Genomic DNA, 144,179 nt, shown 5'->3' on the forward strand with positions numbered 1-144,179 from the left:
TCCAGATTGCAGTGCATGAATGGAACATTCTCTAGTGGTGATTCCAATGATTTCTGAAGGCTGGGTTTTGTGGACACGAAAATGTAGAGCTGAACAGGGTGGAATGGATAGCCAAATGAACAGCACGTCTCGTAGTAAGAACAGGCCACTGAAAACCAGCTTTGGCTTAATTGGACATTCACAAGTGGTGTAACGAAAACCTGACGGGAGTTGAGAATTAGATGAATTTCAGATTTGCAGTCAATGAATGGAACATTCTGTGGAGGAGATACCAATTGTTTCTGAAGTTTGGGTTATGTGGACAGGAAAATGGAGCTGAAGAGGGTTGAGTGGATAGCAAATTGAACAGCACGGCTGAGAGTATGAGCAGGCCACTTAAAACCAGCATGGGCTTACTTGGATATTTACCAGTGGTGTCACGAAAACCTGCCGGGAGTGGAGATTCAGATGAATTCCAGATTCGCTGTGAATGAATGGAACATTCTGTAGTGGAGATAACAATGATTTCTCCAGTCTCTGTGGTGTGGACAGGAAAATGTAGAGCTGGCCAGGGTTGAGTGGATAGCCAATTGAACAGCACCACTGCGCTTGTGAAGAAAACACTTAAAACATTGGGTTACTTGGACATTCAACAGTGGTGTAACGAAAACCTGCCGGGAGTGGAGGTTCAGAGGAATTCCAGATTCGCAGTGAATGAATGGAACATTCTCTAGTGGAGATTCCAATGATTTCTGAAGGCTGGGTCGTGTGGAAGGAAAATCAAGAACTAATTAGGATTTCGTGGAAAGCCAATTGTATAGCATGGCTGCGAGTGTGAACATGCAGCTGAAAAGCAGCATTGGGTTACTTGGACATTCATCAGTGGTGTAAGGAAAACCTGCATGGAGTGGAGAGTCAGTTGAATTCCACATTCGCAGTGAATGAATGGAACATTCTGTAGAGGAGATTCCAATGATTTCTGAAGCCTGTGTTGTGTGGACAGGAAAATGAAGAGCTGACCAGGCTTGAATCGATAGCCAAGTAAACAGCAGGGCTGCGAATATGAACAGGCCGCTGAAAACCAGCATTGGGTTACTTGGACATTCAACAGTGGTGTAATGAAAACCTGCGTGGAGTTGAGAGTCAGATGAATTCCAGATTCGCAGTGAATGAATGGAACATTCTGTAGTGGAGATAACAAAGATTTCTGAAGGCTGGTAGTGTGGTGGGACAATGAAGAGCTGAACAGGGTGGAGTGAATTGTCAATTAAACAGCACGGCTGCGAGTATGAACAGGCCTCTGAAAACCAGCATTGGCTTACTTGGACATTCACAAGTGGTGTAATGTTAACCAGGCGGGAGTGGAGAATCAGATAAACTCCAGACTCGCAGTGAATGAATGGATCATTCTGTAGTGGAGATTGCAATGATTTCTGAAATCTGGATTGTGGGGACACGAAAATGAAGAGCTGACCAGTGTTGAGTGGATAGCCTGTAAAAAGCCTCGGCTTCGAATGTGAACAGACCACTGAAAACCAGTATTGCATTACTTCGACTTTCAGCAGTGGTGTAACGAAAGCCTGCGTGGAGTGCAGATTCAGATGAATTCCAGATTCCCAGTGAATGAATGGAACATCCTGTAGTGGAGATTACAATGATTTCTGAAGGCTGGGTTGTGTGCACAGGAAAATGAGGAGCAAAACAGGTTGAGTGGATAGCCAATTGAACAGCACGACTGCGAACATGAACAGGCCTCTGAAAACCAGCATTGTTTTACTTGGACATTCACAAGTGGTGTAAGATAAATCTGCAGGTAGTGGAGATTCAGTTGAATTCCAGATTCGCAGTGAATGAATGGAACATTCTGTACTGGAGATTGCAATGATTTCTCAAGTCTGGATTGTTTGGACATGAAAATGAAGAGCTGACCACAGTTGTGTGGATACCCAGTAAAAAGCAGGGCTTAGAGTGTGAACAGACCGCTGAAAACCAGCATTGTGTTACTTGGACATTCATAAGTGGTGTAATGAAAGCCTACCTGGAGTGCAGATTCAGATGAATTCCAGATTGGCAGTGAATGAATGGAAGATTCTGTACTGGCGATTCCAATGATTTCTGAAGTCTGATATTGTGGAAAAGAAAATGAAAGGCTGACCAGGTTTGAGTGGATAGACAATTGAACAGCACACTGCGAGTGTGAAAAGGCGGCTGAAAACCAGCATTGGATTACTTGGTCATTCACCAGTGCTGTAATGAAAACCTGCCTGGAGCGGAGAGTCAGATGAATTGCAGAATCGCAGTGAATGAATGGAACAGTCTGTAGTGGAGATCCCAATGATTTCTGAAGGCTGGTTTGTGTGGAGAGGAAAATGAAGAGCTGACCAATATTGAGTGGATAGCCCATTGAACAGCACTTCTGCGAGTTGAACATGCCTCTGAAAACCAGTATTGAGTTACTTGGACATTCACCAGTGGTGTAACGAAAACCTGCCGGGAGTGGAGGTTCAGATGAATTCCAGATTCGCAGTGAATGAATGGAACATTCTCTAGTGGTGATTCCAATGATTTCTGAAGGCTGGGTTTTGTGGACACGAAAATGTAGAGCTGAACAGGGTGGAGTGGATAGCCAAATGAACAGCACGTCTCTTAGTATGAACAGGCCACTGAAATCCAGCACTGGCTTACTTGGACATTCACAAGTGGTGTAACGATAACCCGCCGGGAGTTGAGAGTCAGATGAATTTAAGATTCTTAGTGAATGAACGGAACATTCTGTGGAGGAGATACCAATTTTTTCTGAAGGTTGGGTTATGAGGACAGGAAAATGTAGAGCTGAATAGGGTTGGGTGGATAGCAAATTGAACAGCACGGCTGAGTGTGTTAGCAGGCGGCTTAAAACCAGCATTGTCTTCCTTGGACATTTACCAGTGGTGTCACGAAAACCTTCCAGGAGTGGAGACTCTGATGAATTCCAGATTCGCGTGACTGAATGGAACATTCTGTAGTGGTGATTGCCAACATTTAGAAATCTGGATAATCTGGACAGGATATTGAAGAGCTGACCGATATTGAGTGGATAGCCAATGAACAGCACGGTTTCGAGTGTGAACAGACCACTAAGAAGCAGCATTGCATTACTTGGACATTCATCAGTGGTGTAACGAAAGCCTTCCTGGAATGCAGATTCAGATTATTTCCAGATTCACAGTGAATGAATGGAAATTTCTGTAGTAGAGATTCCAATGATTTCTGAACGCTGGGTTGTGTGGACAGGAAAATGAAGAGCTGACTAGGTTTGACTGGATTGCCAATTGAACAGCAAGGCTGTGAGTGTGAACAGCCGCTGAAAACCAGCATTGGATTACCTGGTCATTCACCAGTGTTGTTAGGAAAATCTGCCTGGTGTGGAGAGTCAGAGGAATTCCAGATTCGCAGGGAACGAATGGAACATTCTGAAGTGGAGATAAGAATGATTTCTTAAGGCTCGGTGTGTGGAAGGAAAATCAAGAGCTAACCAGCGTTCACTGGATAGCCAATTGAACAGCACGGCTGCGAGTGTTAACACGCAGCTGAAACCAGCCTTGGGTTGCTTGGACATTCACCAGTGGTGAAACGAAAACCTGCTGGGAGTGGAGAACAAGATGAATTCAAGATTCGCGTGAATGAATGAAACATTCTGTAGTGTAGATTGCAATGGTTTCTGAGGTTTGTATTGTCTGAACTGGAAAAAGAAGAACTCACCAGTGTTGAGTCGCTAGACCGTGAACAGCACGGGTTCGAGTGTGAATAGACCGCTGAAAACCATCATTGCGTTACTTGAACATTCAGCAGCGGTGCAATGAAAACCTGCCGGGAGTGGAGATTCAGATGAATTCCAGATTCGCAGTGAATGAATGGAACATTCTCTAGTGGTGATTCCAATGATTTCTGAAGGCTGGGTTTTGTGGACACGAAAATGTAGAGCTGAACAGGGTGGAATGGATAGCCAAATGAACAGCACGTCTCGTAGTAAGAACAGGCCACTGAAAACCAGCTTTGGCTTAATTGGACATTCACAAGTGGTGTAACGAAAACCTGACGGGAGTTGAGAATTAGATGAATTTCAGATTTGCAGTCAATGAATGGAACATTCTGTGGAGGAGATACCAATTGTTTCTGAAGTTTGGGTTATGTGGACAGGAAAATGGAGCTGAAGAGGGTTGAGTGGATAGCAAATTGAACAGCACGGCTGAGAGTATGAGCAGGCCACTTAAAACCAGCATTGGCTTACTTGGATATTTACCAGTGGTGTCACGAAAACCTGCCGGGAGTGGAGATTCAGATGAATTCCAGATTCGCTGTGAATGAATGGAACATTCTGTAGTGGAGATAACAATGATTTCTCCAGTCTCTGTGGTGTGGACAGGAAAATGTAGAGCTGGCCAGGGTTGAGTGGATAGCCAATTGAACAGCACCACTGCGCTTGTGAAGAAAACACTTAAAACATTGGGTTACTTGGACATTCAACAGTGGTGTAACGAAAACCTGCCGGGAGTGGAGGTTCAGAGGAATTCCAGATTCGCAGTGAATGAATGGAACATTCTCTAGTGGAGATTCCAATGATTTCTGAAGGCTGGGTCGTGTGGAAGGAAAATCAAGAACTAATCAGGATTTAGTGGAAAGCCAATTGTATAGCATGGCTGCGAGTGTGAACATGCAGCTGAAAACCAGCATTGGGTTACTTGGACATTCATCAGTGGTGTAAGGAAAACCTGCATGGAGTGGAGAGTCAGTTGAATTCCACATTCGCAGTGAATGAATGGAACATTCTGTAGAGGAGATTCCAATGATTTCTGAAGCCTGTGTTGTGTGGACAGGAAAATGAAGAGCTGACCAGGCTTGAATCGATAGCCAAGTAAACAGCAGGGCTGCGAATATGAACAGGCCGCTGAAAACCAGCATTGGGTTACTTGGACATTCAACAGTGGTGTAATGAAAACCTGCGTGGAGTTGAGAGTCAGATGAATTCCAGATTCGCAGTGAATGAATGGAACATTCTGTAGTGGAGATAACAAAGATTTCTGAAGGCTGGTAGTGTGGTGGGACAATGAAGAGCTGAACAGGGTGGAGTGAATTGTCAATTAAACAGCACGGCTGCGAGTATGAACAGGCCTCTGAAAACCAGCATTGGCTTACTTGGACATTCACAAGTGGTGTAATGTTAACCAGGCGGGAGTGGAGAATCAGATAAACTCCAGACTCGCAGTGAATGAATGGAACATTCTGTAGTGGAGATTGCAATGATTTCTGAAATCTGGATTGTGGGGACACGAAAATGAAGAGCTGACCAGTGTTGAGTGGATAGCCTGTAAAAAGCCTCGGCTTCGAATGTGAACAGACCACTGAAAACCAGTATTGCATTACTTCGACTTTCAGCAGTGGTGTAACGAAAGCCTGCGTGGAGTGCAGATTCAGATGAATTCCAGATTCCCAGTGAATGAATGGAACATCCTGTAGTGGAGATTACAATGATTTCTGAAGGCTGGGTTGTGTGCACAGGAAAATGAGGAGCAAAACAGGTTGAGTGGATAGCCAATTGAACAGCACGACTGCGAACATGAACAGGCCTCTGAAAACCAGCATTGTTTTACTTGGACATTCACAAGTGGTGTAAGATAAATCTGCAGGTAGTGGAGATTCAGTTGAATTCCAGATTCGCAGTGAATGAATGGAACATTCTGTACTGGAGATTGCAATGATTTCTCAAGTCTGGATTGTTTGGACATGAAAATGAAGAGCTGACCACAGTTGTGTGGATACCCAGTAAAAAGCAGGGCTTAGAGTGTGAACAGACCGCTGAAAACCAGCATTGTGTTACTTGGACATTCATAAGTGGTGTAATGAAAGCCTACCTGGAGTGCAGATTCAGATGAATTCCAGATTGGCAGTGAATGAATGGAACATTCTGTACTGGCGATTCCAATGATTTCTGAAGTCTGATATTGTGGAAAAGAAAATGAAAGGCTGACCAGGTTTGAGTGGATAGACAATTGAACAGCACACTGCGAGTGTGAAAAGGCGGCTGAAAACCAGCATTGGATTACTTGGTCATTCACCAGTGCTGTAATGAAAACCTGCCTGGAGCGGAGAGTCAGATGAATTGCAGAATCGCAGTGAACGAATGGAACAGTCTGTAGTGGAGATCCCAATGATTTCTGAAGGCTGGTTTGTGTGGAGAGGAAAATGAAGAGCTGACCAATATTGAGTGGATAGCCCATTGAACAGCACTTCTGCGAGTTGAACATGCCTCTGAAAACCAATATTGAGTTACTTGGACATTCACCAGTGGTGTAACGAAAACCTGCCGGGAGTGGAGGTTCAGATGAATTCCAGATTCGCAGTGAATGAATGGAACATTCTCTAGTGGTGATTCCAATGATTTCTGAAGGCTGGGTTTTGTGGACACGAAAATGTAGAGCTGAACAGGGTGGAGTGGATAGCCAAATGAACAGCACGTCTCTTAGTATGAACAGGCCACTGAAAACCAGCATTGGCTTACTTGGACATTCACAAGTGGTGTAACGATAACCCGCCGGGAGTTGAGAGTCAGATGAATTTAAGATTCGCAGTGAATGAACGGAACATTCTGTGGAGGAGATACCAATTATTTCTGAAGGTTGGTTTATGAGGACAGGAAAATGTAGAGCTGAATAGGGTTGGGTGGATAGCAAATTGAACAGCACGGCTGAGAGTATAAGCAGGCGGCTAAAAACCAGCATTGGCTTCCTTGGACATATACCAGTGGTGTCACGAAAACCTGCCGGGAGTGGAGACTCTGATGAATTCCAGATTCGCGTGATTGAATGGAACATTCTGTAGTGGAGATTGCCAAGATTTAGAAATCTAGATAGTCTGGACAGGATATGGAAGAGCTGACCGATGTTGAGTGGATAGCCAGTGAACAGCACGGTTTCGAGTGTGAACAGACCACTAAGAAGCAGCATTGCATTACTTGGACATTCATCAGTGGTGTAACGAAAGCCTTCCTGGAATGCAGATTCAGATTATTTCCAGATTCACAGTGAATGAATGGAAATTTCTATAGTAGAGATTCCAATGATTTCTGAACGCTGGGTTGTGTGGACAGGAAAATGAAGAGCTGACTAGGTTTGACTGGATTGCCAGTTGAACAGCAAGGCTGTGAGTGTGAACAGCCGCTGAAAACCAGCATTGGATTACCTGGTCATTCACCAGTGTTGTTAGGAAAATCTGCCTGGTGTGGAGAGTCAGAGGAATTCCAGATTCGCAGGGAACGAATGGAACATTCTGAAGTGGAGATAAGAATGATTTCTGAAGGCTCGGTGTGTGGAAGGAAAATCAAGAGCTAACCAGCGTTCACTGGATAGCCAATTGAACAGCACGGCTGCGAGTGTTAACACGCAGCTGAAACCAGCCTTGGGTTGCTTGGACATTCACCAGTGGTGAAACGAAAACCTGCTGGGAGTGGAGAACAAGATGAATTCAAGATTCGCGTGAATGAATGAAACATTCTGTAGTGTAGATTGCAATGGTTTCTGAGGTTTGTATTGTCTGAACTGGAAAAAGAAGAACTCACCAGTGTTGAGTCGCTAGACCGTGAACAGCACGGGTTCGAGTGTGAATAGACCGCTGAAAACCATCATTGCGTTACTTGAACATTCAGCAGTGGTGCAATGAAAACCTGCCGGGAGTGGAGATTCAGATGAATTCCAGATTCGCAGTGAATGAATGGAACATTCTGTAGTGGTGATTCCAATGATTTCTGAAGGCTGGGTTTTGTGGACACGAAAATGTAGAGCTGAACAGGGTGGAATGGATAGCCAAATGAACAGCACGTCTCGTAGTAAGAACAGGCCACTGAAAACCAGCTTTGGCTTAATTGGACATTCACAAGTGGTGTAACGAAAACCTGACGGGAGTTGAGAATTAGATGAATTTCAGATTTGCAGTCAATGAATGGAACATTCTGTGGAGGAGATACCAATTGTTTCTGAGGTTTGGGTTATGTGGACAGGAAAATGGAGCTGAAGAGGGTTGAGTGGATAGCAAATTGAACAGCACGGCTGAGAGTATGAGCAGGCCACTTAAAACCAGCATTGGCTTACTTGGATATTTACCAGTGGTGTCACGAAAACCTGCCGGGAGTGGAGATTCAGATGAATTCCAGATTCGCTGTGAATGAATGGAACATTCTGTAGTGGAGATAACAATGATTTCTCCAGTCTCTGTGGTGTGGACAGGAAAATGTAGAGCTGGCCAGGGTTGAGTGGATAGCCAATTGAACAGCACCACTGCGCTTGTGAAGAAAACACTTAAAACATTGGGTTACTTGGACATTCAACAGTGGTGTAACGAAAACCTGCCGGGAGTGGAGGTTCAGAGGAATTCCAGATTCGCAGTGAATGAATGGAACATTCTCTAGTGGAGATTCCAATGATTTCTGAAGGCTGGGTCGTGTGGAAGGAAAATCAAGAACTAATCAGGATTTAGTGGAAAGCCAATTGTATAGCATGGCTGCGAGTGTGAACATGCAGCTGAAAACCAGCATTGGGTTACTTGGACATTCATCAGTGGTGTAAGGAAAACCTGCATGGAGTGGAGAGTCAGTTGAATTCCACATTCGCAGTGAATGAATGGAACATTCTGTAGAGGAGATTCCAATGATTTCTGAAGCCTGTGTTGTGTGGACAGGAAAATGAAGAGCTGACCAGGCTTGAATCGATAGCCAAGTAAACAGCAGGGCTGCGAATATGAACAGGCCGCTGAAAACCAGCATTGGGTTACTTGGACATTCAACAGTGGTGTAATGAAAACCTGCGTGGAGTTGAGAGTCAGATGAATTCCAGATTCGCAGTGAATGAATGGAACATTCTGTAGTGGAGATAACAAAGATTTCTGAAGGCTGGTAGTGTGGTGGGACAATGAAGAGCTGAACAGGGTGGAGTGAATTGTCAATTAAACAGCACGGCTGCGAGTATGAACAGGCCTCTGAAAACCAGCATTGGCTTACTTGGACATTCACAAGTGGTGTAATGTTAACCAGGCGGGAGTGGAGAATCAGATAAACTCCAGACTCGCAGTGAATCAATGGAACATTCTGTAGTGGAGATTGCAATGATTTCTGAAATCTGGATTGTGGGGACACGAAAATGAAGAGCTGACCAGTGTTGAGTGGATAGCCTGTAAAAAGCCTCGGCTTCGAATGTGAACAGACCACTGAAAACCAGTATTGCATTACTTCGACTTTCAGCAGTGGTGTAACGAAAGCCTGCGTGGAGTGCAGATTCAGATGAATTCCAGATTCCCAGTGAATGAATGGAACATCCTGTAGTGGAGATTACAATGATTTCTGAAGGCTGGGTTGTGTGCACAGGAAAATGAGGAGCAAAACAGGTTGAGTGGATAGCCAATTGAACAGCACGACTGCGAACATGAACAGGCCTCTGAAAACCAGCATTGTTTTACTTGGACATTCACAAGTGGTGTAAGATAAATCTGCAGGTAGTGGAGATTCAGTTGAATTCCAGATTCGCAGTGAATGAATGGAACATTCTGTACTGGAGATTGCAATGATTTCTCAAGTCTGGATTGTTTGGACATGAAAATGAAGAGCTGACCACAGTTGTGTGGATACCCAGTAAAAAGCAGGGCTTAGAGTGTGAACAGACCGCTGAAAACCAGCATTGTGTTACTTGGACATTCATAAGTGGTGTAATGAAAGCCTACCTGGAGTGCAGATTCAGATGAATTCCAGATTGGCAGTGAATGAATGGAACATTCTGTACTGGCGATTCCAATGATTTCTGAAGTCTGATATTGTGGAAAAGAAAATGAAAGGCTGACCAGGTTTGAGTGGATAGACAATTGAACAGCACACTGCGAGTGTGAAAAGGCGGCTGAAAACCAGCATTGGATTACTTGGTCATTCACCAGTGCTGTAATGAAAACCTGCCTGGAGCGGAGAGTCAGATGAATTGCAGAATCGCAGTGAATGAATGGAACAGTCTGTAGTGGAGATCCCAATGATTTCTGAAGGCTGGTTTGTGTGGAGAGGAAAATGAAGAGCTGACCAATATTGAGTGGATAGCCCATTGAAGAGCACTTCTGCGAGTTGAACATGCCTCTGAAAACCAGTATTGAGTTACTTGGACATTCACCAGTGGTGTAACGAAAACCTGCCGGGAGTGGAGGTTCAGATGAATTCCAGATTCGCAGTGAATGAATGGAACTTTCTCTAGTGGTGATTCCAATGATTTCTGAAGGCTGGGTTTTGTGGACACGAAAATGTAGAGCTGAACAGGGTGGAGTGGATAGCCAAATGAACAGCACGTCTCTTAGTAAGAACAGGCCACTGAAAACCAGCATTGGCTTACTTGGACATTCACAAGTGGTGTAACGATAACCCGCCGGGAGTTGAGAGTCAGATGAATTTAAGATTCGCAGTGAATGAACGGAACATTCTGTGGAGGAGATACCAATTATTTCTGAAGGTTGGGTTATGAGGACAGGAAAATGTAGAGCTGAATAGGGTTGGGTGGATAGCAAATTGAACAGCACGGCTGAGAGTATAAGCAGGCGGCTTAAAACCAGCATTGGCTTCCTTGGACATATACCAGTGGTGTCACGAAAACCTGCCGGGAGTGGAGACTCTGATGAATTCCAGATTCGCGTGATTGAATGGAACATTCTGTAGTGGAGATTGCCAAGATTTAGAAATCTGGATAGTCTGGACAGGATATGGAAGAGCTGACCGATGTTGAGTGGATAGCCAGTGAACAGCACGGTTTCGAGTGTGAACAGACCACTAAGAAGCAGCATTGCATTACTTGGACATTCATCAGTGGTGTAACGAAAGCCTTCCTGGAATGCAGATTCAGATTATTTCCAGATTCACAGTGAATGAATGGAAATTTCTGTAGTAGAGATTCCAATGATTTCTGAACGCTGGGTTGTGTGGACAGGAAAATGAAGAGCTGACTAGGTTTGACTGGATTGCCAGTTGAACAGCAAGGCTGTGAGTGTGAACAGCCGCTGAAAACCAGCATTGGATTACCTGGTCATTCACCAGTGTTGTTAGGAAAATCTGCCTGGTGTGGAGAGTCAGAGGAATTCCAGATTCGCAGGGAACGAATGGAACATTCTGAAGTGGAGATAAGAATGATTTCTGAAGGCTCGGTGTGTGGAAGGAAAATCAAGAGCTAACCAGCGTTCACTGGATAGCCAATTGAACAGCACGGCTGCGAGTGTTAACACGCAGCTGAAACCAGCCTTGGGTTGCTTGGACATTCACCAGTGGTGAAACGAAAACCTGCTGGGAGTGGAGAACAAGATGAATTCAAGATTCGCGTGAATGAATGAAACATTCTGTAGTGTAGATTGCAATGGTTTCTGAGGTTTGTATTGTCTGAACTGGAAAAAGAAGAACTCACCAGTGTTGAGTCGCTAGACCGTGAACAGCACGGGTTCGAGTGTGAATAGACCGCTGAAAACCATCATTGCGTTACTTGAACATTCAGCAGTGGTGCAATGAAAACCTGCCGGGAGTGGAGATTCAGATGAATTCCAGATTCGCAGTGAATGCATGGAACATTCTCTAGTGGTGATTCCAATGATTTCTGAAGGCTGGGTTTTGTGGACACGAAAATGTAGAGCTGAACAGGGTGGAATGGATAGCCAAATGAACAGCACGTCTCGTAGTAAGAACAGGCCACTGAAAACCAGCTTTGGCTTAATTGGACATTCACAAGTGGTGTAACGAAAACCTGACGGGAGTTGAGAATTAGATGAATTTCAGATTTGCAGTCAATGAATGGAACATTCTGTGGAGGAGATACCAATTGTTTCTGAAGTTTGGGTTATGTGGACAGGAAAATGGAGCTGAAGAGGGTTGAGTGGATAGCAAATTGAACAGCACGGCTGAGAGTATGAGCAGGCCACTTAAAACCAGCATTGGCTTACTTGGATATTTACCAGTGGTGTCACGAAAACCTGCCGGGAGTGGAGATTCAGATGAATTCCAGATTCGCTGTGAATGAATGGAACATTCTGTAGTGGAGATAACAATGATTTCTCCAGTCTCTGTGGTGTGGACAGGAAAATGTAGAGCTGGCCAGGGTTGAGTGGATAGCCAATTGAACAGCACCACTGCGCTTGTGAAGAAAACACTTAAAACATTGGGTTACTTGGACATTCAACAGTGGTGTAACGAAAACCTGCCGGGAGTGGAGGTTCAGAGGAATTCCAGATTCGCAGTGAATGAATGGAACATTCTCTAGTGGAGATTCCAATGATTTCTGAAGGCTGGGTCGTGTGGAAGGAAAATCAAGAACTAATCAGGATTTAGTGGAAAGCCAATTGTATAGCATGGCTGCGAGTGTGAACATGCAGCTGAAAACCAGCATTGGGTTACTTGGACATTCATCAGTGGTGTAAGGAAAACCTGCATGGAGTGGAGAGTCAGTTGAATTCCACATTCGCAGTGAATGAATGGAACATTCTGTAGAGGAGATTCCAATGATTTCTGAAGCCTGTGTTGTGTGGACAGGAAAATGAAGAGCTGACCAGGCTTGAATCGATAGCCAAGTAAACAGCAGGGCTGCGAATATGAACAGGCCGCTGAAAACCAGCATTGGGTTACTTGGACATTCAACAGTGGTATAATGAAAACCTGCGTGGAGTTGAGAGTCAGATGAATTCCAGATTCGCAGTGAATGAATGGAACATTCTGTAGTGGAGATAACAAAGATTTCTGAAGGCTGGTAGTGTGGTGGGACAATGAAGAGCTGAACAGGGTGGAGTGAATTGTCAATTAAACAGCACGGCTGCGAGTATGAACAGGCCTCTGAAAACCAGCATTGGCTTACTTGGACATTCACAAGTGGTGTAATGTTAACCAGGCGGGAGTGGAGAATCAGATAAACTCCAGACTCGCAGTGAATGAATGGAACATTCTGTAGTGGAGATTGCAATGATTTCTGAAATCTGGATTGTGGGGACACGAAAATGAAGAGCTGACCAGTGTTGAGTGGATAGCCTGTAAAAAGCCTCGGCTTCGAATGTGAACAGACCACTGAAAACCAGTATTGCATTACTTCGACTTTCAGCAGTGGTGTAACGAAAGCCTGCGTGGAGTGCAGATTCAGATGAATTCCAGATTCCCAGTGAATGAATGGAACATCCTGTAGTGGAGATTACAATGATTTCTGAAGGCTGGGTTGTGTGCACAGGAAAATGAGGAGCAAAACAGGTTGAGTGGATAGCCAATTGAACAGCACGACTGCGAACATGAACAGGCCTCTGAAAACCAGCATTGTTTTACTTGGACATTCACAAGTGGTGTAAGATAAATCTGCAGGTAGTGGAGATTCAGTTGAATTCCAGATTCGCAGTGAATGAATGGAACATTCTGTACTGGAGATTGCAATGATTTCTCAAGTCTGGATTGTTTGGACATGAAAATGAAGAGCTGACCACAGTTGTGTGGATACCCAGTAAAAAGCAGGGCTTAGAGTGTGAACAGACCGCTGAAAACCAGCATTGTGTTACTTGGACATTCATAAGTGGTGTAATGAAAGCCTACCTGGAGTGCAGATTCAGATGAATTCCAGATTGGCAGTGAATGAATGGAACATTCTGTACTGGCGATTCCAATGATTTCTGAAGTCTGATATTGTGGAAAAGAAAATGAAAGGCTGACCAGGTTTGAGTGGATAGACAATTGAACAGCACACTGCGAGTGTGAAAAGGCGGCTGAAAACCAGCATTGGATTACTTGGTCATTCACCAGTGCTGTAATGAAAACCTGCCTGGAGCGGAGAGTCAGATGAATTGCAGAATCGCAGTGAATGAATGGAACAGTCTGTAGTGGAGATCCCAATGATTTCTGAAGGCTGGTTTGTGTGGAGAGGAAAATGAAGAGCTGACCAATATTGAGTGGATAGCCCATTGAAGAGCACTTCTGCGAGTTGAACATGCCTCTGAAAACCAGTATTGAGTTACTTGGACATTCACCAGTGGTGTAACGAAAACCTGCCGGGAGTGGAGGTTCAGATGAATTCCAGATTCGCAGTGAATGAATGGAACATTCTCTAGTGGTGATTCCAATGATTTCTGAAGGCTGGGTTTTGTGGACACGAAAATGTAGAGCTGAACAGGGTGGAGTGGATAGCCAAATGAACAGCACGTCTCTTAGTATGAACAGGCCACTGAAAACCAGCATTGGCTTACTTGGACATTCACAAGTGGTGTAACGATAACCCGCCGGGAGTTGAGAGTCAGATGAATTTAAGATTCGCAGTGAATGAACGGAACATTCTGTGGAGGAGATACCAATTATTTCTGAAGGTTGGGTTATGAGGACAGGAAAATGTAGAGCTGAATAGGGTTGGGTGGATAGCAAATTGAACAGCACGGCTGAGAGTATAAGCAGGCGGCTTAAAACCAGCATTGGCTTCCTTGGACATATACCAGTGGTGTCACGAAAACCTGCCGGGAGTGGAGACTCTGATGAATTCCAGATTCGCGTGATTGAATGGAACATTCTGTAGTGGAGATTGCCAAGATTTAGAAATCTGGATAGTCTGGACAGGATATGGAAGAGCTGACCGATGTTGAGTGGATAGCCAGTGAACAGCACGGTTTCGAGTGTGAACAGACCACTAAGAAGCAGCATTGCATTACTTGGACATTCATCAGTGGTGTAACGAAAGCCTTCCTGGAATGCAGATTCAGATTATTTCCAGATTCACAGTGAATGAATGGAAATTTCTGTAGTAGAGATTCCAATGATTTCTGAACGCTGGGTTGTGTGGACAGGAAAATGAAGAGCTGACTAGGTTTGACTGGATTGCCAGTTGAACAGCAAGGCTGTGAGTGTGAACAGCCGCTGAAAACCAGCATTGGATTACCTGGTCATTCACCAGTGTTGTTAGGAAAATCTGCCTGGTGTGGAGAGTCAGAGGAATTCCAGATTCGCAGGGAACAAATGGAACATTCTGAAGTGGAGATAAGAATGATTTCTGAAGGCTCGGTGTGTGGAAGGAAAATCAAGAGCTAACCAGCGTTCACTGGATAGCCAATTGAACAGCACGGCTGCGAGTGTTAACACGCAGCTGAAACCAGCCTTGGGTTGCTTGGACATTCACCAGTGGTGAAACGAAAACCTGCTGGGAGTGGAGAACAAGATGAATTCAAGATTCGCGTGAATGAATGAAACATTCTGTAGTGTAGATTGCAATGGTTTCTGAGGTTTGTATTGTCTGAACTGGAAAAAGAAGAACTCACCAGTGTTGAGTCGCTAGACCGTGAACAGCACGGGTTCGAGTGTGAATAGACCGCTGAAAACCATCATTGCGTTACTTGAACATTCAGCAGTGGTGCAATGAAAACCTGCCGGGAGTGGAGATTCAGATGAATTCCAGATTCGCAGTGAATGCATGGAACATTCTCTAGTGGTGATTCCAATGATTTCTGAAGGCTGGGTTTTGTGGACACGAAAATGTAGAGCTGAACAGGGTGGAATGGATAGCCAAATGAACAGCACGTCTCGTAGTAAGAACAGGCCACTGAAAACCAGCTTTGGCTTAATTGGACATTCACAAGTGGTGTAACGAAAACCTGACGGGAGTTGAGAATTAGATGAATTTCAGATTTGCAGTCAATGAATGGAACATTCTGTGGAGGAGATACCAATTGTTTCTGAAGTTTGGGTTATGTGGACAGGAAAATGGAGCTGAAGAGGGTTGAGTGGATAGCAAATTGAACAGCACGGCTGAGAGTATGAGCAGGCCACTTAAAACCAGCATTGGCTTACTTGGATATTTACCAGTGGTGTCACGAAAACCTGCCGGGAGTGGAGATTCAGATGAATTCCAGATTCGCTGTGAATGAATGGAACATTCTGTAGTGGAGATAACAATGATTTCTCCAGTCTCTGTGGTGTGGACAGGAAAATGTAGAGCTGGCCAGGGTTGAGTGGATAGCCAATTGAACAGCACCACTGCGCTTGTGAAGAAAACACTTAAAACATTGGGTTACTTGGACATTCAACAGTGGTGTAACGAAAACCTGCCGGGAGTGGAGGTTCAGAGGAATTCCAGATTCGCAGTGAATGAATGGAACATTCTCTAGTGGAGATTCCAATGATTTCTGAAGGCTGGGTCGTGTGGAAGGAAAATCAAGAACTAATCAGGATTTAGTGGAAAGCCAATTGTATAGCATGGCTGCGAGTGTGAACATGCAGCTGAAAACCAGCATTGGGTTACTTGGACATTCATCAGTGGTGTAAGGAAAACCTGCATGGAGTGGAGAGTCAGTTGAATTCCACATTCGCAGTGAATGAATGGAACATTCTGTAGAGGAGATTCCAATGATTTCTGAAGCCTGTGTTGTGTGGACAGGAAAATGAAGAGCTGACCAGGCTTGAATCGATAGCCAAGTAAACAGCAGGGCTGCGAATATGAACAGGCCGCTGAAAACCAGCATTGGGTTACTTGGACATTCAACAGTGGTGTAATGAAAACCTGCGTGGAGTTGAGAGTCAGATGAATTCCAGATTCGCAGTGAATGAATGGAACATTCTGTAGTGGAGATAACAAAGATTTCTGAAGGCTGGTAGTGTGGTGGGACAATGAAGAGCTGAACAGGGTGGAGTGAATTGTCAATTAAACAGCACGGCTGCGAGTATGAACAGGCCTCTGAAAACCAGCATTGGCTTACTTGGACATTCACAAGTGGTGTAATGTTAACCAGGCGGGAGTGGAGAATCAGATAAACTCCAGACTCGCAGTGAATGAATGGAACATTCTGTAGTGGAGATTGCAATGATTTCTGAAATCTGGATTGTGGGGACACGAAAATGAAGAGCTGACCAGTGTTGAGTGGATAGCCTGTAAAAAGCCTCGGCTTCGAATGTGAACAGACCACTGAAAACCAGTATTGCATTACTTCGACTTTCAGCAGTGGTGTAACGAAAGCCTGCGTGGAGTGCAGATTCAGATGAATTCCAGATTCCCAGTGAATGAATGGAACATCCTGTAGTGGAGATTACAATGATTTCTGAAGGCTGGGTTGTGTGCACAGGAAAATGAGGAGCAAAACAGGTTGAGTGGATAGCCAATTGAACAGCACGACTGCGAACATGAACAGGCCTCTGAAAACCAGCATTGTTTTACTTGGACATTCACAAGTGGTGTAAGATAAATCTGCAGGTAGTGGAGATTCAGTTGAATTCCAGATTCGCAGTGAATGAATGGAACATTCTGTACTGGAGATTGCAATGATTTCTCAAGTCTGGATTGTTTGGACATGAAAATGAAGAGCTGACCACAGTTGTGTGGATACCCAGTAAAAAGCAGGGCTTAGAGTGTGAACAGACCGCTGAAAACCAGCATTGTGTTACTTGGACATTCATAAGTGGTGTAATGAAAGCCTACCTGGAGTGCAGATTCAGATGAATTCCAGATTGGCAGTGAATGAATGGAACATTCTGTACTGGCGATTCCAATGATTTCTGAAGTCTGATATTGTGGAAAAGAAAATGAAAGGCTGACCAGGTTTGAGTGGATAGACAATTGAACAGCACACTGCGAGTGTGAAAAGGCGGCTGAAAACCAGCATTGGATTACTTGGTCATTCACCAGTGCTGTAATGAAAACCTGCCTAGAGCGGAGAGTCAGATGAATTGCAGAATCGCAGTGAATGAATGGAACAGTCTGTAGTGGAGATCCCAATGATTTCTGAAGGCTGGTTTGTGTGGAGAGGAAAATGAAGAGCTGACCAATATTGAGTGGATAGCCCATTGAAGAGCACTTCTGCGAGTTGAACATGCCTCTGAAAACCAGTATTGAGTTACTTGGACATTCACCAGTGGTGTAACGAAAACCTCCCGGGAGTGGAGGTTCAGATGAATTCCAGATTCGCAGTGAATGAATGGAACATTCTCTAGTGGTGATTCCAATGATTTCTGAAGGCTGGGTTTTGTGGACACGAAAATGTAGAGCTGAACAGGGTGGAGTGGATAGCCAAATGAACAGCACGTCTCTTAGTATGAACAGGCCACTGAAAACCAGCATTGGCTTACTTGGACATTCACAAGTGGTGTAACGATAACCCGCCGGGAGTTGAGAGTCAGATGAATTTAAGATTCGCAGTGAATGAACGGAACATTCTGTGGAGGAGATACCAATTATTTCTGAAGGTTGGGTTATGAGGACAGGAAAATGTAGAGCTGAATAGGGTTGGGTGGATAGCATATTGAACAGCACGGCTGAGAGTATAAGCAGGCGGCTTAAAACCAGCATTGGCTTCCTTGGACATATACCAGTGGTGTCACGAAAACCTGCCGGGAGTGGAGACTCTGATGAATTCCAGATTCGCGTGATTGAATGGAACATTCTGTAGTGGAGATTGCCAAGATTTAGAAATCTGGATAGTCTGGACAGGATATGGAAGAGCTGACCGATGTTGAGTGGATAGCCAGTGAACAGCACGGTTTCGAGTGTGAACAGACCACTAAGAAGCAGCATTGCATTACTTGGACATTCATCAGTGGTGTAACGAAAGCCTTCCTGGAATGCAGATTCAGATTATTTCCAGATTCACAGTGAATGAATGGAAATTTCTGTAGTAGAGATTCCAATGATTTCTGAACGCTGGGTTGTGTGGAAAGGAAAATGAAGAGCTGACTAGGTTTGACTGGATTGCCAGTTGAACAGCAAGGCTGTGAGTGTGAACAGCCGCTGAAAACCAGCATTGGATTACCTGGTCATTCACCAGTGTTGTTAGGAAAATCTGCCTGGTGTGGAGAGTCAGAGGAATTCCAGATTCGCAGGGAACGAATGGAACATTCTGAAGTGGAGATAAGAATGATTTCTGAAGGCTCGGTGTGTGGAAGGAAAATCAAGAGCTAACCAGCGTTCACTGGATAGCCAATTGAACAGCACGGCTGCGAGTGTTAACACGCAGCTGAAACCAGCCTTGGGTTGCTTGGACATTCACCAGTGGTGAAACGAAAACCTGCTGGGAGTGGAGAACAAGATGAATTCAAGATTCGCGTGAATGAATGAAACATTCTGTAGTGTAGATTGCAATGGTTTCTGAGGTTTGTATTGTCTGAACTGGAAAAAGAAGAACTCACCAGTGTTGAGTCGCTAGACCGTGAACAGCACGGGTTCGAGTGTGAATAGACCGCTGAAAACCATCATTGCGTTACTTGAACATTCAGCAGTGGTGCAATGAAAACCTGCCGGGAGTGGAGATTCAGATGAATTCCAGATTCGCCGTGAATGCATGGAACATTCTCTAGTGGTGATTCCAATGATTTCTGAAGGCTGGGTTTTGTGGACACGAAAATGTAGAGCTGAACAGGGTGGAATGGATAGCCAAATGAACAGCACGTCTCGTAGTAAGAACAGGCCACTGAAAACCAGCTTTGGCTTAATTGGACATTCACAAGTGGTGTAACGAAAACCTGACGGGAGTTGAGAATTAGATGAATTTCAGATTTGCAGTCAATGAATGGAACATTCTGTGGAGGAGATACCAATTGTTTCTGAAGTTTGGGTTATGTGGACAGGAAAATGGAGCTGAAGAGGGTTGAGTGGATAGCAAATTGAACAGCACGGCTGAGAGTATGAGCAGGCCACTTAAAACCAGCATTGGCTTACTTGGATATTTACCAGTGGTGTCACGAAAACCTGCCGGGAGTGGAGATTCAGATGAATTCCAGATTCGCTGTGAATGAATGGAACATTCTGTAGTGGAGATAACAATGATTTCTCCAGTCTCTGTGGTGTGGACAGGAAAATGTAGAGCTGGCCAGGGTTGAGTGGATAGCCAATTGAACAGCACCACTGCGCTTGTGAAGAAAACACTTAAAACATTGGGTTACTTGGACATTCAACAGTGGTGTAACGAAAACCTGCCGGGAGTGGAGGTTCAGAGGAATTCCAGATTCGCAGTGAATGAATGGAACATTCTCTAGTGGAGATTCCAATGATTTCTGAAGGCTGGGTCGTGTGGAAGGAAAATCAAGAACTAATCAGGATTTAGTGGAAAGCCAATTGTATAGCATGGCTGCGAGTGTGAACATGCAGCTGAAAACCAGCATTGGGTTACTTGGACATTCATCAGTGGTGTAAGGAAAACCTGCATGGAGTGGAGAGTCAGTTGAATTCCACATTCGCAGTGAATGAATGGAACATTCTGTAGAGGAGATTCCAATGATTTCTGAAGCCTGTGTTGTGTGGACAGGAAAATGAAGAGCTGACCAGGCTTGAATCGATAGCCAAGTAAACAGCAGGGCTGCGAATATGAACAGGCCGCTGAAAACCAGCATTGGGTTACTTGGACATTCAACAGTGGTGTAATGAAAACCTGCGTGGAGTTGAGAGTCAGATGAATTCCAGATTCGCAGTGAATGAATGGAACATTCTGTAGTGGAGATAACAAAGATTTCTGAAGGCTGGTAGTGTGGTGGGACAATGAAGAGCTGAACAGGGTGGAGTGAATTGTCAATTAAACAGCACGGCTGCGAGTATGAACAGGCCTCTGAAAACCAGCATTGGCTTACTTGGACATTCACAAGTGGTGTAATGTTAACCAGGCGGGAGTGGAGAATCAGATAAACTCCAGACTCGCAGTGAATGAATGGAACATTCTGTAGTGGAGATTGCAATGATTTCTGAAATCTGGATTGTGGGGACACGAAAATGAAGAGCTGACCAGTGTTGAGTGGATAGCCTGTAAAAAGCCTCGGCTTCGAATGTGAACAGACCACTGAAAACCAGTATTGCATTACTTCGACTTTCAGCAGTGGTGTAACGAAAGCCTGCGTGGAGTGCAGATTCAGATGAATTCCAGATTCCCAGTGAATGAATGGAACATCCTGTAGTGGAGATTACAATGATTTCTGAAGGCTGGGTTGTGTGCACAGGAAAATGAGGAGCAAAACAGGTTGAGTGGATAGCCAATTGAACAGCACGACTGCGAACATGAACAGGCCTCTGAAAACCAGCATTGTTTTACTTGGACATTCACAAGTGGTGTAAGATAAATCTGCAGGTAGTGGAGATTCAGTTGAATTCCAGATTAGCAGTGAATGAATGGAACATTCTGTACTGGAGATTGCAATGATTTCTCAAGTCTGGATTGTTTGGACATGAAAATGAAGAGCTGACCACAGTTGTGTGGATACCCAGTAAAAAGCAGGGCTTAGAGTGTGAACAGACCGCTGAAAACCAGCATTGTGTTACTTGGACATTCATAAGTGGTGTAATGAAAGCGTACCTGGAGTGCAGATTCAGATGAATTCCAGATTGGCAGTGAATGAATGGAACATTCTGTACTGGCGATTCCAATGATTTCTGAAGTCTGATATTGTGGAAAAGAAAATGAAAGGCTGACCAGGTTTGAGTGGATAGACAATTGAACAGCACACTGCGAGTGTGAAAAGGCGGCTGAAAACCAGCATTGGATTACTTGGTCATTCACCAGTGCTGTAATGAAAACCTGCCTGGAGCGGAGAGTCAGATGAATTGCAGAATCGCAGTGAATGAATGGAACAGTCTGTAGTGGATATCCCAATGATTTCTGAAGGCTGGTTTGTGTGGAGAGGAAAATGAAGAGCTGACCAATATTGAGTGGATAGCCCATTGAACAGCACTTCTGCGAGTTGAACATGCCTCTGAAAACCAGTATTGAGTTACTTGGACATTCACCAGTGGTGTAACGAAAACCTGCCGGGAGTGGAGGTTCAGATGAATTCCAGATTCGCAGTGAATGAATGGAACATTCTCTAGTGGTGATTCCAATGATTTCTGAAGGCTGGGTTTTGTGGACACGAAAATGTAGAGCTGAACAGGGTGGAGTGGATAGCCAAATGAACAGCACGTCTCTTAGTATGAACAGGCCACTGAAAACCAGCATTGGCTTACTTGGACATTCACAAGTGGTGTAACGATAACCCGCCGGGAGTTGAGAGTCAGATGAATTTAAGATTCGCAGTGAATGAACGGAACATTCTGTGGAGGAGATACCAATTATTTCTGAAGGTTGGGTTATGAGGACAGGAAAATGTAGAGCTGAATAGGGTTGGGTGGATAGCAAATTGAACAGCACGGCTGAGAGTATAAGCAGGCGGCTTAAAACCAGCATTGGCTTCCTTGGACATATACCAGTGGTGTCACGAAAACCTGCCGGGAGTGGAGACTCTGATGAATTCCAGATTCGCGTGATGGAATGGAACATTCTGTAGTGGAGATTGCCAAGATTTAGAAATCTGGATAGTCTGGACAGGATATGGAAGAGCTGACCGATGTTGAGTGGATAGCCAGTGAACAGCACGGTTTCGAGTGTGAACAGACCACTAAGAAGCAGCATTGCATTACTTGGACATTCATCAGTGGTGTAACGAAAGCCTTCCTGGAATGCAGATTCAGATTATTTCCAGATTCACAGTGAATGAATGGAAATTTCTGTAGTAGAGATTCCAATGATTTCTGAACGCTGGGTTGTGTGGACAGGAAAATGAAGAGCTGACTAGGTTTGACTGGATTGCCAATTGAACAGCAAGGCTGTGAGTGTGAACAGCCGCTGAAAACCAGCATTGGATTACCTGGTCATTCACCAGTGTTGTTAGGAAAATCTGCCTGGTGTGGAGAGTCAGAGGAATTCCAGATTCGCAGGGAACGAATGGAACATTCTGAAGTGGAGATAAGAATGATTTCTGAAGGCTCGGTGTGTGGAAGGAAAATCAAGAGCTAACCAGCGTTCACTGGATAGCCAATTGAACAGCACGGCTGCGAGTGTTAACACGCAGCTGAAACCAGCCTTGGGTTGCTTGGACATTCACCAGTGGTGAAACGAAAACCTGCTGGGAGTGGAGAACAAGATGAATTCAAGATTCGCGTGAATGAATGAAACATTCTGTAGTGTAGATTGCAATGGTTTCTGAGGTTTGTATTGTCTGAACTGGAAAAAGAAGAACTCACCAGTGTTGAGTCGCTAGACCGTGAACAGCACGGGTTCGAGTGTGAATAGACCGCTGAAAACCATCATTGCGTTACTTGAACATTCAGCAGTGGTGCAATGAAAACCTGCCGGGAGTGGAGATTCAGATGAATTCCGATTCGCAGTGAATGCATGGAACATTCTCTAGTGGTGATTCCAATGATTTCTGAAGGCTGGGTTTTGTGGACACGAAAATGTAGAGCTGAACAGGGTGGAATGGATAGCCAAATGAACAGCACGTCTCGTAGTAAGAACAGGCCACTGAAAACCAGCTTTGGCTTAATTGGACATTCACAAGTGGTGTAACGAAAACCTGACGGGAGTTGAGAATTAGATGAATTTCAGGTTTGCAGTCAATGAATGGAACATTCTGTGGAGGAGATACCAATTGTTTCTGAAGTTTGGGTTATGTGGACAGGAAAATGGAGCTGAAGAGTGTTGAGTGGATAGCAAATTGAACAGCACGGCTGAGAGTATGAGCAGGCCACTTAAAACCAGCATTGGCTTACTTGGATATTTACCAGTGGTGTCACGAAAACCTGCCGGGAGTGGAGATTCAGATGAATTCCAGATTCGCTGTGAATGAATGGAACATTCTGTAGTGGAGATAACAATGATTTCTCCAGTCTCTGTGGTGTGGACAGGAAAATGTAGAGCTGGCCAGGGTTGAGTGGATAGCCAATTGAACAGCACCACTGCGCTTGTGAAGAAAACACTTAAAACATTGGGTTACTTGGACATTCAACAGTGGTGTAACGAAAACCTGCCGGGAGTGGAGGTTCAGAGGAATTCCAGATTCGCAGTGAATGAATGGAACATTCTCTAGTGGAGATTCCAATGATTTCTGAAGGCTGGGTCGTGTGGAAGGAAAATCAAGAACTAATCAGGATTTAGTGGAAAGCCAATTGTATAGCATGGCTGCGAGTGTGAACATGCAGCTGAAAACCAGCATTGGGTTACTTGGACATTCATCAGTGGTGTAAGGAAAACCTGCATGGAGTGGAGAGTCAGTTGAATTCCACATTCGCAGTGAATGAATGGAACATTCTGTAGAGGAGATTCCAATGATTTCTGAAGCCTGTGTTGTGTGGACAGGAAAATGAAGAGCTGACCAGGCTTGAATCGATAGCCAAGTAAACAGCAGGGCTGCGAATATGAACAGGCCGCTGAAAACCAGCATTGGGTTACTTGGACATTCAACAGTGGTGTAATGAAAACCTGCGTGGAGTTGAGAGTCAGATGAATTCCAGATTCGCAGTGAATGAATGGAACATTCTGTAGTGGAGATAACAAAGATTTCTGAAGGCTGGTAGTGTGGTGGGACAATGAAGAGCTGAACAGGGTGGAGTGAATTGTCAATTAAACAGCACGGCTGCGAGTATGAACAGGCCTCTGAAAACCAGCATTGGCTTACTTGGACATTCACAAGTGGTGTAATGTTAACCAGGCGGGAGTGGAGAATCAGATAAACTCCAGACTCGCAGTGAATGAATGGAACATTCTGTAGTGGAGATTGCAATGATTTCTGAAATCTGGATTGTGGGGACACGAAAATGAAGAGCTGACCAGTGTTGAGTGGATAGCCTGTAAAAAGCCTCGGCTTCGAATGTGAACAGACCACTGAAAACCAGTATTGCATTACTTCGACTTTCAGCAGTGGTGTAACGAAAGCCTGCGTGGAGTGCAGATTCAGATGAATTCCAGATTCCCAGTGAATGAATGGAACATCCTGTAGTGGAGATTACAATGATTTCTGAAGGCTGGGTTGTGTGCACAGGAAAATGAGGAGCAAAACAGGTTGAGTGGATAGCCAATTGAACAGCACGACTGCGAACATGAACAGGCCTCTGAAAACCAGCATTGTTTTACTTGGACATTCACAAGTGGTGTAAGATAAATCTGCAGGTAGTGGAGATTCAGTTGAATTCCAGATTCGCAGTGAATGAATGGAACATTCTGTACTGGAGATTGCAATGATTTCTCAAGTCTGGATTGTTTGGACATGAAAATGAAGAGCTGACCACAGTTGTGTGGATACCCAGTAAAAAGCAGGGCTTAGCGTGTGAACAGACCGCTGAAAACCAGCATTGTGTTACTTGGACATTCATAAGTGGTGTAATGAAAGCCTACCTGGAGTGCAGATTCAGATGAATTCCAGATTGGCAGTGAATGAATGGAACATTCTGTACTGGCGATTCCAATGATTTCTGAAGTCTGATATTGTGGAAAAGAAAATGAAAGGCTGACCAGGTTTGAGTGGATAGACAATTGAACAGCACACTGCGAGTGTGAAAAGGCGGCTGAAAACCAGCATTGGATTACTTGGTCATTCACCAGTGCTGTAATGAAAACCTGCCTGGAGCGGAGAGTCAGATGAATTGCAGAATCGCAGTGAATGAATGGAACAGTCTGTAGTGGAGATCCCAATGATTTCTGAAGGCTGGTTTGTGTGGAGAGGAAAATGAAGAGCTGACCAATATTGAGTGGATAGCCCATTGAACAGCACTTCTGCGAGTTGAACATGCCTCTGAAAACCAGTATTGAGTTACTTGGACATTCACCAGTGGTGTAACGAAAACCTCCCGGGAGTGGAGGTTCAGATGAATTCCAGATTCGCAGTGAATGAATGGAACATTCTCTAGTGGTGATTCCAATGATTTCTGAAGGCTGGGTTTTGTGGACACGAAAATGTAGAGCTGAACAGGGTGGAGTGGATAGCCAAATGAACAGCACGTCTCTTAGTATGAACAGGCCACTGAAAACCAGCATTGGCTTACTTGGACATTCACAAGTGGTGTAACGATAACCCGCCGGGAGTTGAGAGTCAGATGAATTTAAGATTCGCAGTGAATGAACGGAACATTCTGTGGAGGAGATACCAATTATTTCTGAAGGTTGGGTTATGAGGACAGGAAAATGTAGAGCTGAATAGGGTTGGGTGGATAGCAAATTGAACAGCACGGCTGAGTGTGTTAGCAGGCGGCTTAAAACCAGCATTGTCTTCCTTGGACATTTATTTACCAGTGGTGTCACGAAAACCTTCCAGGAGTGGAGACTCTGATGAATTCCAGATTCGCGTGACTGAATGGAACATTCTGTAGTGGTGATTGCCAACATTTAGAAATCTGGATAGTCTGGACAGGATATTGAAGAGCTGACCGATATTGAGTGGATAGCCAATGAACAGCACGGTTTCGAGTGTGAACAGACCACTAAGAAGCAGCATTGCATTACTTGGACATTCATCAGTGGTGTAACGAAAGCCTTCCTGGAATGCAGATTCAGATTATTTCCAGATTCACAGTGAATGAATGGAAATTTCTGTAGTAGAGATTCCAATGATTTCTGAACGCTGGGTTGTGTGGACAGGAAAATGAAGAGCTGACTAGGTTTGACTGGATTGCCAATTGAACAGCAAGGCTGTGAGTGTGAACAGCCGCTGAAAACCAGCATTGGATTACCTGGTCATTCACCAGTGTTGTTAGGAAAATCTGCCTGGTGTGGAGAGTCAGAGGAATTCCAGATTCGCAGGGAACGAATGGAACATTCTGAAGTGGAGATAAGAATGATTTCTGAAGGCTCGGTGTGTGGAAGGAAAATCAAGAGCTAACCAGCGTTCACTGGATAGCCAATTGAACAGCACGGCTGCGAGTGTTAACACGCAGCTGAAACCAGCCTTGGGTTGCTTGGACATTCACCAGTGGTGAAACGAAAACCTGCTGGGAGTGGAGAACAAGATGAATTCAAGATTCGCGTGCAATGGTTTCTGAGGTTTGTATTGTCTGAACTGGAAAAAGAAGAACTCACCAGTGTTGAGTCGCTAGACCGTGAACAGCACGGGTTCGAGTGTGAATAGACCGCTGAAAACCATCATTGCGTTACTTGAACATTCAGCAGTGGTGCAATGAAAACCTGCCGGGAGTGGAGATTCAGATGAATTCCAGATTCGCAGTGAATGAATGGAACATTCTCTAGTGGTGATTCCAATGATTTCTGAAGGCTGGGTTTTGTGGACACGAAAATGTAGAGCTGAACAGGGTGGAATGGATAGCCAAATGAACAGCACGTCTCGTAGTAAGAACAGGCCACTGAAAACCAGCTTTGGCTTAATTGGACATTCACAAGTGGTGTAACGAAAACCTGACGGGAGTTGAGAATTAGATGAATTTCAGATTTGCAGTCAATGAATGGAACATTCTGTGGAGGAGATACCAATTGTTTCTGAAGTTTGGGTTATGTGGACAGGAAAATGGAGCTGAAGAGGGTTGAGTGGATAGCAAATTGAACAGCACGGCTGAGAGTATGAGCAGGCCACTTAAAACCAGCATTGGCTTACTTGGATATTTACCAGTGGTGTCACGAAAACCTGCCGGGAGTGGAGATTCAGATGAATTCCAGATTCGCTGTGAATGAATGGAACATTCTGTAGTGGAGATAACAATGATTTCTCCAGTCTCTGTGGTGTGGACAGGAAAATGTAGAGCTGGCCAGGGTTGAGTGGATAGCCAATTGAACAGCACCACTGCGCTTGTGAAGAAAACACTTAAAACATTGGGTTACGTGGACATTCAACAGTGGTGTAACGAAAACCTGCCGGGAGTGGAGGTTCAGAGGAATTCCAGATTCGCAGTGAATGAATGGAACATTCTCTAGTGGAGATTCCAATGATTTCTGAAGGCTGGGTCGTGTGGAAGGAAAATCAAGAACTAATCAGGATTTAGTGGAAAGCCAATTGTATAGCATGGCTGCGAGTGTGAACATGCAGCTGAAAACCAGCATTGGGTTACTTGGACATTCATCAGTGGTGTAAGGAAAACCTGCATGGAGTGGAGAGTCAGTTGAATTCCACATTCGCAGTGAATGAATGGAACATTCTGTAGAGGAGATTCCAATGATTTCTGAAGCCTGTGTTGTGTGGACAGGAAAATGAAGAGCTGACCAGGCTTGAATCGATAGCCAAGTAAACAGCAGGGCTGCGAATATGAACAGGCCGCTGAAAACCAGCATTGGGTTACTTGGACATTCAACAGTGGTGTAATGAAAACCTGCGTGGAGTTGAGAGTCAGATGAATTCCAGATTCGCAGTGAATGAATGGAACATTCTGTAGTGGAGATAACAAAGATTTCTGAAGGCTGGTAGTGTGGTGGGACAATGAAGAGCTGAACAGGGTGGAGTGAATTGTCAATTAAACAGCACGGCTGCGAGTATGAACAGGCCTCTGAAAACCAGCATTGGCTTACTTGGACATTCACAAGTGGTGTAATGTTAACCAGGCGGGAGTGGAGAATCAGATAAACTCCAGACTCGCAGTGAATGAATGGAACATTCTGTAGTGGAGATTGCAATGATTTCTGAAATCTGGATTGTGGGGACACGAAAATGAAGAGCTGACCAGTGTTGAGTGGATAGCCTGTAAAAAGCCTCGGCTTCGAATGTGAACAGACCACTGAAAACCAGTATTGCATTACTTCGACTTTCAGCAGTGGTGTAACGAAAGCCTGCGTGGAGTGCAGATTCAGATGAATTCCAGATTCCCAGTGAATGAATGGAACATCCTGTAGTGGAGATTACAATGATTTCTGAAGGCTGGGTTGTGTGCACAGGAAAATGAGGAGCAAAACAGGTTGAGTGGATAGCCAATTGAACAGCACGACTGCGAACATGAACAGGCCTCTGAAAACCAGCATTGTTTTACTTGGACATTCACAAGTGGTGTAAGATAAATCTGCAGGTAGTGGAGATTCAGTTGAATTCCAGATTCGCAGTGAATGAATGGAACATTCTGTACTGGAGATTGCAATGATTTCTCAAGTCTGGATTGTTTGGACATGAAAATGAAGAGCTGACCACAGTTGTTGGATACCCAGTAAAAAGCAGGGCTTAGAGTGTGAACAGACCGCTGAAAACCAGCATTGTGTTACTTGGACATTCATAAGTGGTGTAATGAAAGCCTACCTGGAGTGCAGATTCAGATGAATTCCAGATTGGCAGTGAATGAATGGAACATTCTGTACTGGCGATTCCAATGATTTCTGAAGTCTGATATTGTGGAAAAGAAAATGAAAGGCTGACCAGGTTTGAGTGGATAGACAATTGAACAGCACACTGCGAGTGTGAAAAGGCGGCTGAAAACCAGCATTGGATTACTTGGTCATTCACCAGTGCTGTAATGAAAACCTGCCTGGAGCGGAGAGTCAGATGAATTGCAGAATCGCAGTGAATGAATGGAACAGTCTGTAGTGGAGATCCCAATGATTTCTGAAGGCTGGTTTGTGTGGAGAGGAAAATGAAGAGCTGACCAATATTGAGTGGATAGCCCATTGAACAGCACTTCTGCGAGTTGAACATGCCTCTGAAAACCAGTATTGAGTTACTTGGACATTCACCAGTGGTGTAACGAAAACCTCCCGGGAGTGGAGGTTCAGATGAATTCCAGATTCGCAGTGAATGAATGGAACATTCTCTAGTGGTGATTCCAATGATTTCTGAAGGCTGGGTTTTGTGGACACGAAAATGTAGAGTTGAACAGGGTGGAGTGGATAGCCAAATGAACAGCACGTCTCTTAGTATGAACAGGCCACTGAAAACCAGCATTGGCTTACTTGGACATTCACAAGTGGTGTAACGATAACCCGCCGGGAGTTGAGAGTCAGATGAATTTAAGATTCGCAGTGAATGAACGGAACATTCTGTGGAGGAGATACCAATTATTTCTGAAGGTTGGGTTATGAGGACAGGAAAATGTAGAGCTGAATAGGGTTGGGTGGATAGCAAATTGAACAGCACGGCTGAGTGTGTTAGCAGGCGGCTTAAAACCAGCATTGTCTTCCTTGGACATTTATTTACCAGTGGTGTCACGAAAACCTTCCAGGAGTGGAGACTCTGATGAATTCCAGATTCGCGTGACTGAATGGAACATTCTGTAGTGGTGATTGCCAACATTTAGAAATCTGGATAGTCTGGACAGGATATTGAAGAGCTGACCGATATTGAGTGGATAGCCAATGAACAGCACGGTTTCGAGTGTGAACAGACCACTAAGAAGCAGCATTGCATTACTTGGACATTCATCAGTGGTGTAACGAAAGCCTGCCTGGAATGCAGATTCAGATTATTTCCAGATTCACAGTGAATGAATGGAAATTTCTGTAGTAGAGATTCCAATGATTTCTGAACGCTGGGTTGTGTGGACAGGAAAATGAAGAGCTGACTAGGTTTGACTGGATTGCCAATTGAACAGCAAGGCTGTGAGTGTGAACAGCCGCTGAAAACCAGCATTGGATTACCTGGTCATTCACCAGTGTTGTTAGGAAAATCTGCCTAGTGTGGAGAGTCAGAGGAATTCCAGATTCGCAGGGAACGAATGGAACATTCTGAAGTGGAGATAAGAATGATTTCTGAAGGCTCGGTGTGTGGAAGGAAAATCAAGAGCTAACCAGCGTTCACTGGATAGCCAATTGAACAGCACGGCTGCGAGTGTTAACACGCAGCTGAAACCAGCCTTGGGTTGCTTGGACATTCACCAGTGGTGAAACGAAAACCTGCTGGGAGTGGAGAACAAGATGAATTCAAGATTCGCGTGCAATGGTTTCTGAGGTTTGTATTGTCTGAACTGGAAAAAGAAGAACTCACCAGTGTTGAGTCGCTAGACCGTGAATAGCACGGGTTCGAGTGTGAATAGACCGCTGAAAACCATCATTGCGTTACTTGAACATTCAGCAGTGGTGCAATGAAAACCTGCCGGGAGTGGAGATTCAGATGAATTCCAGATTCGCAGTGAATGAATGGAACATTCTCTAGTGGTGATTCCAATGATTTCTGAAGGCTGGGTTTTGTGGACACGAAAATGTAGAGCTGAACAGGGTGGAATGGATAGCCAAATGAACAGCACGTCTCGTAGTAAGAACAGGCCACTGAAAACCAGCTTTGGCTTAATTGGACATTCACAAGTGGTGTAACGAAAACCTGACGGGAGTTGAGAATTAGATGAATTTCAGATTTGCAGTCAATGAATGGAACATTCTGTGGATGAGATACCAATTGTTTCTGAAGTTTGGGTTATGTGGACAGGAAAATGGAGCTGAAGAGGGTTGAGTGGATAGCAAATTGAACAGCACGGCTGAGAGTATGAGCAGGCCACTTAAAACCAGCATTGGCTTACTTGGATATTTACCAGTGGTGTCACGAAAACCTGCCGGGAGTGGAGATTCAGATGAATTCCAGATTCGCTGTGAATGAATGGAACATTCTGTAGTGGAGATAACAATGATTTCTCCAGTCTCTGTGGTGTGGACAGGAAAATGTAGAGCTGGCCAGGGTTGAGTGGATAGCCAATTGAACAGCACCACTGCGCTTGTGAAGAAAACACTTAAAACATTGGGTTACTTGGACATTCAACAGTGGTGTAACGAAAACCTGCCGGGAGTGGAGGTTCAGAGGAATTCCAGATTCGCAGTGAATGAATGGAACATTCTCTAGTGGAGATTCCAATGATTTCTGAAGGCTGGGTCGTGTGGAAGGAAAATCAAGAACTAATCAGGATTTAGTGGAAAGCCAATTGTATAGCATGGCTGCGAGTGTGAACATGCAGCTGAAAACCAGCATTGGGTTACTTGGACATTCATCAGTGGTGTAAGGAAAACCTGCATGGAGTGGAGAGTCAGTTGAATTCCACATTCGCAGTGAATGAATGGAACATTCTGTAGAGGAGATTCCAATGATTTCTGAAGCCTGTGTTGTGTGGACAGGAAAATGAAGAGCTGACCAGGCTTGAATCGATAGCCAAGTAAACAGCAGGGCTGCGAATATGAACAGGCCGCTGAAAACCAGCATTGGGTTACTTGGACATTCAACAGTGGTGTAATGAAAACCTGCGTGGAGTTGAGAGTCAGATGAATTCCAGATTCGCAGTGAATGAATGGAACATTCTGTAGTGGAGATAACAAAGATTTCTGAAGGCTGGTAGTGTGGTGGGACAATGAAGAGCTGAACAGGGTGGAGTGAATTGTCAATTAAACAGCACGGCTGCGAGTATGAACAGGCCTCTGAAAACCAGCATTGGCTTACTTGGACATTCACAAGTGGTGTAATGTTAACCAGGCGGGAGTGGAGAATCAGATAAACTCCAGACTCGCAGTGAATGAATGGAACATTCTGTAGTGGAGATTGCAATGATTTCTGAAATCTGGATTGTGGGGACACGAAAATGAAGAGCTGACCAGTGTTGAGTGGATAGCCTGTAAAAAGCCTCGGCTTCGAATGTGAACAGACCACTGAAAACCAGTATTGCATTACTTCGACTTTCAGCAGTGGTGTAACGAAAGCCTGCGTGGAGTGCAGATTCAGATGAATTCCAGATTCCCAGTGAATGAATGGAACATCCTGTAGTGGAGATTACAATGATTTCTGAAGGCTGGGTTGTGTGCACAGGAAAATGAGGAGCAAAACAGGTTGAGTGGATAGCCAATTGAACAGCACGACTGCGAACATGAACAGGCCTCTGAAAACCAGCATTGTTTTACTTGGACATTCACAAGTGGTGTAAGATAAATCTGCAGGTAGTGGAGATTCAGTTGAATTCCAGATTCGCAGTGAATGAATGGAACATTCTGTACTGGAGATTGCAATGATTTCTCAAGTCTGGATTGTTTGGACATGAAAATGAAGGGCTGACCACAGTTGTGTGGATACCCAGTAAAAAGCAGGGCTTAGAGTGTGAACAGACCGCTGAAAACCAGCATTGTGTTACTTGGACATTCATAAGTGGTGTAATGAAAGCCTACCTGGAGTGCAGATTCAGATGAATTCCAGATTGGCAGTGAATGAATGGAACATTCTGTACTGGCGATTCCAATGATTTCTGAAGTCTGATATTGTGGAAAAGAAAATGAAAGGCTGACCAGGTTTGAGTGGATAGACAATTGAACAGCACACTGCGAGTGTGAAAAGGCGGCTGAAAACCAGCATTGGATTACTTGGTCATTCACCAGTGCTGTAATGAAAACCTGCCTGGAGCGGAGAGTCAGATGAATTGCAGAATCGCAGTGAATGAATGGAACAGTCTGTAGTGGAGATCCCAATGATTTCTGAAGGCTGGTTTGTGTGGAGAGGAAAATGAAGAGCTGACCAATATTGAGTGGATAGCCCATTGAACAGCACTTCTGCGAGTTGAACATGCCTCTGAAAACCAGTATTGAGTTACTTGGACATTCACCAGTGGTGTAACGAAAACCTCCCGGGAGTGGAGGTTCAGATGAATTCCAGATTCGCAGTGAATGAATGGAACATTCTCTAGTGGTGATTCCAATGATTTCTGAAGGCTGGGTTTTGTGGACACGAAAATGTAGAGCTGAACAGGGTGGAGTGGATAGCCAAATGAACAGCACGTCTCTTAGTATGAACAGGCCACTGAAAACCAGCACTGGCTTACTTGGACATTCACAAGTGGTGTAACGATAACCCGCCGGGAGTTGAGAGTCAGATGAATTTAAGATTCGCAGTGAATGAACGGAACATTCTGTGGAGGAGATACCAATTATTTCTGAAGGTTGGGTTATGAGGACAGGAAAATGTAGAGCTGAATAGGGTTGGGTGGATAGCAAATTGAACAGCACGGCTGAGTGTGTTAGCAGGCGGCGCAAAACCAGCATTGTCTTCCTTGGACATTTACCAGTGGTGTCACGAAAACCTTCCAGGAGTGGAGACTCTGATGAATTCCAGATTCGCGTGACTGAATGGAACATTCTGTAGTGGTGATTGCCAACATTTAGAAATCTGGATAGTCTGGACAGGATATTGAAGAGCTGACCGATATTGAGTGGATAGCCAATGAACAGCACGGTTTCGAGTGTGAACAGACCACTAAGAAGCAGCATTGCATTACTTGGACATTCATCAGTGGTGTAACGAAAGCCTTCCTGGAATGCAGATTCAGATTATTTCCAGATTCACAGTGAATGAATGGAAATTTCTGTAGTAGAGATTCCAATGATTTCTGAACGCTGGGTTGTGTGGACAGGAAAATGAAGAGCTGACTAGGTTTGACTGGATTGCCAATTGAACAGCAAGGCTGTGAGTGTGAACAGCCGCTGAAAACCAGCATTGGATTACCTGGTCATTCACCAGTGTTGTTAGGAAAATCTGCCTGGTGTGGAGAGTCAGAGGAATTCCAGATTCGCAGGGAACGAATGGAACATTCTGAAGTGGAGATAAGAATGATTTCTGAAGGCTCGGTGTGTGGAAGGAAAATCAAGAGCTAACCAGCGTTCACTGGATAGCCAATTGAACAGCACGGCTGCGAGTGTTAACACGCAGCTGAAACCAGCCTTGGGTTGCTTGGACATTCACCAGTGGTGAAACGAAAACCTGCTGGGAGTGGAGAACAAGATGAATTCAAGATTCGCGTGAATGAATGAAACATTCTGTAGTGTAGATTGCAATGGTTTCTGAGGTTTGTATTGTCTGAACTGGAAAAAGAAGAACTCACCAGTGTTGAGTCGCTAGACCGTGAACAGCACGGGTTCGAGTGTGAATAGACCGCTGAAAACCATCATTGCGTTACTTGACCATTCAGCAGTGGTGCAATGAAAACCTGCCGGGAGTGGAGATTCAGATGAATTCCAGATTCGCAGTGAATGCATGGAACATTCTCTAGTGGTGATTCCAATGATTTCTGAAGGCTGGGTTTTGTGGACACGAAAATGTAGAGCTGAACAGGGTGGAATGGATAGCCAAATGAACAGCACGTCTCGTAGTAAGAACAGGCCACTGAAAACCAGCTTTGGCTTAATTGGACATTCACAAGTGGTGTAACGAAAACCTGACGGGAGTTGAGAATTAGATGAATTTCAGATTTGCAGTCAATGAATGGAACATTCTGTGGAGGAGATACCAATTGTTTCTGAAGTTTGGGTTATGTGGACAGGAAAATGGAGCTGAAGAGGGTTGAGTGGATAGCAAATTGAACAGCACGGCTGAGAGTATGAGCAGGCCACTTAAAACCAGCATTGGCTTACTTGGATATTTACCAGTGGTGTCACGAAAACCTGCCGGGAGTGGAGATTCAGATGAATTCCAGATTCGCTGTGAATGAATGGAACATTCTGTAGTGGAGATAACAATGATTTCTCCAGTCTCTGTGGTGTGGACAGGAAAATGTAGAGCTGGCCAGGGTTGAGTGGATAGCCAATTGAACAGCACCACTGCGCTTGTGAAGAAAACACTTAAAACATTGGGTTACTTGGACATTCAACAGTGGTGTAACGAAAACCTGCCGGGAGTGGAGGTTCAGAGGAATTCCAGATTCGCAGTGAATGAATGGAACATTCTCTAGTGGAGATTCCAATGATTTCTGAAGGCTGGGTCGTGTGGAAGGAAAATCAAGAACTAATCAGGATTTAGTGGAAAGCCAATTGTATAGCATGGCTGCGAGTGTGAACATGCAGCTGAAAACCAGCATTGGGTTACTTGGACATTCATCAGTGGTGTAAGGAAAACCTGCATGGAGTGGAGAGTCAGTTGAATTCCACATTCGCAGTGAATGAATGGAACATTCTGTAGAGGAGATTCCAATGATTTCTGAAGCCTGTGTTGTGTGGACAGGAAAATGAAGAGCTGACCAGGCTTGAATCGATAGCCAAGTAAACAGCAGGGCTGCGAATATGAACAGGCCGCTGAAAACCAGCATTGGGTTACTTGGACATTCAACAGTGGTGTAATGAAAACCTGCGTGGAGTTGAGAGTCAGATGAATTCCAGATTCGCAGTGAATGAATGGAACATTCTGTAGTGGAGATAACAAAGATTTCTGAAGGCTGGTAGTGTGGTGGGACAATGAAGAGCTGAACAGGGTGGAGTGAATTGTCAATTAAACAGCACGGCTGCGAGTATGAACAGGCCTCTGAAAACCAGCATTGGCTTACTTGGACATTCACAAGTGGTGTAATGTTAACCAGGCGGGAGTGGAGAATCAGATAAACTCCAGACTCGCAGTGAATGAATGGAACATTCTGTAGTGGAGATTGCAATGATTTCTGAAATCTGGATTGTGGGGACACGAAAATGAAGAGCTGACCAGTGTTGAGTGGATAGCCTGTAAAAAGCCTCGGCTTCGAATGTGAACAGACCACTGAAAACCAGTATTGCATTACTTCGACTTTCAGCAGTGGTGTAACGAAAGCCTGCGTGGAGTGCAGATTCAGATGAATTCCAGATTCCCAGTGAATGAATGGAACATCCTGTAGTGGAGATTACAATGATTTCTGAAGGCTGGGTTGTGTGCACAGGAAAATGAGGAGCAAAACAGGTTGAGTGGATAGCCAATTGAACAGCACGACTGCGAACATGAACAGGCCTCTGAAAACCAGCATTGTTTTACTTGGACATTCACAAGTGGTGTAAGATAAATCTGCAGGTAGTGGAGATTCAGTTGAAATCCAGATTCGCAGTGAATGAATGGAACATTCTGTACTGGAGATTGCAATGATTTCTCAAGTCTGGATTGTTTGGACATGAAAATGAAGGGCTGACCACAGTTGTGTGGATACCCAGTAAAAAGCAGGGCTTAGAGTGTGAACAGACCGCTGAAAACCAGCATTGTGTTACTTGGACATTCATAAGTGGTGTAATGAAAGCCTACCTGGAGTGCAGATTCAGATGAATTCCAGATTGGCAGTGAATGAATGGAACATTCTGTACTGGCGATTCCAATGATTTCTGAAGTCTGATATTGTGGAAAAGAAAATGAAAGGCTGACCAGGTTTGAGTGGATAGACAATTGAACAGCACACTGCGAGTGTGAAAAGGCGGCTGAAAACCAGCATTGGATTACTTGGTCATTCACCAGTGCTGTAATGAAAACCTGCCTGGAGCGGAGAGTCAGATGAATTGCAGAATCGCAGTGAATGAATGGAACAGTCTGTAGTGGAGATCCCAATGATTTCTGAAGGCTGGTTTGTGTGGAGAGGAAAATGAAGAGCTGACCAATATTGAGTGGATAGCCCATTGAACAGCACTTCTGCGAGTTGAACATGCCTCTGAAAACCAGTATTGAGTTACTTGGACATTCACCAGTGGTGTAACGAAAACCTCCCGGGAGTGGAGGTTCAGATGAATTCCAGATTCGCAGTGAATGAATGGAACATTCTCTAGTGGTGATTCCAATGATTTCTGAAGGCTGGGTTTTGTGGACACGAAAATGTAGAGCTGAACAGGGTGGAGTGGATAGCCAAATGAACAGCACGTCTCTTAGTATGAACAGGCCACTGAAAACCAGCATTGGCTTACTTGGACATTCACAAGTGGTGTAACGATAACCCGCCGGGAGTTGAGAGTCAGATGAATTTAAGATTCGCAGTGAATGAACGGAACATTCTGTGGAGGAGATACCAATTATTTCTGAAGGTTGGGTTATGAGGACAGGAAAATGTAGAGCTGAATAGGGTTGGGTGGATAGCAAATTGAACAGCACGGCTGAGTGTGTTAGCAGGCGGCGTAAAACCAGCATTGTCTTCCTTGGACATTTACCAGTGGTGTCACGAAAACCTTCCAGGAGTTGAGACTCTGATGAATTCCAGATTCGCGTGACTGAATGGAACATTCTGTAGTGGTGATTGCCAACATTTAGAAATCTGGATAGTCTGGACAGGATATTGAAGAGCTGACCGATATTGAGTGGATAGCCAATGAACAGCACGGTTTCGAGTGTGAACAGACCACTAAGAAGCAGCATTGCATTACTTGGACATTCATCAGTGGTGTAACGAAAGCCTTCCTGGAATGCAGATTCAGATTATTTCCAGATTCACAGTGAATGAATGGAAATTTCTGTAGTAGAGATTCCAATGATTTCTGAACGCTGGGTTGTGTGGACAGGAAAATGAAGAGCTGACTAGGTTTGACTGGATTGCCAATTGAACAGCAAGGCTGTGAGTGTGAACAGCCGCTGAAAACCAGCATTGGATTACCTGGTCATTCACCAGTGTTGTTAGGAAAATCTGCCTGGTGTGGAGAGTCAGAGGAATTCCAGATTCGCAGGGAACGAATGGAACATTCTGAAGTGGAGATAAGAATGATTTCTGAAGGCTCGGTGTGTGGAAGGAAAATCAAGAGCTAACCAGCGTTCACTGGATAGCCAATTGAACAGCACGGCTGCGAGTGTTAACACGCAGCTGAAACCAGCCTTGGGTTGCTTGGACATTCACCAGTGGTGAAACGAAAACCTGCTGGGAGTGGAGAACAAGATGAATTCAAGATTCGCGTGCAATGGTTTCTGAGGTTTGTATTGTCTGAACTGGAAAAAGAAGAACTCACCAGTGTTGAGTCGCTAGACCGTGAACAGCACGGGTTCGAGTGTGAATAGACCGCTGAAAACCATCATTGCGTTACTTGAACATTCAGCAGTGGTGCAATGAAAACCTGCCGGGAGTGGAGATTCAGATGAATTCCAGATTCGCAGTGAATGCATGGAACATTCTCTAGTGGTGATTCCAATGATTTCTGAAGGCTGGGTTTTGTGGACACGAAAATGTAGAGCTGAACAGGGTGGAATGGATAGCCAAATGAACAGCACGTCTCGTAGTAAGAACAGGCCACTGAAAACCAGCTTTGGCTTAATTGGACATTCACAAGTGGTGTAACGAAAACCTGACGGGAGTTGAGAATTAGATGAATTTCAGATTTGCAGTCAATGAATGGAACATTCTGTGGAGGAGATACCAATTGTTTCTGAAGTTTGGGTTATGTGGACAGGAAAATGGAGCTGAAGAGGGTTGAGTGGATAGCAAATTGAACAGCACGGCTGAGAGTATGAGCAGGCCACTTAAAACCAGCATTGGCTTACTTGGATATTTACCAGTGGTGTCACGAAAACCTGCCGGGAGTGGAGATTCAGATGAATTCCAGATTCGCTGTGAATGAATGGAACATTCTGTAGTGGAGATAACAATGATTTCTCCAGTCTCTGTGGTGTGGACAGGAAAATGTAGAGCTGGCCAGGGTTGAGTGGATAGCCAATTGAACAGCACCACTGCGCTTGTGAAGAAAACACTTAAAACATTGGGTTACTTGGACATTCAACAGTGGTGTAACGAAATCCTGCCGGGAGTGGAGGTTCAGAGGAATTCCAGATTCGCAGTGAATGAATGGAACATTCTCTAGTGGAGATTCCAATGATTTCTGAAGGCTGGGTCGTGTGGAAGGAAAATCAAGAACTAATCAGGATTTAGTGGAAAGCCAATTGTATAGCATGGCTGCGAGTGTGAACATGCAGCTGAAAACCAGCATTGGGTTACTTGGACATTCATCAGTGGTGTAAGGAAAACCTGCATGGAGTGGAGAGTCAGTTGAATTCCACATTCGCAGTGAATGAATGGAACATTCTGTAGAGGAGATTCCAATGATTTCTGAAGCCTGTGTTGTGTGGACAGGAAAATGAAGAGCTGACCAGGCTTGAATCGATAGCCAAGTAAACAGCAGGGCTGCGAATATGAACAGGCCGCTGAAAACCAGCATTGGGTTACTTGGACATTCAACAGTGGTGTAATGAAAACCTGCGTGGAGTTGAGAGTCAGATGAATTCCAGATTCGCAGTGAATGAATGGAACATTCTGTAGTGGAGATAACAAAGATTTCTGAAGGCTGGTAGTGTGGTGGGACAATGAAGAGCTGAACAGGGTGGAGTGAATTGTCAATTAAACAGCACGGCTGCGAGTATGAACAGGCCTCTGAAAACCAGCATTGGCTTACTTGGACATTCACAAGTGGTGTAATGTTAACCAGGCGGGAGTGGAGAATCAGATAAACTCCAGACTCGCAGTGAATGAATGGAACATTCTGTAGTGGAGATTGCAATGATTTCTGAAATCTGGATTGTGGGGACACGAAAATGAAGAGCTGACCAGTGTTGAGTGGATAGCCTGTAAAAAGCCTCGGCTTCGAATGTGAACAGACCACTGAAAACCAGTATTGCATTACTTCGACTTTCAGCAGTGGTGTAACGAAAGCCTGCGTGGAGTGCAGATTCAGATGAATTCCAGATTCCCAGTGAATGAATGGAACATCCTGTAGTGGAGATTACAATGATTTCTGAAGGCTGGGTTGTGTGCACAGGAAAATGAGGAGCAAAACAGGTTGAGTGGATAGCCAATTGAACAGCACGACTGCGAACATGAACAGGCCTCTGAAAACCAGCATTGTTTTACTTGGACATTCACAAGTGGTGTAAGATAAATCTGCAGGTAGTGGAGATTCAGTTGAAATCCAGATTCGCAGTGAATGAATGGAACATTCTGTACTGGAGATTGCAATGATTTCTCAAGTCTGGATTGTTTGGACATGAAAATGAAGGGCTGACCACAGTTGTGTGGATACCCAGTAAAAAGCAGGGCTTAGAGTGTGAACAGACCGCTGAAAACCAGCATTGTGTTACTTGGACATTCATAAGTGGTGTAATGAAAGCCTACCTGGAGTGCAGATTCAGATGAATTCCAGATTGGCAGTGAATGAATGGAACATTCTGTACTGGCGATTCCAATGATTTCTGAAGTCTGATATTGTGGAAAAGAAAATGAAAGGCTGACCAGGTTTGAGTGGATAGACAATTGAACAGCACACTGCGAGTGTGAAAAGGCGGCTGAAAACCAGCATTGGATTACTTGGTCATTCACCAGTGCTGTAATGAAAACCTGCCTGGAGCGGAGAGTCAGATGAATTGCAGAATCGCAGTGAATGAATGGAACAGTCTGTAGTGGAGATCCCAATGATTTCTGAAGGCTGGTTTGTGTGGAGAGGAAAATGAAGAGCTGACCAATATTGAGTGGATAGCCCATTGAACAGCACTTCTGCGAGTTGAACATGCCTCTGAAAACCAGTATTGAGTTACTTGGACATTCACCAGTGGTGTAACGAAAACCTCCCGGGAGTGGAGGTTCAGATGAATTCCAGATTCGCAGTGAATGAATGGAACATTCTCTAGTGGTGATTCCAATGATTTCTGAAGGCTGGGTTTTGTGGACACGAAAATGTAGAGCTGAACAGGGTGGAGTGGATAGCCAAATGAACAGCACGTCTCTTAGTATGAACAGGCCACTGAAAACCAGCATTGGCTTACTTGGACATTCACAAGTGGTGTAACGATAACCCGCCGGGAGTTGAGAGTCAGATGAATTTAAGATTCGCAGTGAATGAACGGAACATTCTGTGGAGGAGATACCAATTATTTCTGAAGGTTGGGTTATGAGGACAGGAAAATGTAGAGCTGAATAGGGTTGGGTGGATAGCAAATTGAACAGCACGGCTGAGTGTGTTAGCAGGCGGCGTAAAACCAGCATTGTCTTCCTTGGACATTTACCAGTGGTGTCACGAAAACCTTCCAGGAGTTGAGACTCTGATGAATTCCAGATTCGCGTGACTGAATGGAACATTCTGTAGTGGTGATTGCCAACATTTAGAAATCTGGATAGTCTGGACAGGATATTGAAGAGCTGACCGATATTGAGTGGATAGCCAATGAACAGCACGGTTTCGAGTGTGAACAGACCACTAAGAAGCAGCATTGCATTACTTGGACATTCATCAGTGGTGTAACGAAAGCCTTCCTGGAATGCAGATTCAGATTATTTCCAGATTCACAGTGAATGAATGGAAATTTCTGTAGTAGAGATTCCAATGATTTCTGAACGCTGGGTTGTGTGGACAGGAAAATGAAGAGCTGACTAGGTTTGACTGGATTGCCAATTGAACAGCAAGGCTGTGAGTGTGAACAGCCGCTGAAAACCAGCATTGGATTACCTGGTCATTCACCAGTGTTGTTAGGAAAATCTGCCTGGTGTGGAGAGTCAGAGGAATTCCAGATTCGCAGGGAACGAATGGAACATTCTGAAGTGGAGATAAGAATGATTTCTGAAGGCTCGGTGTGTGGAAGGAAAATCAAGAGCTAACCAGCGTTCACTGGATAGCCAATTGAACAGCACGGCTGCGAGTGTTAACACGCAGCTGAAACCAGCCTTGGGTTGCTTGGACATTCACCAGTGGTGAAACGAAAACCTGCTGGGAGTGGAGAACAAGATGAATTCAAGATTCGCGTGCAATGGTTTCTGAGGTTTGTATTGTCTGAACTGGAAAAAGAAGAACTCACCAGTGTTGAGTCGCTAGACCGTGAACAGCACGGGTTCGAGTGTGAATAGACCGCTGAAAACCATCATTGCGTTACTTGAACATTCAGCAGTGGTGCAATGAAAACCTGCCGGGAGTGGAGATTCAGATGAATTCCAGATTCGCAGTGAATGAATGGAACATTCTCTAGTGGTGATTCCAATGATTTCTGAAGGCTGGGTTTTGTGGACACGAAAATGTAGAGCTGAACAGGGTGGAATGGATAGCCAAATGAACAGCACGTCTCGTAGTAAGAACAGGCCACTGAAAACCAGCTTTGGCTTAATTGGACATTCACAAGTGGTGTAACGAAAACCTGACGGGAGTTGAGAATTAGATGAATTTCAGATTTGCAGTCAATGAATGGAACATTCTGTGGAGGAGATACCAATTGTTTCTGAAGTTTGGGTTATGTGGACAGGAAAATGGAGCTGAAGAGTGTTGAGTGGATAGCAAATTGAACAGCACGGCTGAGAGTATGAGCAGGCCACTTAAAACCAGCATTGGCTTACTTGGATATTTACCAGTGGTGTCACGAAAACCTGCCGGGAGTGGAGATTCAGATGAATTCCAGATTCGCTGTGAATGAATGGAACATTCTGTAGTGGAGATAACAATGATTTCTCCAGTCTCTGTGGTGTGGACAGGAAAATGTAGAGCTGGCCAGGGTTGAGTGGATAGCCAATTGAACAGCACCACTGCGCTTGTGAAGAAAACACTTAAAACATTGGGTTACTTGGACATTCAACAGTGGTGTAACGAAAACCTGCCGGGAGTGGAGGTTCAGAGGAATTCCAGATTCGCAGTGAATGAATGGAACATTCTCTAGTGGAGATTCCAATGATTTCTGAAGGCTGGGTCGTGTGGAAGGAAAATCAAGAACTAATCAGGATTTAGTGGAAAGCCAATTGTATAGCATGGCTGCGAGTGTGAACATGCAGCTGAAAACCAGCATTGGGTTACTTGGACATTCATCAGTGGTGTAAGGAAAACCTGCATGGAGTGGGAGTCAGTTGAATTCCACATTCGCAGTGAATGAATGGAACATTCTGTAGAGGAGATTCCAATGATTTCTGAAGCCTGTGTTGTGTGGACAGGAAAATGAAGAGCTGACCAGGCTTGAATCGATAGCCAAGTAAACAGCAGGGCTGCGAATATGAACAGGCCGCTGAAAACCAGCATTGGGTTACTTGGACATTCAACAGTGGTGTAATGAAAACCTGCGTGGAGTTGAGAGTCAGATGAATTCCAGATTCGCAGTGAATGAATGGAACATTCTGTAGTGGAGATAACAAAGATTTCTGAAGGCTGGTAGTGTGGTGGGACAATGAAGAGCTGAACAGGGTGGAGTGAATTGTCAATTAAACAGCACGGCTGCGAGTATGAACAGGCCTCTGAAAACCAGCATTGGCTTACTTGGACATTCACAAGTGGTGTAATGTTAACCAGGCGGGAGTGGAGAATCAGATAAACTCCAGACTCGCAGTGAATGAATGGAACATTCTGTAGTGGAGATTGCAATGATTTCTGAAATCTGGATTGTGGGGACACGAAAATGAAGAGCTGACCAGTGTTGAGTGGATAGCCTGTAAAAAGCCTCGGCTTCGAATGTGAACAGACCACTGAAAACCAGTATTGCATTACTTCGACTTTCAGCAGTGGTGTAACGAAAGCCTGCGTGGAGTGCAGATTCAGATGAATTCCAGATTCCCAGTGAATGAATGGAACATCCTGTAGTGGAGATTACAATGATTTCTGAAGGCTGGGTTGTGTGCACAGGAAAATGAGGAGCAAAACAGGTTGAGTGGATAGCCAATTGAAAAGCACGACTGCGAACATGAACAGGCCTCTGAAAACCAGCATTGTTTTACTTGGACATTCACAAGTGGTGTAAGATAAATCTGCAGGTAGTGGAGATTCAGTTGAATTCCAGATTCGCAGTGAATGAATGGAACATTCTGTACTGGAGATTGCAATGATTTCTCAAGTCTGGATTGTTTGGACATGAAAATGAAGAGCTGACCACAGTTGTGTGGATACCCAGTAAAAAGCAGGGCTTAGAGTGTGAACAGACCGCTGAAAACCAGCATTGTGTTACTTGGACATTCATAAGTGGTGTAATGAAAGCCTACCTGGAGTGCAGATTCAGATGAATTCCAGATTGGCAGTGAATGAATGGAACATTCTGTACTGGCGATTCCAATGATTTCTGAAGTCTGATATTGTGGAAAAGAAAATGAAAGGCTGACCAGGTTTGAGTGGATAGACAATTGAACAGCACACTGCGAGTGTGAAAAGTTAGCTGAAAACCAGCATTGGATTATTTGGTCATTCACCAGTGCTGTAATGAAAACCTGCCTGGAGTGGAGAGTCAGATGAATTGCAGAATCGCAGTGAATGAATGGAACAGTCTGTAGTGGAGATCCCAATGATTTCTGAAGGCTGGTTTGTGTGGAGAGGAAAATGAAGAGCTGACCAATATTGAGTGGATAGCCCATTGAACAGCACTTCTGCGAGTTGAACATGCCTCTGAAAACCAGTATTGAGTTACTTGGACATTCACCAGTGGCGTAACGAAAACCTGCCGGGAGTGGAGGTTCAGATGAATTCCAGATTCGCAGTGAATGAATGGAACATTCTCTAGTGGTGATTCCAATGATTTCTGAAGGCTGGGTTTTGTGGACACGAAAATGTAGAGCTGAACAGGGTGGAGTGGATAGCCAAATGAACAGCACGTCTCTTAGTATGAACAGGCCACTGAAAACCAGCATTGGCTTACTTGGACATTCACAAGTGGTGTAACGATAACCCGCCGGGAGTTGAGAGTCAGATGAATTTAAGATTCGCAGTGAATGAACGGAACATTCTGTGGAGGAGATACCAATTATTTCTGAAGGTTGGGTTATGAGGACAGGAAAATGTAGAGCTGAATAGGGTTGGGTGGATAGCAAATTGAACAGCACGGCTGAGTGTGTTAGCAGGCGGCTTAAAACCAGCATTGTCTTCCTTGGACATTTACCAGTGGTGTCACGAAAACCTTCCAGGAGTGGAGACTCTGATGAATTCCAGATTCGCGTGACTGAATGGAACATTCTGTAGTGGTGATTGCCAACATTTAGAAATCTGGATAGTCTGGACAGGATATTGAAGAGCTGACCGATATTGAGTGGATAGCCAATGAACAGCACGGTTTCGAGTGTGAACAGACCACTAAGAAGCAGCATTGCATTACTTGGACATTCATCAGTGGTGTAACGAAAGCCTTCCTGGAATGCAGATTCAGATTATTTCCAGATTCACAGTGAATGAATGGAAATTTCTGTAGTAGAGATTCCAATGATTTCTGAACGCTGGGTTGTGTGGACAGGAAAATGAAGAGCTGACTAGGTTTGACTGGATTGCCAATTGAACAGCAAGGCTGTGAGTGTGAACAGCCGCTGAAAACCAGCATTGGATTACCTGGTCATTCACCAGTGTTGTTAGGAAAATCTGCCTGGTGTGGAGAGTCAGAGGAATTCCAGATTCGCAGGGAACGAATGGAACATTCTGAAGTGGAGATAAGAATGATTTCTGAAGGCTCGGTGTGTGGAAGGAAAATCAAGAGCTAACCAGCGTTCACTGGATAGCCAATTGAACAGCACGGCTGCGAGTGTTAACACGCAGCTGAAACCAGCCTTGGGTTGCTTGGACATTCACCAGTGGTGAAACGAAAACCTGCTGGGAGTGGAGAACAAGATGAATTCAAGATTCGCGTGAATGAATGAAACATTCTGTAGTGTAGATTGCAATGGTTTCTGAGGTTTGTATTGTCTGAACTGGAAAAAGAAGAACTCACCAGTGTTGAGTCGCTAGACCGTGAACAGCACGGGTTCGAGTGTGAATAGACCGCTGAAAACCATCATTGCGTTACTTGAACATTCAGCAGTGGTGCAATGAAAACCTGCCGGGAGTGGAGATTCAGATGAATTCCAGATTCGCAGTGAATGCATGGAACATTCTCTAGTGGTGATTCCAATGATTTCTGAAGGCTGGGTTTTGTGGACACGAAAATGTAGAGCTGAACAGGGTGGAATGGATAGCCAAATGAACAGCACGTCTCGTAGTAAGAACAGGCCACTGAAAACCAGCTTTGGCTTAATTGGACATTCACAAGTGGTGTAACGAAAACCTGACGGGAGTTGAGAATTAGATGAATTTCAGATTTGCAGTCAATGAATGGAACATTCTGTGGAGGAGATACCAATTGTTTCTGAAGTTTGGGTTATGTGGACAGGAAAATGGAGCTGAAGAGGGTTGAGTGGATAGCAAATTGAACAGCACGGCTGAGAGTATGAGCAGGCCACTTAAAACCAGCATTGGCTTACTTGGATATTTACCAGTGGTGTCACGAAAACCTGCCGGGAGTGGAGATTCAGATGAATTCCAGATTCGCTGTGAATGAATGGAACATTCTGTAGTGGAGATAACAATGATTTCTCCAGTCTCTGTGGTGTGGACAGGAAAATGTAGAGCTGGCCAGGGTTGAGTGGATAGCCAATTGAACAGCACCACTGCGCTTGTGAAGAAAACACTTAAAACATTGGGTTACTTGGACATTCAACAGTGGTGTAACGAAAACCTGCCGGGAGTGGAGGTTCAGAGGAATTCCAGATTCGCAGTGAATGAATGGAACATTCTCTAGTGGAGATTCCAATGATTTCTGAAGGCTGGGTCGTGTGGAAGGAAAATCAAGAACTAATCAGGATTTAGTGGAAAGCCAATTGTATAGCATGGCTGCGAGTGTGAACATGCAGCTGAAAACCAGCATTGGGTTACTTGGACATTCATCAGTGGTGTAAGGAAAACCTGCATGGAGTGGAGAGTCAGTTGAATTCCACATTCGCAGTGAATGAATGGAACATTCTGTAGAGGAGATTCCAATGATTTCTGAAGCCTGTGTTGTGTGGACAGGAAAATGAAGAGCTGACCAGGCTTGAATCGATAGCCAAGTAAACAGCAGGGCTGCGAATATGAACAGGCCGCTGAAAACCAGCATTGGGTTACTTGGACATTCAACAGTGGTGTAATGAAAACCTGCGTGGAGTTGAGAGTCAGATGAATTCCAGATTCGCAGTGAATGAATGGAACATTCTGTAGTGGAGATAACAAAGATTTCTGAAGGCTGGTAGTGTGGTGGGACAATGAAGAGCTGAACAGGGTGGAGTGAATTGTCAATTAAACAGCACGGCTGCGAGTATGAACAGGCCTCTGAAAACCAGCATTGGCTTACTTGGACATTCACAAGTGGTGTAATGTTAACCAGGCGGGAGTGGAGAATCAGATAAACTCCAGACTCGCAGTGAATGAATGGAACATTCTGTAGTGGAGATTGCAATGATTTCTGAAATCTGGATTGTGGGGACACGAAAATGAAGAGCTGACCAGTGTTGAGTGGATAGCCTGTAAAAAGCCTCGGCTTCGAATGTGAACAGACCACTGAAAACCAGTATTGCATTACTTCGACTTTCAGCAGTGGTGTAACGAAAGCCTGCGTGGAGTGCAGATTCAGATGAATTCCAGATTCCCAGTGAATGAATGGAACATCCTGTAGTGGAGATTACAATGATTTCTGAAGGCTGGGTTGTGTGCACAGGAAAATGAGGAGCAAAACAGGTTGAGTGGATAGCCAATTGAACAGCACGACTGCGAACATGAACAGGCCTCTGAAAACCAGCATTGTTTTACTTGGACATTCACAAGTGGTGTAAGATAAATCTGCAGGTAGTGGAGATTCAGTTGAATTCCAGATTCGCAGTGAATGAATGGAACATTCTGTACTGGAGATTGCAATGATTTCTCAAGTCTGGATTGTTTGGACATGAAAATGAAGAGCTGACCACAGTTGTGTGGATACCCAGTAAAAAGCAGGGCTTAGAGTGTGAACAGACCGCTGAAAACCAGCATTGTGTTACTTGGACATTCATAAGTGGTGTAATGAAAGCCTACCTGGAGTGCAGATTCAGATGAATTCCAGATTGGCAGTGAATGAATGGAACATTCTGTACTGGCGATTCCAATGATTTCTGAAGTCTGATATTGTGGAAAAGAAAATGAAAGGCTGACCAGGTTTGAGTGGATAGACAATTGAACAGCACACTGCGAGTGTGAAAAGGCGGCTGAAAACCAGCATTGGATTACTTGGTCATTCACCAGTGCTGTAATGAAAACCTGCCTGGAGCGGAGAGTCAGATGAATTGCAGAATCGCAGTGAATGAATGGAACAGTCTGTAGTGGAGATCCCAATGATTTCTGAAGGCTGGTTTGTGTGGAGAGGAAAATGAAGAGCTGACCAATATTGAGTGGATAGCCCATTGAACAGCACTTCTGCGAGTTGAACATGCCTCTGAAAACCAGTATTGAGTTTCTTGGACATTCACCAGTGGCGTAACGAAAACCTGCCAGGAGTGGAGGTTCAGATGAATTCCAGATTGGCAGTGAATGAATGGAACATTCTCTAGTGGTGATTCCAATGATTTCTGAAGGCTGGGTTTTGTGGACACGAAAATGTAGAGCTGAACAGGGTGGAGTGGATAGCCAAATGAACAGCACGTCTCTTAGTATGAACAGGCCACTGAAAACCAGCATTGGCTTACTTGGACATTCACAAGTGGTGTAACGATAACCCGCCGGGAGTTGAGAGTCAGATGAATTTAAGATTCGCAGTGAATGAACGGAACATTCTGTGGAGGAGATACCAATTATTTCTGAAGGTTGGGTTATGAGGACAGGAAAATGTAGAGCTGAATAGGGTTGGGTGGATAGCAAATTGAACAGCACGGCTGAGAGTATAAGCAGGCGGCTTAAAACCAGCATTGGCTTCCTTGGACATATACCAGTGGTGTCACGAAAACCTGCCGGGAGTGGAGACTCTGATGAATTCCAGATTCGCGTGATTGAATGGAACATTCTGTAGTGGAGATTGCCAAGATTTAGAAATCTGGATAGTCTGGACAGGATATGGAAGAGCTGACCGATGTTGAGTGGATAGCCAGTGAACAGCACGGTTTCGAGTGTGAACAGACCACTAAGAAGCAGCATTGCATTACTTGGACATTCATCAGTGGTGTAACGAAAGCCTTCCTGGAATGCAGATTCAGATTATTTCCAGATTCACAGTGAATGAATGGAAATTTCTGTAGTAGAGATTCCAATGATTTCTGAACGCTGGGTTGTGTGGACAGGAAAATGAAGAGCTGACTAGGTTTGACTGGATTGCCAGTTGAACAGCAAGGCTGTGAGTGTGAACAGCCGCTGAAAACCAGCATTGGATTACCTGGTCATTCACCAGTGTTGTTAGGAAAATCTGCCTGGTGTGGAGAGTCAGAGGAATTCCAGATTCGCAGGGAACGAATGGAACATTCTGAAGTGGAGATAAGAATGATTTCTGAAGGCTCGGTGTGTGGAAGGAAAATCAAGAGCTAACCAGCGTTCACTGGATAGCCAATTGAACAGCACGGCTGCGAGTGTTAACACGCAGCTGAAACCAGCCTTGGGTTGCTTGGACATTCACCAGTGGTGAAACGAAAACCTGCTGGGAGTGGAGAACAAGATGAATTCAAGATTCGCGTGCAATGGTTTCTGAGGTTTGTATTGTCTGAACTGGAAAAAGAAGAACTCACCAGTGTTGAGTCGCTAGACCGTGAACAGCACGGGTTCGAGTGTGAATAGACCGCTGAAAACCATCATTGCGTTACTTGAACATTCAGCAGTGGTGCAATGAAAACCTGCCGGGAGTGGAGATTCAGATGAATTCCAGATTCGCAGTGAATGCATGGAACATTCTCTAGTGGTGATTCCAATGATTTCTGAAGGCTGGGTTTTGTGGACACGAAAATGTAGAGCTGAACAGGGTGGAATGGATAGCCAAATGAACAGCACGTCTCGTAGTAAGAACAGGCCACTGAAAACCAGCTTTGGCTTAATTGGACATTCACAAGTGGTGTAACGAGAACCTGACGGGAGTTGAGAATTAGATGAATTTCAGATTTGCAGTCAATGAATGGAACATTCTGTGGAGGAGATACCAATTGTTTCTGAAGTTTGGGTTATGTGGACAGGAAAATGGAGCTGAAGAGGGTTGAGTGGATAGCAAATTGAACAGCACGGCTGAGAGTATGAGCAGGCCACTTAAAACCAGCATTGGCTTACTTGGATATTTACCAGTGGTGTCACGAAAACCTGCCGGGAGTGGAGATTCAGATGAATTCCAGATTCGCTGTGAATGAATGGAACATTCTGTAGTGGAGATAACAATGATTTCTCCAGTCTCTGTGGTGTGGACAGGAAAATGTAGAGCTGGCCAGGGTTGAGTGGATAGCCAATTGAACAGCACCACTGCGCTTGTGAAGAAAACACTTAAAACATTGGGTTACTTGGACATTCAACAGTGGTGTAACGAAAACCTGCCGGGAGTGGAGGTTCAGAGGAATTCCAGATTCGCAGTGAATGAATGGAACATTCTCTAGTGGAGATTCCAATGATTTCTGAAGGCTGGGTCGTGTGGAAGGAAAATCAAGAACTAATCAGGATTTAGTGGAAAGCCAATTGTATAGCATGGCTGCGAGTGTGAACATGCAGCTGAAAACCAGCATTGGGTTACTTGGACATTCATCAGTGGTGTAAGGAAAACCTGCATGGAGTGGAGAGTCAGTTGAATTCCACATTCGCAGTGAATGAATGGAACATTCTGTAGAGGAGATTCCAATGATTTCTGAAGCCTGTGTTGTGTGGACAGGAAAATGAAGAGCTGACCAGGCTTGAATCGATAGCCAAGTAAACAGCAGGGCTGCGAATATGAACAGGCCGCTGAAAACCAGCATTGGGTTACTTGGACATTCAACAGTGGTGTAATGAAAACCTGCGTGGAGTTGAGAGTCAGATGAATTCCAGATTCGCAGTGAATGAATGGAACATTCTGTAGTGGAGATAACAAAGATTTCTGAAGGCTGGTAGTGTGGTGGGACAATGAAGAGCTGAACAGGGTGGAGTGAATTGTCAATTAAACAGCACGGCTGCGAGTATGAACAGGCCTCTGAAAACCAGCATTGGCTTACTTGGACATTCACAAGTGGTGTAATGTTAACCAGGCGGGAGTGGAGAATCAGATAAACTCCAGACTCGCAGTGAATGAATGGAACATTCTGTAGTGGAGATTGCAATGATTTCTGAAATCTGGATTGTGGGGACACGAAAATGAAGAGCTGACCAGTGTTGAGTGGATAGCCTGTAAAAAGCCTCGGCTTCGAATGTGAACAGACCACTGAAAACCAGTATTGCATTACTTCGACTTTCAGCAGTGGTGTAACGAAAGCCTGCGTGGAGTGCAGATTCAGATGAATTCCAGATTCCCAGTGAATGAATGGAACATCCTGTAGTGGAGATTACAATGATTTCTGAAGGCTGGGTTGTGTGCACAGGAAAATGAGGAGCAAAACAGGTTGAGTGGATAGCCAATTGAACAGCACGACTGCGAACATGAACAGGCCTCTGAAAACCAGCATTGTTTTACTTGGACATTCACAAGTGGTGTAAGATAAATCTGCAGGTAGTGGAGATTCAGTTGAATTCCAGATTCGCAGTGAATGAATGGAACATTCTGTACTGGAGATTGCAATGATTTCTCAAGTCTGGATTGTTTGGACATGAAAATGAAGAGCTGACCACAGTTGTGTGGATACCCAGTAAAAAGCAGGGCTTAGAGTGTGAACAGACCGCTGAAAACCAGCATTGTGTTACTTGGACATTCATAAGTGGTGTAATGAAAGCCTACCTGGAGTGCAGATTCAGATGAATTCCAGATTGGCAGTGAATGAATGGAACATTCTGTACTGGCGATTCCAATGATTTCTGAAGTCTGATATTGTGGAAAAGAAAATGAAAGGCTGACCAGGTTTGAGTGGATAGACAATTGAACAGCACACTGCGAGTGTGAAAAGGCGGCTGAAAACCAGCATTGGATTACTTGGTCATTCACCAGTGCTGTAATGAAAACCTGCCTGGAGCGGAGAGTCAGATGAATTGCAGAATCGCAGTGAATGAATGGAACAGTCTGTAGTGGAGATCCCAATGATTTCTGAAGGCTGGTTTGTGTGGAGAGGAAAATGAAGAGCTGACCAATATTGAGTGGATAGCCCATTGAACAGCACTTCTGCGAGTTGAACATGCCTCTGAAAACCAGTATTGAGTTTCTTGGACATTCACCAGTGGCGTAACGAAAACCTGCCAGGAGTGGAGGTTCAGATGAATTCCAGATTCGCAGTGAATGAATGGAACATTCTCTAGTGGTGATTCCAATGATTTCTGAAGGCTGGGTTTTGTGGACACGAAAATGTAGAGCTGAACAGGGTGGAGTGGATAGCCAAATTTACAGCACGTCTCTTAGTATGAACAGGCCACTGAAAACCAGCATTGGCTTACTTGGACATTCACAAGTGGTGTAACGATAACCCGCCGGGAGTTGAGAGTCAGATGAATTTAAGATTCGCAGTGAATGAACGGAACATTCTGTGGAGGAGATACCAATTATTTCTGAAGGTTGGGTTATGAGGACAGGAAAATGTAGAGCTGAATAGGGTTGGGTGGATAGCAAATTGAACAGCACGGCTGTGTGTGTTAGCAGGCGGCTTAAAACCAGCATTGTCTTCCTTGGACATTTACCAGTGGTGTCACGAAAACCTTCCAGGAGTGGAGACTCTGATGAATTCCAGATTCGCGTGATTGAATGGAACATTCTGTAGTGGTGATTGCCAACATTTAGAAATCTGGATAGTCTGGACAGGATATTGAAGAGCTGACCGATATTGAGTGGATAGCCAATGAACAGCACGGTTTCGAGTGTGAACAGACCACTAAGAAGCAGCATTGCATTACTTGGACATTCATCAGTGGTGTAACGAAAGCCTTCCTGGAATGCAGATTCAGATTATTTCCAGATTCACAGTGAATGAATGGAAATTTCTGTAGTAGAGATTCCAATGATTTCTGAACGCTGGGTTGTGTGGACAGGAAAATGAAGAGCTGACTAGGTTTGACTGGATTGCCAATTGAACAGCAAGGCTGTGAGTGTGAACAGCCGCTGAAAACCAGCATTGGATTACCTGGTCATTCACCAGTGTTGTTAGGAAAATCTGCCTGGTGTGGAGAGTCAGAGGAATTCCAGATTCGCAGGGAACGAATGGAACATTGTGAAGTGGAGATAAGAATGATTTCTGAAGGCTCGGTGTGTGGAAGGAAAATCAAGAGCTAACCAGCGTTCACTGGATAGCCAATTGAACAGCACGGCTGCGAGTGTTAACACGCAGCTGAAACCAGCCTTGGGTTGCTTGGACATTCACCAGTGGTGAAACGAAAACCTGCTGGGAGTGGAGAACAAGATGAATTCAAGATTCGCGTGAATGAATGAAACATTCTGTAGTGTAGATTGCAATGGTTTCTGGGGTTTGTATTGTCTGAACTGGAAAAAGAAGAACTCACCAGTGTTGAGTCGCTAGACCGTGAACAGCACGGGTTCGAGTGTGAATAGACCGCTGAAAACCATCATTGCGTTACTTGAACATTCAGCAGTGGTGCAATGAAAACCTGCCGGGAGTGGAGATTCAGATGAATTCCAGATTCGCAGTGAATGAATGGAACATTCTCTAGTGGTGATTCCAATGATTTCTGAAGGCTGGGTTTTGTGGACACGAAAATGTAGAGCTGAACAGGGTGGAATGGATAGCCAAATGAACAGCACGTCTCGTAGTAAGAACAGGCCACTGAAAACCAGCTTTGGCTTAATTGGACATTCACAAGTGGTGTAACGAAAACCTGACGGGAGTTGAGAATTAGATGAATTTCAGATTTGCAGTTAATGAATGGAACATTCTGTGGAGGAGATACCAATTGTTTCTGAAGTTTGGGTTATGTGGACAGGAAAATGGAGCTGAAGAGGGTTGAGTGGATAGCAAATTGAACAGCACGGCTGAGAGTATGAGCAGGCCACTTAAAACCAGCATTGGCTTACTTGGATATTTACCAGTGGTGTCACGAAAACCTGCCGGGAGTGGAGATTCAGATGAATTCCAGATTCGCTGTGAATGAATGGAACATTCTGTAGTGGAGATAACAATGATTTCTCCAGTCTCTGTGGTGTGGACAGGAAAATGTAGAGCTGGCCAGGGTTGAGTGGATAGCCAATTGAACAGCACCACTGCGCTTGTGAAGAAAACACTTAAAACATTGGGTTACTTGGACATTCAACAGTGGTGTAACGAAAACCTGCCGGGAGTGGAGGTTCAGAGGAATTCCAGATTCGCAGTGAATGAATGGAACATTCTCTAGTGGAGATTCCAATGATTTCTGAAGGCTGGGTCGTGTGGAAGGAAAATCAAGAACTAATCAGGATTTAGTGGAAAGCCAATTGTATAGCATGGCTGCGAGTGTGAACATGCAGCTGAAAACCAGCATTGGGTTACTTGGACATTCATCAGTGGTGTAAGGAAAACCTGCATGGAGTGGAGAGTCAGTTGAATTCCACATTCGCAGTGAATGAATGGAACATTCTGTAGAGGAGATTCCAATGATTTCTGAAGCCTGTGTTGTGTGGACAGGAAAATGAAGAGCTGACCAGGCTTGAATCGATAGCCAAGTAAACAGCAGGGCTGCGAATATGAACAGGCCGCTGAAAACCAGCATTGGGTTACTTGGACATTCAACAGTGGTGTAATGAAAACCTGCGTGGAGTTGAGAGTCAGATGAATTCCAGATTCGCAGTGAATGAATGGAACATTCTGTAGTGGAGATAACAAAGATTTCTGAAGGCTGGTAGTGTGGTGGGACAATGAAGAGCTGAACAGGGTGGAGTGAATTGTCAATTAAACAGCACGGCTGCGAGTATGAACAGGCCTCTGAAAACCAGCATTGGCTTACTTGGACATTCACAAGTGGTGTAATGTTAACCAGGCGGGAGTGGAGAATCAGATAAACTCCAGACTCGCAGTGAATGAATGGAACATTCTGTAGTGGAGATTGCAATGATTTCTGAAATCTGGATTGTGGGGACACGAAAATGAAGAGCTGACCAGTGTTGAGTGGATAGCCTGTAAAAAGCCTCGGCTTCGAATGTGAACAGACCACTGAAAACCAGTATTGCATTACTTCGACTTTCAGCAGTGGTGTAACGAAAGCCTGCGTGGAGTGCAGATTCAGATGAATTCCAGATTCCCAGTGAATGAATGGAACATCCTGTAGTGGAGATTACAATGATTTCTGAAGGCTGGGTTGTGTGCACAGGAAAATGAGGAGCAAAACAGGTTGAGTGGATAGCCAATTGAACAGCACGACTGCGAACATGAACAGGCCTCTGAAAACCAGCATTGTTTTACTTGGACATTCACAAGTGGTGTAAGATAAATCTGCAGGTAGTGGAGATTCAGTTGAATTCCAGATTCGCAGTGAATGAATGGAACATTCTGTACTGGAGATTGCAATGATTTCTCAAGTCTGGATTGTTTGGACATGAAAATGAAGAGCTGACCACAGTTGTGTGGATACCCAGTAAAAAGCAGGGCTTAGAGTGTGAACAGACCGCTGAAAACCAGCATTGTGTTACTTGGACATTCATAAGTGGTGTAATGAAAGCCTACCTGGAGTGCAGATTCAGATGAATTCCAGATTGGCAGTGAATGAATGGAAGATTCTGTACTGGCGATTCCAATGATTTCTGAAGTCTGATATTGTGGAAAAGAAAATGAAAGGCTGACCAGGTTTGAGTGGATAGACAATTGAACAGCACACTGCGAGTGTGAAAAGGCGGCTGAAAACCAGCATTGGATTACTTGGTCATTCACCAGTGCTGTAATGAAAACCTGCCTGGAGCGGAGAGTCAGATGAATTGCAGAATCGCAGTGAATGAATGGAACAGTCTGTAGTGGAGATCCCAATGATTTCTGAAGGCTGGTTTGTGTGGAGAGGAAAATGAAGAGCTGACCAATATTGAGTGGATAGCCCATTGAACAGCACTTCTGCGAGTTGAACATGCCTCTGAAAACCAGTATTTAGTTTCTTGGACATTCACCAGTGGCGTAACGAAATCCTGCCAGGAGTGGAGGTTCAGATGAATTCCAGATTCGCAGTGAATGAATGGAACATTCTCTAGTGGTGATTCCAATGATTTCTGAAGGCTGGGTTTTGTGGACACGAAAATGTAGAGCTGAACAGGGTGGAGTGGATAGCCAAATGAACAGCACGTCTCTTAGTATGAACAGGCCACTGAAAACCAGCATTTGCTTACTTGGACATTCACAAGTGGTGTAACGATAACCCGCCGGGAGTTGAGAGTCAGATGAATTTAAGATTCGCAGTGAATGAACGGAACATTCTGTGGAGGAGATACCAATTATTTCTGAAGGTTGGGTTATGAGGACAGGAAAATGTAGAGCTGAATAGGGTTGGGTGGATAGCAAATTGAACAGCACGGCTGTGTGTGTTATCAGGCGGCTTAAAACCAGCATTGTCTTCCTTGGACATTTACCAGTGGTGTCACGAAAACCTTCCAGGAGTGGAGACTCTGATGAATTCCAGATTCGCGTGATTGAATGGAACATTCTGTAGTGGTGATTGCCAACATTTAGAAATCTGGATAGTCTGGACAGGATATTGAAGAGCTGACCGATATTGAGTGGATAGCCAATGAACAGCACGGTTTCGAGTGTGAACAGACCACTAAGAAGCAGCATTGCATTACTTGGACATTCATCAGTGGTGTAACGAAAGCCTTCCTGGAATGCAGATTCAGATTATTTCCAGATTCACAGTGAATGAATGGAAATTTCTGTAGTAGAGATTCCAATGATTTCTGAACGCTGGGTTGTGTGGACAGGAAAATGAAGAGCTGACTAGGTTTGACTGGATTGCCAATTGAACAGCAAGGCTGTGAGTGTGAACAGCCGCTGAAAACCAGCATTGGATTACCTGGTCATTCACCAGTGTTGTTAGGAAAATCTGCCTGGTGTGGAGAGTCAGAGGAATTCCAGATTCGCAGGGAACGAATGGAACATTCTGAAGTGGAGATAAGAATGATTTCTGAAGGCTCGGTGTGTGGAAGGAAAATCAAGAGCTAACCAGCGTTCACTGGATAGCCAATTGAACAGCACGGCTGCGAGTGTTAACACGCAGCTGAAACCAGCCTTGGGTTGCTTGGACATTCACCAGTGGTGAAACGAAAACCTGCTGGGAGTGGAGAACAAGATGAATTCAAGATTCGCGTGAATGAATGAAACATTCTGTAGTGTAGATTGCAATGGTTTCTGGGGTTTGTATTGTCTGAACTGGAAAAAGAAGAACTCACCAGTGTTGAGTCGCTAGACCGTGAACAGCACGGGTTCGAGTGTGAATAGACCGCTGAAAACCATCATTGCGTTACTTGAACATTCAGCAGTGGTGCAATGAAAACCTGCCGGGAGTGGAGATTCAGATGAATTCCAGATTCGCAGTGAATGCATGGAACATTCTCTAGTGGTGATTCCAATGATTTCTGAAGGCTGGGTTTTGTGGACACGAAAATGTAGAGCTGAACAGGGTGGAATGGATAGCCAAATGAACAGCACGTCTCGTAGTAAGAACAGGCCACTGAAAACCAGCTTTGGCTTAATTGGACATTCACAAGTGGTGTAACGAAAACCTGACGGGAGTTGAGAATTAGATGAATTTCAGGTTTGCATTCAATGAATGGAACATTCTGTGGAGGAGATACCAATTGTTTCTGAAGTTTGGGTTATGTGGACAGGAAAATGGAGCTGAAGAGGGTTGAGTGGATAGCAAATTGAACAGCACGGCTGAGAGTATGAGCAGGCCACTTAAAACCAGCATTGGCTTACTTGGATATTTACCAGTGGTGTCACGAAAACCTGCCGGGAGTGGAGATTCAGATGAATTCCAGATTCGCTGTGAATGAATGGAACATTCTGTAGTGGAGATAACAATGATTTCTCCAGTCTCTGTGGTGTGGACAGGAAAATGTAGAGCTGGCCAGGGTTGAGTGGATAGCCAATTGAACAGCACCACTGCGCTTGTGAAGAAAACACTTAAAACATTGGGTTACTTGGACATTCAACAGTGGTGTAACGAAAACCTGCCGGGAGTGGAGGTTCAGAGGAATTCCAGATTCGCAGTGAATGAATGGAACATTCTCTAGTGGAGATTCCAATGATTTCTGAAGGCTGGGTCGTGTGGAAGGAAAATCAAGAACTAATCAGGATTTAGTGGAAAGCCAATTGTATAGCATGGCTGCGAGTGTGAACATGCAGCTGAAAACCAGCATTGGGTTACTTGGACATTCATCAGTGGTGTAAGGAAAACCTGCATGGAGTGGAGAGTCAGTTGAATTCCACATTCGCAGTGAATGAATGGAACATTCTGTAGAGGAGATTCCAATGATTTCTGAAGCCTGTGTTGTGTGGACAGGAAAATGAAGAGCTGACCAGGCTTGAATCGATAGCCAAGTAAACAGCAGGGCTGCGAATATGAACAGGCCGCTGAAAACCAGCATTGGGTTACTTGGACATTCAACAGTGGTGTAATGAAAACCTGCGTGGAGTTGAGAGTCAGATGAATTCCAGATTCGCAGTGAATGAATGGAACATTCTGTAGTGGAGATAACAAAGATTTCTGAAGGCTGGTAGTGTGGTGGGACAATGAAGAGCTGAACAGGGTGGAGTGAATTGTCAATTAAACAGCACGGCTGCGAGTATGAACAGGCCTCTGAAAACCAGCATTGGCTTACTTGGACATTCACAAGTGGTGTAATGTTAACCAGGCGGGAGTGGAGAATCAGATAAACTCCAGACTCGCAGTGAATGAATGGAACATTCTGTAGTGGAGATTGCAATGATTTCTGAAATCTGGATTGTGGGGACACGAAAATGAAGAGCTGACCAGTGTTGAGTGGATAGCCTGTAAAAAGCCTCGGCTTCGAATGTGAACAGACCACTGAAAACCAGTATTGCATTACTTCGACTTTCAGCAGTGGTGTAACGAAAGCCTGCGTGGAGTGCAGATTCAGATGAATTCCAGATTCCCAGTGAATGAATGGAACATCCTGTAGTGGAGATTACAATGATTTCTGAAGGCTGGGTTGTGTGCACAGGAAAATGAGGAGCAAAACAGGTTGAGTGGATAGCCAATTGAACAGCACGACTGCGAACATGAACAGGCCTCTGAAAACCAGCATTGTTTTACTTGGACATTCACAAGTGGTGTAAGATAAATCTGCAGGTAGTGGAGATTCAGTTGAATTCCAGATTCGCAGTGAATGAATGGAACATTCTGTACTGGAGATTGCAATGATTTCTCAAGTCTGGATTGTTTGGACATGAAAATGAAGAGCTGACCACAGTTGTGTGGATACCCAGTAAAAAGCAGGGCTTAGAGTGTGAACAGACCGCTGAAAACCAGCATTGTGTTACTTGGACATTCATAAGTGGTGTAATGAAAGCCTACCTGGAGTGCAGATTCAGATGAATTCCAGATTGGCAGTGAATGAATGGAACATTCTGTACTGGCGATTCCAATGATTTCTGAAGTCTGATATTGTGGAAAAGAAAATGAAAGGCTGACCAGGTTTGAGTGGATAGACAATTGAACAGCACACTGCGAGTGTGAAAAGGCGGCTGAAAACCAGCATTGGATTACTTGGTCATTCACCAGTGCTGTAATGAAAACCTGCCTGGAGTGGAGAGTCAGATGAATTGCAGAATCGCAGTGAATGAATGGAACAGTCTGTAGTGGAGATCCCAATGATTTCTGAAGGCTGGTTTGTGTGGAGAGGAAAATGAAGAGCTGACCAATATTGAGTGGATAGCCCATTGAACAGCACTTCTGCGAGTTGAACATGCCTCTGAAAACCAGTATTGAGTTTCTTGGACATTCACCAGTGGCGTAACGAAAACCTGCCAGGAGTGGAGGTTCAGATGAATTCCAGATTCGCAGTGAATGAATGGAACATTCTCTAGTGGTGATTCCAATGATTTCTGAAGGCTGGGTTTTGTGGACACGAAAATGTAGAGCTGAACAGGGTGGAGTGGATAGCCAAATGAACAGCACGTCTCTTAGTATGAACAGGCCACTGAAAACCAGCATTGGCTTACTTGGACATTCACAAGTGGTGTAACGATAACCCGCCGGGAGTTGAGAGTCAGATGAATTTAAGATTCGCAGTGAATGAACGGAACATTCTGTGGAGGAGATACCAATTATTTCTGAAGGTTGGGTTATGAGGACAGGAAAATGTAGAGCTGAATAGGGTTGGGTGGATAGCAAATTGAACAGCACGGCTGAGTGTGTTAGCAGGCGGCTTAAAACCAGCATTGTCTTCCTTGGACATTTACAAGTGGTGTCACGAAAACCTTCCAGGAGTGGAGACTCTGATGAATTCCAGATTCGCGTGACTGAATGGAACATTCTGTAGTGGTGATTGCCAACATTTAGAAATCTGGATAGTCTGGACAGGATATTGAAGAGCTGACCGATATTGAGTGGATAGCCAATGAACAGCACGGTTTCGAGTGTGAACAGACCACTAAGAAGCAGCATTGCATTACTTGGACATTCATCAGTGGTGTAACGAAAGCCTTCCTGGAATGCAGATTCAGATTATTTCCAGATTCACAGTGAATGAATGGAAATTTCTGTAGTAGAGATTCCAATGATTTCTGAACGCTGGGTTGTGTGGACAGGAAAATGAAGAGCTGACTAGGTTTGACTGGATTGCCAATTGAACAGCAAGGCTGTGAGTGTGAACAGCCGCTGAAAACCAGCATTGGATTACCTGGTCATTCACCAGTGTTGTTAGGAAAATCTGCCTAGTGTGGAGAGTCAGAGGAATTCCAGATTCGCAGGGAACGAATGGAACATTCTGAAGTGGAGATAAGAATGATTTCTGAAGGCTCGGTGTGTGGAAGGAAAATCAAGAGCTAACCAGCGTTCACTGGATAGCCAATTGAACAGCACGGCTGCGAGTGTTAACACGCAGCTGAAACCAGCCTTGGGTTGCTTGGACATTCACCAGTGGTGAAACGAAAACCTGCTGGGAGTGGAGAACAAGATGAATTCAAGATTCGCGTGAATGAATGAAACATTCTGTAGTGTAGATTGCAATGGTTTCTGGGGTTTGTATTGTCTGAAATGGAAAAAGAAGAACTCACCAGTGTTGAGTCGCTAGACCGTGAACAGCACGGGTTCGAGTGTGAATAGACCGCTGAAAACCATCATTGCGTTACTTGAACATTCAGCAGTGGTGCAATGAAAACCTGCCGGGAGTGGAGATTCAGATGAATTCCAGATTCGCAGTGAATGAATGGAACATTCTCTAGTGGTGATTCCAATGATTTCTGAAGGCTGGGTTTTGTGGACACGAAAATGTAGAGCTGAACAGGGTGGAATGGATAGCCAAATGAACAGCACGTCTCGTAGTAAGAACAGGCCACTGAAAACCAGCTTTGGCTTAATTGGACATTCACAAGTGGTGTAACGAAAACCTGACGGGAGTTGAGAATTAGATGAATTTCAGATTTGCAGTCAATGAATGGAACATTCTGTGGAGGAGATACCAATTGTTTCTGAAGTTTGGGTTATGTGGACAGGAAAATGGAGCTGAAGAGGGTTGAGTGGATAGCAAATTGAACAGCACGGCTGAGAGTATGAGCAGGCCACTTAAAACCAGCATTGGCTTACTTGGATATTTACCAGTGGTGTCACGAAAACCTGCCGGGAGTGGAGATTCAGATGAATTCCAGATTCGCTGTGAATGAATGGAACATTCTGTAGTGGAGATAACAATGATTTCTCCAGTCTCTGTGGTGTGGACAGGAAAATGTAGAGCTGGCCAGGGTTGAGTGGATAGCCAATTGAACAGCACCACTGCGCTTGTGAAGAAAACACTTAAAACATTGGGTTACTTGGACATTCAACAGTGGTGTAACGAAAACCTGCCGGGAGTGGAGGTTCAGAGGAATTCCAGATTCGCAGTGAATGAATGGAACATTCTCTAGTGGAGATTCCAATGATTTCTGAAGGCTGGGTCGTGTGGAAGGAAAATCAAGAACTAATCAGGATTTAGTGGAAAGCCAATTGTATAGCATGGCTGCGAGTGTGAACATGCAGCTGAAAACCAGCATTGGGTTACTTGGACATTCATCAGTGGTGTAAGGAAAACCTGCATGGAGTGGAGAGTCAGTTGAATTCCACATTCGCAGTGAATGAATGGAACATTCTGTAGAGGAGATTCCAATGATTTCTGAAGCCTGTGTTGTGTGGACAGGAAAATGAAGAGCTGACCAGGCTTGAATCGATAGCCAAGTAAACAGCAGGGCTGCGAATATGAACAGGCCGCTGAAAACCAGCATTGGGTTACTTGGACATTCAACAGTGGTGTAATGAAAACCTGCGTGGAGTTGAGAGTCAGATGAATTCCAGATTCGCAGTGAATGAATGGAACATTCTGTAGTGGAGATAACAAAGATTTCTGAAGGCTGGTAGTGTGGTGGGACAATGAAGAGCTGAACAGGGTGGAGTGAATTGTCAATTAAACAGCACGGCTGCGAGTATGAACAGGCCTCTGAAAACCAGCATTGGCTTACTTGGACATTCACAAGTGGTGTAATGTTAACCAGGCGGGAGTGGAGAATCAGATAAACTCCAGACTCGCAGTGAATGAATGGAACATTCTGTAGTGGAGATTGCAATGATTTCTGAAATCTGGATTGTGGGGACACGAAAATGAAGAGCTGACCAGTGTTGAGTGGATAGCCTGTAAAAAGCCTCGGCTTCGAATGTGAACAGACCACTGAAAACCAGTATTGCATTACTTCGACTTTCAGCAGTGGTGTAACGAAAGCCTGCGTGGAGTGCAGATTCAGATGAATTCCAGATTCCCAGTGAATGAATGGAACATCCTGTAGTGGAGATTACAATGATTTCTGAAGGCTGGGTTGTGTGCACAGGAAAATGAGGAGCAAAACAGGTTGAGTGGATAGCCAATTGAACAGCACGACTGCGAACATGAACAGGCCTCTGAAAACCAGCATTGTTTTACTTGGACATTCACAGGTGGTGTAAGATAAATCTGCAGGTAGTGGAGATTCAGTTGAATTCCAGATTCGCAGTGAATGAATGGAACATTCTGTACTGGAGATTGCAATGATTTCTCAAGTCTGGATTGTTTGGACATGAAAATGAAGAGCTGACCACAGTTGTGTGGAAACCCAGTAAAAAGCAGGGCTTAGAGTGTGAACAGACCGCTGAAAACCAGCATTGTGTTACTTGGACATTCATAAGTGGTGTAATGAAAGCCTACCTGGAGTGCAGATTCAGATGAATTCCAGATTGGCAGTGAATGAATGGAACATTCTGTACTGGCGATTCCAATGATTTCTGAAGTCTGATATTGTGGAAAAGAAAATGAAAGGCTGACCAGGTTTGAGTGGATAGACAATTGAACAGCACACTGCGAGTGTGAAAAGGCAGCTGAAAAACAGCATTGGATTACTTGGTCATTCACCAGTGCTGTAATGAAAACCTGCCAGGAGTGGAGAGTCAGATGAATTGCAGAATCGCAGTGAATTAATGGAACAGTCTGTAGTGGAGATCCCAATGATTTCTGAAGGCTGGTTTGTGTGGAGAGGAAAATGAAGAGCTGACCAATATTGAGTGGATAGCCCATTGAACAGCACTTCTGCGAGTTGAACATGCCTCTGAAAACCAGTATTGAGTTACTTGGACATTCACCAGTGGCGTAACGAAAACCTGCCAGGAGTGGAGGTTCAGATGAATTCCAGATTCGCAGTGAATGAATGGAACATTCTCTAGTGGTGATTCCAATGATTTCTGAAGGCTGGGTTTTGTGGACACGAAAATGTAGAGCTGAACAGGGTGGAGTGGATAGCCAAATGAACAGCACGTCTCTTAGTATGAACAGGCCACTGAAAACCAGCATTGGCTTACTTGGACATTCACAAGTGGTGTAACGATAACCCGCCGGGAGTTGAGAGTCAGATGAATTTAAGATTCGCAGTGAATGAACGGAACATTCTGTGGAGGAGATACCAATTATTTCTGAAGGTTGGGTTATGAGGACAGGAAAATGTAGAGCTGAATAGGGTTGTGTGGATAGCAAATTGAACAGCACGGCTGAGTGTGTTAGCAGGCGGCTTAAAACCAGCATTGTCTTCCTTGGACATTTACCAGTGGTGTCACGAAAACCTTCCAGGAGTGGAGACTCTGATGAATTCCAGATTCGCGTGACTGAATGGAACATTCTGTAGTGGTGATTGCCAACATTTAGAAATCTGGATAGTCTGGACAGGATATTGAAGAGCTGACCGATATTGAGTGGATAGCCAATGAACAGCACGGTTTCGAGTGTGAACAGACCACTAAGAAGCAGCATTGCATTACTTGGACATTCATCAGTGGTGTAACGAAAGCCTTCCTGGAATGCAGATTCAGATTATTTCCAGATTCACAGTGAATGAATGGAAATTTCTGTAGTAGAGATTCCAATGATTTCTGAACGCTGGGTTGTGTGGACAGGAAAATGAAGAGCTGACTAGGTTTGACTGGATTGCCAATTGAACAGCAAGGCTGTGAGTGTGAACAGCCGCTGAAAACCAGCATTGGATTACCTGGTCATTCACCAGTGTTGTTAGGAAAATCTGCCTGGTGTGGAGAGTCAGAGGAATTCCAGATTCGCAGGGAACGAATGGAACATTCTGAAGTGGAGATAAGAATGATTTCTGAAGGCTCGGTGTGTGGAAGGAAAATCAAGAGCTAACCAGCGTTCACTGGATAGCCAATTGAACAGCACGGCTGCGAGTGTTAACACGCAGCTGAAACCAGCCTTGGGTTGCTTGGACATTCACCAGTGGTGAAACGAAAACCTGCTGGGAGTGGAGAACAAGATGAATTCAAGATTCGCGTGAATGAATGAAACATTCTGTAGTGTAGATTGCAATGGTTTCTGGGGTTTGTATTGTCTGAACTGGAAAAAGAAGAACTCACCAGTGTTGAGTCGCTAGACCGTGAACAGCACGGGTTCGAGTGTGAATAGACCGCTGAAAACCATCATTGCGTTACTTGAACATTCAGCAGTGGTGCAATGAAAACCTGCCGGGAGTGGAGATTCAGATGAATTCCAGATTCGCAGTGAATGAATGGAACATTCTCTAGTGGTGATTCCAATGATTTCTGAAGGCTGGGTTTTGTGGACACGAAAATGTAGAGCTGAACAGGGTGGAATGGATAGCCAAATGAACAGCACGTCTCGTAGTAAGAACAGGCCACTGAAAACCAGCTTTGGCTTAATTGGACATTCACAAGTGGTGTAACGAAAACCTGACGGGAGTTGAGAATTAGATGAATTTCAGATTTGCAGTCAATGAATGGAACATTCTGTGGAGGAGATACCAATTGTTTCTGAAGTTTGGGTTATGTGGACAGGAAAATGGAGCTGAAGAGGGTTGAGTGGATAGCAAATTGAACAGCACGGCTGAGAGTATGAGCAGGCCACTTAAAACCAGCATTGGCTTTCTTGGATATTTACCAGTGGTGTCACGAAAACCTGCCGGGAGTGGAGATTCAGATGAATTCCAGATTCGCTGTGAATGAATGGAACATTCTGTAGTGGAGATAACAATGATTTCTCCAGTCTCTGTGGTGTGGACAGGAAAATGTAGAGCTGGCCAGGGTTGAGTGGATAGCCAATTGAACAGCACCACTGCGCTTGTGAAGAAAACACTTAAAACATTGGGTTACTTGGACATTCAACAGTGGTGTAACGAAAACCTGCCGGGAGTGGAGGTTCAGAGGAATTCCAGATTCGCAGTGAATGAATGGAACATTCTCTAGTGGAGAATTCCAATGATTTCTGAAGGCTGGGTCGTGTGGAAGGAAAATCAAGAACTAATCAGGATTTAGTGGAAAGCCAATTGTATAGCATGGCTGCGAGTGTGAACATGCAGCTGAAAACCAGCATTGGGTTACTTGGACATTCATCAGTGGTGTAAGGAAAACCTGCATGGAGTGGAGAGTCAGTTGAATTCCACATTCGCAGTGAATGAATGGAACATTCTGTAGAGGAGATTCCAATGATTTCTGAAGCCTGTGTTGTGTGGACAGGAAAATGAAGAGCTGACCAGGCTTGAATCGATAGCCAAGTAAACAGCAGGGCTGCGAATATGAACAGGCCGCTGAAAACCAGCATTGGGTTACTTGGACATTCAACAGTGGTGTAATGAAAACCTGCGTGGAGTTGAGAGTCAGATGAATTCCAGATTCGCAGTGAATGAATGGAACATTCTGTAGTGGAGATAACAAAGATTTCTGAAGGCTGGTAGTGTGGTGGGACAATGAAGAGCTGAACAGGGTGGAGTGAATTGTCAATTAAACAGCACGGCTGCGAGTATGAACAGGCCTCTGAAAACCAGCATTGGCTTACTTGGACATTCACAAGTGGTGTAATGTTAACCAGGCGGGAGTGGAGAATCAGATAAACTCCAGACTCGCAGTGAATGAATGGAACATTCTGTAGTGGAGATTGCAATGATTTCTGAAATCTGGATTGTGGGGACACGAAAATGAAGAGCTGACCAGTGTTGAGTGGATAGCCTGTAAAAAGCCTCGGCTTCGAATGTGAACAGACCACTGAAAACCAGTATTGCATTACTTCGACTTTCAGCAGTGGTGTAACGAAAGCCTGCGTGGAGTGCAGATTCAGATGAATTCCAGATTCCCAGTGAATGAATGGAACATCCTGTAGTGGAGATTACAATGATTTCTGAAGGCTGGGTTGTGTGCACAGGAAAATGAGGAGCAAAACAGGTTGAGTGGATAGCCAATTGAACAGCACGACTGCGAATATGAACAGGCCTCTGAAAACCAGCATTGTTTTACTTGGACATTCACAAGTGGTGTAAGATAAATCTGCAGGTAGTGGAGATTCAGTTGAATTCCAGATTCGCAGTGAATGAATGGAACATTCTGTACTGGAGATTGCAATGATTTCTCAAGTCTGGATTGTTTGGACATGAAAATGAAGAGCTGACCACAGTTGTGTGGATACCCAGTAAAAAGCAGGGCTTAGAGTGTGAACAGACCGCTGAAAACCAGCATTGTGTTACTTGGACATTCATAAGTGGTGTAATGAAAGCCTACCTGGAGTGCAGATTCAGATGAATTCCAGATTGGCAGTGAATGAATGGAACATTCTGTACTGGCGATTCCAATGATTTCTGAAGTCTGATATTGTGGAAAAGAAAATGAAAGGCTGACCAGGTTTGAGTGGATAGACAATTGAACAGCACACTGCGAGTGTGAAAAGGCGGCTGAAAACCAGCATTGGATTACTTGGTCATTCACCAGTGCTGTAATGAAAACCTGCCTGGAGTGGAGAGTCAGATGAATTGCAGAATCGCAGTGAATGAATGGAACAGTCTGTAGTGGAGATCCCAATGATTTCTGAAGGCTGGTTTGTGTGGAGAGGAAAATGAAGAGCTGACCAATATTGAGTGGATAGCCCATTGAACAGCACTTCTGCGAGTTGAACATGCCTCTGAAAACCAGTATTGAGTTACTTGGACATTCACCAGTGGCGTAACGAAAACCTGCCGGGAGTGGAGGTTCAGATGAATTCCAGATTCGCAGTGAATGAATGGAACATTCTCTAGTGGTGATTCCAATGATTTCTGACGGCTGGGTTTTGTGGACACGAAAATGTAGAGCTGAACAGGGTGGAGTGGATAGCCAAATGAACAGCACGTCTCTTAGTATGAACAGGCCACTGAAAACCAGCATTGGCTTACTTGGACATTCACAAGTGGTGTAACGATAACCCGCCGGGAGTTGAGAGTCAGATGAATTTAAGATTCGCAGTGAATGAACGGAACATTCTGTGGAGGAGATACCAATTATTTCTGAAGGTTGGGTTATGAGGACAGGAAAATGTAGAGCTGAATAGGGTTGGGTGGATAGCAAATTGAACAGCACGGCTGAGAGTATAAGCAGGCGGCTTAAAACCAGCATTGGCTTCCTTGGACATATACCAGTGGTGTCACGAAAACCTGCCGGGAGTGGAGACTCTGATGAATTCCAGATTCGCGTGATTGAATGGAACATTCTGTAGTGGAGATTGCCAAGATTTAGCAATCTGGATAGTCTGGACAGGATATTGAAGAGCTGACCAATGTTGAGTGGATAGCCAGTGAACAGCACGGTTTCGAGTGTGAACAGACCACTAAGAAGCAGCATTGCATTACTTGGACATTCATCAGTGGTGTAACGAAAGCCTTCCTGGAATGCAGATTCAGATTATTTCCAGATTCACAGTGAATGAATGGAAATTTCTGTAGTAGAGATTCCAATGATTTCTGAACGCTGGGTTGTGTGGACAGGAAAATGAAGAGCTGACTAGGTTTGACTGGATTGCCAATTGAACAGCAAGGCTGTGAGTGTGAACAGCCGCTGAAAACCAGCATTGGATTACCTGGTCATTCACCAGTGTTGTTAGGAAAATCTGCCTGGTGTGGAGAGTCAGAGGAATTCCAGATTCGCAGGGAACGAATGGAACATTCTGAAGTGGAGATAAGAATGATTTCTGAAGGCTCGGTGTGTGGAAGGAAAATCAAGAGCTAACCAGCGTTCACTGGATAGCCAATTGAACAGCACGGCTGCGAGTGTTAACACGCAGCTGAAACCAGCCTTGGGTTGCTTGGACATTCACCAGTGGTGAAACGAAAACCTGCTGGGAGTGGAGAACAAGATGAATTCAAGATTCGCGTGAATGAATGAAACATTCTGTAGTGTAGATTGCAATGGTTTCTGGGGTTTGTATTGTCTGAACTGGAAAAAGAAGAACTCACCAGTGTTGAGTCGCTAGACCGTGAACAGCACGGGTTCGAGTGTGAATAGACCGCTGAAAACCATCATTGCGTTACTTGAACATTCAGCAGTGGTGCAATGAAAACCTGCCGGGAGTGGAGATTCAGATGAATTCCAGATTCGCAGTGAATGAATGGAACATTCTCTAGTGGTGATTCCAATGATTTCTGAAGGCTGGGTTTTGTGGACACGAAAATGTAGAGCTGAACAGGGTGGAATGGATAGCCAAATGAACAGCACGTCTCGTAGTAAGAACAGGCCACTGAAAACCAGCTTTGGCTTAATTGGACATTCACAAGTGGTGTAACGAAAACCTGACGGGAGTTGAGAATTAGATGAATTTCAGATTTGCAGTCAATGAATGGAACATTCTGTGGAGGAGATACCAATTATTTCTGAAGTTTGGGTTATGTGGACAGGAAAATGGAGCTGAAGAGGGTTGAGTAGATAGCAAATTGAACATCACGGCTGAGAGTATGAGCAGGCCACTTAAAACCAGCACTGGCTTACTTGGATATTTACCAGTGGTGTCACGAAAACCTGCCGGGAGTGGAGATTCAGATGAATTCCAGATTCGCTGTGAATGAATGGAACATTCTGTAGTGGAGATAACAATGATTTCTCCAGTCTCTGTGGAGTGGACAGGAAAATGTAGAGCTGGCCAGGGTTGAGTGGATAGCCAATTGAACAGCACCACTGCGCTTGTGAAGAAAACACTTAAAACAGTGGGTTACTTGGACATTCAACAGTGGTGTAACGAAAACCTGCCGGGAGTGGAGGTTCAGAGGAATTCCAGATTCGCAGTGAATGAATGGAACATTCTCTAGTGGAGATTCCAATGATTTCTGAAGGCTGGGTCGTGTGGAAGGAAAATCAAGAACTAATCAGGATTTAGTGGAAAGCCAATTGTATAGCATGGCTGCGAGTGTGAACATGCAGCTGAAAACCAGCATTGGGTTACTTGGACATTCATCAGTGGTGTAAGGAAAACCTGCATGGAGTGGAGAGTCAGTTGAATTCCACATTCGCAGTGAATGAATGGAACATTCTGTAGAGGAGATTCCAATGATTTCTGAAGCCTGTGTTGTGTGGACAGGAAAATGAAGAGCTGACCAGGCTTGAATCGATAGCCAAGTAAACAGCAGGGCTGCGAATATGAACAGGCCGCTGAAAACCAGCATTGGGTTACTTGGACATTCAACAGTGGTGTAATGAAAACCTGCGTGGAGTTGAGAGTCAGATGAATTCCAGATTCGCAGTGAATGAATGGAACATTCTGTAGTGGAGATAACAAAGATTTCTGAAGGCTGGTAGTGTGGTGGGACAATGAAGAGCTGAACAGGGTGGAGTGAATTGTCAATTAAACAGCACGGCTGCGAGTATGAACAGGCCTCTGAAAACCAGCATTGGCTTACTTGGACATTCACAAGTGGTGTAATGTTAACCAGGCGGGAGTGGAGAATCAGATAAACTCCAGACTCGCAGTGAATGAATGGAACATTCTGTAGTGGAGATTGCAATGATTTCTGAAATCTGGATTGTGGGGACACGAAAATGAAGAGCTGACCAGTGTTGAGTGGATAGCCTGTAAAAAGCCTCGGCTTCGAATGTGAACAGACCACTGAAAACCAGTATTGCATTACTTCGACTTTCAGCAGTGGTGTAACGAAAGCCTGCGTGGAGTGCAGATTCAGATGAATTCCAGATTCCCAGTGAATGAATGGAACATCCTGTAGTGGAGATTACAATGATTTCTGAAGGCTGGGTTGTGTGCACAGGAAAATGAGGAGCAAAACAGGTTGAGTGGATAGCCAATTGAACAGCACGACTGCGAACATGAACAGGCCTCTGAAAACCAGCATTGTTTTACTTGGACATTCACAAGTGGTGTAAGATAAATCTGCAGGTAGTGGAGATTCAGTTGAATTCCAGATTCGCAGTGAATGAATGGAACATTCTGTACTGGAGATTGCAATGATTTCTCAAGTCTGGATTGTTTGGACATGGAAATGAAGAGCTGACCACAGTTGTGTGGATACCCAGTAAAAAGCAGGGCTTAGAGTGTGAACAGACCGCTGAAAACCAGCATTGTGTTACTTGGACATTCATAAGTGGTGTAATGAAAGCCTACCTGGAGTGCAGATTCAGATGAATTCCAGATTGGCAGTGAATGAATGGAACATTCTGTACTGGCGATTCCAATGATTTCTGAAGTCTGATATTGTGGAAAAGAAAATGAAAGGCTGACCAGGTTTGAGTGGATAGACAATTGAACAGCACACTGCGAGTGTGAAAAGGCGGCTGAAAACCAGCATTGGATTACTTGGTCATTCACCAGTGCTGTAATGAAAACCTGCCTGGAGTGGAGAGTCAGATGAATTGCAGAATCGCAGTGAATGAATGGAACAGTCTGTAGTGGAGATCCCAATGATTTCTGAAGGCTGGTTTGTGTGGAGAGGAAAATGAAGAGCTGACCAATATTGAGTGGATAGCCCATTGAACAGCACTTCTGCGAGTTGAACATGCCTCTGAAAAACAGTATTGAGTTACTTGGACATTCGCCAGTGGCGTAACGAAAACCTGCCGGGAGTGGAGGTTCAGATGAATTCCAGATTCGCAGTGAATGAATGGAACATTCTCTAGTGGTGATTCCAATGATTTCTGAAGGCTGGGTTTTGTGGACACGAAAATGTAGAGCTGAACAGGGTGGAGTGGATAGCCAAATGAACAGCACGTCTCTTAGTATGAACAGGCCACTGATAACCAGCATTGGCTTACTTGGACATTCACAAGTGGTGTAACGATAACCCGCCGGGAGTTGAGAGTCAGATGAATTTAAGATTCGCAGTGAATGAACGGAACATTCTGTGGAGGAGATACCAATTATTTCTGAAGGTTGGGTTATGAGGACAGGAAAATGTAGAGCTGAATAGGGTTGGGTGGATAGCAAATTGAACAGCACGGCTGAGAGTATAAGCAGGCGGCTTAAAACCAGCATTGGCTTCCTTGGACATATACCAGTGGTGTCACGAAAACCTGCCGGGAGTGGAGACTCTGATGAATTCCAGATTCGCGTGATTGAATGGAACATTCTGTAGTGGAGATTGCCAAGATTTAGAAATCTGGATAGTCTGGACAGGATATTGAAGAGCTGACCAATGTTGAGTGGATAGCCAGTGAACAGCACGGTTTCGAGTGTGAACAGACCACTAAGAAGCAGCATTGCATTACTTGGACATTCATCAGTGGTGTATCGAAAGCCTTCCTGGAATGCAGATTCAGATTATTTCCAGATTCACAGTGAATGAATGGAAATTTCTGTAGTAGAGATTCCAATGATTTCTGAACGCTGGGTTGTGTGGACAGGAAAATGAAGAGCTGACTAGGTTTGACTGGATTGCCAATTGAACAGCAAGGCTGTGAGTGTGAACAGCCGCTGAAAACCAGCATTGGATTACCTGGTCATTCACCAGTGTTGTTAGGAAAATCTGCCTGGTGTGGAGAGTCAGAGGAATTCCAGATTCGCAGGGAACGAATGGAACATTCTGAAGTGGAGATAAGAATGATTTCTGAAGGCTCGGTGTGTGGAAGGAAAATCAAGAGCTAACCAGCGTTCACTGGATAGCCAATTGAACAGCACGGCTGCGAGTGTTAACACGCAGCTGAAACCAGCCTTGGGTTGCTTGGACATTCACCAGTGGTGAAACGAAAACCTGCTGGGAGTGGAGAACAAGATGAATTCAAGATTCGCGTGAATGAATGAAACATTCTGTAGTGTAGATTGCAATGGTTTCTGAGGTTTGTATTGTCTGAACTGGAAAAAGAAGAACTCACCAGTGTTGAGTCGCTAGACCGTGAACAGCACGGGTTCGAGTGTGAATAGACCGCTGAAAACCATCATTGCGTTACTTGAACATTCAGCAGTGGTGCAATGAAAACCTGCCGGGAGTGGAGATTCAGATGAATTCCAGATTCGCAGTGAATGCATGGAACATTCTCTAGTGGTGATTCCAATGATTTCTGAAGGCTGGGTTTTGTGGACACGAAAATGTAGAGCTGAACAGGGTGGAATGGATAGCCAAATGAACAGCACGTCTCGTAGTAAGAACAGGCCACTGAAAACCAGCTTTGGCTTAATTGGACATTCACAAGTGGTGTAACGAAAACCTGACGGGAGTTGAGAATTAGATGAATTTCAGGTTTGCAGTCAATGAATGGAACATTCTGTGGAGGAGATACCAATTGTTTCTGAAGTTTGGGTTATGTGGACAGGAAAATGGAGCTGAAGAGGGTTGAGTGGATAGCAAATTGAACAGCACGGCTGAGAGTATGAGCAGGCCACTTAAAACCAGCATTGGCTTACTTGGATATTTACCAGTGGTGTCACGAAAACCTGCCGGGAGTGGAGATTCAGATGAATTCCAGATTCGCTGTGAATGAATGGAACATTCTGTAGTGGAGATAACAATGATTTCTCCAGTCTCTGTGGTGTGGACAGGAAAATGTAGAGCTGGCCAGGGTTGAGTGGATAGCCAATTGAACAGCACCACTGCGCTTGTGAAGAAAACACTTAAAACATTGGGTTACTTGGACATTCAACAGTGGTGTAACGAAAACCTGCCGGGAGTGGAGGTTCAGAGGAATTCCAGATTCGCAGTGAATGAATGGAACATTCTCTAGTGGAGATTCCAATGATTTCTGAAGGCTGGGTCGTGTGGAAGGAAAATCAAGAACTAATCAGGATTTAGTGGAAAGCCAATTGTATAGCATGGCTGCGAGTGTGAACATGCAGCTGAAAACCAGCATTGGGTTACTTGGACATTCATCAGTGGTGTAAGGAAAACCTGCATGGAGTGGAGAGTCAGTTGAATTCCACATTCGCAGTGAATGAATGGAACATTCTGTAGAGGAGATTCCAATGATTTCTGAAGCCTGTGTTGTGTGGACAGGAAAATGAAGAGCTGACCAGGCTTGAATCGATAGCCAAGTAAACAGCAGGGCTGCGAATATGAACAGGCCGCTGAAAACCAGCATTGGGTTACTTGGACATTCAACAGTGGTGTAATGAAAACCTGCGTGGAGTTGAGAGTCAGATGAATTCCAGATTCGCAGTGAATGAATGGAACATTCTGTAGTGGAGATAACAAAGATTTCTGAAGGCTGGTAGTGTGGTGGGACAATGAAGAGCTGAACAGGGTGGAGTGAATTGTCAATTAAACAGCACGGCTGCGAGTATGAACAGGCCTCTGAAAACCAGCATTGGCTTACTTGGACATTCACAAGTGGTGTAATGTTAACCAGGCGGGAGTGGAGAATCAGATAAACTCCAGACTCGCAGTGAATGAATGGAACATTCTGTAGTGGAGATTGCAATGATTTCTGAAATCTGGATTGTGGGGACACGAAAATGAAGAGCTGACCAGTGTTGAGTGGATAGCCTGTAAAAAGCCTCGGCTTCGAATGTGAACAGACCACTGAAAACCAGTATTGCATTACTTCGACTTTCAGCAGTGGTGTAACGAAAGCCTGCGTGGAGTGCAGATTCAGATGAATTCCAGATTCCCAGTGAATGAATGGAACATCCTGTAGTGGAGATTACAATGATTTCTGAAGGCTGGGTTGTGTGCACAGGAAAATGAGGAGCAAAACAGGTTGAGTGGATAGCCAATTGAACAGCACGACTGCGAACATGAACAGGCCTCTGAAAACCAGCATTGTTTTACTTGGACATTCACAAGTGGTGTAAGATAAATCTGCAGGTAGTGGAGATTCAGTTGAAGTCCAGATTCGCAGTGAATGAATGGAACATTCTGTACTGGAGATTGCAATGATTTCTCAAGTCTGGATTGTTTGGACATGAAAATGAAGAGCTGACCACAGTTGTGTGGATACCCAGTAAAAAGCAGGGCTTAGAGTGTGAACAGACTGCTGAAAACCAGCATTGTGTTACTTGGACATTCATAAGTGGTGTAATGAAAGCCTACCTGGAGTGCAGATTCAGATGAATTCCAGATTGGCAGTGAATGAATGGAACATTCTGTACTGGCGATTCCAATGATTTCTGAAGTCTGATATTGTGGAAAAGAAAATGAAAGGCTGACCAGGTTTGAGTGGATAGACAATTGAACAGCACACTGCGAGTGTGAAAAGGCGGCTGAAAACCAGCATTGGATTACTTGGTCATTCACCAGTGCTGTAATGAAAACCTGCCTGGAGTGGAGAGTCAGATGAATTGCAGAATCGCAGTGAATGAATGGAACAGTCTGTAGTGGAGATCCCAATGATTTCTGAAGGCTGGTTTGTGTGGAGAGGAAAATGAAGAGCTGACCAATATTGAGTGGATAGCCCATTGAACAGCACTTCTGCGAGTTGAACATGCCTCTGAAAAACAGTATTGAGTTACTTGGACATTCGCCAGTGGCGTAACGAAAACCTGCCGGGAGTGGAGGTTCAGATGAATTCCAGATTCGCAGTGAATGAATGGAACATTCTCTAGTGGTGATTCCAATGATTTCTGAAGGCTGGGTTTTGTGGACACGAAAATGTAGAGCTGAACAGGGTGGAGTGGATAGCCAAATGAACAGCACGTCTCTTAGTATGAACAGGCCACTGAAAACCAGCATTGGCTTACTTGGACATTCACAAGTGGTGTAACGATAACCCGCCGGGAGTTGAGAGTCAGATGAATTTAAGATTCGCAGTGAATGAACGGAACATTCTGTGGAGGAGATACCAATTATTTCTGAAGGTTGGGTTATGAGGACAGGAAAATGTAGAGCTGAATAGGGTTGGGTGGATAGCAAATTGAACAGCACGGCTGAGAGTATAAGCAGGCGGCTTAAAACCAGCATTGGCTTCCTTGGACATATAGCAGTGGTGTCACGAAAACCTGCCGGGAGTGGAGACTCTGATGAATTCCAGATTCGCGTGATTGAATGGAACATTCTGTAGTGGAGATTGCCAAGATTTAGAAATCTGGATAGTCTGGACAGGATATTGAAGAGCTGACCAATGTTGAGTGGATAGCCAGTGAACAGCACGGTTTCGAGTGTGAACAGACCACTAAGAAGCAGCATTGCATTACTTGGACATTCATCAGTGGTGTAACGAAAGCCTTCCTGGAATGCAGATTCAGAGTATTTCCAGATTCACAGTGAATGAATGGAAATTTCTGTAGTAGAGATTCCAATGATTTCTGAACGCTGGGTTGTGTGGACAGGAAAATGAAGAGCTGACTAGGTTTGACTGGATTGCCAATTGAACAGCAAGGCTGTGAGTGTGAACAGCCGCTGAAAACCAGCATTGGATTACCTGGTCATTCACCAGTGTTGTTAGGAAAATCAGCCTGGTGTGGAGAGTCAGAGGAATTCCAGATTTGCAGGGAACGAATGGAACATTCTGAAGTGGAGATAAGAATGATTTCTGAAGGCTCGGTGTGTGGAAGGAAAATCAAGAGCTAACCAGCGTTCACTGGATAGCCAATTGAACAGCACGGCTGCGAGTGTTAACACGCAGCTGAAACCAGCCTTGGGTTGCTTGGGCATTCACCAGTGGTGAAACGAAAACCTGCTGGGAGTGGAGAACAAGATGAATTCAAGATTCGCGTGAATGAATGAAACATTCTGTAGTGTAGATTGCAATGGTTTCTGAGGTTTGTATTGTCTGAACTGGAAAAAGAAGAACTCACCAGTGTTGAGTCGCTAGACCGTGAACAGCACGGGTTCGAGTGTGAATAGACCGCTGAAAACCATCATTGCGTTACTTGAACATTCAGCAGTGGTGCAATGAAAACCTGCCGGGAGTGGAGATTCAGATGAATTCCAGATTCGCAGTGAATGCATGGAACATTCTCTAGTGGTGATTCCAATGATTTCTGAAGGCTGGGTTTTGTGGACACGAAAATGTAGAGCTGAACAGGGTGGAATGGATAGCCAAATGAACAGCACGTCTCGTAGTAAGAACAGGCCACTGAAAACCAGCTTTGGCTTAATTGGACATTCACAAGTGGTGTAACGAAAACCTGACGGGAGTTGAGAATTAGATGAATTTCAGATTTGCAGTCAATGAATGGAACATTCTGTGGAGGAGATACCAATTGTTTCTGAAGTTTGGGTTATGTGGACAGGAAAATGGAGCTGAAGAGGGTTGAGTGGATAGCAAATTGAACAGCACGGCTGAGAGTATGAGCAGGCCACTTAAAACCAGCATTGGCTTACTTGGATATTTACCAGTGGTGTCACGAAAACCTGCCGGGAGTGGAGATTCAGATGAATTCCAGATTCGCTGTGAATGAATGGAACATTCTGTAGTGGAGATAACAATGATTTCTCCAGTCTCTGTGGTGTGGACAGGAAAATGTAGAGCTGGCCAGGGTTGAGTGGATAGCCAATTGAACAGCACCACTGCGCTTGTGAAGAAAACACTTAAAACATTGGGTTACTTGGACATTCAACAGTGGTGTAACGAAAACCTGCCGGGAGTGGAGGTTCAGAGGAATTCCAGATTCGCAGTGAATGAATGGAACATTCTCTAGTGGAGATTCCAATGATTTCTGAAGGCTGGGTCGTGTGGAAGGAAAATCAAGAACTAATCAGGATTTAGTGGAAAGCCAATTGTATAGCATGGCTGCGAGTGTGAACATGCAGCTGAAAACCAGCATTGGGTTACTTGGACATTCATCAGTGGTGTAAGGAAAACCTGCATGGAGTGGAGAGTCAGTTGAATTCCACATTCGCAGTGAATGAATGGAACATTCTGTAGAGGAGATTCCAATGATTTCTGAAGCCTATGTTGTGTGGACAGGAAAATGAAGAGCTGACCAGGCTTGAATCGATAGCCAAGTAAACAGCAGGGCTGCGAATATGAACAGGCCGCTGAAAACCAGCATTGGGTTACTTGGATATTCAACAGTGGTGTAATGAAAACCTGCGTGGAGTTGAGAGTCAGATGAATTCCAGATTCGCAGTGAATGAATGGAACATTCTGTAGTGGAGATAACAAAGATTTCTGAAGGCTGGTAGTGTGGTGGGACAATGAAGAGCTGAACAGGGTGGAGTGAATTGTCAATTAAACAGCACGGCTGCGAGTATGAACAGGCCTCTGAAAACCAGCATTGGCTTACTTGGACATTCACAAGTGGTGTAATGTTAACCAGGCGGGAGTGGAGAATCAGATAAACTCCAGACTCGCAGTGAATGAATGGAACATTCTGTAGTGGAGATTGCAATGATTTCTGAAATCTGGATTGTGGGGACACGAAAATGAAGAGCTGACCAGTGTTGAGTGGATAGCCTGTAAAAAGCCTCGGCTTCGAATGTGAACAGACCACTGAAAACCAGTATTGCATTACTTCGACTTTCAGCAGTGGTGTAACGAAAGCCTGCGTGGAGTGCAGATTCAGATGAATTCCAGATTCCCAGTGAATGAATGGAACATCCTGTAGTGGAGATTACAATGATTTCTGAAGGCTGGGTTGTGTGCACAGGAAAATGAGGAGCAAAACAGGTTGAGTGGATAGCCAATTGAACAGCACGACTGCGAACATGAACAGGCCTCTGAAAACCAGCATTGTTTTACTTGGACATTCACAAGTGGTGTAAGATAAATCTGCAGGTAGTGGAGATTCAGTTGAATTCCAGATTCGCAGTGAATGAATGGAACATTCTGTACTGGAGATTGCAATGATTTCTCAAGTCTGGATTGTTTGGACATGAAAATGAAGGGCTGACCACAGTTGTGTGGATACCCAGTAAAAAGCAGGGCTTAGAGTGTGAACAGACCGCTGAAAACCAGCATTGTGTTACTTGGACATTCATAAGTGGTGTAATGAAAGCCTACCTGGAGTGTAGATTCAGATGAATTCCAGATTGGCAGTGAATGAATGGAACATTCTGTACTGGCGATTCCAATGATTTCTGAAGTCTGATATTGTGGAAAAGAAAATGAAAGGCTGACCAGGTTTGAGTGGATAGACAATTGAACAGCACACTGCGAGTGTGAAAAGGCGGCTGAAAACCAGCATTGGATTACTTGGTCATTCACCAGTGCTGTAATGAAAACCTGCCTGGAGCGGAGAGTCAGATGAATTGCAGAATCGCAGTGAATGAATGGAACAGTCTGTAGTGGAGATCCCAATGATTTCTGAAGGCTGGTTTGTGTGGAGAGGAAAATGAAGAGCTGACCAATATTGAGTGGATAGCCCATTGAACAGCACTTCTGCGAGTTGAACATGCCTCTGAAAACCAGTATTGAGTTACTTGGACATTCACCAGTGGCGTAACGAAAACCTGCCGGGAGTGGAGGTTCAGATGAATTCCAGATTCGCAGTGAATGAATGGAACATTCTCTAGTGGTGATTCCAATGATTTCTGAAGGCTGGGTTTTGTGGACACGAAAATGTAGAGCTGAACAGGGTGGAGTGGATAGCCAAATGAACAGCACGTCTCTTAGTATGAACAGGCCACTGAAAACCAGCATTGGCTTACTTGGACATTCACAAGTTGTGTAACGATAACCCGCCGGGAGTTGAGAGTCAGATGAATTTAAGATTCGCAGTGAATGAACGGAACATTCTGTGGAGGAGATACCAATTATTTCTGAAGGTTGGGTTATGAGGACAGGAAAATGTAGAGCTGAATAGGGTTGGGTGGATAGCAAATTGAACAGCACGGCTGAGAGTATAAGCAGGCGGCTTAAAACCAGCATTGGCTTCCTTGGACATATACCAGTGGTGTCACGAAAACCTGCCGGGAGTGGAGACTCTGATGAATTCCAGATTCGCGTGATTGAATGGAACATTCTGTAGTGGAGATTGCCAAGATTTAGAAATCTGGATAGTCTGGACAGGATATTGAAGAGCTGACCAATGTTGAGTGGATAGCCAGTGAACAGCACGGTTTCGAGTGTGAACAGACCACTAAGAAGCAGCATTGCATTACTTGGACATTCATCAGTGGTGTAACGAAAGCCTTCCTGGAATGCAGATTCAGATTATTTCCAGATTCACAGTGAATGAATGGAAATTTCTGTAGTAGAGATTCCAATGATTTCTGAACGCTGGGTTGTGTGGACAGGAAAATGAAGAGCTGACTAGGTTTGACTGGATTGCCAATTGAACAGCAAGGCTGTGAGTGTGAACAGCCGCTGAAAACCAGCATTGGATTACCTGGTCATTCACCAGTGTTGTTAGGAAAATCTGCCTGGTGTGGAGAGTCAGAGGAATTCCAGATTCGCAGGGAACGAATGGAACATTCTGAAGTGGAGATAAGAATGATTTCTGAAGGCTCGGTGTGTGGAAGGAAAATCAAGAGCTAACCAGCGTTCACTGGATAGTCAATTGAACAGCACGGCTGCGAGTGTTAACACGCAGCTGAAACCAGCCTTGGGTTGCTTGGACATTCACCAGTGGTGAAACGAAAACCTGCTGGGAGTGGAGAACAAGATGAATTCAAGATTCGCGTGAATGAATGAAACATTCTGTAGTGTAGATTGCAATGGTTTCTGAGGTTTGTATTGTCTGAACTGGAAAAAGAAGAACTCACCAGTGTTGAGTCGCTAGACCGTGAACAGCACGGGTTCGAGTGTGAATAGACCGCTGAAAACCATCATTGCGTTACTTGACCATTCAGCAGTGGTGCAATGAAAACCTGCCGGGAGTGGAGATTCAGATGAATTCCAGATTCGCAGTGAATGCATGGAACATTCTCTAGTGGTGATTCCAATGATTTCTGAAGGCTGGGTTTTGTGGACACGAAAATGTAGAGCTGAACAGGGTGGAATGGATAGCCAAATGAACAGCACGTCTCGTAGTAAGAACAGGCCACTGAAAACCAGCTTTGGCTTAATTGGACATTCACAAGTGGTGTAACGAAAACCTGACGGGAGTTGAGAATTAGATGAATTTCAGATTTGCAGTCAATGAATGGAACATTCTGTGGAGGAGATACCAATTGTTTCTGAAGTTTGGGTTATGTGGACAGGAAAATGGAGCTGAAGAGGGTTGAGTGGATAGCAAATTGAACAGCACGGCTGAGAGTATGAGCAGGCCACTTAAAACCAGCATTGGCTTACTTGGATATTTACCAGTGGTGTCACGAAAACCTGCCGGGAGTGGAGATTCAGATGAATTCCAGATTCGCTGTGAATGAATGGAACATTCTGTAGTGGAGATAACAATGATTTCTCCAGTCTCTGTGGTGTGGACAGGAAAATGTAGAGCTGGCCAGGGTTGAGTGGATAGCCAATTGAACAGCACCACTGCGCTTGTGAAGAAAACACTTAAAACATTGGGTTACTTGGACATTCAACAGTGGTGTAACGAAAACCTGCCGGGAGTGGAGGTTCAGAGGAATTCCAGATTCGCAGTGAATGAATGGAACATTCTCTAGTGGAGATTCCAATGATTTCTGAAGGCTGGGTCGTGTGGAAGGAAAATCAAGAACTAATCAGGATTTAGTGGAAAGCCAATTGTATAGCATGGCTGCGAGTGTGAACATGCAGCTGAAAACCAGCATTGGGTTACTTGGACATTCATCAGTGGTGTAAGGAAAACCTGCATGGAGTGGAGAGTCAGTTGAATTCCACATTCGCAGTGAATGAATGGAACATTCTGTAGAGGAGATTCCAATGATTTCTGAAGCCTGTGTTGTGTGGACAGGAAAATGAAGAGCTGACCAGGCTTGAATCGATAGCCAAGTAAACAGCAGGGCTGCGAATATGAACAGGCCGCTGAAAACCAGCATTGGGTTACTTGGACATTCAACAGTGGTGTAATGAAAACCTGCGTGGAGTTGAGAGTCAGATGAATTCCAGATTCGCAGTGAATGAATGGAACATTCTGTAGTGGAGATAACAAAGATTTCTGAAGGCTGGTAGTGTGGTGGGACAATGAAGAGCTGAACAGGGTGGAGTGAATTGTCAATTAAACAGCACGGCTGCGAGTATGAACAGGCCTCTGAAAACCAGCATTGGCTTACTTGGACATTCACAAGTGGTGTAATGTTAACCAGGCGGGAGTGGAGAATCAGATAAACTCCAGACTCGCAGTGAATGAATGGAACATTCTGTAGTGGAGATTGCAATGATTTCTGAAATCTGGATTGTGGGGACACGAAAATGAAGAGCTGACCAGTGTTGAGAGGATAGCCTGTAAAAAGCCTCGGCTTCGAATGTGAACAGACCACTGAAAACCAGTATTGCATTACTTCGACTTTCAGCAGTGGTGTAACGAAAGCCTGCGTGGAGTGCAGATTCAGATGAATTCCAGATTCCCAGTGAATGAATGGAACATCCTGTAGTGGAGATTACAATGATTTCTGAAGGCTGGGTTGTGTGCACAGGAAAATGAGGAGCAAAACAGGTTGAGTGGATAGCCAATTGAACAGCACGACTGCGAACATGAACAGGCCTCTGAAAACCAGCATTGTTTTACTTGGACATTCACAAGTGGTGTAAGATAAATCTGCAGGTAGTGGAGATTCAGTTGAATTCCAGATTCGCAGTGAATGAATGGAACATTCTGTACTGGAGATTGCAATGATTTCTCAAGTCTGGATTGTTTGGACATGAAAATGAAGAGCTGACCACAGTTGTGTGGATACCCAGTAAAAAGCAGGGCTTAGAGTGTGAACAGACCGCTGAAAACCAGCATTGTGTTACTTGGACATTCATAAGTGGTGTAATGAAAGCCTACCTGGAGTGCAGATTCAGATGAATTCCAGATTGGCAGTGAATGAATGGAACATTCTGTACTGGCGATTCCAATGATTTCTGAAGTCTGATATTGTGGAAAAGAAAATGAAAGGCTGACCAGGTTTGAGTGGATAGACAATTGAACAGCACACTGCGAGTGTGAAAAGGCGGCTGAAAACCAGCATTGGATTACTTGGTCATTCACCAGTGCTGTAATGAAAACCTGCCTGGAGTGGAGAGTCAGATGAATTGCAGAATCGCAGTGAATGAATGGAACAGTCTGTAGTGGAGATCCCAATGATTTCTGAAGGCTGGTTTGTGTGGAGAGGAAAATGAAGAGCTGACCAATATAGAGTGGATAGCCCATTGAACAGCACTTCTGCGAGTTGAACAGGCCACTGAAAACCAGCATTGGCTTACTTGGACATTCACCAGTGGCGTAACGAAAACCTGCCAGGAGTGGAGGTTCAGATGAATTCCAGATTCGCAGTGAATGAATGGAACATTCTCTAGTGGTGATTCCAATGATTTCTGAAGGCTGGGTTTTGTGGACAGGAAAATGTAGAGCTGAATAGGGTTGGGTGGATAGCCAAATGAACAGCACGGCTGAGTGTGTTAGCAGGCGGCTTAAAACCAGCATTGTCTTCCTTGGACATTTACCAGTGGTGTCACGAAAACCTTCCAGGAGTGGAGACTCTGATGAATTCCAGATTCGCGTGATTGAATGGAACATTCTGTAGTGGTGATTGCCAACATTTAGAAATCTGGATAGTCTGGACAGGATATTGAAGAGCTGACCGATATTGAGTGGATAGCCAATGAACAGCACGGTTTCGAGTGTGAACAGACCACTAAGAAGCAGCATTGCATTACTTGGACATTCATCAGTGGTGTAACGAAAGCCTTCCTGGAATGCAGATTCAGATTATTTCCAGATTCACAGTGAATGAATGGAAATTTCTGTAGTAGAGATTCCAATGATTTCTGAACGCTGGGTTGTGTGGACAGGAAAATGAAGAGCTGACTAGGTTTGACTGGATTGCCAATTGAACAGCAAGGCTGTGAGTGTGAACAGCCGCTGAAAACCAGCATTGGATTACCTGGTCATTCACCAGTGTTGTTAGGAAAATCTGCCTGGTGTGGAGAGTCAGAGGAATTCCAGATTCGCAGGGAACGAATGGAACATTCTGAAGTGGAGATAAGAATGATTTCTGAAGGCTCGGTGTGTGGAAGGAAAATCAAGAGCTAACCAGCGTTCACTGGATAGCCAATTGAACAGCACGGCTGCGAGTGTTAACACGCAGCTGAAACCAGCCTTGGGTTGCTTGGACATTCACCAGTGGTGAAACGAAAACCTGCTGGGAGTGGAGAACAAGATGAATTCAAGATTCGCGTGAATGAATGAAACATTCTGTAGTGTAGATTGCAATGGTTTCTGAGGTTTGTATTGTCTGAACTGGAAAAAGAAGAACTCACCAGTGTTGAGTCGCTAGACCGTGAACAGCACGGGTTCGAGTGTGAATAGACCGCTGAAAACCATCATTGCGTTACTTGAACATTCAGCAGTGGTGCAATGAAAACCTGCCGGGAGTGGAGATTCAGATGAATTCCAGATTCGCAGTGAATGCATGGAACATTCTCTAGTGGTGATTCCAATGATTTCTGAAGGCTGGGTTTTGTGGACACGAAAATGTAGAGCTGAACAGGGTGGAATGGACAGCCAAATGAACAGCACGTCTCGTAGTAAGAACAGGCCACTGAAAACCAGCTTTGGCTTAATTGGACATTCACAAGTGGTGTAACGAAAACCTGACGGGAGTTGAGAATTAGATGAATTTCAGATTTGCAGTCAATGAATGGAACATTCTGTGGAGGAGATACCAATTGTTTCTGAAGTTTGGGTTATGTGGACAGGAAAATGGAGCTGAAGAGGGTTGAGTGGATAGCAAATTGAACAGCACGGCTGAGAGTATGAGCAGGCCACTTAAAACCAGCATTGGCTTACTTGGATATTTACCAGTGGTGTCACGAAAACCTGCCGGGAGTGGAGATTCAGATGAATTCCAGATTCGCTGTGAATGAATGGAACATTCTGTAGTGGAGATAACAATGATTTCTCCAGTCTCTGTGGTGTGGACAGGAAAATGTAGAGCTGGCCAGGGTTGAGTGGATAGCCAATTGAACAGCACCACTGCGCTTGTGAAGAAAACACTTAAAACATTGGGTTACTTGGACATTCAACAGTGGTGTAACGAAAACCTGCCGGGAGTGGAGGTTCAGAGGAATTCCAGATTCGCAGTGAATGAATGGAACATTCTCTAGTGGAGATTCCAATGATTTCTGAAGGCTGGGTCGTGTGGAAGGAAAATCAAGAACTAATCAGGATTTAGTGGAAAGCCAATTGTATAGCATGGCTGCGAGTGTGAACATGCAGCTGAAAACCAGCATTGGGTTACTTGGACATTCATCAGTGGTGTAAGGAAAACCTGCATGGAGTGGAGAGTCAGTTGAATTCCACATTCGCAGTGAATGAATGGAACATTCTGTAGAGGAGATTCCAATGATTTCTGAAGCCTGTGTTGTGTGGACAGGAAAATGAAGAGCTGACCAGGCTTGAATCGATAGCCAAGTAAACAGCAGGGCTGCGAATATGAACAGGCCGCTGAAAACCAGCATTGGGTTACTTGGACATTCAACAGTGGTGTAATGAAAACCTGCGTGGAGTTGAGAGTCAGATGAATTCCAGATTCGCAGTGAATGAATGGAACATTCTGTAGTGGAGATAACAAAGATTTCTGAAGGCTGGTAGTGTGGTGGGACAATGAAGAGCTGAACAGGGTGGAGTGAATTGTCAATTAAACAGCACGGCTGCGAGTATGAACAGGCCTCTGAAAACCAGCATTGGCTTACTTGGACATTCACAAGTGGTGTAATGTTAACCAGGCGGGAGTGGAGAATCAGATAAACTCCAGACTCGCAGTGAATGAATGGAACATTCTGTAGTGGAGATTGCAATGATTTCTGAAATCTGGATTGTGGGGACACGAAAATGAAGAGCTGACCAGTGTTGAGTGGATAGCCTGTAAAAAGCCTCGGCTTCGAATGTGAACAGACCACTGAAAACCAGTATTGCATTACTTCGACTTTCAGCAGTGGTGTAACGAAAGCCTGCGTGGAGTGCAGATTCAGATGAATTCCAGATTCCCAGTGAATGAATGGAACATCCTGTAGTGGAGATTACAATGATTTCTGAAGGCTGGGTTGTGTGCACAGGAAAATGAGGAGCAAAACAGGTTGAGTGGATAGCCAATTGAACAGCACGACTGCGAACATGAACAGGCCTCTGAAAACCAGCATTGTTTTACTTGGACATTCACAAGTGGTGTAAGATAAATCTGCAGGTAGTGGAGATTCAGTTGAATTCCAGATTCGCAGTGAATGAATGGAACATTCTGTACTGGAGATTGCAATGATTTCTCAAGTCTGGATTGTTTGGACATGAAAATGAAGGGCTGACCACAGTTGTGTGGATACCCAGTAAAAAGCAGGGCTTAGAGTGTGAACAGACCGCTGAAAACCAGCATTGTGTTACTTGGACATTCATAAGTGGTGTAATGAAAGCCTACCTGGAGTGCAGATTCAGATGAATTCCAGATTGGCAGTGAATGAATGGAACATTCTGTACTGGCGATTCCAATGATTTCTGAAGTCTGATATTGTGGAAAAGAAAATGAAAGGCTGACCAGGTTTGAGTGGATAGACAATTGAACAGCACACTGCGAGTGTGAAAAGGCGGCTGAAAACCAGCATTGGATTACTTGGTCATTCACCAGTGCTGTAATGAAAACCTGCCTGGAGTGGAGAGTCAGATGAATTGCAGAATCGCAGTGAATGAATGGAACAGTCTGTAGTGGAGATCCCAATGATTTCTGAAGGCTGGTTTGTGTGGAGAGGAAAATGAAGAGCTGACCAATATAGAGTGGATAGCCCATTGAACAGCACTTCTGCGAGTTGAACAGGCCACTGAAAACCAGCATTGGCTTACTTGGACATTCACCAGTGGCGTAACGAAAACCTGCCAGGAGTGGAGGTTCAGATGAATTCCAGATTCGCAGTGAATGAATGGAACATTCTCTAGTGGTGATTCCAATGATTTCTGAAGGCTGGGTTTTGTGGACAGGAAAATGTAGAGCTGAATAGGGTTGGGTGGATAGCCAAATGAACAGCACGGCTGAGTGTGTTAGCAGGCGGCTTAAAACCAGCATTGTCTTCCTTGGACATTTACCAGTGGTGTCACGAAAACCTTCCAGGAGTGGAGACTCTGATGAATTCCAGATTCGCGTGATTGAATGGAACATTCTGTAGTGGTGATTGCCAACATTTAGAAATCTGGATAGTCTGGACAGGATATTGAAGAGCTGACCGATATTGAGTGGATAGCCAATGAACAGCACGGTTTCGAGTGTGAACAGACCACTAAGAAGCAGCATTGCATTACTTGGACATTCATCAGTGGTGTAACGAAAGCCTTCCTGGAATGCAGATTCAGATTATTTCCAGATTCACAGTGAATGAATGGAAATTTCTGTAGTAGAGATTCCAATGATTTCTGAACGCTGGGTTGTGTGGACAGGAAAATGAAGAGCTGACTAGGTTTGACTGGATTGCCAATTGAACAGCAAGGCTGTGAGTGTGAACAGCCGCTGAAAACCAGCATTGGATTACCTGGTCATTCACCAGTGTTGTTAGGAAAATCTGCCTGGTGTGGAGAGTCAGAGGAATTCCAGATTCGCAGGGAACGAATGGAACATTCTGAAGTGGAGATAAGAATGATTTCTGAAGGCTCGGTGTGTGGAAGGAAAATCAAGAGCTAACCAGCGTTCACTGGATAGCCAATTGAACAGCACGGCTGCGAGTGTTAACACGCAGCTGAAACCAGCCTTGGGTTGCTTGGACATTCACCAGTGGTGAAACGAAAACCTGCTGGGAGTGGAGAACAAGATGAATTCAAGATTCGCGTGAATGAATGAAACATTCTGTAGTGTAGATTGCAATGGTTTCTGGGGTTTGTATTGTCTGAACTGGAAAAAGAAGAACTCACCAGTGTTGAGTCGCTAGACCGTGAACAGCACGGGTTCGAGTGTGAATAGACCGCTGAAAACCATCATTGCGTTACTTGAACATTCAGCAGTGGTGCAATGAAAACCTGCCGGGAGTGGAGATTCAGATGAATTCCAGATTCGCAGTGAATGCATGGAACATTCTCTAGTGGTGATTCCAATGATTTCTGAAGGCTGGGTTTTGTGGACACGAAAATGTAGAGCTGAACAGGGTGGAATGGATAGCCAAATGAACAGCACGTCTCGTAGTAAGAACAGGCCACTGAAAACCAGCTTTGGCTTAATTGGACATTCACAAGTGGTGTAACGAAAACCTGACGGGAGTTGAGAATTAGATGAATTTCAGATTTGCAGTCAATGAATGGAACATTCTGTGGAGGAGATACCAATTGTTTCTGAAGTTTGGGTTATGTGGACAGGAAAATGGAGCTGAAGAGGGTTGAGTGGATAGCAAATTGAACAGCACGGCTGAGAGTATGAGCAGGCCACTTAAAACCAGCATTGGCTTTCTTGGATATTTACCAGTGGTGTCACGAAAACCTGCCGGGAGTGGAGATTCAGATGAATTCCAGATTCGCTGTGAATGAATGGAACATTCTGTAGTGGAGATAACAATGATTTCTCCAGTCTCTGTGGTGTGGACAGGAAAATGTAGAGCTGGCCAGGGTTGAGTGGATAGCCAATTGAACAGCACCACTGCGCTTGTGAAGAAAACACTTAAAACATTGGGTTACTTGGACATTCAACAGTGGTGTAACGAAAACCTGCCGGGAGTGGAGGTTCAGAGGAATTCCAGATTCGCAGTGAATGAATGGAACATTCTCTAGTGGAGATTCCAATGATTTCTGAAGGCTGGGTCGTGTGGAAGGAAAATCAAGAACTAATCAGGATTTAGTGGAAAGCCAATTGTATAGCATGGCTGCGAGTGTGAACATGCAGCTGAAAACCAGCATTGGGTTACTTGGACATTCATCAGTGGTGTAAGGAAAACCTGCATGGAGTGGAGAGTCAGTTGAATTCCACATTCGCAGTGAATGAATGGAACATTCTGTAGAGGAGATTCCAATGATTTCTGAAGCCTGTGTTGTGTGGACAGGAAAATGAAGAGCTGACCAGGCTTGAATCGATAGCCAAGTAAACAGCAGGGCTGCGAATATGAACAGGCCGCTGAAAACCAGCATTGGGTTACTTGGACATTCAACAGTGGTGTAATGAAAACCTGCGTGGAGTTGAGAGTCAGATGAATTCCAGATTCGCAGTGAATGAATGGAACATTCTGTAGTGGAGATAACAAAGATTTCTGAAGGCTGGTAGTGTGGTGGGACAATGAAGAGCTGAACAGGGTGGAGTGAATTGTCAATTAAACAGCACGGCTGCGAGTATGAACAGGCCTCTGAAAACCAGCATTGGCTTACTTGGACATTCACAAGTGGTGTAATGTTAACCAGGCGGGAGTGGAGAATCAGATAAACTCCAGACTCGCAGTGAATGAATGGAACATTCTGTAGTGGAGATTGCAATGATTTCTGAAATCTGGATTGTGGGGACACGAAAATGAAGAGCTGACCAGTGTTGAGTGGATAGCCTGTAAAAAGCCTCGGCTTCGAATGTGAACAGACCACTGAAAACCAGTATTGCATTACTTCGACTTTCAGCAGTGGTGTAACGAAAGCCTGCGTGGAGTGCAGATTCAGATGAATTCCAGATTCCCAGTGAATGAATGGAACATCCTGTAGTGGAGATTACAATGATTTCTGAAGGCTGGGTTGTGTGCACAGGAAAATGAGGAGCAAAACAGGTTGAGTGGATAGCCAATTGAACAGCACGACTGCGAACATGAACAGGCCTCTGAAAACCAGCATTGTTTTACTTGGACATTCACAAGTGGTGTAAGATAAATCTGCAGGTAGTGGAGATTCAGTTGAATTCCAGATTCGCAGTGAATGAATGGAACATTCTGTACTGGAGATTGCAATGATTTCTCAAGTCTGGATTGTTTGGACATGAAAATGAAGAGCTGACCACAGTTGTGTGGATACCCAGTAAAAAGCAGGGCTTAGAGTGTGAACAGACCGCTGAAAACCAGCATTGTGTTACTTGGACATTCATAAGTGGTGTAATGAAAGCCTACCTGGAGTGCAGATTCAGATGAATTCCAGATTGGCAGTGAATGAATGGAAGATTCTGTACTGGCGATTCCAATGATTTCTGAAGTCTGATATTGTGGAAAAGAAAATGAAAGGCTGACCAGGTTTGAGTGGATAGACAATTGAACAGCACACTGCGAGTGTGAAAAGGCGGCTGAAAACCAGCATTGGATTACTTGGTCATTCACCAGTGCTGTAATGAAAACCTGCCTGGAGCGGAGAGTCAGATGAATTGCAGAATCGCAGTGAATGAATGGAACAGTCTGTAGTGGAGATCCCAATGATTTCTGAATGCTGGTTTGTGTGGAGAGGAAAATGAAGAGCTGACCAATATTGAGTGGATAGCCCATTGAACAGCACTTCTGCGAGTTGAACATGCCTCTGAAAACCAGTATTGAGTTTCTTGGACATTCACCAGTGGCGTAACGAAAACCTGCCAGGAGTGGAGGTTCAGATGAATTCCAGATTCGCAGTGAATGAATGGAACATTCTCTAGTGGTGATTCCAATGATTTCTGAAGGCTGGGTTTTGTGGACACGAAAATGTAGAGCTGAACAGGGTGGAGTGGATAGCCAAATGAACAGCACGTCTCTTAGTATGAACAGGCCACTGAAAACCAGCATTGGCTTACTTGGACATTCACAAGTGGTGTAACGATAACCCGCCGGGAGTTGAGAGTCAGATGAATTTAAGATTCGCAGTGAATGAACGGAACATTCTGTGGAGGAGATACCAATTATTTCTGAAGGTTGGGTTATGAGGACAGGAAAATGTAGAGCTGAATAGGGTTGGGTGGATAGCAAATTGAACAGCACGGCTGAGTGTGTTAGCAGGCGGCTTAAAACCAGCATTGTCTTCCTTGGACATTTACCAGTGGTGTCACGAAAACCTTCCAGGAGTGGAGACTCTGATGAATTCCAGATTCGCGTGATTGAATGGAACATTCTGTAGTGGTGATTGCCAACATTTAGAAATCTGGATAGTCTGGACAGGATATTGAAGAGCTGACCGATATTGAGTGGATAGCCAATGAACAGCACGGTTTCGAGTGTGAACAGACCAGTAAGAAGCAGCATTGCATTACTTGGACATTCATCAGTGGTGTAACGAAAGCCTTCCTGAAATGCAGATTCAGATTATTTCCAGATTCACAGTGAATGAATGGAAATTTCTGTAGTAGAGATTCCAATGATTTCTGAACGCTGGGTTGTGTGGACAGGAAAATGAAGAGCTGACTAGGTTTGACTGGATTGCCAATTGAACAGCAAGGCTGTGAGTGTGAACAGCCGCTGAAAACCAGCATTGGATTACCTGGTCATTCACCAGTGTTGTTAGGAAAATCTGCCTGGTGTGGAGAGTCAGAGGAATTCCAGATTCGCAGGGAACGAATGGAACATTCTGAAGTGGAGATAAGAATGATTTCTGAAGGCTCGGTGTGTGGAAGGAAAATCAAGAGCTAACCAGCGTTCACTGGATAGCCAATTGAACAGCACGGCTGCGAGTGTTAACACGCAGCTGAAACCAGCCTTGGGTTGCTTGGACATTCACCAGTGGTGAAACGAAAACCTGCTGGGAGTGGAGAACAAGATGAATTCAAGATTCGCGTGAATGAATTAAACATTCTGTAGTGTAGATTGCAATGGTTTCTGAGGTTTGTATTGTCTGAACTGGAAAAAGAAGAACTCACCAGTGTTGAGTCGCTAGACCGTGAACAGCACGGGTTCGAGTGTGAATAGACTGCTGAAAACCATCATTGCGTTACTTGACCATTCAGCAGTGGTGCAATGAAAACCTGCCGGGAGTGGAGATTCAGATGAATTCCAGATTCGCAGTGAATGCATGGAACATTCTCTAGTGGTGATTCCAATGATTTCTGAAGGCTGGGTTTTGTGGACACGAAAATGTAGAGCTGAACAGGGTGGAATGGATAGCCAAATGAACAGCACGTCTCGTAGTAAGAACAGGCCACTGAAAACCAGCTTTGGCTTAATTGGACATTCACAAGTGGTGTAACGAAAACCTGACGGGAGTTGAGAATTAGATGAATTTCAGATTTGCAGTCAATGAATGGAACATTCTGTGGAGGAGATACCAATTGTTTCTGAAGTTTGGGTTATGTGGACAGGAAAATGGAGCTGAAGAGGGTTGAGTGGATAGCAAATTGAACAGCACGGCTGAGAGTATGAGCAGGCCACTTAAAACCAGCATTGGCTTACTTGGATATTTACCAGTGGTGTCACGAAAACCTGCCGGGAGTGGAGATTCAGATGAATTCCAGATTCGCTGTGAATGAATGGAACATTCTGTAGTGGAGATAACAATGATTTCTCCAGTCTCTGTGGTGTGGACAGGAAAATGTAGAGCTGGCCAGGGTTGAGTGGATAGCCAATTGAACAGCACCACTGCGCTTGTGAAGAAAACACTTAAAACATTGGGTTACTTGGACATTCAACAGTGGTGTAACGAAAACCTGCCGGGAGTGGAGGTTCAGAGGAATTCCAGATTCGCAGTGAATGAATGGAACATTCTCTAGTGGAGATTCCAATGATTTCTGAAGGCTGGGTCGTGTGGAAGGAAAATCAAGAACTAATCAGGATTTAGTGGAAAGCCAATTGTATAGCATGGCTGCGAGTGTGAACATGCAGCTGAAAACCAGCATTGGGTTACTTGGACATTCATCAGTGGTGTAAGGAAAACCTGCATGGAGTGGAGAGTCAGTTGAATTCCACATTCGCAGTGAATGAATGGAACATTCTGTAGAGGAGATTCCAATGATTTCTGAAGCCTGTGTTGTGTGGACAGGAAAATGAAGAGCTGACCAGGCTTGAATCGATAGCCAAGTAAACAGCAGGGCTGCGAATATGAACAGGCCGCTGAAAACCAGCATTGGGTTACTTGGACATTCAACAGTGGTGTAATGAAAACCTGCGTGGAGTTGAGAGTCAGATGAATTCCAGATTCGCAGTGAATGAATGGAACATTCTGTAGTGGAGATAACAAAGATTTCTGAAGGCTGGTAGTGTGGTGGGACAATGAAGAGCTGAACAGGGTGGAGTGAATTGTCAATTAAACAGCACGGCTGCGAGTATGAACAGGCCTCTGAAAACCAGCATTGGCTTACTTGGACATTCACAAGTGGTGTAATGTTAACCAGGCGGGAGTGGAGAATCAGATAAACTCCAGACTCGCAGTGAATGAATGGAACATTCTGTAGTGGAGATTGCAATGATTTCTGAAATCTGGATTGTGGGGACACGAAAATGAAGAGCTGACCAGTGTTGAGTGGATAGCCTGTAAAAAGCCTCGGCTTCGAATGTGAACAGACCACTGAAAACCAGTATTGCATTACTTCGACTTTCAGCAGTGGTGTAACGAAAGCCTGCGTGGAGTGCAGATTCAGATGAATTCCAGATTCCCAGTGAATGAATGGAACATCCTGTAGTGGAGATTACAATGATTTCTGAAGGCTGGGTTGTGTGCACAGGAAAATGAGGAGCAAAACAGGTTGAGTGGATAGCCAATTGAACAGCACGACTGCGAACATGAACAGGCCTCTGAAAACCAGCATTGTTTTACTTGGACATTCACAAGTGGTGTAAGATAAATCTGCAGGTAGTGGAGATTCAGTTGAATTCCAGATTCGCAGTGAATGAATGGAACATTCTGTACTGGAGATTGCAATGATTTCTCAAGTCTGGATTGTTTGGACATGAAAATGAAGAGCTGACCACAGTTGTGTGGATACCCAGTAAAAAGCAGGGCTTAGAGTGTGAACAGACCGCTGAAAACCAGCATTGTGTTACTTGGACATTCATAAGTGGTGTAATGAAAGCCTACCTGGAGTGCAGATTCAGATGAATTCCAGATTGGCAGTGAATGAATGGAACATTCTGTACTGGCGATTCCAATGATTTCTGAAGTCTGATATTGTGGAAAAGAAAATGAAAGGCTGACCAGGTTTGAGTGGCTAGACAATTGAACAGCACACTGCGAGTGTGAAAAGGCGGCTGAAAACCAGCATTGGATTACTTGGTCATTCACCAGTGCTGTAATGAAAACCTGCCTGGAGCGGAGAGTCAGATGAATTGCAGAATCGCAGTGAATGAATGGAACAGTCTGTAGTGGAGATCCCAATGATTTCTGAAGGCTGGTTTGTGTGGAGAGGAAAATGAAGAGCTGACCAATATTGAGTGGATAGCCCATTGAACAGCACTTCTGCGAGTTGAACATGCCTCTGAAAACCAGTATTGAGTTTCTTGGACATTCACCAGTGGCGTAACGAAAACCTGCCAGGAGTGGAGGTTCAGATGAATTCCAGATTCGCAGTGAATGAATGGAACATTCTCTAGTGGTGATTCCAATGATTTCTGAAGGCTGGGTTTTGTGGACACGAAAATGTAGAGCTGAACAGGGTGGAGTGGATAGCCAAATGAACAGCACGTCTCTTAGTATGAACAGGCCACTGAAAACCAGCATTGGCTTACTTGGACATTCACAAGTGGTGTAACGATAACCCGCCGGGAGTTGAGAGTCAGATGAATTTAAGATTCGCAGTGAATGAACGGAACATTCTGTGGAGGAGATACCAATTATTTCTGAAGGTTGGGTTATGAGGACAGGAAAATGTAGAGCTGAATAGGGTTGGGTGGATAGCAAATTGAACAGCACGGCTGAGTGTGTTAGCAGGCGGCTTAAAACCAGCATTGTCTTCCTTGGACATTTACTAGTGGTGTCACGAAAACCTTCCAGGAGTGGAGACTCTGATGAATTCCAGATTCGCGTGATTGAATGGAACATTCTGTAGTGGTGATTGCCAACATTTAGAAATCTGGATAGTCTGGACAGGATATTGAAGAGCTGACCGATATTGAGTGGATAGCCAATGAACAGCACGGTTTCGAGTGTGAACAGACCACTAAGAAGCAGCATTGCATTACTTGGACATTCATCAGTGGTGTAACGAAAGCCTTCCTGGAATGCAGATTCAGATTATTTCCAGATTCACAGTGAATGAATGGAAATTTCTGTAGTAGAGATTCCAATGATTTCTGAACGCTGGGTTGTGTGGACAGGAAAATGAAGAGCTGACTAGGTTTGACTGGATTGCCAATTGAACAGCAAGGCTGTGAGTGTGAACAGCCGCTGAAAACCAGCATTGGATTACCTGGTCATTCACCAGTGTTGTTAGGAAAATCTGCCTGGTGTGGAGAGTCAGAGGAATTCCAGATTCGCAGGGAACGAATGGAACATTCTGAAGTGGAGATAAGAATGATTTCTGAAGGCTCGGTGTGTGGAAGGAAAATCAAGAGCTAACCAGCGTTCACTGGATAGCCAATTGAACAGCACGGCTGCGAGTGTTAACACGCAGCTGAAACCAGCCTTGGGTTGCTTGGACATTCACCAGTGGTGAAACGAAAACCTGCTGGGAGTGGAGAACAAGATGAATTCAAGATTCGCGTGAATGAATGAAACATTCTGTAGTGTAGATTGCAATGGTTTCTGAGGTTTGTATTGTCTGAACTGGAAAAAGAAGAACTCACCAGTGTTGAGTCGCTAGACCGTGAACAGCACGGGTTCGAATGTGAATAGACCGCTGAAAACCATCATTGCGTTACTTGAACATTCAGCAGTGGTGCAATGAAAACCTGCCGGGAGTGGAGATTCAGATGAATTCCAGATTCGCAGTGAATGCATGGAACATTCTCTAGTGGTGATTCCAATGATTTCTGAAGGCTGGGTTTTGTGGACACGAAAATGTAGAGCTGAACAGGGTGGAATGGATAGCCAAATGAACAGCACGTCTCTTAGTATGAACAGGCCACTGAAAACCAGCATTGGCTTACTTGGACATTCACAAGTGGTGTAACGATAACCCGCCGGGAGTTGAGAGTCAGATGAATTTAAGATTCGCAGAGAATGAACGGAACATTCTGTGGAGGAGATACCAATTATTTCTGAAGGTTGGGTTATGAGGACAGGAAAATGTAGAGCTGAATAGGGTTGGGTGGATAGCAAATTGAACAGCACGGCTGAGTGTGTTAGCAGGCGGCTTAAAACCAGCATTGTCTTCCTTGGACATTTACTAGTGGTGTCACGAAAACCTTCCAGGAGTGGAGACTCTGATGAATTCCAGATTCGCGTGATTGAATGGAACATTCTGTAGTGGTGATTGCCAACATTTAGAAATCTGGATAGTCTGGACAGGATATTGAAGAGCTGACCGATATTGAGTGGATAGCCAATGAACAGCACGGTTTCGAGTGTGAACAGACCACTAAGAAGCAGCATTGCATTACTTGGACATTCATCAGTGGTGTAACGAAAGCCTTCCTGGAATGCAGATTCAGATTATTTCCAGATTCACAGTGAATGAATGGAAATTTCTGTAGTAGAGATTCCAATGATTTCTGAACGCTGGGTTGTGTGGACAGGAAAATGAAGAGCTGACTAGGTTTGACTGGATTGCCAATTGAACAGCAAGGCTGTGAGTGTGAACAGCCGCTGAAAACCAGCATTGGATTACCTGGTCATTCACCAGTGTTGTTAGGAAAATCTGCCTGGTGTGGAGAGTCAGAGGAATTCCAGATTCGCAGGGAACGAATGGAACATTCTGAAGTGGAGATAAGAATGACTTCTGAAGGCTCGGTGTGTGGAAGGAAAATCAAGAGCTAACCAGCGTTCACTGGATAGCCAATTGAACAGCACGGCTGCGAGTGTTAACACGCAGCTGAAACCAGCCTTGGGTTGCTTGGACATTCACCAGTGGTGAAACGAAAACCTGCTGGGAGTGGAGAACAAGATGAATTCAAGATTCGCGTGAATGAATGAAACATTCTGTAGTGTAGATTGCAATGGTTTCTGAGGTTTGTATTGTCTGAACTGGAAAAAGAAGAACTCACCAGTGTTGAGTCGCTAGACCGTGAACAGCACGGGTTCGAGTGTGAATAGACCGCTGAAAACCATCATTGCGTTACTTGAACATTCAGCAGTGGTGCAATGAAAACCTGCCGGGAGTGGAGATTCAGATGAATTCCAGATTCGCAGTGAATGCATGGAACATTCTCTAGTGGTGATTCCAATGATTTCTGAAGGCTGGGTTTTGTGGACACGAAAATGTAGAGCTGAACAGGGTGGAATGGATAGCCAAATGAACAGCACGTCTCGTAGTAAGAACAGGCCACTGAAAACCAGCTTTGGCTTAATTGGACATTCACAAGTGGTGTAACGAAAACCTGACGGGAGTTGAGAATTAGATGAATTTCAGATTTGCAGTCAATGAATGGAACAATCTGTGGAGGAGATACCAATTGTTTCTGAAGTTTGGGTTATGTGGACAGGAAAATGGAGCTGAAGAGGGTTGAGTGGATAGCAAATTGAACAGCACGGCTGAGAGTATGAGCAGGCCACTTAAAACCAGCATTGGCTTACTTGGATATTTACCAGTGGTGTCACGAAAACCTGCCGGGAGTGGAGATTCAGATGAATTCCAGATTCGCTGTGAATGAATGGAACATTCTGTAGTGGAGATAACAATGATTTCTCCAGTCTCTGTGGTGTGGACAGGAAAATGTAGAGCTGGCCAGGGTTGAGTGGATAGCCAATTGAACAGCACCACTGCGCTTGTGAAGAAAACACTTAAAACATTGGGTTACTTGGACATTCAACAGTGGTGTAACGAAAACCTGCCGGGAGTGGAGGTTCAGAGGAATTCCAGATTCGCAGTGAATGAATGGAACATTCTCTAGTGGAGATTCCAATGATTTCTGAAGGCTGGGTCGTGTGGAAGGAAAATCAAGAACTAATCAGGATTTAGTGGAAAGCCAATTGTATAGCATGGCTGCGAGTGTGAACATGCAGCTGAAAACCAGCATTGGGTTACTTGGACATTCATCAGTGGTGTAAGGAAAACCTGCATGGAGTGGAGAGTCAGTTGAATTCCACATTCGCAGTGAATGAATGGAACATTCTGTAGAGGAGATTCCAATGATTTCTGAAGCCTGTGTTGTGTGGACAGGAAAATGAAGAGCTGACCAGGCTTGAATCGATAGCCAAGTAAACAGCAGGGCTGCGAATATGAACAGGCCGCTGAAAACCAGCATTGGGTTACTTGGACATTCAACAGTGGTGTAATGAAAACCTGCGTGGAGTTGAGAGTCAGATGAATTCCAGATTCGCAGTGAATGAATGGAACATTCTGTAGTGGAGATAACAAAGATTTCTGAAGGCTGGTAGTGTGGTGGGACAATGAAGAGCTGAACAGGGTGGAGTGAATTGTCAATTAAACAGCACGGCTGCGAGTATGAACAGGCCTCTGAAAACCAGCATTGGCTTACTTGGACATTCACAAGTGGTGTAATGTTAACCAGGCGGGAGTGGAGAATCAGATAAACTCCAGACTCGCAGTGAATGAATGGAACATTCTGTAGTGGAGATTGCAATGATTTCTGAAATCTGGATTGTGGGGACACGAAAATGAAGAGCTGACCAGTGTTGAGTGGATAGCCTGTAAAAAGCCTCGGCTTCGAATGTGAACAGACCACTGAAAACCAGTATTGCATTACTTCGACTTTCAGCAGTGGTGTAACGAAAGCCTGCGTGGAGTGCAGATTCAGATGAATTCCAGATTCCCAGTGAATGAATGGAACATCCTGTAGTGGAGATTACAATGATTTCTGAAGGCTGGGTTGTGTGCACAGGAAAATGAGGAGCAAAACAGGTTGAGTGGATAGCCAATTGAACAGCACGACTGCGAACATGAACAGGCCTCTGAAAACCAGCATTGTTTTACTTGGACATTCACAAGTGGTGTAAGATAAATCTGCAGGTAGTGGAGATTCAGTTGAATTCCAGATTCGCAGTGAATGAATGGAACATTCTGTACTGGAGATTGCAATGATTTCTCAAGTCTGGATTGTTTGGACATGAAAATGAAGAGCTGACCACAGTTGTGTGGATACCCAGTAAAAAGCAGGGCTTAGAGTGTGAACAGACCGCTGAAAACCAGCATTGTGTTACTTGGACATTCATAAGTGGTGTAATGAAAGCCTACCTGGAGTGCAGATTCAGATGAATTCCAGATTGGCAGTGAATGAATGGAAGATTCTGTACTGGCGATTCCAATGATTTCTGAAGTCTGATATTGTGGAAAAGAAAATGAAAGGCTGACCAGGTTTGAGTGGATAGACAATTGAACAGCACACTGCGAGTGTGAAAAGGCGGCTGAAAACCAGCATTGGATTACTTGGTCATTCACCAGTGCTGTAATGAAAACCTGCCTGGAGCGGAGAGTCAGATGAATTGCAGAATCGCAGTGAATGAATGGAACAGTCTGTAGTGGAGATCCCAATGATTTCTGAATGCTGGTTTGTGTGGAGAGGAAAATGAAGAGCTGACCAATATTGAGTGGATAGCCCATTGAACAGCACTTCTGCGAGTTGAACATGCCTCTGAAAACCAGTATTGAGTTTCTTGGACATTCACCAGTGGCGTAACGAAAACCTGCCAGGAGTGGAGGTTCAGATGAATTCCAGATTCGCAGTGAATGAATGGAACATTCTCTAGTGGTGATTCCAATGATTTCTGAAGGCTGGGTTTTGTGGACACGAAAATGTAGAGCTGAACAGGGTGGAGTGGATAGCCAAATGAACAGCACGTCTCTTAGTATGAACAGGCCACTGAAAACCAGCATTGGCTTACTTGGACATTCACAAGTGGTGTAACGATAACCCGCCGGGAGTTGAGAGTCAGATGAATTTAAGATTCGCAGTGAATGAACGGAACATTCTGTGGAGGAGATACCAATTATTTCTGAAGGTTGGGTTATGAGGACAGGAAAATGTAGAGCTGAATAGGGTTGGGTGGATAGCAAATTGAACAGCACGGCTGAGTGTGTTAGCAGGCGGCTTAAAACCAGCATTGTCTTCCTTGGACATTTACCAGTGGTGTCACGAAAACCTTCCAGGAGTGGAGACTCTGATGAATTCCAGATTCGCGTGATTGAATGGAACATTCTGTAGTGGTGATTGCCAACATTTAGAAATCTGGATAGTCTGGACAGGATATTGAAGAGCTGACCGATATTGAGTGGATAGCCAATGAACAGCACGGTTTCGAGTGTGAACAGACCAGTAAGAAGCAGCATTGCATTACTTGGACATTCATCAGTGGTGTAACGAAAGCCTTCCTGAAATGCAGATTCAGATTATTTCCAGATTCACAGTGAATGAATGGAAATTTCTGTAGTAGAGATTCCAATGATTTCTGAACGCTGGGTTGTGTGGACAGGAAAATGAAGAGCTGACTAGGTTTGACTGGATTGCCAATTGAACAGCAAGGCTGTGAGTGTGAACAGCCGCTGAAAACCAGCATTGGATTACCTGGTCATTCACCAGTGTTGTTAGGAAAATCTGCCTGGTGTGGAGAGTCAGAGGAATTCCAGATTCGCAGGGAACGAATGGAACATTCTGAAGTGGAGATAAGAATGATTTCTGAAGGCTCGGTGTGTGGAAGGAAAATCAAGAGCTAACCAGCGTTCACTGGATAGCCAATTGAACAGCACGGCTGCGAGTGTTAACACGCAGCTGAAACCAGCCTTGGGTTGCTTGGACATTCACCAGTGGTGAAACGAAAACCTGCTGGGAGTGGAGAACAAGATGAATTCAAGATTCGCGTGAATGAATTAAACATTCTGTAGTGTAGATTGCAATGGTTTCTGAGGTTTGTATTGTCTGAACTGGAAAAAGAAGAACTCACCAGTGTTGAGTCGCTAGACCGTGAACAGCACGGGTTCGAGTGTGAATAGACTGCTGAAAACCATCATTGCGTTACTTGACCATTCAGCAGTGGTGCAATGAAAACCTGCCGGGAGTGGAGATTCAGATGAATTCCAGATTCGCAGTGAATGCATGGAACATTCTCTAGTGGTGATTCCAATGATTTCTGAAGGCTGGGTTTTGTGGACACGAAAATGTAGAGCTGAACAGGGTGGAATGGATAGCCAAATGAACAGCACGTCTCGTAGTAAGAACAGGCCACTGAAAACCAGCTTTGGCTTAATTGGACATTCACAAGTGGTGTAACGAAAACCTGACGGGAGTTGAGAATTAGATGAATTTCAGATTTGCAGTCAATGAATGGAACATTCTGTGGAGGAGATACCAATTGTTTCTGAAGTTTGGGTTATGTGGACAGGAAAATGGAGCTGAAGAGGGTTGAGTGGATAGCAAATTGAACAGCACGGCTGAGAGTATGAGCAGGCCACTTAAAACCAGCATTGGCTTACTTGGATATTTACCAGTGGTGTCACGAAAACCTGCCGGGAGTGGAGATTCAGATGAATTCCAGATTCGCTGTGAATGAATGGAACATTCTGTAGTGGAGATAACAATGATTTCTCCAGTCTCTGTGGTGTGGACAGGAAAATGTAGAGCTGGCCAGGGTTGAGTGGATAGCCAATTGAACAGCACCACTGCGCTTGTGAAGAAAACACTTAAAACATTGGGTTACTTGGACATTCAACAGTGGTGTAACGAAAACCTGCCGGGAGTGGAGGTTCAGAGGAATTCCAGATTCGCAGTGAATGAATGGAACATTCTCTAGTGGAGATTCCAATGATTTCTGAAGGCTGGGTCGTGTGGAAGGAAAATCAAGAACTAATCAGGATTTAGTGGAAAGCCAATTGTATAGCATGGCTGCGAGTGTGAACATGCAGCTGAAAACCAGCATTGGGTTACTTGGACATTCATCAGTGGTGTAAGGAAAACCTGCATGGAGTGGAGAGTCAGTTGAATTCCACATTCGCAGTGAATGAATGGAACATTCTGTAGAGGAGATTCCAATGATTTCTGAAGCCTGTGTTGTGTGGACAGGAAAATGAAGAGCTGACCAGGCTTGAATCGATAGCCAAGTAAACAGCAGGGCTGCGAATATGAACAGGCCGCTGAAAACCAGCATTGGGTTACTTGGACATTCAACAGTGGTGTAATGAAAACCTGCGTGGAGTTGAGAGTCAGATGAATTCCAGATTCGCAGTGAATGAATGGAACATTCTGTAGTGGAGATAACAAAGATTTCTGAAGGCTGGTAGTGTGGTGGGACAATGAAGAGCTGAACAGGGTGGAGTGAATTGTCAATTAAACAGCACGGCTGCGAGTATGAACAGGCCTCTGAAAACCAGCATTGGCTTACTTGGACATTCACAAGTGGTGTAATGTTAACCAGGCGGGAGTGGAGAATCAGATAAACTCCAGACTCGCAGTGAATGAATGGAACATTCTGTAGTGGAGATTGCAATGATTTCTGAAATCTGGATTGTGGGGACACGAAAATGAAGAGCTGACCAGTGTTGAGTGGATAGCCTGTAAAAAGCCTCGGCTTCGAATGTGAACAGACCACTGAAAACCAGTATTGCATTACTTCGACTTTCAGCAGTGGTGTAACGAAAGCCTGCGTGGAGTGCAGATTCAGATGAATTCCAGATTCCCAGTGAATGAATGGAACATCCTGTAGTGGAGATTACAATGATTTCTGAAGGCTGGGTTGTGTGCACAGGAAAATGAGGAGCAAAACAGGTTGAGTGGATAGCCAATTGAACAGCACGACTGCGAACATGAACAGGCCTCTGAAAACCAGCATTGTTTTACTTGGACATTCACAAGTGGTGTAAGATAAATCTGCAGGTAGTGGAGATTCAGTTGAATTCCAGATTCGCAGTGAATGAATGGAACATTCTGTACTGGAGATTGCAATGATTTCTCAAGTCTGGATTGTTTGGACATGAAAATGAAGAGCTGACCACAGTTGTGTGGATACCCAGTAAAAAGCAGGGCTTAGAGTGTGAACAGACCGCTGAAAACCAGCATTGTGTTACTTGGACATTCATAAGTGGTGTAATGAAAGCCTACCTGGAGTGCAGATTCAGATGAATTCCAGATTGGCAGTGAATGAATGGAACATTCTGTACTGGCGATTCCAATGATTTCTGAAGTCTGATATTGTGGAAAAGAAAATGAAAGGCTGACCAGGTTTGAGTGGCTAGACAATTGAACAGCACACTGCGAGTGTGAAAAGGCGGCTGAAAACCAGCATTGGATTACTTGGTCATTCACCAGTGCTGTAATGAAAACCTGCCTGGAGCGGAGAGTCAGATGAATTGCAGAATCGCAGTGAATGAATGGAACAGTCTGTAGTGGAGATCCCAATGATTTCTGAAGGCTGGTTTGTGTGGAGAGGAAAATGAAGAGCTGACCAATATTGAGTGGATAGCCCATTGAACAGCACTTCTGCGAGTTGAACATGCCTCTGAAAACCAGTATTGAGTTTCTTGGACATTCACCAGTGGCGTAACGAAAACCTGCCAGGAGTGGAGGTTCAGATGAATTCCAGATTCGCAGTGAATGAATGGAACATTCTCTAGTGGTGATTCCAATGATTTCTGAAGGCTGGGTTTTGTGGACACGAAAATGTAGAGCTGAACAGGGTGGAGTGGATAGCCAAATGAACAGCACGTCTCTTAGTATGAACAGGCCACTGAAAACCAGCATTGGCTTACTTGGACATTCACAAGTGGTGTAACGATAACCCGCCGGGAGTTGAGAGTCAGATGAATTTAAGATTCGCAGTGAATGAACGGAACATTCTGTGGAGGAGATACCAATTATTTCTGAAGGTTGGGTTATGAGGACAGGAAAATGTAGAGCTGAATAGGGTTGGGTGGATAGCAAATTGAACAGCACGGCTGAGTGTGTTAGCAGGCGGCTTAAAACCAGCATTGTCTTCCTTGGACATTTACTAGTGGTGTCACGAAAACCTTCCAGGAGTGGAGACTCTGATGAATTCCAGATTCGCGTGATTGAATGGAACATTCTGTAGTGGTGATTGCCAACATTTAGAAATCTGGATAGTCTGGACAGGATATTGAAGAGCTGACCGATATTGAGTGGATAGCCAATGAACAGCACGGTTTCGAGTGTGAACAGACCACTAAGAAGCAGCATTGCATTACTTGGACATTCATCAGTGGTGTAACGAAAGCCTTCCTGGAATGCAGATTCAGATTATTTCCAGATTCACAGTGAATGAATGGAAATTTCTGTAGTAGAGATTCCAATGATTTCTGAACGCTGGGTTGTGTGGACAGGAAAATGAAGAGCTGACTAGGTTTGACTGGATTGCCAATTGAACAGCAAGGCTGTGAGTGTGAACAGCCGCTGAAAACCAGCATTGGATTACCTGGTCATTCACCAGTGTTGTTAGGAAAATCTGCCTGGTGTGGAGAGTCAGAGGAATTCCAGATTCGCAGGGAACGAATGGAACATTCTGAAGTGGAGATAAGAATGATTTCTGAAGGCTCGGTGTGTGGAAGGAAAATCAAGAGCTAACCAGCGTTCACTGGATAGCCAATTGAACAGCACGGCTGCGAGTGTTAACACGCAGCTGAAACCAGCCTTGGGTTGCTTGGACATTCACCAGTGGTGAAACGAAAACCTGCTGGGAGTGGAGAACAAGATGAATTCAAGATTCGCGTGAATGAATGAAACATTCTGTAGTGTAGATTGCAATGGTTTCTGAGGTTTGTATTGTCTGAACTGGAAAAAGAAGAACTCACCAGTGTTGAGTCGCTAGACCGTGAACAGCACGGGTTCGAATGTGAATAGACCGCTGAAAACCATCATTGCGTTACTTGAACATTCAGCAGTGGTGCAATGAAAACCTGCCGGGAGTGGAGATTCAGATGAATTCCAGATTCGCAGTGAATGCATGGAACATTCTCTAGTGGTGATTCCAATGATTTCTGAAGGCTGGGTTTTGTGGACACGAAAATGTAGAGCTGAACAGGGTGGAATGGATAGCCAAATGAACAGCACGTCTCTTAGTATGAACAGGCCACTGAAAACCAGCATTGGCTTACTTGGACATTCACAAGTGGTGTAACGATAACCCGCCGGGAGTTGAGAGTCAGATGAATTTAAGATTCGCAGAGAATGAACGGAACATTCTGTGGAGGAGATACCAATTATTTCTGAAGGTTGGGTTATGAGGACAGGAAAATGTAGAGCTGAATAGGGTTGGGTGGATAGCAAATTGAACAGCACGGCTGAGTGTGTTAGCAGGCGGCTTAAAACCAGCATTGTCTTCCTTGGACATTTACTAGTGGTGTCACGAAAACCTTCCAGGAGTGGAGACTCTGATGAATTCCAGATTCGCGTGATTGAATGGAACATTCTGTAGTGGTGATTGCCAACATTTAGAAATCTGGATAGTCTGGACAGGATATTGAAGAGCTGACCGATATTGAGTGGATAGCCAATGAACAGCACGGTTTCGAGTGTGAACAGACCACTAAGAAGCAGCATTGCATTACTTGGACATTCATCAGTGGTGTAACGAAAGCCTTCCTGGAATGCAGATTCAGATTATTTCCAGATTCACAGTGAATGAATGGAAATTTCTGTAGTAGAGATTCCAATGATTTCTGAACGCTGGGTTGTGTGGACAGGAAAATGAAGAGCTGACTAGGTTTGACTGGATTGCCAATTGAACAGCAAGGCTGTGAGTGTGAACAGCCGCTGAAAACCAGCATTGGATTACCTGGTCATTCACCAGTGTTGTTAGGAAAATCTGCCTGGTGTGGAGAGTCAGAGGAATTCCAGATTCGCAGGGAACGAATGGAACATTCTGAAGTGGAGATAAGAATGACTTCTGAAGGCTCGGTGTGTGGAAGGAAAATCAAGAGCTAACCAGCGTTCACTGGATAGCCAATTGAACAGCACGGCTGCGAGTGTTAACACGCAGCTGAAACCAGCCTTGGGTTGCTTGGACATTCACCAGTGGTGAAACGAAAACCTGCTGGGAGTGGAGAACAAGATGAATTCAAGATTCGCGTGAATGAATGAAACATTCTGTAGTGTAGATTGCAATGGTTTCTGAGGTTTGTATTGTCTGAACTGGAAAAAGAAGAACTCACCAGTGTTGAGTCGCTAGACCGTGAACAGCACGGGTTCGAGTGTGAATAGACCGCTGAAAACCATCATTGCGTTACTTGAACATTCAGCAGTGGTGCAATGAAAACCTGCCGGGAGTGGAGATTCAGATGAATTCCAGATTCGCAGTGAATGCATGGAACATTCTCTAGTGGTGATTCCAATGATTTCTGAAGGCTGGGTTTTGTGGACACGAAAATGTAGAGCTGAACAGGGTGGAATGGATAGCCAAATGAACAGCACGTCTCGTAGTAAGAACAGGCCACTGAAAACCAGCTTTGGCTTAATTGGACATTCACAAGTGGTGTAACGAAAACCTGACGGGAGTTGAGAATTAGATGAATTTCAGATTTGCAGTCAATGAATGGAACATTCTGTGGAGGAGATACCAATTGTTTCTGAAGTTTGGGTTATGTGGACAGGAAAATGGAGCTGAAGAGGGTTGAGTGGATAGCAAATTGAACAGCACGGCTGAGAGTATGAGCAGGCCACTTAAAACCAGCATTGGCTTACTTGGATATTTACCAGTGGTGTCACGAAAACCTGCCGGGAGTGGAGATTCAGATGAATTCCAGATTCGCTGTGAATGAATGGAACATTCTGTAGTGGAGATAACAATGATTTCTCCAGTCTCTGTGGTGTGGACAGGAAAATGTAGAGCTGGCCAGGGTTGAGTGGATAGCCAATTGAACAGCACCACTGCGCTTGTGAAGAAAACACTTAAAACATTGGGTTACTTGGACATTCAACAGTGGTGTAACGAAAACCTGCCGGGAGTGGAGGTTCAGAGGAATTCCAGATTCGCAGTGAATGAATGGAACATTCTCTAGTGGAGATTCCAATGATTTCTGAAGGCTGGGTCGTGTGGAAGGAAAATCAAGAACTAATCAGGATTTAGTGGAAAGCCAATTGTATAGCATGGCTGCGAGTGTGAACATGCAGCTGAAAACCAGCATTGGGTTACTTGGACATTCATCAGTGGTGTAAGGAAAACCTGCATGGAGTGGAGAGTCAGTTGAATTCCACATTCGCAGTGAATGAATGGAACATTCTGTAGAGGAGATTCCAATGATTTCTGAAGCCTGTGTTGTGTGGACAGGAAAATGAAGAGCTGACCAGGCTTGAATCGATAGCCAAGTAAACAGCAGGGCTGCGAATATGAACAGGCCGCTGAAAACCAGCATTGGGTTACTTGGACATTCAACAGTGGTGTAATGAAAACCTGCGTGGAGTTGAGAGTCAGATGAATTCCAGATTCGCAGTGAATGAATGGAACATTCTGTAGTGGAGATAACAAAGATTTCTGAAGGCTGGTAGTGTGGTGGGACAATGAAGAGCTGAACAGGGTGGAGTGAATTGTCAATTAAACAGCACGGCTGCGAGTATGAACAGGCCTCTGAAAACCAGCATTGGCTTACTTGGACATTCACAAGTGGTGTAATGTTAACCAGGCGGGAGTGGAGAATCAGATAAACTCCAGACTCGCAGTGAATGAATGGAACATTCTGTAGTGGAGATTGCAATGATTTCTGAAATCTGGATTGTGGGGACACGAAAATGAAGAGCTGACCAGTGTTGAGTGGATAGCCTGTAAAAAGCCTCGGCTTCGAATGTGAACAGACCACTGAAAACCAGTATTGCATTACTTCGACTTTCAGCAGTGGTGTAACGAAAGCCTGCGTGGAGTGCAGATTCAGATGAATTCCAGATTCCCAGTGAATGAATGGAACATCCTGTAGTGGAGATTACAATGATTTCTGAAGGCTGGGTTGTGTGCACAGGAAAATGAGGAGCAAAACAGGTTGAGTGGATAGCCAATTGAACAGCACGACTGCGAACATGAACAGGCCTCTGAAAACCAGCATTGTTTTACTTGGACATTCACAAGTGGTGTAAGATAAATCTGCAGGTAGTGGAGATTCAGTTGAATTCCAGATTCGCAGTGAATGAATGGAACATTCTGTACTGGAGATTGCAATGATTTCTCAAGTCTGGATTGTTTGGACATGAAAATGAAGAGCTGACCACAGTTGTGTGGATACCCAGTAAAAAGCAGGGCTTAGAGTGTGAACAGACCGCTGAAAACCAGCATTGTGTTACTTGGACATTCATAAGTGGTGTAATGAAAGCCTACCTGGAGTGCAGATTCAGATGAATTCCAGATTGGCAGTGAATGAATGGAACATTCTGTACTGGCGATTCCAATAATTTCTGAAGTCTGATATTGTGGAAAAGAAAATGAAAGGCTGACCAGGTTTGAGTGGATAGACAATTGAACAGCACACTGCGAGTGTGAAAAGGCGGCTGAAAACCAGCATTGGATTCCTTGGTCATTCACCAGTGCTGTAATGAAAACCTGCCTGGAGCGGAGAGTCAGATGAATTGCAGAATCGCAGTGAATGAATGGAACAGTCTGTAGTGGAGATCCCAATGATTTCTGAAGGCTGGTTTGTGTGGAGAGGAAAATGAAGAGCTGACCAATATTGAGTGGATAGCCCATTGAACAGCACTTCTGCGAGTTGAACATGCCTCTGAAAACCAGTATTGAGTTACTTGGACATTCACCAGTGGCGTAACGAAAACCTGCCAGGAGTGGAGGTTCAGATGAATTCCAGATTCGCAGTGAATGAATGGAACATTCTCTAGTGGTGATTCCAATGATTTCTGAAGGCTGGGTTTTGTGGACACGAAAATGTAGAGCTGAACAGGGTGGAGTGGATAGCCAAATGAACAGCACGTCTCTTAGTATGAACAGGCCACTGAAAACCAGCATTGGCTTACTTGGACATTCACAAGTGGTGTAACGATAACCCGCCGGGAGTTGAGAGTCAGATGAATTTAAGATTCGCAGTGAATGAACGGAACATTCTGTGGAGGAGATACCAATTATTTCTGAAGGTTGGGTTATGAGGACAGGAAAATGTAGAGCTGAATAGGGTTGGGTGGATAGCAAATTGAACAGCACGGCTGAGTGTCTTAGCAGGCGGCTTAAAACCAGCATTGTCTTCCTTGGACATTTACCAGTGGTGTCACGAAAACCTTCCAGGAGTGGAGACTCTGATGAATTCCAGATTCGCGTGATTGAATGGAACATTCTGTAGTGGTGATTGCCAACATTTAGAAATCTGGATAGTCTGGACAGGATATTGAAGAGCTGACCGATATTGAGTGGATAGCCAATGAACAGCACGGTTTCGAGTGTGAACAGACCAGTAAGAAGCAGCATTGCATTACTTGGACAATCATCAGTGGTGTAACGAAAGCCTTCCTGGAATGCAGATTCAGATTATTTCCAGATTCACAGTGAATGAATGGAAATTTCTGTAGTAGAGATTCCAATGATTTCTGAACGCTGGGTTGTGTGGACAGGAAAATGAAGAGCTGACTAGGTTTGACTGGATTGCCAATTGAACAGCAAGGCTGTGAGTGTGAAAAGCCGCTGAAAACCAGCATTGGATTACCTGGTCATTCACCAGTGTTGTTAGGAAAATCTGCCTGGTGTGGAGAGTCAGAGGAATTCCAGATTCGCAGGGAACGAATGGAACATTCTGAAGTGGAGATAAGAATGATTTCTGAAGGCTCGGTGTGTGGAAGGAAAATCAAGAGCTAACCAGCGTTCACTGGATAGCCAATTGAACAGCACGGCTGCGAGTGTTAACACGCAGCTGAAACCAGCCTTGGGTTGCTTGGACATTCACCAGTGGTGAAACGAAAACCTGCTGGGAGTGGAGAACAAGATGAATTCAAGATTCGCGTGAATGAATGAAACATTCTGTAGTGTAGATTGCAATGGTTTCTGAGGTTTGTATTGTCTGAACTGGAAAAAGAAGAACTCACCAGTGTTGAGTCGCTAGACCGTGAACAGCACGGGTTCGAGTGTGAATAGACCGCTGAAAACCATCATTGCGTTACTTGAACATTCAGCAGTGGTGCAATGAAAACCTGCCGGGAGTGGAGATTCAGATGAATTCCAGATTCGCAGTGAATGCATGGAACATTCTCTAGTGGTGATTCCAATGATTTCTGAAGGCTGGGTTTTGTGGACACGAAAATGTAGAGCTGAACAGGGTGGAATGGATAGCCAAATGAACAGCACGTCTCGTAGTAAGAACAGGCCACTGAAAACCAGCTTTGGCTTAATTGGACATTCACAAGTGGTGTAACGAAAACCTGACGGGAGTTGAGAATTAGATGAATTTCAGATTTGCAGTCAATGAATGGAACATTCTGTGGAGGAGATACCAATTGTTTCTGAAGTTTGGGTTATGTGGACAGGAAAATGGAGCTGAAGAGGGTTGAGTGGATAGCAAATTGAACAGCACGGCTGAGAGTATGAGCAGGCCACTTAAAACCAGCATTGGCTTACTTGGATATTTACCAGTGGTGTCACGAAAACCTGCCGGGAGTGGAGATTCAGATGAATTCCAGATTCGCTGTGAATGAATGGAACATTCTGTAGTGGAGATAACAATGATTTCTCCAGTCTCTGTGGTGTGGACAGGAAAATGTAGAGCTGGCCAGGGTTGAGTGGATAGCCAATTGAACAGCACCACTGCGCTTGTGAAGAAAACACTTAAAACATTGGGTTACTTGGACATTCAACAGTGGTGTAACGAAAACCTGCCGGGAGTGGAGGTTCAGAGGAATTCCAGATTCGCAGTGAATGAATGGAACATTCTCTAGTGGAGATTCCAATGATTTCTGAAGGCTGGGTCGTGTGGAAGGAAAATCAAGAACTAATCAGGATTTAGTGGAAAGCCAATTGTATAGCATGGCTGCGAGTGTGAACATGCAGCTGAAAACCAGCATTGGGTTACTTGGACATTCATCAGTGGTGTAAGGAAAACCTGCATGGAGTGGAGAGTCAGTTGAATTCCACATTCGCAGTGAATGAATGGAACATTCTGTAGAGGAGATTCCAATGATTTCTGAAGCCTGTGTTGTGTGGACAGGAAAATGAAGAGCTGACCAGGCTTGAATCGATAGCCAAGTAAACAGCAGGGCTGCGAATATGAACAGGCCGCTGAAAACCAGCATTGGGTTACTTGGACATTCAACAGTGGTGTAATGAAAACCTGCGTGGAGTTGAGAGTCAGATGAATTCCAGATTCGCAGTGAATGAATGGAACATTCTGTAGTGGAGATAACAAAGATTTCTGAAGGCTGGTAGTGTGGTGGGACAATGAAGAGCTGAACAGGGTGGAGTGAATTGTCAATTAAACAGCACGGCTGCGAGTATGAACAGGCCTCTGAAAACCAGCATTGGCTTACTTGGACATTCACAAGTGGTGTAATGTTAACCAGGCGGGAGTGGAGAATCAGATAAACTCCAGACTCGCAGTGAATGAATGGAACATTCTGTAGTGGAGATTGCAATGATTTCTGAAATCTGGATTGTGGGGACACGAAAATGAAGAGCTGACCAGTGTTGAGTGGATAGCCTGTAAAAAGCCTCGGCTTCGAATGTGAACAGACCACTGAAAACCAGTATTGCATTACTTCGACTTTCAGCAGTGGTGTAACGAAAGCCTGCGTGGAGTGCAGATTCAGATGAATTCCAGATTCCCAGTGAATGAATGGAACATCCTGTAGTGGAGATTACAATGATTTCTGAAGGCTGGGTTGTGTGCACAGGAAAATGAGGAGCAAAACAGGTTGAGTGGATAGCCAATTGAACAGCACGACTGCGAACATGAACAGGCCTCTGAAAACCAGCATTGTTTTACTTGGACATTCACAAGTGGTGTAAGATAAATCTGCAGGTAGTGGAGATTCAGTTGAATTCCAGATTCGCAGTGAATGAATGGAACATTCTGTACTGGAGATTGCAATGATTTCTCAAGTCTGGATTGTTTGGACATGAAAATGAAGAGCTGACCACAGTTGTGTGGATACCCAGTAAAAAGCAGGGCTTAGAGTGTGAACAGACCGCTGAAAACCAGCATTGTGTTACTTGGACATTCATAAGTGGTGTAATGAAAGCCTACCTGGAGTGCAGATTCAGATGAATTCCAGATTGGCAGTGAATGAATGGAACATTCTGTACTGGCGATTCCAATAATTTCTGAAGTCTGATATTGTGGAAAAGAAAATGAAAGGCTGACCAGGTTTGAGTGGATAGACAATTGAACAGCACACTGCGAGTGTGAAAAGGCGGCTGAAAACCAGCATTGGATTCCTTGGTCATTCACCAGTGCTGTAATGAAAACCTGCCTGGAGCGGAGAGTCAGATGAATTGCAGAATCGCAGTGAATGAATGGAACAGTCTGTAGTGGAGATCCCAATGATTTCTGAAGGCTGGTTTGTGTGGAGAGGAAAATGAAGAGCTGACCAATATTGAGTGGATAGCCCATTGAACAGCACTTCTGCGAGTTGAACATGCCTCTGAAAACCAGTATTGAGTTACTTGGACATTCACCAGTGGCGTAACGAAAACCTGCCAGGAGTGGAGGTTCAGATGAATTCCAGATTCGCAGTGAATGAATGGAACATTCTCTAGTGGTGATTCCAATGATTTCTGAAGGCTGGGTTTTGTGGACACGAAAATGTAGAGCTGAACAGGGTGGAGTGGATAGCCAAATGAACAGCACGTCTCTTAGTATGAACAGGCCACTGAAAACCAGCATTGGCTTACTTGGACATTCACAAGTGGTGTAACGATAACCCGCCGGGAGTTGAGAGTCAGATGAATTTAAGATTCGCAGTGAATGAACGGAACATTCTGTGGAGGAGATACCAATTATTTCTGAAGGTTGGGTTATGAGGACAGGAAAATGTAGAGCTGAATAGGGTTGGGTGGATAGCAAATTGAACAGCACGGCTGAGTGTCTTAGCAGGCGGCTTAAAACCAGCATTGTCTTCCTTGGACATTTACCAGTGGTGTCACGAAAACCTTCCAGGAGTGGAGACTCTGATGAATTCCAGATTCGCGTGATTGAATGGAACATTCTGTAGTGGTGATTGCCAACATTTAGAAATCTGGATAGTCTGGACAGGATATTGAAGAGCTGACCGATATTGAGTGGATAGCCAATGAACAGCACGGTTTCGAGTGTGAACAGACCAGTAAGAAGCAGCATTGCATTACTTGGACATTCATCAGTGGTGTAACGAAAGCCTTCCTGGAATGCAGATTCAGATTATTTCCAGATTCACAGTGAATGAATGGAAATTTCTGTAGTAGAGATTCCAATGATTTCTGAACGCTGGGTTGTGTGGACAGGAAAATGAAGAGCTGACTAGGTTTGACTGGATTGCCAATTGAACAGCAAGGCTGTGAGTGTGAAAAGCCGCTGAAAACCAGCATTGGATTACCTGGTCATTCACCAGTGTTGTTAGGAAAATCTGCCTGGTGTGGAGAGTCAGAGGAATTCCAGATTCGCAGGGAACGAATGGAACATTCTGAAGTGGAGATAAGAATGATTTCTGAAGGCTCGGTGTGTGGAAGGAAAATCAAGAGCTAACCAGCGTTCACTGGATAGCCAATTGAACAGCACGGCTGCGAGTGTTAACACGCAGCTGAAACCAGCCTTGGGTTGCTTGGACATTCACCAGTGGTGAAACGAAAACCTGCTGGGAGTGGAGAACAAGATGAATTCAAGATTCGCGTGAATGAATGAAACATTCTGTAGTGTAGATTGCAATGGTTTCTGAGGTTTGTATTGTCTGAACTGGAAAAAGAAGAACTCACCAGTGTTGAGTCGCTAGACCGTGAACAGCACGGGTTCGAGTGTGAATAGACCGCTGAAAACCATCATTGCGTTACTTGAACATTCAGCAGTGGTGCAATGAAAACCTGCCGGGAGTGGAGATTCAGATGAATTCCAGATTCGCAGTGAATGCATGGAACATTCTCTAGTGGTGATTCCAATGATTTCTGAAGGCTGGGTTTTGTGGACACGAAAATGTAGAGCTGAACAGGGTGGAATGGATAGCCAAATGAACAGCACGTCTCGTAGTAAGAACAGGCCACTGAAAACCAGCTTTGGCTTAATTGGACATTCACAAGTGGTGTAACGAAAACCTGACGGGAGTTGAGAATTAGATGAATTTCAGATTTGCAGTCAATGAATGGAACATTCTGTGGAGGAGATACCAATTGTTTCTGAAGTTTGGGTTATGTGGACAGGAAAATGGAGCTGAAGAGGGTTGAGTGGATAGCAAATTGAACAGCACGGCTGAGAGTATGAGCAGGCCACTTAAAACCAGCATTGGCTTACTTGGATATTTACCAGTGGTGTCACGAAAACCTGCCGGGAGTGGAGATTCAGATGAATTCCAGATTCGCTGTGAATGAATGGAACATTCTGTAGTGGAGATAACAATGATTTCTCCAGTCTCTGTGGTGTGGACAGGAAAATGTAGAGCTGGCCAGGGTTGAGTGGATAGCCAATTGAACAGCACCACTGCGCTTGTGAAGAAAACACTTAAAACATTGGGTTACTTGGACATTCAACAGTGGTGTAACGAAAACCTGCCGGGAGTGGAGGTTCAGAGGAATTCCAGATTCGCAGTGAATGAATGGAACATTCTCTAGTGGAGATTCCAATGATTTCTGAAGGCTGGGTCGTGTGGAAGGAAAATCAAGAACTAATCAGGATTTAGTGGAAAGCCAATTGTATAGCATGGCTGCGAGTGTGAACATGCAGCTGAAAACCAGCATTGGGTTACTTGGACATTCATCAGTGGTGTAAGGAAAACCTGCATGGAGTGGAGAGTCAGTTGAATTCCACATTCGCAGTGAATGAATGGAACATTCTGTAGAGGAGATTCCAATGATTTCTGAAGCCTGTGTTGTGTGGACAGGAAAATGAAGAGCTGACCAGGCTTGAATCGATAGCCAAGTAAACAGCAGGGCTGCGAATATGAACAGGCCGCTGAAAACCAGCATTGGGTTACTTGGACATTCAACAGTGGTGTAATGAAAACCTGCGTGGAGTTGAGAGTCAGATGAATTCCAGATTCGCAGTGAATGAATGGAACATTCTGTAGTGGAGATAACAAAGATTTCTGAAGGCTGGTAGTGTGGTGGGACAATGAAGAGCTGAACAGGGTGGAGTGAATTGTCAATTAAACAGCACGGCTGCGAGTATGAACAGGCCTCTGAAAACCAGCATTGGCTTACTTGGACATTCACAAGTGGTGTAATGTTAACCAGGCGGGAGTGGAGAATCAGATAAACTCCAGACTCGCAGTGAATGAATGGAACATTCTGTAGTGGAGATTGCAATGATTTCTGAAATCTGGATTGTGGGGACACGAAAATGAAGAGCTGACCAGTGTTGAGTGGATAGCCTGTAAAAAGCCTCGGCTTCGAATGTGAACAGACCACTGAAAACCAGTATTGCATTACTTCGACTTTCAGCAGTGGTGTAACGAAAGCCTGCGTGGAGTGCAGATTCAGATGAATTCCAGATTCCCAGTGAATGAATGGAACATCCTGTAGTGGAGATTACAATGATTTCTGAAGGCTGGGTTGTGTGCACAGGAAAATGAGGAGCAAAACAGGTTGAGTGGATAGCCAATTGAACAGCACGACTGCGAACATGAACAGGCCTCTGAAAACCAGCATTGTTTTACTTGGACATTCACAAGTGGTGTAAGATAAATCTGCAGGTAGTGGAGATTCAGTTGAATTCCAGATTCGCAGTGAATGAATGGAACATTCTGTACTGGAGATTGCAATGATTTCTCAAGTCTGGATTGTTTGGACATGAAAATGAAGAGCTGACCACAGTTGTGTGGATACCCAGTAAAAAGCAGGGCTTAGCGTGTGAACAGACCGCTGAAAACCAGCATTGTGTTACTTGGACATTCATAAGTGGTGTAATGAAAGCCTACCTGGAGTGCAGATTCAGATGAATTCCAGATTGGCAGTGAATGAATGGAACATTCTGTACTGGCGATTCCAATGATTTCTGAAGTCTGATATTGTGGAAAAGAAAATGAAAGGCTGACCAGGTTTGAGTGGCTAGACAATTGAACAGCACACTGCGAGTGTGAAAAGGCGGCTGAAAACCAGCATTGGATTACTTGGTCATTCACCAGTGCTGTAATGAAAACCTGCCTGGAGCGGAGAGTCAGATGAATTGCAGAATCGCAGTGAATGAATGGAACAGTCTGTAGTGGAGATCCCAATGATTTCTGAAGGCTGGTTTGTGTGGAGAGGAAAATGAAGAGCTGACCAATATTGAGTGGATAGCCCATTGAACAGCACTTCTGCGAGTTGAACATGCCTCTGAAAACCAGTATTGAGTTTCTTGGACATTCACCAGTGGCGTAACGAAAACCTGCCAGGAGTGGAGGTTCAGATGAATTCCAGATTCGCAGTGAATGAATGGAACATTCTCTAGTGGTGATTCCAATGATTTCTGAAGGCTGGGTTTTGTGGACACGAAAATGTAGAGCTGAACAGGGTGGAGTGGATAGCCAAATGAACAGCACGTCTCTTAGTATGAACAGGCCACTGAAAACCAGCATTGGCTTACTTGGACATTCACAAGTGGTGTAACGATAACCCGCCGGGAGTTGAGAGTCAGATGAATTTAAGATTCGCAGTGAATGAACGGAACATTCTGTGGAGGAGATACCAATTATTTCTGAAGGTTGGGTTATGAGGACAGGAAAATGTAGAGCTGAATAGGGTTGGGTGGATAGCAAATTGAACAGCACGGCTGAGTGTGTTAGCAGGCGGCTTAAAACCAGCATTGTCTTCCTTGGACATTTACCAGTGGTGTCACGAAAACCTTCCAGGAGTGGAGACTCTGATGAATTCCAGATTCGCGTGATTGAATGGAACATTCTGTAGTGGTGATTGCCAACATTTAGAAATCTGGATAGTCTGGACAGGATATTGAAGAGCTGACCGATATTGAGTGGATAGCCAATGAACAGCACGGTTTCGAGTGTGAACAGACCACTAAGAAGCAGCATTGCATTACTTGGACATTCATCAGTGGTGTAACGAAAGCCTTCCTGGAATGCAGATTCAGATTATTTCCAGATTCACAGTGAATGAATGGAAATTTCTGTAGTAGAGATTCCAATGATTTCTGAACGCTGGGTTGTGTGGACAGGAAAATGAAGAGCTGACTAGGTTTGACTGGATTGCCAATTGAACAGCAAGGCTGTGAGTGTGAACAGCCGCTGAAAACCAGCATTGGATTACCTGGTCATTCACCAGTGTTGTTAGGAAAATCTGCCTGGTGTGGAGAGTCAGAGGAATTCCAGATTCGCAGGGAACGAATGGAACATTCTGAAGTGGAGATAAGAATGATTTCTGAAGGCTCGGTGTGTGGAAGGAAAATCAAGAGCTAACCAGCGTTCACTGGATAGCCAATTGAACAGCACGGCTGCGAGTGTTAACACGCAGCTGAAACCAGCCTTGGGTTGCTTGGACATTCACCAGTGGTGAAACGAAAACCTGCTGGGAGTGGAGAACAAGATGAATTCAAGATTCGCGTGAATGAATGAAACATTCTGTAGTGTAGATTGCAATGGTTTCTGAGGTTTGTATTGTCTGAACTGGAAAAAGAAGAACTCACCAGTGTTGAGTCGCTAGACCGTGAACAGCACGGGTTCGAGTGTGAATAGACCGCTGAAAACCATCATTGCGTTACTTGAACATTCAGCAGTGGTGCAATGAAAACCTGCCGGGAGTGGAGATTCAGATGAATTCCAGATTCGCAGTGAATGCATGGAACATTCTCTAGTGGTGATTCCAATGATTTCTGAAGGCTGGGTTTTGTGGACACGAAAATGTAGAGCTGAACAGGGTGGAATGGATAGCCAAATGAACAGCACGTCTCGTAGTAAGAACAGGCCACTGAAAACCAGCTTTGGCTTAATTGGACATTCACAAGTGGTGTAACGAAAACCTGACGGGAGTTGAGAATTAGATGAATTTCAGATTTGCAGTCAATGACTGGAACATTCTGTGGAGGAGATACCAATTGTTTCTGAAGTTTGGGTTATGTGGACAGGAAAATGGAGCTGAAGAGGGTTGAGTGGATAGCAAATTGAACAGCACGGCTGAGAGTATGAGCAGGCCACTTAAAACCAGCATTGGCTTACTTGGATATTTACCAGTGGTGTCACGAAAACCTGCCGGGAGTGGAGATTCAGATGAATTCCAGATTCGCTGTGAATGAATGGAACATTCTGTAGTGGAGATAACAATGATTTCTCCAGTCTCTGTGGTGTGGACAGGAAAATGTAGAGCTGGCCAGGGTTGAGTGGATAGCCAATTGAACAGCACCACTGCGCTTGTGAAGAAAACACTTAAAACATTGGGTTACTTGGACATTCAACAGTGGTGTAACGAAAACCTGCCGGGAGTGGAGGTTCAGAGGAATTCCAGATTCGCAGTGAATGAATGGAACATTCTCTAGTGGAGATTCCAATGATTTCTGAAGGCTGGGTCGTGTGGAAGGAAAATCAAGAACTAATCAGGATTTAGTGGAAAGCCAATTGTATAGCATGGCTGCGAGTGTGAACATGCAGCTGAAAACCAGCATTGGGTTACTTGGACATTCATCAGTGGTGTAAGGAAAACCTGCATGGAGTGGAGAGTCAGTTGAATTCCACATTCGCAGTGAATGAATGGAACATTCTGTAGAGGAGATTCCAATGATTTCTGAAGCCTGTGTTGTGTGGACAGGAAAATGAAGAGCTGACCAGGCTTGAATCGATAGCCAAGTAAACAGCAGGGCTGCGAATATGAACAGGCCGCTGAAAACCAGCATTGGGTTACTTGGACATTCAACAGTGGTGTAATGAAAACCTGCGTGGAGTTGAGAGTCAGATGAATTCCAGATTCGCAGTGAATGAATGGAACATTCTGTAGTGGAGATAACAAAGATTTCTGAAGGCTGGTAGTGTGGTGGGACAATGAAGAGCTGAACAGGGTGGAGTGAATTGTCAATTAAACAGCACGGCTGCGAGTATGAACAGGCCTCTGAAAACCAGCATTGGCTTACTTGGACATTCACAAGTGGTGTAATGTTAACCAGGCGGGAGTGGAGAATCAGATAAACTCCAGACTCGCAGTGAATGAATGGAACATTCTGTAGTGGAGATTGCAATGATTTCTGAAATCTGGATTGTGGGGACACGAAAATGAAGAGCTGACCAGTGTTGAGTGGATAGCCTGTAAAAAGCCTCGGCTTCGAATGTGAACAGACCACTGAAAACCAGTATTGCATTACTTCGACTTTCAGCAGTGGTGTAACGAAAGCCTGCGTGGAGTGCAGATTCAGATGAATTCCAGATTCCCAGTGAATGAATGGAACATCCTGTAGTGGAGATTACAATGATTTCTGAAGGCTGGGTTGTGTGCACAGGAAAATGAGGAGCAAAACAGGTTGAGTGGATAGCCAATTGAACAGCACGACTGCGAACATGAACAGGCCTCTGAAAACCAGCATTGTTTTACTTGGACATTCACAAGTGGTGTAAGATAAATCTGCAGGTAGTGGAGATTCAGTTGAATTCCAGATTCGCAGTGAATGAATGGAACATTCTGTACTGGAGATTGCAATGATTTCTCAAGTCTGGATTGTTTGGACATGAAAATGAAGAGCTGACCACAGTTGTGTGGATACCCAGTAAAAAGCAGGGCTTAGAGTGTGAACAGACCGCTGAAAACCAGCATTGTGTTACTTGGACATTCATAAGTGGTGTAATGAAAGCCTACCTGGAGTGCAGATTCAGATGAATTCCAGATTGGCAGTGAATGAATGGAAGATTCTGTACTGGCGATTCCAATGATTTCTGAAGTCTGATATTGTGGAAAAGAAAATGAAAGGCTGACCAGGTTTGAGTGGATAGACAATTGAACAGCACACTGCGAGTGTGAAAAGGCAGCTGAAAACCAGCATTGGATTACTTGGTCATTCACCAGTGCTGTAATGAAAACCTGCCTGGAGCGGAGTCAGATGAATTGCAGAATCGCAGTGAATGAATGGAACAGTCTGTAGTGGAGATCCCAATGATTTCTGAAGGCTGGTTTGTGTGGAGAGGAAAATGAAGAGCTGACGAATATTGAGTGGATAGCCCATTGAACAGCACTTCTGCGAGTTGAACATGCCTCTGAAAACCAGTATTGAGTTACTTGGACATTCACCAGTGGCGTAACGAAAACCTGCCAGGAGTGGAGGTTCAGATGAATTCCAGATTCGCAGTGAATGAATGGAACATTCTCTAGTGGTGATTCCAATGATTTCTGAAGGCTGGGTTTTGTGGGCAGGAAAATGTAGAGCTGAATAGGGTTGGGTGGATAGCCAAATGAACAGCACGGCTGAGTGTGTTAGCAGGCGGCTTAAAACCAGCATTGTCTTCCTTGGACATTTACCAGTGGTGTCACGAAAACCTTCCAGGAGTGGAGACTCTGATGAATTCCAGATTCGCGTGATTGAATGGAACATTCTGTAGTGGTGATTGCCAACATTTAGAAATCTGGATAATCTGGACAGGATATTGAAGAGCTGACCGATATTGAGTGGATAGCCAATGAACAGCACGGTTTCGAGTGTGAACAGACCACTAAGAAGCAGCATTGCATTACTTGGACATTCATCAGTGGTGTAACGAAAGCCTTCCTGGAATGCAGATTCAGATTATTTCCAGATTCACAGTGAATGAATGGAAATTTCTGTAGTAGAGATTCCAATGATTTCTGAACGCTGGGTTGTGTGGACAGGAAAATGAAGAGCTGACTAGGTTTGACTGGATTGCCAATTGAACAGCAAGGCTGTGAGTGTGAACAGCCGCTGAAAACCAGCATTGGATTACCTGGTCATTCACCAGTGTTGTTAGGAAAATCTGCCTGGTGTGGAGAGTCAGAGGAATTCCAGATTCGCAGGGAACGAATGGAACATTCTGAAGTGGAGATAAGAATGATTTCTGAAGGCTCGGTGTGTGGAAGGAAAATCAAGAGCTAACCAGCGTTCACTGGATAGCCAATTGAACAGCACGGCTGCGAGTGTTAACACGCAGCTGAAACCAGCCTTGGGTTGCTTGGACATTCACCAGTGGTGAAACGAAAACCTGCTGGGAGTGGAGAACAAGATGAATTCAAGATTCGCGTGAATGAATGAAACATTCTGTAGTGTAGATTGCAATGGTTTCTGGGGTTTGTATTGTCTGAACTGGAAAAAGAAGAACTCACCAGTGTTGAGTCGCTAGACCGTGAACAGCACGGGTTCGAGTGTGAATAGACCGCTGAAAACCATCATTGCGTTACTTGAACATTCAGCAGTGGTGCAATGAAAACCTGCCGGGAGTGGAGATTCAGATGAATTCCAGATTCGCAGTGAATGAATGGAACATTCTCTAGTGGTGATTCCAATGATTTCTGAAGGCTGGGTTTTGTGGACACGAAAATGTAGAGCTGAACAGGGTGGAATGGATAGCCAAATGAACAGCACGTCTCGTAGTAAGAACAGGCCACTGAAAACCAGCTTTGGCTTAATTGGACATTCACAAGTGGTGTAACGAAAACCTGACGGGAGTTGAGAATTAGATGAATTTCAGATTTGCAGTCAATGAATGGAACATTCTGTGGAGGAGATACCAATTGTTTCTGAAGTTTGGGTTATGTGGACAGGAAAATGGAGCTGAAGAGGGTTGAGTGGATAGCAAATTGAACAGCACGGCTGAGAGTATGAGCAGGCCACTTAAAACCAGCATTGGCTTACTTGGATATTTACCAGTGGTGTCACGAAAACCTGCCGGGAGTGGAGATTCAGATGAATTCCAGATTCGCTGTGAATGAATGGAACATTCTGTAGTGGAGATAACAATGATTTCTCCAGTCTCTGTGGTGTGGACAGGAAAATGTAGAGCTGGCCAGGGTTGAGTGGATAGCCAATTGAACAGCACCACTGCGCTTGTGAAGAAAACACTTAAAACATTGGGTTACTTGGACATTCAACAGTGGTGTAACGAAAACCTGCGGGAGTGGAGGTTCAGAGGAATTCCAGATTCGCAGTGAATGAATGGAACATTCTCTAGTGGAGATTCCAATGATTTCTGAAGGCTGGGTCGTGTGGAAGGAAAATCAAGAACTAATCAGGATTTAGTGGAAAGCCAATTGTATAGCATGGCTGCGAGTGTGAACATGCAGCTGAAAACCAGCATTGGGTTACTTGGACATTCATCAGTGGTGTAAGGAAAACCTGCATGGAGTGGAGAGTCAGTTGAATTCCACATTCGCAGTGAATGAATGGAACATTCTGTAGAGGAGATTCCAATGATTTCTGAAGCCTGTGTTGTGTGGACAGGAAAATGAAGAGCTGACCAGGCTTGAATCGATAGCCAAGTAAACAGCAGGGCTGCGAATATGAACAGGCCGCTGAAAACCAGCATTGGGTTACTTGGACATTCAACAGTGGTGTAATGAAAACCTGCGTGGAGTTGAGAGTCAGATGAATTCCAGATTCGCAGTGAATGAATGGAACATTCTGTAGTGGAGATAACAAAGATTTCTGAAGGCTGGTAGTGTGGTGGGACAATGAAGAGCTGAACAGGGTGGAGTGAATTGTCAATTAAACAGCACGGCTGCGAGTATGAACAGGCCTCTGAAAACCAGCATTGGCTTACTTGGACATTCACAAGTGGTGTAATGTTAACCAGGCGGGAGTGGAGAATCAGATAAACTCCAGACTCGCAGTGAATGAATGGAACATTCTGTAGTGGAGATTGCAATGATTTCTGAAATCTGGATTGTGGGGACACGAAAATGAAGAGCTGACCAGTGTTGAGTGGATAGCCTGTAAAAAGCCTCGGCTTCGAATGTGAACAGACCACTGAAAACCAGTATTGCATTACTTCGACTTTCAGCAGTGGTGTAACGAAAGCCTGCGTGGAGTGCAGATTCAGATGAATTCCAGATTCCCAGTGAATGAATGGAACATCCTGTAGTGGAGATTACAATGATTTCTGAAGGCTGGGTTGTGTGCACAGGAAAATGAGGAGCAAAACAGGTTGAGTGGATAGCCAATTGAACAGCACGACTGCGAACATGAACAGGCCTCTGAAAACCAGCATTGTTTTACTTGGACATTCACAAGTGGTGTAAGATAAATCTGCAGGTAGTGGAGATTCAGTTGAATTCCAGATTCGCAGTGAATGAATGGAACATTCTGTACTGGAGATTGCAATGATTTCTCAAGTCTGGATTGTTTGGACATGAAAATGAAGAGCTGACCACAGTTGTGTGGATACCCAGTAAAAAGCAGGGCTTAGAGTGTGAACAGACCGCTGAAAACCAGCATTGTGTTACTTGGACATTCATAAGTGGTGTAATGAAAGCCTACCTGGAGTGCAGATTCAGATGAATTCCAGATTGGCAGTGAATGAATGGAACATTCTGTACTGGCGATTCCAATGATTTCTGAAGTCTGATATTGTGGAAAAGAAAATGAAAGGCTGACCAGGTTTGAGTGGCTAGACAATTGAACAGCACACTGCGAGTGTGAAAAGGCGGCTGAAAACCAGCATTGGATTACTTGGTCATTCACCAGTGCTGTAATGAAAACCTGCCTGGAGCGGAGAGTCAGATGAATTGCAGAATCGCAGTGAATGAATGGAACAGTCTGTAGTGGAGATCCCAATGATTTCTGAAGGCTGGTTTGTGTGGAGAGGAAAATGAAGAGCTGACCAATATTGAGTGGATAGCCCATTGAACAGCACTTCTGCGAGTTGAACATGCCTCTGAAAACCAGTATTGAGTTTCTTGGACATTCACCAGTGGCGTAACGAAAACCTGCCAGGAGTGGAGGTTCAGATGAATTCCAGATTCGCAGTGAATGAATGGAACATTCTCTAGTGGTGATTCCAATGATTTCTGAAGGCTGGGTTTTGTGGACACGAAAATGTAGAGCTGAACAGGGTGGAGTGGATAGCCAAATGAACAGCACGTCTCTTAGTATGAACAGGCCACTGAAAACCAGCATTGGCTTACTTGGACATTCACAAGTGGTGTAACGATAACCCGCCGGGAGTTGAGAGTCAGATGAATTTAAGATTCGCAGTGAATGAACGGAACATTCTGTGGAGGAGATACCAATTATTTCTGAAGGTTGGGTTATGAGGACAGGAAAATGTAGAGCTGAATAGGGTTGGGTGGATAGCAAATTGAACAGCACGGCTGAGTGTGTTAGCAGGCGGCTTAAAACCAGCATTGTCTTCCTTGGACATTTACCAGTGGTGTCACGAAAACCTTCCAGGAGTGGAGACTCTGATGAATTCCAGATTCGCGTGATTGAATGGAACATTCTGTAGTGGTGATTGCCAACATTTAGAAATCTGGATAGTCTGGACAGGATATTGAAGAGCTGACCGATATTGAGTGGATAGCCAATGAACAGCACGGTTTCGAGTGTGAACAGACCACTAAGAAGCAGCATTGCATTACTTGGACATTCATCAGTGGTGTAACGAAAGCCTTCCTGGAATGCAGATTCAGATTATTTCCAGATTCACAGTGAATGAATGGAAATTTCTGTAGTAGAGATTCCAATGATTTCTGAACGCTGGGTTGTGTGGACAGGAAAATGAAGAGCTGACTAGGTTTGACTGGATTGCCAATTGAACAGCAAGGCTGTGAGTGTGAACAGCCGCTGAAAACCAGCATTGGATTACCTGGTCATTCACCAGTGTTGTTAGGAAAATCTGCCTGGTGTGGAGAGTCAGAGGAATTCCAGATTCGCAGGGAACGAATGGAACATTCTGAAGTGGAGATAAGAATGATTTCTGAAGGCTCGGTGTGTGGAAGGAAAATCAAGAGCTAACCAGCGTTCACTGGATAGCCAATTGAACAGCACGGCTGCGAGTGTTAACACGCAGCTGAAACCAGCCTTGGGTTGCTTGGACATTCACCAGTGGTGAAACGAAAACCTGCTGGGAGTGGAGAACAAGATGAATTCAAGATTCGCGTGAATGAATGAAACATTCTGTAGTGTAGATTGCAATGGTTTCTGAGGTTTGTATTGTCTGAACTGGAAAAAGAAGAACTCACCAGTGTTGAGTCGCTAGACCGTGAACAGCACGGGTTCGAGTGTGAATAGACTGCTGAAAACCATCATTGCGTTACTTGACCATTCAGCAGTGGTGCAATGAAAACCTGCCGGGAGTGGAGATTCAGATGAATTCCAGATTCGCAGTGAATGCATGGAACATTCTCTAGTGGTGATTCCAATGATTTCTGAAGGCTGGGTTTTGTGGACACGAAAATGTAGAGCTGAACAGGGTGGAATGGATAGCCAAATGAACAGCACGTCTCGTAGTAAGAACAGGCCACTGAAAACCAGCTTTGGCTTAATTGGACATTCACAAGTGGTGTAACGAAAACCTGACGGGAGTTGAGAATTAGATGAATTTCAGATTTGCAGTCAATGAATGGAACATTCTGTGGAGGAGATACCAATTGTTTCTGAAGTTTGGGTTATGTGGACAGGAAAATGGAGCTGAAGAGGGTTGAGTGGATAGCAAATTGAACAGCACGGCTGAGAGTATGAGCAGGCCACTTAAAACCAGCATTGGCTTACTTGGATATTTACCAGTGGTGTCACGAAAACCTGCCGGGAGTGGAGATTCAGATGAATTCCAGATTCGCTGTGAATGAATGGAACATTCTGTAGTGGAGATAACAATGATTTCTCCAGTCTCTGTGGTGTGGACAGGAAAATGTAGAGCTGGCCAGGGTTGAGTGGATAGCCAATTGAACAGCACCACTGCGCTTGTGAAGAAAACACTTAAAACATTGGGTTACTTGGACATTCAACAGTGGTGTAACGAAAACCTGCCGGGAGTGGAGGTTCAGAGGAATTCCAGATTCGCAGTGAATGAATGGAACATTCTCTAGTGGAGATTCCAATGATTTCTGAAGGCTGGGTCGTGTGGAAGGAAAATCAAGAACTAATCAGGATTTAGTGGAAAGCCAATTGTATAGCATGGCTGCGAGTGTGAACATGCAGCTGAAAACCAGCATTGGGTTACTTGGACATTCATCAGTGGTGTAAGGAAAACCTGCATGGAGTGGAGAGTCAGTTGAATTCCACATTCGCAGTGAATGAATGGAACATTCTGTAGAGGAGATTCCAATGATTTCTGAAGCCTGTGTTGTGTGGACAGGAAAATGAAGAGCTGACCAGGCTTGAATCGATAGCCAAGTAAACAGCAGGGCTGCGAATATGAACAGGCCGCTGAAAACCAGCATTGGGTTACTTGGACATTCAACAGTGGTGTAATGAAAACCTGCGTGGAGTTGAGAGTCAGATGAATTCCAGATTCGCAGTGAATGAATGGAACATTCTGTAGTGGAGATAACAAAGATTTCTGAAGGCTGGTAGTGTGGTGGGACAATGAAGAGCTGAACAGGGTGGAGTGAATTGTCAATTAAACAGCACGGCTGCGAGTATGAACAGGCCTCTGAAAACCAGCATTGGCTTACTTGGACATTCACAAGTGGTGTAATGTTAACCAGGCGGGAGTGGAGAATCAGATAAACTCCAGACTCGCAGTGAATGAATGGAACATTCTGTAGTGGAGATTGCAATGATTTCTGAAATCTGGATTGTGGGGACACGAAAATGAAGAGCTGACCAGTGTTGAGTGGATAGCCTGTAAAAAGCCTCGGCTTCGAATGTGAACAGACCACTGAAAACCAGTATTGCATTACTTCGACTTTCAGCAGTGGTGTAACGAAAGCCTGCGTGGAGTGCAGATTCAGATGAATTCCAGATTCCCAGTGAATGAATGGAACATCCTGTAGTGGAGATTACAATGATTTCTGAAGGCTGGGTTGTGTGCACAGGAAAATGAGGAGCAAAACAGGTTGAGTGGATAGCCAATTGAACAGCACGACTGCGAACATGAACAGGCCTCTGAAAACCAGCATTGTTTTACTTGGACATTCACAAGTGGTGTAAGATAAATCTGCAGGTAGTGGAGATTCAGTTGAATTCCAGATTCGCAGTGAATGAATGGAACATTCTGTACTGGAGATTGCAATGATTTCTCAAGTCTGGATTGTTTGGACATGAAAATGAAGAGCTGACCACAGTTGTGTGGATACCCAGTAAAAAGCAGGGCTTAGAGTGTGAACAGACCGCTGAAAACCAGCATTGTGTTACTTGGACATTCATAAGTGGTGTAATGAAAGCCTACCTGGAGTGCAGATTCAGATGAATTCCAGATTGGCAGTGAATGAATGGAACATTCTGTACTGGCGATTCCAATGATTTCTGAAGTCTGATATTGTGGAAAAGAAAATGAAAGGCTGACCAGGTTTGAGTGGATAGACAATTGAACAGCACACTGCGAGTGTGAAAAGGCGGCTGAAAACCAGCATTGGATTACTTGGTCATTCACCAGTGCTGTAATGAAAACCTGCCTGGAGCGGAGAGTCAGATGAATTGCAGAATCGCAGTGAATGAATGGAACAGTCTGTAGTGGAGATCCCAATGATTTCTGAAGGCTGGTTTGTGTGGAGAGGAAAATGAAGAGCTGACCAATATTGAGTGGATAGCCCATTGAACAGCACTTCTGCGAGTTGAACATGCCTCTGAAAACCAGTATTGAGTTTCTTGGACATTCACCAGTGGCGTAACGAAAACCTGCCAGGAGTGGAGGTTCAGATGAATTCCAGATTCGCAGTGAATGAATGGAACATTCTCTAGTGGTGATTCCAATGATTTCTGAAGGCTGGGTTTTGTGGACACGAAAATGTAGAGCTGAACAGGGTGGAGTGGATAGCCAAATGAACAGCACGTCTCTTAGTATGAACAGGCCACTGAAAACCAGCATTGGCTTACTTGGACATTCACAAGTGGTGTAACGATAACCCGCCGGGAGTTGAGAGTCAGATGAATTTAAGATTCGCAGTGAATGAACGGAACATTCTGTGGAGGAGATACCAATTATTTCTGAAGGTTGGGTTATGAGGACAGGAAAATGTAGAGCTGAATAGGGTTGGGTGGATAGCAAATTGAACAGCACGGCTGAGTGTGTTAGCAGGCGGCTTAAAACCAGCATTGTCTTCCTTGGACATTTACCAGTGGTGTCACGAAAACCTTCCAGGAGTGGAGACTCTGATGAATTCCAGATTCGCGTGATTGAATGGAACATTCTGTAGTGGTGATTGCCAACATTTAGAAATCTGGATAGTCTGGACAGGATATTGAAGAGCTGACCGATATTGAGTGGATAGCCAATGAACAGCACGGTTTCGAGTGTGAACAGACCACTAAGAAGCAGCATTGCATTACTTGGACATTCATCAGTGGTGTAACGAAAGCATTCCTGGAATGCAGATTCAGATTATTTCCAGATTCACAGTGAATGAATGGAAATTTCTGTAGTAGAGATTCCAATGATTTCTGAACGCTGGGTTGTGTGGACAGGAAAATGAAGAGCTGACTAGGTTTGACTGGATTGCCAATTGAACAGCAAGGCTGTGAGTGTGAACAGCCGCTGAAAACCAGCATTGGATTACCTGGTCATTCACCAGTGTTGTTAGGAAAATCTGCCTGGTGTGGAGAGTCAGAGGAATTCCAGATTCGCAGGGAACGAATGGAACATTCTGAAGTGGAGATAAGAATGATTTCTGAAGGCTCGGTGTGTGGAAGGAAAATCAAGAGCTAACCAGCGTTCACTGGATAGCCAATTGAACAGCACGGCTGCGAGTGTTAACACGCAGCTGAAACCAGCCTTGGGTTGCTTGGACATTCACCAGTGGTGAAACGAAAACCTGCTGGGAGTGGAGAACAAGATGAATTCAAGATTCGCGTGAATGAATGAAACATTCTGTAGTGTAGATTGCAATGGTTTCTGAGGTTTGTATTGTCTGAACTGGAAAAAGAAGAACTCACCAGTGTTGAGTCGCTAGACCGTGAACAGCACGGGTTCGAGTGTGAATAGACCGCTGAAAACCATCATTGTGTTACTTGAACATTCAGCAGTGGTGCAATGAAAACCTGCCGGGAGTGGAGATTCAGATGAATTCCAGATTCGCAGTGAATGCATGGAACATTCTCTAGTGGTGATTCCAATGATTTCTGAAGGCTGGGTTTTGTGGACACGAAAATGTAGAGCTGAACAGGGTGGAATGGATAGCCAAATGAACAGCACGTCTCGTAGTAAGAACAGGCCACTGAAAACCAGCTTTGGCTTAATTGGACATTCACAAGTGGTGTAACGAAAACCTGACGGGAGTTGAGAATTAGATGAATTTCAGATTTGCAGTCAATGAATGGAACATTCTGTGGAGGAGATACCAATTGTTTCTGAAGTTTGGGTTATGTGGACAGGAAAATGGAGCTGAAGAGGGTTGAGTGGATAGCAAATTGAACAGCACGGCTGAGAGTATGAGCAGGCCACTTAAAACCAGCATTGGCTTACTTGGATATTTACCAGTGGTGTCACGAAAACCTGCCGGGAGTGGAGATTCAGATGAATTCCAGATTCGCTGTGAATGAATGGAACATTCTGTAGTGGAGATAACAATGATTTCTCCAGTCTCTGTGGTGTGGACAGGAAAATGTAGAGCTGGCCAGGGTTGAGTGGATAGCCAATTGAACAGCACCACTGCGCTTGTGAAGAAAACACTTAAAACATTGGGTTACTTGGACATTCAACAGTGGTGTAACGAAAACCTGCCGGGAGTGGAGGTTCAGAGGAATTCCAGATTCGCAGTGAATGAATGGAACATTCTCTAGTGGAGATTCCAATGATTTCTGAAGGCTGGGTCGTGTGGAAGGAAAATCAAGAACTAATCAGGATTTAGTGGAAAGCCAATTGTATAGCATGGCTGCGAGTGTGAACATGCAGCTGAAAACCAGCATTGGGTTACTTGGACATTCATCAGTGGTGTAAGGAAAACCTGCATGGAGTGGAGAGTCAGTTGAATTCCACATTCGCAGTGAATGAATGGAACATTCTGTAGAGGAGATTCCAATGATTTCTGAAGCCTGTGTTGTGTGGACAGGAAAATGAAGAGCTGACCAGGCTTGAATCGATAGCCAAGTAAACAGCAGGGCTGCGAATATGAACAGGCCGCTGAAAACCAGCATTGGGTTACTTGGACATTCAACAGTGGTGTAATGAAAACCTGCGTGGAGTTGAGAGTCAGATGAATTCCAGATTCGCAGTGAATGAATGGAACATTCTGTAGTGGAGATAACAAAGATTTCTGAAGGCTGGTAGTGTGGTGGGACAATGAAGAGCTGAACAGGGTGGAGTGAATTGTCAATTAAACAGCACGGCTGCGAGTATGAACAGGCCTCTGAAAACCAGCATTGGCTTACTTGGACATTCACAATTGGTGTAATGTTAACCAGGCGGGAGTGGAGAATCAGATAAACTCCAGACTCGCAGTGAATGAATGGAACATTCTGTAGTGGAGATTGCAATGATTTCTGAAATCTGGATTGTGGGGACACGAAAATGAAGAGCTGACCAGTGTTGAGTGGATAGCCTGTAAAAAGCCTCGGCTTCGAATGTGAACAGACCACTGAAAACCAGTATTGCATTACTTCGACTTTCAGCAGTGGTGTAACGAAAGCCTGCGTGGAGTGCAGATTCAGATGAATTCCAGATTCCCAGTGAATGAATGGAACATCCTGTACTGGAGATTACAATGATTTCTGAAGGCTGGGTTGTGTGCACAGGAAAATGAGGAGCAAAACAGGTTGAGTGGATAGCCAATTGAACAGCACGACTGCGAACATGAACAGGCCTCTGAAAACCAGCATTGTTTTACTTGGACATTCACAAGTGGTGTAAGATAAATCTGCAGGTAGTGGAGATTCAGTTGAATTCCAGATTCGCAGTGAATGAATGGAACATTCTGTACTGGAGATTGCAATGATTTCTCAAGTCTGGATTGTTTGGACATGAAAATGAAGAGCTGACCACAGTTGTGTGGATACCCAGTAAAAAGCAGGGCTTAGAGTGTGAACAGACCGCTGAAAACCAGCATTGTGTTACTTGGACATTCATAAGTGGTGTAATGAAAGCCTACCTGGAGTGCAGATTCAGATGAATTCCAGATTGGCAGTGAATGAATGGAAGATTCTGTACTGGCGATTCCAATGATTTCTGAAGTCTGATATTGTGGAAAAGAAAATGAAAGGCTGACCAGGTTTGAGTGGCTAGACAATTGAACAGCACACTGCGAGTGTGAAAAGGCGGCTGAAAACCAGCATTGGATTACTTGGTCATTCACCAGTGCTGTAATGAAAACCTGCCTGGAGCGGAGAGTCAGATGAATTGCAGAATCGCAGTGAATGAATGGAACAGTCTGTAGTGGAGATCCCAATGATTTCTGAAGGCTGGTTTGTGTGGAGAGGAAAATGAAGAGCTGACCAATATTGAGTGGATAGCCCATTGAACAGCACTTCTGCGAGTTGAACATGCCTCTGAAAACCAGTATTGAGTTTCTTGGACATTCACCAGTGGCGTAACGAAAACCTGCCAGGAGTGGAGGTTCAGATGAATTCCAGATTCGCAGTGAATGAATGGAACATTCTCTAGTGGTGATTCCAATGATTTCTGAAGGCTGGGTTTTGTGGACACGAAAATGTAGAGCTGAACAGGGTGGAGTGGATAGCCAAATGAACAGCACGTCTCTTAGTATGAACAGGCCACTGAAAACCAGCATTGGCTTACTTGGACATTCACAAGTGGTGTAACGATAACCCGCCGGGAGTTGAGAGTCAGATGAATTTAAGATTCGCAGTGAATGAACGGAACATTCTGTGGAGGAGATACCAATTATTTCTGAAGGTTGGGTTATGAGGACAGGAAAATGTAGAGCTGAATAGGGTTGGGTGGATAGCAAATTGAACAGCACGGCTGAGTGTGTTAGCAGGCGGCTTAAAACCAGCATTGTCTTCCTTGGACATTTACCAGTGGTGTCACGAAAACCTTCCAGGAGTGGAGACTCTGATGAATTCCAGATTCGCGTGATTGAATGGAACATTCTGTAGTGGTGATTGCCAACATTTAGAAATCTGGATAGTCTGGACAGGATATTGAAGAGCTGACCGATATTGAGTGGATAGCCAATGAACAGCACGGTTTCGAGTGTGAACAGACCACTAAGAAGCAGCATTGCATTACTTGGACATTCATCAGTGGTGTAACGAAAGCCTTCCTGCAATGCAGATTCAGATTATTTCCAGATTCACAGTGAATGAATGGAAATTTCTGTAGTAGAGATTCCAATGATTTCTGAACGCTGGGTTGTGTGGACAGGAAAATGAAGAGCTGACTAGGTTTGACTGGATTGCCAATTGAACAGCAAGGCTGTGAGTGTGAACAGCCGCTGAAAACCAGCATTGGATTACCTGGTCATTCACCAGTGTTGTTAGGAAAATCTGCCTGGTGTGGAGAGTCAGAGGAATTCCAGATTCGCAGGGAACGAATGGAACATTCTGAAGTGGAGATAAGAATGATTTCTGAAGGCTCGGTGTGTGGAAGGAAAATCAAGAGCTAACCAGCGTTCACTGGATAGCCAATTGAACAGCACGGCTGCGAGTGTTAACACGCAGCTGAAACCAGCCTTGGGTTGCTTGGACATTCACCAGTGGTGAAACGAAAACCTGCTGGGAGTGGAGAACAAGATGAATTCAAGATTCGCGTGAATGAATGAAACATTCTGTAGTGTAGATTGCAATGGTTTCTGAGGTTTGTATTGTCTGAACTGGAAAAAGAAGAACTCACCAGTGTTGAGTCGCTAGACCGTGAACAGCACGGGTTCGAGTGTGAATAGACCGCTGAAAACCATCATTGCGTTACTTGAACATTCAGCAGTGGTGCAATGAAAACCTGCCGGGAGTGGAGATTCAGATGAATTCCAGATTCGCAGTGAATGCATGGAACATTCTCTAGTGGTGATTCCAATGATTTCTGAAGGCTGGGTTTTGTGGACACGAAAATGTAGAGCTGAACAGGGTGGAATGGATAGCCAAATGAACAGCACGTCTCGTAGTAAGAACAGGCCACTGAAAACCAGCTTTGGCTTAATTGGACATTCACAAGTGGTGTAACGAAAACCTGACGGGAGTTGAGAATTAGATGAATTTCAGATTTGCAGTCAATGAATGGAACATTCTGTGGAGGAGATACCAATTGTTTCTGAAGTTTGGGTTATGTGGACAGGAAAATGGAGCTGAAGAGGGTTGAGTGGATAGCAAATTGAACAGCACGGCTGAGAGTATGAGCAGGCCACTTAAAACCAGCATTGGCTTACTTGGATATTTACCAGTGGTGTCACGAAAACCTGCCGGGAGTGGAGATTCAGATGAATTCCAGATTCGCTGTGAATGAATGGAACATTCTGTAGTGGAGATAACAATGATTTCTCCAGTCTCTGTGGTGTGGACAGGAAAATGTAGAGCTGGCCAGGGTTGAGTGGATAGCCAATTGAACAGCACCACTGCGCTTGTGAAGAAAACACTTAAAACATTGGGTTACTTGGACATTCAACAGTGGTGTAACGAAAACCTGCCGGGAGTGGAGGTTCAGAGGAATTCCAGATTCGCAGTGAATGAATGGAACATTCTCTAGTGGAGATTCCAATGATTTCTGAAGGCTGGGTCGTGTGGAAGGAAAATCAAGAACTAATCAGGATTTAGTGGAAAGCCAATTGTATAGCATGGCTGCGAGTGTGAACATGCAGCTGAAAACCAGCATTGGGTTACTTGGACATTCATCAGTGGTGTAAGGAAAACCTGCATGGAGTGGAGAGTCAGTTGAATTCCACATTCGCAGTGAATGAATGGAACATTCTGTAGAGGAGATTCCAATGATTTCTGAAGCCTGTGTTGTGTGGACAGGAAAATGAAGAGCTGACCAGGCTTGAATCGATAGCCAAGTAAACAGCAGGGCTGCGAATATGAACAGGCCGCTGAAAACCAGCATTGGGTTACTTGGACATTCAACAGTGGTGTAATGAAAACCTGCGTGGAGTTGAGAGTCAGATGAATTCCAGATTCGCAGTGAATGAATGGAACATTCTGTAGTGGAGATAACAAAGATTTCTGAAGGCTGGTAGTGTGGTGGGACAATGAAGAGCTGAACAGGGTGGAGTGAATTGTCAATTAAACAGCACGGCTGCGAGTATGAACAGGCCTCTGAAAACCAGCATTGGCTTACTTGGACATTCACAAGTGGTGTAATGTTAACCAGGCGGGAGTGGAGAATCAGATAAACTCCAGACTCGCAGTGAATGAATGGAACATTCTGTAGTGGAGATTGCAATGATTTCTGAAATCTGGATTGTGGGGACACGAAAATGAAGAGCTGACCAGTGTTGAGTGGATAGCCTGTAAAAAGCCTCGGCTTCGAATGTGAACAGACCACTGAAAACCAGTATTGCATTACTTCGACTTTCAGCAGTGGTGTAACGAAAGCCTGCGTGGAGTGCAGATTCAGATGAATTCCAGATTCCCAGTGAATGAATGGAACATCCTGTACTGGAGATTACAATGATTTCTGAAGGCTGGGTTGTGTGCACAGGAAAATGAGGAGCAAAACAGGTTGAGTGGATAGCCAATTGAACAGCACGACTGCGAACATGAACAGGCCTCTGAAAACCAGCATTGTTTTACTTGGACATTCACAAGTGGTGTAAGATAAATCTGCAGGTAGTGGAGATTCAGTTGAATTCCAGATTCGCAGTGAATGAATGGAACATTCTGTACTGGAGATTGCAATGATTTCTCAAGTCTGGATTGTTTGGACATGAAAATGAAAAGCTGACCACAGTTGTGTGGATACCCAGTAAAAAGCAGGGCTTAGAGTGTGAACAGACCGCTGAAAACCAGCATTGTGTTACTTGGACATTCATAAGTGGTGTAATGAAAGCCTACCTGGAGTGCAGATTCAGATGAATTCCAGATTGGCAGTGAATGAATGGAACATTCTGTGGAGGAGATACCAATTATTTCTGAAGGTTGGGTTATGAGGACAGGAAAATGTAGAGCTGAATAGGGTTGGGTGGATAGCAAATTGAACAGCACGGCTGAGTGTGTTAGCAGGCGGCTTAAAACCAGCATTGTCTTCCTTGGACATTTACCTGTGGTGTCACGAAAACCTTCCAGGAGTGGAGACTCTGATGAATTCCAGATTCGCGTGATTGAATGGAACATTCTGTAGTGGTGATTGCCAACATTTAGAAATCTGGATAGTCTGGACAGGATATTGAAGAGCTGACCGATATTGAGTGGATAGCCAATGAACAGCACGGTTTCGAGTGTGAACAGACCAGTAAGTAGCAGCATTGCATTACTTGGACATTCATCAGTGGTGTAACGAAAGCCTTCCTGGAATGCAGATTCAGATTATTTCCAGATTCACAGTGAATGAATGGAAATTTCTGTAGTAGAGATTCCAATGATTTCTGAACGCTGGGTTCTGTGGACAGGAAAATGAAGAGCTGACTAGGTTTGACTGGATTGCCAATTGAACAGCAAGGCTGTGAGTGTGAACAGCCGCTGAAAACCAGCATTGGATTACCTGGTCATTCACCAGTGTTGTTAGGAAAATCTGCCTGGTGTGGAGAGTCAGAGGAATTCCAGATTCGCAGGGAATGAATGGAACATTCTGAAGTGGAGATAAGAATGATTTCTGAAGGCTCGGTGTGTGGAAGGAAAATCAAGAGCTAACCAGCGTTCACTGGATAGCCAATTGAACAGCAAGGCTGCGAGTGTTAACACGCAGCTGAAACCAGCCTTGGGTTGCTTGGACATTCACCAGTGGTGAAACGAAAACCTGCTGGGAGTGGAGAACAAGATGAATTCAAGATTCGCGTGAATGAATGAAACATTCTGTAGTGTAGATTGCAATGGTTTCTGAGGTTTGTATTGTCTGAACTGGAAAAAGAAGAACTCACCAGTGTTGAGTTGCTAGACCGTGAACAGCACGGGTTCGAGTGTGAATAGACCGCTGAAAACCATCATTGCGTTACTTGAACATTCAGCAGTGGTGCAATGAAAACCTGCCGGGAGTGGAGATTCAGATGAATTCCAGATTCGCAGTGAATGCATGGAACATTCTCTAGTGGTGATTCCAATGATTTCTGAAGGCTGGGTTTTGTGGACACGAAAATGTAGAGCTGAACAGGGTGGAATGGATAGCCAAATGAACAGCACGTCTCGTAGTAAGAACAGGCCACTGAAAACCAGCTTTGGCTTAATTGGACATTCACAAGTGGTGTAACGAAAACCTGACGGGAGTTGAGAATTAGATGAATTTCAGATTTGCAGTCAATGAATGGAACATTCTGTGGAGGAGATACCAATTGTTTCTGAAGTTTGGGTTATGTGGACAGGAAAATGGAGCTGAAGAGGGTTGAGTGGATAGCAAATTGAACAGCACGGCTGAGAGTATGAGCAGGCCACTTAAAACCAGCATTGGCTTACTTGGATATTTACCAGTGGTGTCACGAAAACCTGCCGGGAGTGGAGATTCAGATGAATTCCAGATTCGCTGTGAATGAATGGAACATTCTGTAGTGGAGATAACAATGATTTCTCCAGTCTCTGTGGTGTGGACAGGAAAATGTAGAGCTGGCCAGGGTTGAGTGGATAGCCAATTGAACAGCACCACTGCGCTTGTGAAGAAAACACTTAAAACATTGGGTTACTTGGACATTCAACAGTGGTGTAACGAAAACCTGCCGGGAGTGGAGGTTCAGAGGAATTCCAGATTCGCAGTGAATGAATGGAACATTCTCTAGTGGAGATTCCAATGATTTCTGAAGGCTGGGTCGTGTGGAAGGAAAATCAAGAACTAATCAGGATTTAGTGGAAAGCCAATTGTATAGCATGGCTGCGAGTGTGAACATGCAGCTGAAAACCAGCATTGGGTTACTTGGACATTCATCAGTGGTGTAAGGAAAACCTGCATGGAGTGGAGAGTCAGTTGAATTCCACATTCGCAGTGAATGAATGGAACATTCTGTAGAGGAGATTCCAATGATTTCTGAAGCCTGTGTTGTGTGGACAGGAAAATGAAGAGCTGACCAGGCTTGAATCGATAGCCAAGTAAACAGCAGGGCTGCGAATATGAACAGGCCGCTGAAAACCAGCATTGGGTTACTTGGACATTCAACAGTGGTGTAATGAAAACCTGCGTGGAGTTGAGAGTCAGATGAATTCCAGATTCGCAGTGAATGAATGGAACATTCTGTAGTGGAGATAACAAAGATTTCTGAAGGCTGGTAGTGTGGTGGGACAATGAAGAGCTGAACAGGGTGGAGTGAATTGTCAATTAAACAGCACGGCTGCGAGTATGAACAGGCCTCTGAAAACCAGCATTGGCTTACTTGGACATTCACAAGTGGTGTAATGTTAACCAGGCGGGAGTGGAGAATCAGATAAACTCCAGACTCGCAGTGAATGAATGGAACATTCTGTAGTGGAGATTGCAATGATTTCTGAAATCTGGATTGTGGGGACACGAAAATGAAGAGCTGACCAGTGTTGAGTGGATAGCCTGTAAAAAGCCTCGGCTTCGAATGTGAACAGACCACTGAAAACCAGTATTGCATTACTTCGACTTTCAGCAGTGGTGTAACGAAAGCCTGCGTGGAGTGCAGATTCAGATGAATTCCAGATTCCCAGTGAATGAATGGAACATCCTGTAGTGGAGATTACAATGATTTCTGAAGGCTGGGTTGTGTGCACAGGAAAATGAGGAGCAAAACAGGTTGAGTGGATAGCCAATTGAACAGCACGACTGCGAACATGAACAGGCCTCTGAAAACCAGCATTGTTTTACTTGGACATTCACAAGTGGTGTAAGATAAATCTGCAGGTAGTGGAGATTCAGTTGAATTCCAGATTCGCAGTGAATGAATGGAACATTCTGTACTGGAGATTGCAATGATTTCTCAAGTCTGGATTGTTTGGACATGAAAATGAAGAGCTGACCACAGTTGTGTGGATACCCAGTAAAAAGCAGGGCTTAGCGTGTGAACAGACCGCTGAAAACCAGCATTGTGTTACTTGGACATTCATAAGTGGTGTAATGAAAGCCTACCTGGAGTGCAGATTCAGATGAATTCCAGATTGGCAGTGAATGAATGGAACATTCTGTACTGGCGATTCCAATGATTTCTGAAGTCTGATATTGTGGAAAAGAAAATGAAAGGCTGACCAGGTTTGAGTGGCTAGACAATTGAACAGCACACTGCGAGTGTGAAAAGGCGGCTGAAAACCAGCATTGGATTACTTGGTCATTCACCAGTGCTGTAATGAAAACCTGCCTGGAGCGGAGAGTCAGATGAATTGCAGAATCGCAGTGAATGAATGGAACAGTCTGTAGTGGAGATCCCAATGATTTCTGAAGGCTGGTTTGTGTGGAGAGGAAAATGAAGAGCTGACCAATATTGAGTGGATAGCCCATTGAACAGCACTTCTGCGAGTTGAACATGCCTCTGAAAACCAGTATTGAGTTTCTTGGACATTCACCAGTGGCGTAACGAAAACCTGCCAGGAGTGGAGGTTCAGATGAATTCCAGATTCGCAGTGAATGAATGGAACATTCTCTAGTGGTGATTCCAATGATTTCTGAAGGCTGGGTTTTGTGGACACGAAAATGTAGAGCTGAACAGGGTGGAGTGGATAGCCAAATGAACAGCACGTCTCTTAGTATGAACAGGCCACTGAAAACCAGCATTGGCTTACTTGGACATTCACAAGTGGTGTAACGATAACCCGCCGGGAGTTGAGAGTCAGATGAATTTAAGATTCGCAGTGAATGAACGGAACATTCTGTGGAGGAGATACCAATTATTTCTGAAGGTTGGGTTATGAGGACAGGAAAATGTAGAGCTGAATAGGGTTGGGTGGATAGCAAATTGAACAGCACGGCTGAGTGTGTTAGCAGGCGGCTTAAAACCAGCATTGTCTTCCTTGGACATTTACCAGTGGTGTCACGAAAACCTTCCAGGAGTGGAGACTCTGATGAATTCCAGATTCGCGTGATTGAATGGAACATTCTGTAGTGGTGATTGCCAACATTTAGAAATCTGGATAGTCTGGACAGGATATTGAAGAGCTGACCGATATTGAGTGGATAGCCAATGAACAGCACGGTTTCGAGTGTGAACAGACCAGTAAGAAGCAGCATTGCATTACTTGGACATTCATCAGTGGTGTAACGAAAGCCTTCCTGGAATGCAGATTCAGATTATTTCCAGATTCACAGTGAATGAATGGAAATTTCTGTAGTAGAGATTCCAATGATTTCTGAACGCTGGGTTGTGTGGACAGGAAAATGAAGAGCTGACTAGGTTTGACTGGATTGCCAATTGAACAGCAAGGCTGTGAGTGTGAACAGCCGCTGAAAACCAGCATTGGATTACCTGGTCATTCACCAGTGTTGTTAGGAAAATCTGCCTGGTGTGGAGAGTCAGAGGAATTCCAGATTCGCAGGGAACGAATGGAACATTCTGAAGTGGAGATAAGAATGATTTCTGAAGGCTCGGTGTGTGGAAGGAAAATCAAGAGCTAACCAGCGTTCACTGGATAGCCAATTGAACAGCACGGCTGCGAGTGTTAACACGCAGCTGAAACCAGCCTTGGGTTGCTTGGACATTCACCAGTGGTGAAACGAAAACCTGCTGGGAGTGGAGAACAAGATGAATTCAAGATTCGCGTGAATGAATGAAACATTCTGTAGTGTAGATTGCAATGGTTTCTGAGGTTTGTATTGTCTGAACTGGAAAAAGAAGAACTCACCAGTGTTGAGTCGCTAGACCGTGAACAGCACGGGTTCGAGTGTGAATAGACCGCTGAAAACCATCATTGCGTTACTTGAACATTCAGCAGTGGTGCAATGAAAACCTGCCGGGAGTGGAGATTCAGATGAATTCCAGATTCGCAGTGAATGCATGGAACATTCTCTAGTGGTGATTCCAATGATTTCTGAAGGCTGGGTTTTGTGGACACGAAAATGTAGAGCTGAACAGGGTGGAATGGATAGCCAAATGAACAGCACGTCTCGTAGTAAGAACAGGCCACTGAAAACCAGCTTTGGCTTAATTGGACATTCACAAGTGGTGTAACGAAAACCTGACGGGAGTTGAGAATTAGATGAATTTCAGATTTGCAGTCAATGAATGGAACATTCTGTGGAGGAGATACCAATTGTTTCTGAAGTTTGGGTTATGTGGACAGGAAAATGGAGCTGAAGAGGGTTGAGTGGATAGCAAATTGAACAGCACGGCTGAGAGTATGAGCAGGCCACTTAAAACCAGCATTGGCTTACTTGGATATTTACCAGTGGTGTCACGAAAACCTGCCGGGAGTGGAGATTCAGATGAATTCCAGATTCGCTGTGAATGAATGGAACATTCTGTAGTGGAGATAACAATGATTTCTCCAGTCTCTGTGGTGTGGACAGGAAAATGTAGAGCTGGCCAGGGTTGAGTGGATAGCCAATTGAACAGCACCACTGCGCTTGTGAAGAAAACACTTAAAACTTTGGGTTACTTGGACATTCAACAGTGGTGTAACGAAAACCTGCCGGGAGTGGAGGTTCAGAGGAATTCCAGATTCGCAGTGAATGAATGGAACATTCTCTAGTGGAGATTCCAATGATTTCTGAAGGCTGGGTCGTGTGGAAGGAAAATCAAGAACTAATCAGGATTTAGTGGAAAGCCAATTGTATAGCATGGCTGCGAGTGTGAACATGCAGCTGAAAACCAGCATTGGGTTACTTGGACATTCATCAGTGGTGTAAGGAAAACCTGCATGGAGTGGAGAGTCAGTTGAATTCCACATTCGCAGTGAATGAATGGAACATTCTGTAGAGGAGATTCCAATGATTTCTGAAGCCTGTGTTGTGTGGACAGGAAAATGAAGAGCTGACCAGGCTTGAATCGATAGCCAAGTAAACAGCAGGGCTGCGAATATGAACAGGCCGCTGAAAACCAGCATTGGGTTACTTGGACATTCAACAGTGGTGTAATGAAAACCTGCGTGGAGTTGAGAGTCAGATGAATTCCAGATTCGCAGTGAATGAATGGAACATTCTGTAGTGGAGATAACAAAGATTTCTGAAGGCTGGTAGTGTGGTGGGACAATGAAGAGCTGAACAGGGTGGAGTGAATTGTCAATTAAACAGCACGGCTGCGAGTATGAACAGGCCTCTGAAAACCAGCATTGGCTTACTTGGACATTCACAAGTGGTGTAATGTTAACCAGGCGGGAGTGGAGAATCAGATAAACTCCAGACTCGCAGTGAATGAATGGAACATTCTGTAGTGGAGATTGCAATGATTTCTGAAATCTGGATTGTGGGGACACGAAAATGAAGAGCTGACCAGTGTTGAGTGGATAGCCTGTAAAAAGCCTCGGCTTCGAATGTGAACAGACCACTGAAAACCAGTATTGCATTACTTCGACTTTCAGCAGTGGTGTAACGAAAGCCTGCGTGGAGTGCAGATTCAGATGAATTCCAGATTCCCAGTGAATGAATGGAACATCCTGTAGTGGAGATTACAATGATTTCTGAAGGCTGGGTTGTGTGCACAGGAAAATGAGGAGCAAAACAGGTTGAGTGGATAGCCAATTGAACAGCACGACTGCGAACATGAACAGGCCTCTGAAAACCAGCATTGTTTTACTTGGACATTCACAAGTGGTGTAAGATAAATCTGCAGGTAGTGGAGATTCAGTTGAATTCCAGATTCGCAGTGAATGAATGGAACATTCTGTACTGGAGATTGCAATGATTTCTCAAGTCTGGATTGTTTGGACATGAAAATGAAGAGCTGACCACAGTTGTGTGGATACCCAGTAAAAAGCAGGGCTTAGAGTGTGAACAGACCGCTGAAAACCAGCATTGTGTTACTTGGACATTCATAAGTGGTGTAATGAAAGCCTACCTGGAGTGCAGATTCAGATGAATTCCAGATTGGCAGTGAATGAATGGAAGATTCTGTACTGGCGATTCCAATGATTTCTGAAGTCTGATATTGTGGAAAAGAAAATGAAAGGCTGACCAGGTTTGAGTGGATAGACAATTGAACAGCACACTGCGAGTGTGAAAAGGCGGCTGAAAACCAGCATTGGATTACTTGGTCATTCACCAGTGCTGTAATGAAAACCTGCCTGGAGCGGAGAGTCAGATGAATTGCAGAATCGCAGTGAATGAATGGAACAGTCTGTAGTGGAGATCCCAATGATTTCTGAAGGCTGGTTTGTGTGGAGAGGAAAATGAAGAGCTGACCAATATTGAGTGGATAGCCCATTGAACAGCACTTCTGCGAGTTGAACATGCCTCTGAAAACCAGTATTGAGTTACTTGGACATTCACCAGTGGCGTAACGAAAACCTGCCAGGAGTGGAGGTTCAGATGAATTCCAGATTCGCAGTGAATGAATGGAACATTCTCTAGTGGTGATTCCAATGATTTCTGAAGGCTGGGTTTTGTGGACACGAAAATGTAGAGCTGAACAGGGTGGAGTGGATAGCCAAATGAACAGCACATCTCTTAGTATGAACAGGCCACTGAAAACCAGCATTGGCTTACTTGGACATTCACAAGTGGTGTAACGATAACCCGCCGGGAGTTGAGAGTCAGATGAATTTAAGATTCGCAGTGAATGAACGGAACATTCTGTGGAGGAGATACCAATTATTTCTGAAGGTTGGGTTATGAGGACAGGAAAATGTAGAGCTGAATAGGGTTGGGTGGATAGCAAATTGAACAGCACGGCTGAGTGTGTTAGCAGGCGGCTTAAAACCAGCATTGTCTTCCTTGGACATTTACCAGTGGTGTCACGAAAACCTTCCAGGAGTGGAGACTCTGATGAATTCCAGATTCGCGTGATTGAATGGAACATTCTGTAGTGGTGATTGCCAACATTTAGAAATCTGGATAGTCTGGACAGGATATTGAAGAGCTGACCGATATTGAGTGGATAGCCAATGAACAGCACGGTTTCGAGTGTGAACAGACCAGTAAGAAGCAGCATTGCATTACATGGACATTCATCAGTGGTGTAACGAAAGCCTTCCTGGAATGCAGATTCAGATTATTTCCCGATTCACAGTGAATGAATGGAAATTTCTGTAGTAGAGATTCCAATGATTTCTGAACGCTGGGTTGTGTGGACAGGAAAATGAAGAGCTGACTAGGTTTGACTGGATTGCCAATTGAACAGCAAGGCTGTGAGTGTGAACAGCCGCTGAAAACCAGCATTGGATTACCTGGTCATTCACCAGTGTTGTTAGGAAAATCTGCCTGGTGTGGAGAGTCAGAGGAATTCCAGATTCGCAGGGAACGAATGGAACATTCTGAAGTGGAGATAAGAATGATTTCTGAAGGCTCGGTGTGTGGAAGGAAAATCAAGAGCTAACCAGCGTTCACTGGATAGCCAATTGAACAGCACGGCTGCGAGTGTTAACACGCAGCTGAAACCAGCCTTGGGTTGCTTGGACATTCACCAGTGGTGAAACGAAAACCTGCTGGGAGTGGAGAACAAGATGAATTCAAGATTCGCGTGAATGAATGAAACATTCTGTAGTGTAGATTGCAATGGTTTCTGAGGTTTGTATTGTCTGAACTGGAAAAAGAAGAACTCACCAGTGTTGAGTCGCTAGACCGTGAACAGCACGGGTTCGAGTGTGAATAGACCGCTGAAAACCATCATTGCGTTACTTGAACATTCAGCAGTGGTGCAATGAAAACCTGCCGGGAGTGGAGATTCAGATGAATTCCAGATTCGCAGTGAATGCATGGAACATTCTCTAGTGGTGATTCCAATGATTTCTGAAGGCTGGGTTTTGTGGACACGAAAATGTAGAGCTGAACAGGGTGGAATGGATAGCCAAATGAACAGCACGTCTCGTAGTAAGAACAGGCCACTGAAAACCAGCTTTGGCTTAATTGGACATTCACAAGTGGTGTAACGAAAACCTGACGGGAGTTGAGAATTAGATGAATTTCAGATTTGCAGTCAATGAATGGAACATTCTGTGGAGGAGATACCAATTGTTTCTGAAGTTTGGGTTATGTGGACAGGAAAATGGAGCTGAAGAGGGTTGAGTGGATAGCAAATTGAACAGCACGGCTGAGAGTATGAGCAGGCCACTTAAAACCAGCATTGGCTTACTTGGATATTTACCAGT

This window comes from Sorex fumeus, unplaced genomic scaffold, assembly GCF_029834395.1.
Source record: "Sorex fumeus unplaced genomic scaffold, SorFum_2.1 ptg000114l, whole genome shotgun sequence".
NCBI lineage: Eukaryota > Metazoa > Chordata > Mammalia > Eulipotyphla > Soricidae > Sorex > Sorex fumeus.